Below are 144,179 nucleotides of genomic sequence, written 5' to 3' on the forward strand. Positions count from 1 at the left end.
CTTCAGTGCCATCTTTATCTCCTCTTCCTCCTGCTCTTGTTTCTCTTCCTCTTGTTTTGTCAACTTTTGCTCAGGCTGATAAATGGGAGGAGGATTGAGCATCAAAATTAAATTCTTCCTAGATTCCCTTCCTAGATTTTGTTATTCATTAAAATTATGAAATGTTTAGCTACAAGACTGACACCAAAACTACTAGCTTAACGGAAATTTATCATTTTTTCTGTAAACCGTACTTTTAAAAGTAATGTTTTCATACATTTTACCTAAATAAAATAGTCCAATGTTATTAATAAGTAAACAAGAGACTGGTCTCTCTGGACTCTCATCCAGGTCTACAATCCCACAACCTGGGCGGTTTCAACGGTTTCTGGTGGTCCCTAAACCAAGCAGCAAAGATCTCAGCTCAGTGATCCCATGATGATGGAAGACTATCTAACTCTTTCCCCACTGGCGGGGGTCTTTCTGTGTTGAGTTTGGATGTTCTCCCCATGCTTGTGTAGGTTTCCTCCCATAGTCTGAAGAAAATTACTTGTAGGTGTGAATTTGAGTGTGAATGGTTGTCCTTCTGTGTTAGACCTGTCCAGCGCGTATCCCGTCCAATGACAGCCAGGATAGGGTTCAAACCCCAAGGGGCCCTGAATACGATAAGCAGTTTACATAATGCATGGATTATATTGACAAAAAGAAAAGTTAAGAAAATGACTTTTTTATCATTAGTCTAAATCTTAAGTTTTGGTTTCCACACATTATCACTGTAAATGTGTGAAAACCAAAACTGTGTGTTGGGGATAAAAGGGTTTTTCCCTATTGTCAGAAAAAGAAATTTACTGGCATTCTTGTTTATAAAGTCTGATGAGTTCAGATAACACTTAGCCAGAAATTGCACATTATAGTAAACGTGAAGTTTCAGTTTCCTTATACCAATGTTTTTGTTTTCATTTTTCAAGTTAAAATGTTTTCTCTGTTCCCTCTGAATCAACTTGAATCAACATGATCCAGATAACTTCCAACCCTGATGGTTACTTACTGGGAAACCATGCTAATCAGCATTTGCTCATTATGGTTTATAAGTCCCACAAATTGTGTAGTAAACACACTTCTGCTTCCGTATACACTGGAATTAAAATATTCCCGATTGGCTCTCAGCCAGCTCCAGCTGAACTCCATCAGAACGTATGTGCAGAAATTTTACCTTTCTTCTACTTCCCCCTGTTGCACAGCTGGGCTTTGGTCGCATCCTGCTTTCCATTGACAATGATTAGGCAATTGCAGCTGGGCCAGAGCTTTGTAGCCGCGTGTGTGCACACCCCACAAACTTCTCTCAAACACCCATTTGACTCATTTACCCTCTCATCTCCTAGAACCCATCCCAGTAAAAAGCTGTCTGTCCACACCTGTGGTCTGTGGAAGGGGGGTAATGGAGAATTTAAGAGGTGTGTATCCGCCAGGCAGAGCAAGGTGCTCCGGGCTCATGGCTCTGGGATTAGCGTGGCAGTTGAGAAAAAGGGTGTTTCCTCGTGTTTAAGCTGACTTGGTGATCTCACAGTCAGCAGAGACACGCTGCATGCCATTAGTCTTTCTGATCTGCTCAGCGGCACCAAAAAATATCTGGTAGAGCATCCCGGGAGCAGAAAACTATAAAGTTTATTGCAAGTGTTTGTGTGGCCATTGTTTCTCCAGCGTCTTTGATGGCTTTAATCAGCCCACAAGGTCCTGACCCCTAGGCCCCACTTTGATCCGTGCTGTTGTTGCCAGGGATTTGTGAGGGATGGGTCAGGAATTGGGAGAGCGTTAGGCTCGTTCTACACAGGCAGTGACACTAGTGCTTTGCCAAAATATTTCATGCTTAACCAAGTAACCCAAGTAAGACAAGGAAGGCAGAGAGGTGGAGGCTGCAGGTGACACTAGTATCAGATAACGCCGTTTGTAAGGATCAGCCTGCATAGAAATAAAAAATAACAAGAATCCAAATGGAGACGTCTAGAGTTATAAACTCTCTCAGCAGGTGTTAACAAGGATCTGCTTATGATTTCTGTCATCCAACGGTAACAACAACAATACATAAAGACACTGTGGGGAGAAAGCACTGTCTTTCCAAAAAGCTATATTTTTTGCCCTGCATAAATTCCTCTTTGTTATCCCTGTTATTATAACTTAAATCTGTGAAGAAACAACCCCTTTGTTAAGTTTGGGTTTTAACCAACTGGCAAAACAAATTAAGGTCCATTTTCTACTTGCTGTGGATGTTTTGCTCATATGATACTTCACTTAGGAAATTGTTTGCTTATTTGTCAAGTAATTACATATCTTATAACTGAAAAGAAGTAAATGCTACCCCTACAGCACACAGCTGTCATGAACTGAAACAAAGAAGCAAAGCAAAAAGCAATAATTGCAAAACACACTCCAAGTTTGTAACAAAAAGTGTTTGTATGCTATGCCAAATACTCATTTAGGGTACCGAAACTTTAGGAGATGACTCAGTTACTGTTTAGTTTTTCTGTGCTGTAGTTTAAGTTTATGAAATATAAGGTCACAGTGCATTAAAAGTAAAGAATGAATAATATTAATGTGTGTTTTCCTCAGACCTGTAGTTATAAAATGTAAAAATGTAATCAAAACGCATTTTACAAATGTATTTGTAAATATATTTGGTATCTTTGTACACCTTCTACTAGGGATTTCTACTGGCATTTAGAATAAATCGGATTCTCCAGCCTCCACAGCTCACAGCTGATGGTGTAATTGTCTCCAAACCTTCAGCATAAACATTTGAACTTTCCTGAAGTACCAACAGTGATGCAAAATTATCTGCACTGACAGATGATGAAACTGGTATAAAGGCACGTCAGGGCTGTTTCTCTGCCAAGAGCAGTTACTTATGGAGTCTTCATTGTTTCCCTGGCAAACGCACAGTTATGACATTAATCCATTTACTTAGAGCACATGGCCAAAAAAATAGTAACACTATTTAAGTCACCCCTGTGACTTAAGACCCCCCCCTCCCCCCCAATCACAGGGGTGGGGTCACATGGGTGCCACCTGTGCCAGTGTGACAAGATGATCAGTACCTGCTGTAGAACTTTCATCTTTAATGACCATGGCAGTTTCAACCGGGCAGATTATTTAGATTATGTAGTTTTGCATATTTGACATTTCTGACTCTAAACAAAAACTTCAAAAATACAATGTTAGTCTATTAATATACAGTTTATTATTTCTAATGGTTTTTTAAAAAGTCTAGATCCGCCCTTGCCATTTTTACAGACTTATTATTTTTACACTTTTTTTAAATTTTTTTATTTTACACTTAAACCAGATTGAACAGATAAGATGAAACCTTTTAATAAGTTTTAGAGGTGCTGGTTGTTTACTTTGGACAGAGCTGTTTTCAGACTTTATGCTAAGCTAACTGGCTGCTGGCTACAGTTCAGATATGAGAGTGGTGCTGATTTCATTATCCAACTCTTGGCAAAAAAACACATTATATAATAGATTTTTTTTTTTTTTGCATGTCTATTCAGAATAAAACTACCTGGTATCTAATACACAAAAGGTGTCAACAGTGATGTTAGCAACAGAGCAGTTCTCACCTTTTGCAGGCGAGATGTGTTGAACAAACACTGCATCAGTTTCTATTCATCAACTGAAATGAGCTGGAAGACGTGAACCTCATTGAAGTTAATGAAACATCTGCAACATGTTGAGATATACTATTTTGTATAGCAAAGTTGCATCATTGGAAGAGCAGATCACTGCGATTAGCGTGGCATGAGCGGAATGGTTGTTGCGTTAGCCTTGTTTATTTTAAATGTGCTTTGTCCATGAGTGTGATAAAGACAGAATTCAAAATAACCGCTTCATCCTGTAAATTCATGTTTCTTCTGCTTTTGTTTGGCTCTGCCTATGAGTACAATAAATTCTAAGGAATCCAGGTAGTTTATCCATTTGTCTCAGGATCAAGTGGGGCTTCACCCTGGGTTTTTCGTAGGCAAGAGATGGGATCAACATGATATAATGTGTTGAACAAATTACAGCGTACTGGTGTGATCTTGCAACTGATAAAGGGGCTCACTGTAAAGTCACAAATTATTAGCTACAGTATTTGTAGGTCTAAAGCAATATGATGAAGCATTTTACACTGATGCAGAGCTCCTGTAGGTCTGCTTTGAGCCCACGTAATTCAGGTTTACCCCAGGCTGACACTTTGCATTCTAACCTTCCTGCACGTTTTTTTTTTTCTTCTCTTGTCCACTTCATTCCTCTCTTTCTTTTAGCCTTTTGTCCCTGACTCTTGTCTTCCTCTGGCCTTGCAGGAGAGCATGCTCATTTCAGGTTCAGTGACCAACAAGCACCTTACACAATAGTTTCAGTCTGAGAAATGGGGTCCAGCTTGGTCCCTGTGCAGAAAAATCCAGTTCTGTCCAGTTTGTAAATGGCAGGAAGTACAGGTGTTGTTTTTGTAACAGTGTTTCATAAAGTAACTGTGGTGACAGTCCAATTATAAAGAATAAGTTGAGTCATGTTTAGATGTTTGACCTTTTCTCTGTATCCGATGCCTGATACACTTTACTCCTCTGTGCCTCAGAGCTCCAGTGTTGTCAGTGAGTCACTGTTGCAGCGGGGGATAAATTAATTTAAATCACCATATAAAGTAAGAATAGAGGGTAAAATAAAATTATAACTTATTTACTCTCATATTAGTTCTTTAAGCATTTCCTCATTCACAGTAGTTTATCAACAAAATATTTGCATCTTTTTAAAGCATCTTTTTTTTTTTCATTTGTTTTAACCAGTGATGTTTCCAAGCAGCAGGTGGATAAAATTGACACGTTACCCGCATAACATCAAACTGCAGACAGACAAAGGTTAGTAGAGAGCTGATGAATATAGCAGAGCTTTTAACAGCTGAAGATCCTGATGTCATAAAGGAAATCCTTTATGAGTTGGTTCAGACCCAGAACTGTTCTAATAGGAGAGCAAAGAGCTGGCTAAAACAAAACTCTTAGTGATAATATGTTTGGAGTGTAATCATTAATCGATTTAAATCAGAAAATTGGTTCACTGGCTGTAAAACTACGTAACTCATTGTTTACAGTGACACAGCAAAGATTCTGCTAATGTTAGAGATTTTAGACTCAGTGAGTGGTTAAAAAAAACAAAATAGAAATTTAGATTGATTGTCAATTTTATATTATCAATTCCTTTAATCGTTCCGCTCTGGGAAGCGGCCAAAATACTGACAAAGTCTAAACAGGTGCAGTGACATTAAGGCCACTTAATTACCACCCTTCTTCTGCTCCCAAACTGTCACATCATCTTTCACTTGTTGCCCCTCTAAAAACACAAATCATTCATGTGAGGCGAGACGCGGGTCTGCTGCGGTATTTCTACCATCAGTCAGATATCAGTTTTGAAAAGCGACTGTTTTGACTCTGGCCGTGAAATTTCTCCTATCTACAAAGGGACATTATATTCTTTTCTCTGCTTAGCGGTCCCTAAATACCTTGTTAAGAATAACAAACACGCTGCCAAGATAAATCATGCCGTGTTTTTCTGTCCCAGTTCCAAAGGGCTACCATTTCATCATTCTGCTGTCATCCTCGCAGTCCAGTTCCTGAGGCAGATAGCGGGTCAAGAGATTAAGAGACTGAAGAAAGTGATCTGTCTTTTGGCCTCATTCGGTAAACACAATCGTACGAGCCAGTTTGCATTCTTTTGCCTGTGACTTTTGGCAATGAGGATGAAAGGAAAATTTACAAAGGTTGCCCGAAAACCTATTGGCACAGTTTTCTTTTACTGTTTTGGTACCTTGGTTAAAGTTATAGGAAAAATTGTGACCGGGCCTAGTAGATACATCCATCCACAAGTGCATAAAGGATATTGAATAAAACGTTTGCATTAAGATGATTACTACATGTCCATTCCTTTGTTTTTTGCGTTAGCATTTGTTGACCGAAAAGGTGACATTTTGGCATTTTTCTTATTCTGAAATGTGACTTTTAATTTCCTTTTAGTATTGTTTGTCTTGTGAAAAACAGGCTTTTAAGGACTATCATAGTTTTGGTTGATGAAGTGTACACTGGCTGTATGGCAGACTCAAAAACACAGCCACAGTGACTGGGAGCACCAGACAGGATACGGGGCTAAAAAAAATAGGACCAGTGCACTGATAAATGTCTGACAATGCTATTATCGCTTGTGCTCATTCTGGACAGATAACAGATAACATTTCCCTTTTTATAATCTCGGAATGCCGAATTCGTATATTTGTCTTAAAGGAGAATACCAGTGTTTATCTATGATTTATCTCATTAATAAAATTCTTAGAAAATCACCTGAAATTCAGAAATTTTGGATACTATTGGCATTTATTGATCTGGAGAAACTGTCACCAAACAAGAGCATAATTGTTTCAGCAAACCCACAGATTTTGCAGCAGTTCACCAAAACTAGGACATTGTCTATAACTACCTTTTGAAAACATACACATATAAGTGTTGCTGATTCAAAGATCATATCTATATATGTAAATTCTGAATCACTCTGAATGTAGGTGATGTTTTATGTACATTTATTTAGTACTGCTTGAGCGTCAGTCATGTATCAGCACTAAAAAAAGCGGTAAAAACGGATCATGTTATCATCATTCTCAAAAAAACGACAAAATATTTAGCTTGTCATCATAGTGTTTTGGCAGAAAAACACTTGTGGTGTCTCTTTTCCGGTGGTCTGATGCTCCTGGGGATGACCTATTGGGTCTTAAAGGTGGGTGTCGGGGGTCAAGGGAAACCATAAAGTCTTCAGGATTTACACAGCGCAGTTGGGAGCCTATAGTATCCCAGAAAGAAGTGAAGAAAAAAGGGGCTCATTGTCCTGTGAGAAGACGGTGGGTTTTGGTGCCAGTGCCCTGTTCTCTCCTGAGTCCATTGAGTTAAAGAAGAACAGCGCAGTTAAATGTGCAATTAATTTGTAAGTAGGAATATGACATCACATTATAGGAAAGGATTGCAGTGAAGTGAAGTACATGATACACAGCACATCCGCCGGGACCTAATTTATAACCAGCTAAGCCGGCATGGCAGCTTCTTTTTATGACAAGTGTATGCAAATCAGGCTTTAAATACTTTTCATGTTGCGTGAGTCAAAAGGATTTTCATCCCAGACTAATTATTTGTAAAGCCTTGCATGAATACAAGAGCAAGCACCGTGTTTAAAAAATACATAAACTAAAATAGCAAAGAGAGCACAGAGTAGTACAGCAGCCTTCGACACTGCTTTGATAGTTTTCAATGTCTCCATAAGAGCTATACATTATTGTTCATTAGCTGAGTTGTAGCCATCTGCCCGTTGTGGTGGTGGATTAGTCCATTGAACACTTTTGGATCCAAACACACATTGACTAGTTTGCCTTAGAATGTGATGTAGTTACTCGTGGCCCCGAGAGGATGATCCATTAAAAGTGAAATATTTTTCTCTGCCTACCCCACTGCTGTCATATGTTTGAACAAATAATTAAAGATGCAACTAAATCCTTGGCCAAACATTGTGCTTTCTGTGTTGAATTTTAATTAGCATTGGCATTGCAGAGTTGGTTTTCGATATTTGTTGGCACACATTGTTTATCATTTTGTGTTGTGTACATAATGAGAAATTGGTTCAATTTCATATACACACTAATACACACTAACACCTTGTAAAATTGAGAACGTGTTCTGTATTATGTACTTGCTTATACACTACAACCTCACGTGGTTGCATTGGAGCCTTAAGCTTTAGATTTTTTTATTTAGACTTTTATTTTATTTATTTTCGTCTACTGTATTTGGTTTGCAATTGATAACTTACTCTAAGAAGACTTGATGTACCGTGTATGGAAAGAAGTTAAATATTATGGAACATTCTGCTAAGTGTTTACAAGCTGACAAGGAGTGCATTTTATTTTCCATTTTCATCAAAAAGAGCAGTGTTTTGGTACAATGTGTGATGTCAGATGATCAAAGCAGTGCATTCTTTCAATATTTAGCTTTATTGCAGTACGCAAACAAAAGTGATGTACATCTTCCTTTTATTCCAGACCAAAACATAAACCTCCAGCGTGATAACTAGCTCCACTTTCATCATCTGTAGTCAGTTTTTACGTCAAACAGTAACAAGTAATATAGTGTTTAGGGTCACAACTGAAAACAACCACTGTACCACCTGCAATTTCACAAATGATGCTGTAAAATTATCTATATGCTGCAACTGGTGGATGCTGTACCTCCTGCAAGATGCTAAGCAATGCAAACATATATTGAAAATTTAATTCATTCTCTTAGACATCAACAGAAGTTATCTTTGTTTAATATAAGTAAGCAAGAAACATGTCATGTGGTCTCTAATCGTCCTTTAAGAGGCACAGTGTCACAATTGCTGCCGTCATGTTTCCGTTCCCAATGCTTGGCGTCTGCAGCTTTTAAAGATTGGGCAAATAGAGGTCATTCAGAACAGGAGAGGAGTAAGTTGACCCCGTTGTTGCTTTTCCTCCTCCCTCTCTGCCCTGAGGTTGTGTCCCTACAGAGAAGGTCAGCACAATCTGAATGGGGCACCAAATAGCCCCCATAAAGGCCTGAGGCCTTATTTATCAGCCGTCCATGTGCGCAGTGTCCTTAAACCCTGTGCAGGCTCATCTCTGTGCATAGAATCAGATTGACATGTGTCAGAAAGAGACAGAAAGCAAACCAAACCCCTGGGATTGGTGGATGACTGCTTTACCTCCTGTGCTACAGTTCAACTGCTTAAAGCTGTGCAAGTGCAGCTATAAGTTCTATTGTAAAAAGTTTATTCTTATGCACACAATTAAAAGTTGTTTCATGCACATACATCTTCCACAGTGTCACGGGTTATGTTTTCACTGACAACCTGTTGTTTTTATATAGGTAATTTTAAACATACCGTGACTTTATTCTGGTGATATTTTCCCCAGTGACTTTATAGAGATTATTATAAACTGACATACATATGAGATATTTTGGGGCTTTGCAATGTTGTGAGAACAATACTTGACATTTGATGATGTCACCTTCATTTTTGTAGCACTTTTTTTAAGTCTTGTAGACCACAATCGATCAAAAACTCAGCAAGTTAAAGTTGTATGTAACTGTCAGTTGCTCAGTGAAGGCAGATTAGCAGTGTTTCCCAAAATGATACAAGGGTGTCAGATATCACCCGTGCCCCCCCCCCCCCCAATCATTTCATGTATTGAGCCCCCACCTAGTCTCTAGGTCACTGAGACACTACCCGATCCCCACGGGTACCAAACCAGGCCTTAATGAGGGCTATTAAGATACCATACAGGCCTGTAATTATCTTCCAGGCAGCACACAACCTCGGGGCAGAGAGGAAGGGAGCACAGGAATAATGGGTAGTCTAATCCCCACCTGCTCTTAACAACCTATACATAACCAACAAAAAACCGAGGAAACCCTGGTTGGCTCATGCGCTCTGTGCATCGGAAGCTGTGATTAGTCAATGTTTGGCATTTTTCTTGATAAATTACTCCAATGATTCAAAATGCAGTGTTTTTGAATAAGAACACCAACATGGGAGTCTCCCATGCTGAAATTAGCCTAATGATGTAGTGATATTAAGAAAGGAATCACAATGTAAACTAATTTAAACACAAATAATCTATAAAAACCACAAAATGTCAAATTCTTGCTTCTAAAGTGGCTTTTACTGTAATATTCCTCCCTTTTCTTTTTGATTCTACAGAATAGGCAAGTTCATTCTAGGTTGGAATAATGTTCCTGTTGTTTGGGTTAGAGATGTCTGAGAGTGTGTTGGTTTTCGGCCTACTCACCCACTGGTGACAGTGTTTGACTTTTTTGTTTGGGAACGGCTCCCTCAACATGCTGCAGGTGCACACAGTCTGTTTAATTTCTGGGAGATCGCACCAAAACAGTGAGGGAGAGGGTATATTATTCAGCGATTGGGCAATACAGCATTATCGGAGCTGCACACAGGCTGCAGCAGAACATTGTCAGCGATAGACACTAACACTTATTTTATGTGTGAGTTTTCCTGGAAGTCGTTGGCTGTTGCTTGTGATGACAGGCCCACTATGTAAGTCTTTTTTTTTTTTTTTTTTGTTGGACTTCACAAGCTCAGGCATATCAACTAGCAAATGCACTACACAGTTTTACAGGCAATATGTTGAATTACAGGACAAGTTGAAAATCAGGAGCAGCGCAGAAGGGCAGCCACATCATGAAATTAGCTGACTGTAATGGGTGTTTACTTACGTTTAGGCTGCTTGTGGCTGAGAAACAGAAGAACAGATCAGCACCTCACACCACAGAACTGCAGCATGTGCAGGCTTTTGCACAACGGCACAAAATTAGTACCTATACTGCTGCTTATGTTTTGTCCAGTGGTCTACCCACATCTCCTGAAAATCTAGCTCTGCAAATCCCCCATTTATATAACACTATCTGCTAATTCAGTTGCATCCATTGAGTTGTCCACCGAGGACAGCTGAACCCAAAGTCAGTCCCATTGACTTGGGGTTCGACAGTGCCCTTCATATCCAGTAAGACAGCAAGAAAGGTTTTGTCACTGGCATTTAACGAGAGCTACAGTAAGCATGGAGGCTGTCTAGCAGAAAGTGATGGACATGGAGCAAAAGTGACAGCACATGTAATTCTGAATAAATATCACAACCCTCGTGTTTTCTTGGCTGCTATGTGACAATTTTTAATTAATTTCAGAAAAATATAATTGTTTTTTTTTTTTTTTACATCCACACATCTTTTTACATCTGTGATTACAAGTAACTGTGATTTTATATTACAAATCTGTTTACAGCACGGCCTCATGATTTTTTAAAAATAAAGAAATCAGTTGGTTATTTGCTCTTTTTCATCACACCATGTGCAGTCTAGATAGTTACTATAGTTTGAAAACATACCATTACAATGGCAAACCTGACATAAACAATAAAGATTACTAGATAGATAAATGATGAAATCCTAAAAAATAAAATGCAGTGTATAGATAGAATCAAAAATGTGGTTTGATTTCATGGATAAACGCATCGCTTAGAAGCATCACTGGAATGCTGCACCTTTTAACTTTTCAAGTTTTGCGTTAGTCCATGACCGGCGGAAATTATTGTGCAGTGAATTTCCACATCCAGACTGACTTTCTGAAAATATTTTGACATTTGATCTCGTGAGTAACCAGTCTGAAATCTCAATTGTGGCGTGTTTATTTTTAGATCTTGCTTTGTTTACCTACTTTCTTGGAAATACGCCTTTATTTTGTGTCTTTACTCGAAATGCTTTTCTACCCCACCATACTGCCCAGACATATCTCTGTTATCCACAGTCCTTCGTGTGATTGGGCCACAAGCCTCTAATGCAGCTGCACTGTCTGCATGGTCTGTATTTCCGCCGGTGCTGAGAGTGTGGTATTCAGTGTTTAGCAGGGACGTGTGTGGCCTCAGTGCAAACAGATGCTTTGGGAAATGGGACAAAGTCTCACAGTAGATATGTCTGGAATGTGTTTAAGTCAGAAAGAGAGAACAAGCAGAAGTTTTTTTATAAACAATCTTAAGAAAGGGTAATAGTTACAGTAATGTCCTGTTTATCGGTGATGTAATTAATTATTCTCTTGCAAAACGTATTAAGGATAATACCAAAGTTCATCATCTACAGCATGTTCATGGCGTGGGCCTAAACATATAAGTAAAGTCATCCATATAATAATTTTAGTGTTTGTGCTAATGTGCATTTTAAGATTATTAGGAATAATGTGACGACATAAGGCTGTATTACAGGGACAAATTCAGAATATATTAATGTTATTACCATAAGTACTGTTGTTTTTGTGAAGTTACATTCTGAAATCGAAGTTGTAAATGTTTGATTGGTTGTTATTAGTAGTTCCTAACCAGGGGGTTATGGCACTCAAAGGGTCGGGAATGGATAGGAAAAAAGAATAAACAATGCATAAAAGTATGATTATTAATTAGAAATGAGTAAAGATAAAGATTCTCACCATGAAGAAGCAGGGGTAAGGATCTTGCTTGGCTCACTGTTGTTTTATAGCTTTTACCTTTTTTACTTACTTCTAAATGGTAAACAAAATGTTTACATCCGGTTACTGATAGGTAGTAACTGACTCTAACCTTAAGTGTAAAAGTCATATACGTAAGTCAAGCAAAGAAAAACCCAATAAAACACTGAACCATTCCTTCAGGGCAAACTCAATCTTTTGTTGTATAACAATGACGGAAATCAGGTGGGGGAATTGGGGAGACCTGATTTGCCCAAGTAGATTTGTTCTAGAGAAACCACTTTCTCTGTTGGTAAACTGAGAGCAGGTTTCTAATCTGCTTTTACAGAGCGATGACGTCTCATTTTAAAATCAAAGTTTGACTAAACCTGTGCTCTGTACACTAGATGTTGCTATCCACCACATATCTTTTTCAAATCAAGACAGTTTGTGCAGTGGAAATGAGCTCTGTCCTCTTTTTCTTACTGCGTTGTCAGTCTTCCCTTAAAACACACAGACACAAAGCAAAAGAAAAAAGACTGTAAGCAGCGTCTTTTGTATTAGTAATAGGCTTCAAAATCTGTGAATTATGCTTCTAAAAGGAGTTTGATGTAAAAGAGAACTCTGCTTAATGTAGACGCAGATTCGTGTTAACCAGCTTACTTACTTGCGTGCAAACCTGTTCCCTGATTATCGTGTTACTTGGCATCTTTGAGTAACCTGGTACAGTAACTTACAGTAAGTGCATATAACCAGAGGCAATGTTTTGCAGATCACCCTGGAAACTATCAAATTTAAATGTGAGCTGTGGCCTTGTCAATAAGGGCTCACCTATAGGTATCCTGGATCATTCCTGTAAATGCACTTTGCACAGACCTGTTGTCCTGCACCGCTCCTCGCTTCAAAGAATTTAGATGTTTATGTCCCGGGTTGCATCAACGTTGAACCAGTGCACACATGCGGACAGTTTTCTCATTCCTGAGAGGTCCCGTATTTATAGAACAAGCTCAGAGGTTTGTCCCATATTGTTGTTTCTCCTTTATTTCCCACCTCAGGATGGGATTAAATCTCTGACCTGCCACTGAACTACATCAATCCATCTAAACACATCAAATATATTGGCTTCCTGTAATAACAATGTACTTTATTCCATAATTCTGCGTCTCCAGTGCTGAACACTGACATAATGGTGGTCAGATGTTGGTGCTACCTGTTGCAACAAAGGTTTGGAGAATGTTTCAACCAACAGATATGTATTGTGATTAGCCCAAGATTTTCAGTCACTTTTTGAGAACTTCCCTTGGTTTTTTAAATTGTTTTCAGGAGATTGCATGAACATAACTGTGGAAAAACACAGCTGTATTTATAATGCTATAGAAATATCTCCGGAGATATTTGGAGGACTAGTGCAGAGTTGAATTATATTGTGCATTGGCGTGTGTTACTGTTTTGGCTGAGACTGCTGTTAGATCCAACAACTTATTTTTTTCTTGTTGTTGACAATAGAGGGGAATGTAGAATTCCAAGCCCTAACATGAACAATCATCTTGGCAGGACCGTATACAATGAAAAGTGGAGCTAAAGGGGATGGTGATGGAGTATATAAAAAGACCTGACACAATGAGTGTAACCCAGAAGTTTATCACTTGGCAGCTATCCTGCGAAAACAACAACCCGAGCCCTTGGTGCTGTTGGCAGAACAGGCTAATTTGAGATGGATGGCAGAAGCTCTCTGAACACCCGGGTCATTTACCTCTTATTACAGATGGAGTTCAGTTTGTTGCTAAAGGAGTAGTTTGGTACTACACTGTAAGTAAAGAGGTATATGCAAACAAAGCCCACAACATTTTTGGAAAACACCTATTTACTTTTTTGTAATGGTGTGATGAGAAACCTTTTTATCAGCTTAGATTGAAAATGCCGTGAAACACCTGAATCAAGTTTAAAAAAAAACAAAAAAAACAAAACCTCATTAACCCCACCAGCTTAGCATTAGTCCTTATGCACAGATAAAACAAATGGAACTGTGTTGTGTATTTTTACCACTTTAAACAAAATCATGTTAGCCGTTTCTCCCAATGCTAAGCTACTGTCTACAGGAACCCACTTACAGAGTGGGGTTTTCCTTTCATATTTTAAAGGACTTGGCAAAATGAAAAACGAGGTGAGGCATTGATCTCCGATGAAATGTCTTTTATTGAAGTGATTTGCAAACAAAAGAAAAGGCTTCATCACTTCATGCGCACCATCAGTGTCTATCAACATTTACTTTACAAATCCTTCACAAGGGATTTCCATCATGTGTTGAGAGAGGGCAGGTAAGAAAAATAGAGTAAGATGGAATAAAAGCTTCATCCAGCCAGGGTAATTGCATAGCAATGTAAACATGATGGCAATAGAGAGCCAAGCAAACAGCAACACAGATGGTCTTAATAATGTGTCACTTTGAATGCTACCGTGTGTATGTCCTCATTTTCTTATCTCTGCACATCCAAATAAGATCCATATCTGCCTGTTTGCACAGTCGTGGTGGGGCGTTTTCCACACTAGTGTAATGTTTATTCAGCACTTCATTGTATAAGGAAAGAAATATGGGTCAGAATTCTTAAGATACAAGGGACATTGTTATCAGTGTGGCATTGTTATTTAAATAAGACAACTTTGAAGCTGATTATTTCAATTTGAAATTATGTCTCAGTAAATCGAGCATCATCCATGCTAGCTTTGCAACAAGGCTGTACTTTAGCTACAATGATGCTTTGAGCTAAGTGCTAACATTGACATGCTACAGATTATGCACATGATGACTAGCGGTGCAATAATGTTGTTTTAGCATGCTACCATTTGCTAATTAGCGCTAAACAAAGTTAGGAATGTCATAAGCACCTTTGACCTTTCATCCTCTTGGGAGCATGAATGTATGAAATTTCATGCCCATACCTGCAATAGCTGGTGGGATATTTGTTTTTGGACCAAATTGGTGGACACATGGTAGACGGACATTGCCATTCCTAGAACTGTACTTTTAGATACACACACCCTGAGGGTTTTACTTATCAGTTGCTGATGAATGTTTAACAGGGTGAATAAGTCCTTCTGGAATGCTCTAAGACTAAAATACACGAAGAAAAAATGCAGATAATCACTTAAAGTGTCAAATAATTAGGCTTTATTGTATGTATGCATGCATGCAAGTTAAATTTTTTATGTAAAATGTATGTTGAATCTCTGAAATGTTTGACATCATCACAGTAATTTGGAAAGTAAGGTTCAGACTGTGACTAATTCCTGAAACTTGTGTATAATTTCTTGCATTCTGAACATTACTCATATTCACGTGTGTAGGGGGAAAGGGTGACAGCAGCCTGCCCCCCTCCCTACAGTAAAGTCAAATCAAACCAGGGAAGACCAGAGGCAAATGTGCAGACATAACTCATCCCAACATTCATGTCTGTCAGCAAAGGTAGGTACAAATTTTTTTTTTATATCTCAGGGATATTCCAGTAATACTTTTCAGTATTTGTTGTGATCCTGGCAGAGTGCGAGAGAGAGAGAGAGAGAGAGAGAAGCTGGGTGGGGAAAGACTGGCTGTGTGATTACAGGCAGACCAAAGTGCTGAGAGATACCTGCACAGATTTCACATAACCAGCTCTCTAAGAAGTGAGTCCTGTCTGCCCAGCTGTGATGACAAATAACATAGGCTGCCTGTTGCCACTTTGTCTGCTGAGAAGCAGACGCTAAAAAAGGCAACCTCATCCATCTGATTCCTGAATCCTGGGTTTGATTCATGCAGCCAGGGTAATTAATCCCCTCTGGTTGGTCTGCAGCAAGGTTTCGTGAGTTGCTTTGGCAAAGTGGGGAGTGTTAGTTGGAAAACAAGGCGTGTGGAGGTAGATTCGGGCGTTGGTCAGACGTCAGAAGTCGAGGCCATTCCTCCCCGCCCAGACGTTCTGTGTACAGAGTCCTATTGTTAGGCCCCCAAGCTCGAGAATTCCTGTTGAGTCGAGGAGATTCCTTGCTGTGTAATGGGCTATTATGTTAGCGTTCGCTCTATTCAATAGACTAATGATTTATGCCAAAAGCTTATGTCTTAGGGGAGTTCCTTGCATTGAGCTGCATAGCTCTGAGAGCAAATGCCATTGTGTTGCGTCTCAGGTCTATCAACGTGCTGTTAACCTCTTCAGCGTGCAGGTACGCAGAGGCGTCCGCTTTTAGCGCCGCTTCTCTGGAACTGACAGCTTAATAAAGTCATGACTGACTGATCTTGTAAAAAGCATTTAATGATTGTGAAGATAAGTAGGACAGAGCCAAGTCACAAGCAAACATGCAGCAGTCGTTTTGATAAAGGTAACCTGATAACAAGCTAAGTTTAGGCTTCAGTATGTTAAAAGGACTGTGGTGACATAGTTTTTCAAAAGATGTGTTGCAGAATAATATTGTCTGCAGTGATATGGATGTATTGTTGTTTATTACTAGTACTTGAGTTTTACTTTTCAATACCACATGACATATATTACATGCATAATGAGAACTTTTACTTTACTTTATAGATAGGTGCAGCTGTAGCTCAGTTGATCCCCGGTCCCTGCTATATGTTGAAGTGTCTGTGGGCAAGACACTGAACCCCTAACAGCCCATTTCCATCCCCAGCTGTGCAGTGTTGGTCCAAACCTGGTAGAAATTGGGGAGGGTTGCGTCAGGAAGGGCATCCGGCGTAAAAACCTGCCAGCTTTGCGCTCCTGAAGCTGCGGTTATGTGGCAAGTGCTCTAACCAATCAGCTATCCAGGTTGAATCCTTCCAGTTTCTTGTTAACTTGATGCCATTTTCACGGGTGCTGTGTTTGGCTGAATTGAGAAGTGTGCCTATATTGTGGGATTAAATCCATCTTTCCTGCATGTCTTAACTTTCTCTCTATTGTCATCAGTGTGTATCTACAGTCATACTGTGCCCCACAGCTTACGTGTCTTTAAAATTGTTTTGTAAACAAAGGTAGGTCTGTGTAGGAAATATGACAATGTATATTGTTATGAGTGGATTCTGCACACATGAGGACACAACAGCATTTCTTACAAGCCAGAGGCACCGAACAAACCTCGAATTTGTTTGTGAAATATGCAGGATAAATGAAGTTTTTGGCTTCATACAAGCATTTTCTCGGTGTTTGAAGATGTGAAAAACAAACAGCTCAATGTTTCAATGTTGTCCAGCTGTACTGGGTCACTATTAATGAGATTGTTTCGAGCAACAGTTGTGCTGTTTTTTAAAAATGAATTGCCTTAAATCATATAAGTTGCCATTTTTGTGATACCGACGATAGTGATGACTGGAAGTTGATTTATAAGCCGAAATCAAAGGCATTTGTGAAAGTCCCAAGAGGTTTGGGTTCATTTAAGGAAAAAACAAGACGTGCGAAGTCCCTAGAGGGGCAGAATGACTGCGGTCCCTGAAGGGTGTAAGGGACAGCAGCTGTAAATAATGGCCTTTATCTGCGGTAATCTTCAGAGGTGAGCGGAGCCCTGGGCAGGTAGTTAAGAGAATAACAAGCGTGACTCAGGGCTTTGTTCGGTGGCACAGAATCATTTTTCAGCAAAAGAGTGATAGGGTGAAGATATAAGTATTTTAAAACAAAGAAGATGATTACAGCGCTGAAAACAAGCAGAGTTGGATGTGTCTTTGAAATCCAAGCTGCTGAAAGAAACCTTAAATCCACTTTAATCTGATTCAGAAATTACAGCATATACACAGGTTTGGCACAGAGATGAAAGGACAGGATTAGGGGGGTTTTATTGCTTTTTGCCTCTTTGTCTTCCACATCAACACTGTTGGTATTTCATCTGAATGCACGTCTTTCTATACCGCTGTCTCTTACACTTGGACTCACTTGTTTTTTTCTTTCACTTTTACTTTTTGTATCTTTTTTACCAACTTTAAATCCTCCAAAAGTGAATGCCAGTGGATTTCGGGAAACCTCTGATTTGTAAAATTCAGAGATTCACTTAAGATTGAGAGCATTTTTGCCTGTCATGAAACTTGTGAAACACTAGTCCTCTAATTTAGTTTGCTTAGATCTAATCTATTGCATATGGGATACAGCACAGTGTATGAGACAAGAATGAAGGAGTAGATCTGTTTGTTTTAAATAACTGTGTAAAGATTTATTAAACTGTGGCCACAAGTTGGCACATATGTGAAAAAAAAAACACATTTCACAGAAATGACAAAATATGATGGACCTGTGTGACCATCATATTACAGTGTAAAAAAGAATAAATAAAACATTCATAAATTATGACAAATGTAAAGAAAAATCTTGTCAACAGTAAGAAAAACTCCTAGCAGCTACTGTTCTAGATACCTACAATGCCCCGTGACTTGGCATACAGGAGATGAGCTGCAACATATATGTAGTAGATGCTTTCAGTTTCAGTCAGCGAAAAAATATCTTGTGTAAAGCTATGGCATAAGGCCATAATCCGTTCTGTAAAAGCATAATCTGCATTTGCAACTGTGTGCAAGAAAAAGAATAGTTTGAAATATAAGTAGAACTGCCTCTTCAGTGTACAGCCTTGTTTCTATTTTCAAAAGAATTCATGTTAATTCCTCCCAGTAAAGTCAAGTTTTTGAAATGTTTACTGTGTTGTTGTTTTTTTTTTTAATTCCAAAGGAGTGACTGAGTCTGACCATGACATCTGAAACGATGAGTGAATGTCGCAGACCAGGTCCTCTGTTCAGCTTATCTGCTATCACCTGAGCTCCTTATATTGTCTCTGACCTCGTCCATCTGTCTCAAGTGCAACAAACTCCAGTTGTAAATGTTCTGTGCTCTGCTGCAGACACTTCAATGCAGCACAGCCAGTGTGGGGTTCACTTGGTGGCCTTCTGCTGGCTTCCCAGTGCCTTCCTGAAGGGCTGCTGCACAGGACCTCCCCACTGGAAGATGGTGTTAGAGAAGGGCCCCAGGTATGGAACCCTTTCCCCATCTGTTTGACAAGGTGTGGAGGTTATCTCTCATCTCTAGGAGGCCGTACTCTCTCCCTCCCATTCTCTCGCCCTGTGGTGTTGTCTCACCCTCCACTTCTCAAGCAGCAGGCGGGTTTTCAATGCAGCCTTGAGCAGTGGAGGAAACACCCGTTTCTTGTTGTCGCTCTTCCTCCTGCAGACAAAGGCAGAAAGCAGTCACACGTCTGAACAGACCATCTCCCAGGTTGTGTAAAACGTAAACTTATATCCTGGTGGATTTGCACTGTCAGTCACTGACATTCACACCTCTAAGTAAGCCAAGTATCATGCAGGACCCAAAATTGATTGGTATGAGAATAAAAGGTTTATGTTTCCAATTATGAATGTGTCAAAGTGCAGACACATGGCAGCATTTGAATCAACATTTGAATTTGAAACATGATGATACATGAGTGCAGCTCTGGCAAAGAGAGACTCTGTTCCTCTCATAAGTCACTGCTTAGTGAGGGGAAATGATGCAGCATACTTCAGCTAAACTCCATTAGACCTTAGAGGTTTTAAGGAATTCATGACGCTCAGTCATTATAATGTATAGAGGATTCCTTCATTGATCTCAAAATATGTCTCTAAACCAGTTTGTCTCTCTTAGGCTCACCAGGTTTCCAGCATGCTAAAATGCTGGGCCCTGTCCTCTTGCAATATACCGGAGTGTTGCGTGAGGTTATAATTGCCGTGTCCATTTATCTTGCAAATAGACTTTGAGGTATTCGGCCACATTCCCGTTCTGAGCGGGTTGTCTTACCTCTTAATCCTGCCCGTGTCAGCTGCCAGCTTGTGTTTGCACTGCGCCTCGGCGCAGGCATCGCCCTCGGCAGAGTGCGATGTCTCATACCTGTAAGTGAAAGCGCACATGATGGGAGTAGGATCACTTTTTCAATCATTCATCCAGTAGTTTCGACACATTTAGATCCAATCGAGACTCCAGACTTGTTCACACATGCGATTAAAAACAAGCACAAAAAAAAATAAATGATGGACTCGGGCGTTTTCTAGTATCACTGACAGTAAAGATGACAAATGCTTGTTATTGCTTTTTCCGTTTAACACTTATGTTTTGAAGCTATTACAAAATGCAAACTACCAACCTGAGGTTGTTTCCCCCCCGGCAGAAGCTTCTGCAGGTTTTGTCGTCCTCGCGGAGACACCGACAGCGAGGTCCGCTCCTGGTTGCCATGGAGTCCGCGACCGCGCGCTTTGTCCTGGGAGCGCTGCCCAGTCCGTAGGAGACCACGCGCCTGGATAGAACGTGACAGTTAGCAACAATCAACCGTAAAGACTGAAATGAACGGGGGAAGTATTGTTGTGTAAAAAATAGCGTGGTGTGCGACGATAGTGTGCGTTTAAATGAGCCTTTTTACTTCAAAAGTGTTGCAAATTAAATCCACCGATTTGGAAAAAGTAGGTCGATCATATTTTATTATTGGTTATACCTCGAAAGTTATGTTTAGTTTCGCTTAAATGTCCTTTTTTTTTGCCGAAAATAAAACCCTCGACCCTTCACGAACGCAACTAAAGAAGGCAAATAGCTGTTAGCACTGCACTTAACTGACTACTTACTCAGGTGTGTTGACCCAGATGATGTCCAGGTGGCAGAAATAGACGCACTCCTTGTCCAGGAAAGTGGCGCAGGAGCAGCGTTTGGTCCGCACATGGCGCCCCTCGGTGACGGGGGGAGCGGTGGATTTGGAACCAGCAGGTGCTGATAAGACTGTAAAACAAAAACATCATCGGTATTACAATAAAGAGTAGATAAACTTTGGCTAAAAAAAATAAAATAAAAACAGGAAAGAAACGATTGGACATGTGTGTACAAACTGCGTTTGTCACGCACAGACAGGTGGATTTAAACATTAAAAACTGCAAAATGATTTGCCAAACGATTTGTCATTATTTATATAATTCCCACATATTTGTTGGTTTATGCTTAAAAATATGGTCATTAACTGCTTTTAAGAAGACAAGCAAAAAGTTACCTGTGCTCAAAATCCCCGGGTACATCACTGATAACACGGAAATCAAAACGTATATATCCATTTTCCAGACTCCTCTAAGGCAAAATTACTGCTCGAGTTTATAATCAATAATTCCCCAGAAGTGGCAAAATAATCATCCGCTGTATCCCTGCTTTGCAAGATGTTGTTCAGTGATCGGCCGTAAAGATTTACGCTGGAGCGCCCAGGCGTCGGTCTAGAGACTCAGTGTGTCAGTGTGGTCCCACATCTGCAGCCCTTTGACTTTATACAAGTGCGTCCCACCTCCCCTCCCTCCCCCCCCCCCCCCCCCCCTCATCGCGCGGTTGAGTTCTGCTTGGCTTGAGTCCAGACGCTGACATTGTTAGTGGTCGGTCGATGATAAGAGGCAGTGCAGGTCAGGACTTTGGGGATATCTTGGTACCGAGGTATTAGATAGTGCGGGGGGGGATTGGGAGGTGTGGATGTGGCGTTGCAGCTGGGAGACAGCAGGTGGCAGTCAGCCGTCAGGAATTCTCTTTTCTCAGGTTTCACGGTGAGCTGGGTTGAGACTGGACTCAATTTATTTGAAATTTAGCATAATGTGAAATCGGGGTTTAGAGTCTAAACATTAAGTTTTCACTTGACTAAAGTTTTACTTAAGTAGACATTAAAAAAAGAGAGAGAGAGTTAAATGGATAGTACTTAATTAATCCCAGTGAGAAATGTTTGCTTTTAATTCATATAAATTCCATTCCATATTAATTAGAACAAGTATGTTGCTTTTAATTTTTGATGTGCCATCATTTCATAAATGGGACCCTTAACCTAAAATTTTGTACTTTATCCTTTAAAGGTGCAATCAAGCACTTTAGTAACACTTAATATGCTTTTGACAGCCGCCCTTGCCTGCCTGTGAGTCTCCATAGATAATTACAGTTAGAATAATTTCAGGACACATAGCCGACCAATTGAGATACGTCCCATGTTTTCTTCTCATCCATTCTTGATTCTTTTAATTGTAATTTTTTAAATAATATTATTAGACTGTTAAAGGATGCATGACCTGCAACTTAGACAGAGCTCCCTGACACTGAGCATTATGTTCCTCTCCAGAATGCCTTGATAATCTACTGATTTCATTGTACCCTACACATACTCAAGGCACATTGTGCAAAAACTCAATAACATAACCGGACCCGCTCCCTGTTTCACAGTAGGGGTGATGTTTGTATTTTATCTTCTGTGAACATGAAGCTGATGTGACCTACCAAGAAGATGTCATTTTGTTTAGTCTAAAGAACATTCTCGCAGGAGAAACATGCATTTTAGTAAGATCAGCCTTGTTTTTTATGCTTCTCTTTCAGCAGCGAGGCCTTCCTGGATCTACCGTGTAGCCCACATTCATTCAGAAGACAACATAAGACTTGACTGGACACTGTAGCACCTTGACCTTGGAGGTCAGCATGCATCTGTTTTGAATTAATTTTGTTTATTTTTTTATTTATTAATCTGTTCAATCTTTGCATTCCTCATACAGTTATGGGAACCTGGCCATGGTCCCATCACCTTGAATTTTATTTTCTTTTTTTTTTCCAACTGTGGTTATAGGAACATCATGGTGCTTGGAGAGGGTCATGTAACCTTTAGCTTAACATTTTCTTCCTAGGCTCCTCAGACAACTCTTTGATTTTCTCTTGCTCAAATATTCAAAGAAGTACTTTGATCCTTTGCATAATGTCGACACTCGTGATTGAAATGACATTAAATGCACTTCATGATCACAACTTCCAAAGAATACAGAAATATTGTTCAGGCCACTTTAAAAGAATAGATAAGGCAAACCAACACCATAGAAGTATCCATGACATGAGTTTTCATCCCTTTTGAAGATGCAACATGCATTGTTTCAGTTAATTTTACCCACTTCTGAACACTGCTGCAGACAGTGATGTTCCGTGGTTGATTGAAAAGCTCCCTGTTTGTCCTAAGGTTGTGATAGCCCTCTCCACAACTGCTATATTTTATTTATTTTATTACAACTGCTGTTTATATATTATTTTATTATAACAGTAGTTGAAAATTGACCTTGTTTGTATGTGCACATGAATATGCAGGCTTGCTTGAAAGTGGAAAAGTCTTAGGTAAAATATCCTGACATGCTGCAGCTCTGGGGCTTTTAATTGGTGACTGGTATTAAGAATTTCCACGGGCCAAGAGAACAGCTTATGCTGCTGGCAGAAGGAGAAGGAGCAAGTGCTAAAGTGTTTGTGTGGCCTTTCACATTCAGGACAGAGACAACCCAGTAGAGAACCACTAGAAGCAGACTTATGCTCCCTTTTAAAAATCGGATACACTTTAGCTCATGAATCCATCCAGCTGCCGTTACGTTGTGCAGGAATCAAGCAATGTGTAGTGAGAAAGCTTGAGTTGCTCATCTAGTGGGCATTTGCCATTTTTGTAAGGTCTCTGCACTAGCAGATCCCAAACTCTAGGGGTCTCTGTTTGCTCTGCTATAGCCTCCCCTTCAGGTTTCAGTCAGCCCTAGAAGAGGAGGGGGTAGGATGATGCGGTCTGTAATGTAGATGGATGAGTCACCTACTGAATGGGGTGGAACATTCACTGTAAAGCCTCTTGAGATGAGAGAGAAGTTTCCCTCATTGAGGCTATGTTTGCTATGCTTGGTTTGTTCCTCTGAGAGCTCTTTACTGTTGCTCTTCCTGTAGGTGTAAAATAAAACAAATATTTTTTTTAATTAAGTGCCACTTGTTTGATGGGCAAATGGAGATTTTTAATTAAGTGGTATCATCGTGTTAATGAGAGGATCATGAGGCAGCCTCCTGAGGATTGAATCGAAATGCTTTGTGTGGCAGTACATGTAACCCATTGTGAGATGTTAAAGGAGATTAAATAGTTTGACCATATGCTGCGTGAAATTCTTATATTATTTTGTAACCCAGGGCAGTAAAAAGGCAATTGTTGATTCTCTTGGGATCCATTAGAATGAGGGTAGCACTGCACAAACAGACATACTCATTAAATATTAATGGTGGTGGTAGAGGAGCTAAAGACGTACCAGTTGGCACAATTCCACAGAAGCAACCATATATTTTTACAGTTTCACCGTCATGCTAACACCTTTAATCATTCTATTTAGTTTGTACAAACTGAAATTATTTAACCTATTGCTTGGACTAACTAACCTTTAGACAATCGAATCACCTACATTGTCATTAGAGCAGGAATAAATTCATTACCAGTTTAAATAACCTGCCAGCTGCAGCCTCTCTGTGTGCAGATACCATCTTCTCCCTGTGCTTGTGTGGTCTTCCTCGGGGTTCTCCAGGTTCCTCCCACAGTGCAAAGAAATGCACGTTCGGTTAATTGGTTACTCTAAATTGCCTTAGGTGTGAATGTGAGTGCGAGTGGTCGTCTGCCTGTGTGTGTGTTTCTGTGTTGGCGCTGAGATAGACTGGCAACCTGTCCGGTGTGTACCCCGCCTCTCGCCAGCTGATAGCTGGGATATGCTCTAGTCCCCCACCCATCCACAACCCTGAACAGAATAAGCGGTTAAGATAATGTATTGATAGCCATATGCTTCTAGTGCTTAACTGACAGAATACAGTGAAGCTAGTTTAATGTTTGTAAACAAATGTTTACTGATACAATTAAGAATATTGATACAGCAATGTAAAGCTACCATAATGCACATACCTATGGACTTATGAATCATAATGGGCACTAGATGGATTATAATAAATAGTTGAACACAACATCTGTACACAGAAACATTGCCCTATAATCCATAGAAATGTACATATACCAGTACGACATTTATAATTCCATATATTTACGAATGACAAATCCTCCAAAATAAAATTGATATCTTCCATTGTTATACTTTTTTTTTTACTTCTACATTCTGAAATAAACACAAGCATCTACTGGATTTATAAGGAATTATGTACAAGATCAAAACAAACAAAAAAAAAAACTCCATAAAAGGCACAATTGTCTATACAACATGTACAAAACAAGTAATTGTCTGGAGCTGACAAAAGTAAAAATAAAATGATTGGTCATCATTATAATCATATGATTGCACATACAATATGAATGTCAGCATCTGTGCTTTGAAAGGAGATTTGCAAAGAAACAAACTCCCGAAAAGTGTTTTTAGTCTTACAAAGTGACAAGAATTACAAAAAGAGAACAAGAAGAGCTTTCCACTTGGGGGTTTTAGGTGGCAATGACCAATCTGTCTTCATCATCACTGGATACCTCATTACAGTCATCAATTACCTTCTGCCAGGTGGTCACTGGCAGTGGCCTTGGAGGTGCAAGATCACTAGGTCCCTCACCTGGTGAATCCTTATCACTGTCTGCCCGGGTCTCAGCAGCTGGTGATGGATGCTGCAGTGGAGAATTATCCCTTTTCATTTCAAAAGTCTGTGTGGGTTCTGCTCTGTTGCTGCCTCCATGGCTAAATTTACTCTCTGAGGTCAGCTCTGGAGAGCAGCTGACCTTCAAAGAGTCGGGTGGTGAGGCAGGCATGCAGCCTTGCAAAGTACCAAGCGCATGTTCACTTTGAGAGGGTTGTGCTCCTGGGCTTCCCTGCCTCTCAGAGGATCCAGGGAGAGGACTAAGCGTGGAAAGAGGGCTGAGAGAAGGAATGATGGCAGGAAGGGCAATGTTAACTATCTGCAGACCTGGGACATGTGTCTGGGGACCAGTGCTACTTTGGGAGGTGGGGCTAGCAGCTAAAACCTGTAGCCCGAGGGTGGCATTAAGGGTGAGCCCTTGCTGTTGTAGCAGCTGGGTAGACGCAAGGCCCGTGTTGGTCAGCCCCATGAGATTAAGTGTCTCCAGGCCCACTGGCTGTATTGTTTGAGCCTGCAGGCCAGTGACCTGACCCAGTGGGAAGCAAGGAACAACACTACTGATTGGTTCCTGGACCACAAGTGGCTGGGTCTGCAAGCCCTCTGGTTGCGGTGGAGTGTTGGGAGCTGGTAATGGGCTTGTGTTTCTATGAATAACACTTACGGCTGGGATAGTGAGTTGGACAGGGCCAGCCTGAATTGGTACAAAGGTGGAGTAAGCTGCCAGGCCAGCAGGTACCAGCTGGATCCCCCCAACCGGCACCATGCTGTATGAAGAGCGGGAAGGCTGCTGAGAGTGTAGGGGCAAGTGACTGAACAGGTGGGTCTGGGTCTCTGCTCCTGGCGTTTGGCATAGGCCTTGTGGGGGAAAGTGTACGGGCCCTTGTGAAACATAGGAGGAAGTCTGAGTGCTCCGGTCTACTGGTACGCCTGATTCACTGTTTGTCAGAGCAGGAGTATTGGAGGACGTGTCCTGTGAAAATAGAGAAACATTTTATATTAACTCTTTGTTCCTTTTTCTATTGTGGCACAGTCCTGGAAATTTAAAGCAGTTAATATGAAATAAGGTTTGGATCAAGCCACAAAACCTAATTAGAACTATTCACCTGGTTTCAGAGCATTCACAGGAGCTGTGTAGAAGTGCCTCGCATGCAGGATTCAGTTTATGGATATGGGTAGGAAAAAAGGAAGGCAGGCAGGGAAGGGTGGAGGGACACACAATGAGAATACACAGGTCTCACCTGGCCTAGCTTGGTGGCCTTGCCTGGCACTGGGGGGCTAGGGGGCACGTCAAAGTCTGGGTAGTCGATGGACATCTGCCTGCATGGTGACACTGGGCTCATCATGTGCACTGACTCTGTGTCTGAGGTACAGGACTCTGATGTAGTGGCAACAGGTGGAAGAGAGTTTGGGAAAGGCATTGGGCTGTAGCAGGCTCCAGAAATGGATATCTGCTTGCTCAGGGACATAGGGCCCATCATGGAGACAGATTCTGAGTCCGATGTGTGGGTCTCAGGAGCTGGATGCCCGGACAGTGGGAGGGAGACTGCGCTAATTGACATCTGGGCTAGGAGGGCACTAGGAGGGACTTCAGCTTCTTTGGAAGGAATGTGCTGCGGGCTGGCCGACACAGAAGGGTTGGTAGAAAGGCCAGACTCTGCCTGGCTATCCTCCTCTTCCTCCTCGTTGTCATCATTCTCCTCATCATCTGGACCATCAGAATCATCACCATCTGAATCTTGACGATCAGCACTGCTCATCTGACTACGGTCTCCTGTAGATATGACAAAATATGTTAGAATAGAAATAGACATTCTTCTGTTATGGTATGCAGCGGAACACATGACTCATCGACTTAGTATAAAAATATAGTCTCTGATGGTATGTAAGCACTTAATTCATGAAGGTTTAAGTTTCACACCCTGGACCAACTCATACCCCTGAGCTCCATCATAGGCAGAGAAGGAAAAACAAATATGCTCTTAGAAACTAGGACCATAGAAAGCTTTCAGGCAGCTTTTTTATTTCTAAAATTAGACACAGCAATTTCCTCTTTCTAAACGCTGTGCACGCCGCCCACACGTGCTTTCAGTTAACAGAGGAAGAAGCTGCATTTAGAATTTCTAATTAGACCATAGCAAAGCTATTGATCAACACAGCAACAGAGCGCTATTACATATGTAACAATATGCTTTAATAAAGCCCTGAATTTATTAAGAAATTGTTCATTTTGTCTGAGAAGCTAGGACACAGTGATATTGCTGTATTTCTCCCTAGACGAAGGATGAGCACTGAAGCACTGTACCAGAGTCTTCTGCATCTTGATCGTCTATAAGACCCTCAGGCACCCCCATCTCCATGCATTTCTTACTGTGGGCCTTTGATTTCATGTGCTTGGTCAGATTTCCTGCAAGAAAAAAGAGGCAGTGAGGTCTCACGGTGGGTAGAGCTTGAACAATAGCACAGAAGGAGTTTATGTAAGAGAATGCGGTCTTCGGGCAAGCTGTACATAAAGGGTGAGTAACTGATAAAGACATTTTTAAATGAGAGTGGGTTGCTCTGACACCAAGTACTGTTCTGCAGTGTTGCGTGGGTAGGCAAGTTTGATAAGGACTGGTGATTCATACTGTCTTGGTTTAAGAGGTGGTGAAACAAATCTTTAATTTGATAGCTTTAACGGACAAAGCAGACTATGACAGTTCAAGTCTAGTAAAATTATACAGTCTCAATAGTAAATGGTGGGAAAAAATAATTGCACATTCAGGTCATGGAATTTGGAAGGTAGGGTTTCTGGAAAATCCTGAGTTTGATAAATTCCACAGATAATTAGATGAAGTACATTCAATAGGATTAATACATGTAAATGTATTTTTTCTGTAATTTGTTCCAAGGGCAAAAGCATTTTTATCATATATTGCCATATGTAAACAAGAAAAGAAGTGGGCTCTAACCTTTTGTCTTGAAGGAGAAGTTACAGTGGACGCAGTGGTATGGCCGGACGTCAGAATGAGTGCGGATGTGTTTGCGCAGCATGCTGGGCTTCTTACAACGGATCCCACATTCCTCACAGATGTATTTACCACGTCCACGCCCACGGACGTAAACATACTCCTCATTAGATTTGTATCTGTTTGCAATAAAAGCATGGGAAACATAAAACACACAAAACCAAGGACATTTGAAATTGATCTTTAATTTAATATTAATTAATGGATCACAACAATTATTTTGACTCTTACCCTCCATCGAATATTTTCACACGCCTTGGTTCTGTTTTAGATGCCAGGTCCTTGTCTGAGTCATTGCTAGCTTGGGTCTCTGGTGGTCCTTTACTTCTGGTTTCAACTGATACCGATTTCTGGGTTATTGGCATCTGTATAAGGAAAAGGGAATTGACGTGGCTTTAGACTTAATTCAAGAAAAAAGGCAGCAATATGAGAGAAACAAAAAGATTATTTAAAAAGTTACCTATTACCTTTAGCATGACATCTTTCAGCGTGCCTGAGTAAGACAAGATATCAGATTTCCCACCAGTTCTTATGGCTGAAGTGTAGTGTATTTTCTTGGAGCTCTGTTTGGAGTCAAAGAGAGACATGACCACCTTAGTGGGCAGCCCAAGTGGGTTAGGGTTGCTGGGGCTGACCTTCCAGGCAGCATATGCTGAAGTCTTTAGGTCAGTCTGTAGAGCATGCAGAGGTTTCCTCTTCATCAAGAAACACCATGTGAAAGTGGTGGCAGTCTTCAAGCTGGGGAAAGACAGACGATGACTGTCTTTTGTGTTAAGCACAGACACAGATGTCGTCAGTTTCACCTGGCCACCATGAAAACTGGAGGGCCTAATTGGAGATTTGGCAGGAGTCCATCTCTGTTCCTCCACTTTCTCTTGGGGCCTTAGAGTGTTGTTAGTTGGGATGGAGGTGCCCTGGCTGCCAGGTGTGGTGTTAAGGACGGGGCCTGCCTCCTCACGAATAACAGTGCTTGTGTCTTTTTCCAGCCCAGCACTGTCGGGTGACATAGGCTTAATGTCATCAGTAGCCTCTGAGTCCTTCTCTCCATCTGTTTTAACTTGGGGCAGAGGTGGAGCTTCGGTTTCAATAGGACTGTCCACTGGTTCAGTTGTGCAAACCTGCCTCACAAGTGTTAGCTTCCGCTGTCGGGTCACTTCTGACATCTTGGAATTCAGATAATTGACTGACCTGCCGTCCGTTAGACAGGCCACACCGTGCTCATCCTTAGCACGTTTTTGGTGCTTTTCCATGTAAATGTCCAAGCTGTTGGCAGGTGACAACATCCGTTTGCTTGAAGCAGTTGGTTCATGCTGTGGGCATAGAGTTACTGATGCCAGTTTCTGCGTGCAATGCAAAGACCCAAGAGAAGGTGCTCGTTCTGCAGTATGAGTTTCAGTCCTATCCTTCTTTGCAGTGGGTACAGCATGAGTATCCCCATCTAGATTCTGAGTGGATGACTTTGGATGATTTTTGTTGGCGACAGATGGAACAGGGTGTATCTGTTCATGCGTTATCAGGATCTGTGGCAATGGTATCGTACCGGTTTGATTTTGATCAAACTGCTCTCTTTGCTGTTCACCTGACAAAATGACAGTTTGTGTCTTAATCTCAGTGGCCTGTTGATTGGGTTGAGCAACATATACATTTTGGACAGCATCTGACGATTTTGAAATGCTCAAAATAGGACTGGCAATAGGTATTGTTAAAACTGGCAAGGCTATCTGAGTTCCCTTTGTGCTGGAGAATGAAAATGTTTGGCTTGCTCTCAGAGCCGGACACTGCAATTGGTATTTGGGCACAAAACAGGTCTTTTCTTCCGAGTCAGCTGGTTTGTTTTGAACGTTCTCTTGACAAACTAAGATCTGGTTGATTGTTTGTTGTATCTTTTGGCATATTTGAACCCTTGATGCTTGATGCCAAGGGTGTGGAAGGCCATGAACTTGAGTCTGCTGATTAGGGCTACCCAAATTAATGCTTTGCACCATTTGCTCGTTCTTTTGCAAGGGCACTTCTCCGGTGTGCAGAATAAAAGGCTGAGCCATGGTCCGCCTGTTAGCAATGTGAATCTGCTGGGATCTATTTTGAGTTAAAGAGCTTACATTTGTAACGGAAGGTTTATCTAGAGTTGCGACAGCTTTTCGCACAGGTTGCTGACTCTCCGGACCTATCTTTAAAGACATTTGGCGAACTAATGGCCCCCGCCTTCTTTCAATAAGTGGCACCTGCGCAACTTGGGACATTTGTCCACTTTTGGGCTGGCCAACAGGTGACAGAGATCTGCTGGGAGACACGTTGCCACAGTCAAAGGACTTGCTACGGTAGTCGCATGAGATCTCCACAGAGTGTTGAGTACAGGTGATCTGTTCAGATGCAGCACGCCTCATCATTCCAGGCACACCAAGGGTGTTGAAAGCTGTTGGCAAACCTTGAGGCTCTAGAACTTTGCTTACACATTCCCCTCTAGAAGGACTGTCTGACCTAGATAGTTCATCTCGGTCAAACGAGGCCGAGATGCTCGAACAACGAGAAAGACTACTGTCTCTGCTGAGGCTTCGTGATAGACTGGACTCAAAACTCGATTCACCCGAAGAGTGGTCCATTTGAGCGAGACGGATTCTTTTCTTTTTAGGTGGAAGTTTCTCAGCTGGTAACTTCGACAAACTCTCACTTCTCTGGGGCCAGTTAAACTGATCCGTGGGCTTATCTGCTCGCTCGGTAGTCTGTGTTTCATGCTCTCTGTCAGGCTCCTCTGTAACTAGAATCTCAGGAACTTGGATGTTATTTTGGCGAACCAGACGAGATTGATGGACAGGAGTAGTGTGTTCACCAACTGCTGCTATGGTGCCATCAGTGCATTGTTCCTTACTTTGTTTTCCATAGTCAACACTGTTGAGATTTGACATTTTTTCATGGTAGCCATCAGCTGAGACACTTGTTATTGCATCTATTTTGGGTTTATTAAGGGGATCCTTCTCCATACTATCAACAGGAGAGCTCCTGTCAATAGATTCAGTCTCAAATGAATTGGGCCTGCTCAGGGAATTTGTGTGTCTAATGACTGAAGTACCACTACCTTGCCTTTGCATCTCTACTTTAGTCGAGATGCTGATCTGTGTCTCCCGTATTGGAGACAGTCTGGTATCTGAACTATTTATACCTCTTGCCACAAGCTGAATCTGAGGTAGCTTTGACTGATTGTTTTTGGGCTGTATGTCTATTACAGTATGATGAGAAAAGGTTCGACTTGCCAGAGGTGTTGGTAACTCAAAACTAACTGAACAAGGTGGAATGGTGTCAGTGGGAGATTGCTCATCCTCATCGCCAACGCTTTTCATTTTCCTTCTCTTTCTAATGGAGGTCTGTTGATCAAGTATTCCAGATCCGCAAGCTAATCTAGGGACCATGGGCGGCTGCACGTTAACATAGAAAACCTCTTGATCAGTTTCTTTCACAGTCGTTGGCTTGTTTTTTGGACCATGAAGCTCAGAGCAGTAGAATTTCTTGTGAGTTTCAAAATTCTCTAATTTTCTGTACCGGTTTCGACAGGTTTCACACTCGTACATTGTCCCTTTAGTCTGCACTGGCTTTCTGTTCCTGTCTTGGCTGTGCTCAAAAGATGTGCTTCTTTGCATCAGCTCTATGGAACTACTTGGGCCATGATAACTCTCATCCATAGAGCGAACAGTAGGAAGGCCATGCCCTTCACTTGTAGAAAAGTACTCCACTGCTGCTTGTCTGACTAAGGTGCGAGAATGTATTGCTGGATTTGGGGTTGACGGGGCTGATGAAAACACGTCGTCGCTTAGTGGACTAATTTTGTCGTCAAATGACTGACAAATTCGCAGAGGGTGAGGCATGGGAGCAACATTAACAGGAAGAGCAGAATGTCCTGGTGTAGTAGGCACAGAGTTACTCCTTGTGATTGGCAAACTGTCCATTTGTGGGTATTGAGAAGGTACAGAGAGTAGAACTACTGGCTTTGTTTTATCTGTAGGAGTGAATGGGGACTTAGGGATATCTGAACTGGAACTTGATCGTCTTCCCATTGGTTTCAGATCAAACTGAAAAGAGTCTTTAAATATGTATGATTTAGGAGAATCTATGCTACCTCTCCTTGAGAGAGATGTTCTCCGTGGCTTTACGCTGTCCAGCTGCTTGTTGTCAACTACTGCTTCATTATCAGATATCAACTTTGAAATCCGTTCCTCCAGAGAAAGTGCTTTGACTTCCAGTGGCGGACGCATCTGTCCCTCTGTAGTCCGTGGCTTTTGCTCAGCAGCTACATGCACAACTGTTGCAACAACAGAGACATTAGGAAGAGTGTTCTTGGCAATGTCGATATCTATAGGTGGAGTTATCTTTACAAATGGACTGGATGGACTCATGGCCTGGTCAGCACTTTCAGAGCGTGAGAAGTAGCCAGAATCTGTGCTTCCCAAACTGCGAGGACTAAGCAGACACTTAGCCTGTTGCTGCTGAGAAAAGTCTGTTGCTTGTTGCCTCTGAAGCTGAGCATGCCCGCCTAACAGCGGTGACTTGCACTGCTGGTCTTCATCTTCACTCACAGTATCGAGTGAGGGATTTGTACCATCCACTTCTTTCAGAGATGACAGGACTGCGACGCTTGATCTGAGATTGGCCGTTTGCAAGTCTCGTTGACGTTGTGCAGCAGCTTGCTCTGGTGCTGCACCTGTCACTCTTGGGCTATCTGCTCTCAGAGGGGAGACATTCACTGGGTATACAACGACTTTAGGAAGTGCAGCTGGTACTTTGGCCTCTTGAGCCCTCTGGCTAAGTGCTGGTTTGATCGACTCTAACACAGCTGATGAGTCCACTTCCCCATGGCTCACTTGCGTTGTACCTGCACTCTGTAAACTATTTTCAGATGACGCTGCAACACTGCTCTGTGATGAGTCAGGGTCCAAATCTGCAGTGCTACCTTCCTCATCGCTATCTCCGCTCTCTTCTGCTTCTGAATGTGTCCCGAGGGCTTTGTCAGACTCTTGAGACAGCGATCCACCTCCAGATTCAGAGCGTGCAATGAGACCCAGTTTAATTGCATGAGCATGTGATTTCTTGTGCTTGTATAAGTTGCTCTTGGTTTTGAATGAAAAGCCACAAGTAACACAGGGGTATGGTCTTTCCCCTGTGTGAGACCTGATGTGTTTGAGCAGTACACTGGGTTTTGCACATGCCCGGCTACAGTATTCACAAACATATTTTCCTGGCTTCTTAGGCTTTTGATCCTTAGAAACCTGTTCAGTGCCAAAGTTCATTACAGTTGTCATCTGAACTTGGTTGCTGCCAGGTGTCACTGGAACCTGAATGGTGCTGGGAACACTTGCAGCGAGGGACTGGCATGTGTGCACGACTGGTGGTTGGCTTTGTGGCAAAGAATTGGAGCCTGAGGGAACAGGTGCGTGGGTTATAGTGGATGGTCCAACATTAAAGCTCATTTGCAAACTAGCCTTTTCTGGATTTGAAGCAACAGGCATAAAATGTGATGCAGCAAGCTGGGATGGCTGCTTGGCGGCACCCTGTGAAGATGTCTGCACATTTCCCTGTAGTGGTGCTGCAATGCCAATAAAGTTTCCTTGTTTGTCAATGTAATAAGCCTGCATATGGGAAGATTGGGTCTGGAGACTGACATTGACGGATGGCAGCGTTGTTAATTCACCACTGGATTGAGCCTGAAGGGTAGAAGCTGGTTTACCAATGGCTGTAACGGGGAAGGAGTTTTTCCTTTCAGCCAGTGTACTAAAGTCTGGCTCCATGGCCTTAAGTAGGACATCAAGTGGAGCACTGCTGTGGTAAGGACCCTCAACGCTAGGGTCTTGGCTCTTACTGTTTTTGGGCTGAGACACAGTAGCAATAATCAAAGAGCCCTCCTCACCATCACTAGGGTCATGTGATTGTGGTCTACAAGACGTTTGTTCCAGTTTTAGCCTTTCAGCAACAAGAGAAGATGACCCCTTGCTAGGGGGTTTTGCAATAGTTTGGGCATACTGTGGTTCACTTTTCCCACTGGGTGATGCTGAACAATTGTGGGATAGACTGTTGGAGGTGGAGGAACCGACACTACACAAAGGTGTAGTGTCGTTGGACGATGCTCCGTGATTGGCAGTTTCGGATGTTTTCAGCTGCAGGGGTTTCTTCACTGGAGATTTAGGAATTTTCTTTAGCTGATTTTCTGCAACAACCTTTTTCCTCTTCAGGCCTTTTATGTTATCTGCATTTCTTCGACTGCCCTCAGATGTTCCTGTAGAGACATTTTTAAGATTTTCAGTGATTTGGTAAATATTAAACTTTTTAACATAATTAATATTAAACTTTCCATTCCTGATTTGTGCCTCGATAATAAATTAACATGTGACTTAATCTCAGACATTCAGCATCTATTGATCAGCAGTTTCTTTATAACCTATTTCTGAAAAAAAATTACTTTATTTATTTAATTATAGTATATTTATTTTACTGTACTATTTTGAATATTCTACGCAAATACTCTTGTTTAAACTGTTTTGTCATGTAGTTGTACACAACAAACAAAACAGCAGTTTAGTGCTGAAGAAAAGAGAAAACGTGTACAACAGTTTAGACGTTTTGCTATTTCTATTGATATAATATTCATAGCTGTTGTGTTACTAAAGCTTGTGCTCAACATCTAATGAAAAAACCTTTGTCATTGGCTTTAAGAATAAGGACGTTAGAGACGTATATATATTTGTTGTGTGATAAGTAACACAGATTTCACATGCTTCTTTATTTAAGTAATTTAAATGTCTTCCCCTTTCTTGAGTTCCAGATATGCTGACTATGGAGGCTTGGCTGATTGGAAAATATAAACAAATTAAAGACAGCAACATAAAGCTGGACGTGCATGGTCTCAGTGCTAAATTCCAATACTAATGCAGTTCTGTTTTGAAAAGGCCACAACCAAACTGCAGTGTAATGATTTAAGTAAGTGTTTCAAAAGGATGTGTTGCATAAGAATAACAGTGCCCTGTCAGAGTTTCCTGGCATGTTTAGGTATTTCCCAAGATGAGGTCAAGGCTCCTTCGAGGCTTTGGCATAATTAGATTGGAACACCCTGTCTTCATATTAAATCCATTCTACATGCAAACGTTTGACAAATGAGCCTTTAGCAAATATAACACTCTTTAAACAAACTGATTTTTCTAAACTGATTATTTCTGAAAATCCTACAAAAGAAACATTTGTGTGAACTGCGGAAAGACATGGAGAAATGATTATTTCTTCCAACCCGCTGAAAGAATAAGTCTGCAAAAAAGATTCCATTGCTTCATCAAAAGTTTTCCCATCATAAAAAATACATCATAAACGAGCAACATTTCTCAGTGTCTGTCTTTAGCTGTAACGACTGTTTAAAAAGGCAGTTTGGGCTACGTTTAGATAAACTTCACCCAAACAACGGTAGCTAAGCTCGATGTTATTTTCCTCCAAGGACCACACCTTTTAAATTCCACGATTTCTGTACGAACATATTACTTCCTCGAGGATCCAGCTACTGACAGCAGGTTAAACGTGGGTGTCAAGGGGATTAACCTTCAGTACCTGCTGTACAAGGGGGATTGAGATATTTGTACTCCATTTAGCATCTCCACACAATCTCTTTTACAGTGGCTGATTCAATCAAAGCTTGCGTTTCCTGCAAATACGATGGATGTTTTTTTTTTTTTATAAAAGGACAAAGGCACTGTAATGAGGTCAGCTCAGCTGGCCAATTTTCTGGAGCAGATAAAACCGACGGCATGAAGCTGTTTAAATGTAGCTACATCCACTTAATAAGAGTGATATTCATGTGTAAATACTGTACTACATTGCAATTTCCATGGTTCGCTATAGGCTTTGTTGCACTGCAGTTACAACAATTCTTTTAAAAGGTGAATGGGAATAACCTTATTGAAATTGTCACAGAATGTGAATTTAAAATTATAACAAGGGTATGAAGTACTAAAACAAGCATTGTGCAACCACTAACCCTGCTATTATAGGATATTTACTCAGGAATGCAGAAACCAAATAAACATTGAGTATTGCAGAACAATTTCGACGCTATATACAGCGACTAAAGCCTCTTTCACATGTGAACTCTGGACATTGTCTGGAGTTGTGTTTCACACTTGTAACACAGCAGGAGGTTGAATCAGAAGCGTCTCATGGGAGAAATTCTGCCATGTGTGAAAGAGGCTTGAATCTACTAATATGTTAGCTAAAGATTAAATATTATTAACTGCATTAAATATAAATATAATTATTTAAAGACCATAAATCAATTATGGAATTAAATTCAGAATGACATTTATGATAAACCAATAATGCAGTAATAGACTATAAACCATCAAAACAAACATTCCAGTGAATTATATCTATTTTGTATTTTTGTGAAAAATCTATTCCAGGATGAAGCACTCATTTACCAAATACCAAATGAAGAAAACAAATTACAATTTACAAACTTCCAACAAAAGCCAGTCACTTTTCCTTCTATCCTATTGCAATAAATCCAAAGTTCAAATGTCTTACCTTTCTGTGAACCTTTGGGGTCTTTCAGCTCTTTTTGTGCTTCCTCGATTTTATCTGTAATACAAGAATGGAAACCATTTTTCAGCTCGAGAACAGCACTGCACACTTGCACATAAAGGTCTCACTGCACAGTGAAGGCAGCACAAAATGCAACTAATGATACTGGGGATGCTTCCCACACGGCTGTAGCAGGATCAAGGTCTTTCAAATTAGAAACAGATATTCTTCCATAGCCAAGAGTGTGCACTATTCCATTATGGAAACTACTGTAATCACACAGGTTTGCCCCCTTTGTGCAAACACAGTAACCCAATCATCAAAGCACACTAACGTACAGAAATGCCAGCATTGACATGTTTGATATACAGGTCAGAGTAGTGGGTTAATTCTCCTTATTGTAGAGTTCACTTTAAATCTTAAATAGACAAATTAATTTCACCGCGGTTTTCTATACATCACAATCCTCCAGCAGGTGAAGAACCTGTCTCTGTATGAACCATATGGATGTGTGGAAGGTGGCAGTGCTGACAGCAATAATCAATATTAATTTTATATGCTGGCTCATTGTGGTATGAATGGGTTATACACTGTGGATTAGACCCAGAGAGACATGTGGTAAAGCCTCTTTTTTTTTTTTCTTTCCCTGCTCCTGTGAGGTTACTACCACAGGCGGGAAACTTTGTGAGTGTGTAATTGGATACAGGGCTTATTATTTTTAGTTTTTACTTTAAGACAATGGATATATTTTAGATTTTAAACAAGGTTTTTTTTTTTCCCCTTCTTCACTTTTTATTATGTGAAAGTAATTCTGGGTTGGCATAATACTTTATTTAACATGTCTAATTTGTACATTTTTTTTGGAAAGTCAGATTGGGAAAGAAGCTTGCAGATTGGTACCAATTACAGAACAATGGACTTGGTTATTATGAAAAAAAAAAAAAATATTAGTTAAGTGGATTTTCCAAATCCAATCCATTAAAGAAACGGCTCAATTCAAATCCCAGTCGATGTTTATTTCCATATTTACTAGAATTCTATTCTTTATTTTTGCACAATACAAAATGTTAACATGACCAGTAGTTTTCTTTAGTATAAACTACAATATTTTTTTCAGAGTAGCATGAAACTAAGATGTGTGTGGAAAAAAAGAGACATGTTTGTGAAATTAGTTTTGTTTTTACTGATTTACATAAAAACAAGTCTGCTTATGTGGGCGCCAGTGCAACATGCTCACATCAGGCACAGAGGAAATGCTTCCCATGGCTATGGAAACTAGAGGGCAAAAATAAACTTGCTGTGGTTTCTGTGCCCTGCACATGACATTTGAGAGCCAGATGAGTCTTCGAGGACTTGTGGTAACCGTTTTGTCCTAGATTGCACAAATGTGAATGATGGGTGAAAGATGATGTTCTTCTGTAGTTTCCAAAATCACAGTCCAGTGCCAGGAATACTCACAGAAGGACGTGGACATATGCAGGCCAAAGAGGGGGGTCAATAGATTATGTCATCATGTGTGTTACAATAGTCACACCCTTCGCCATCTCTCTCTCAGTTTCTCTCGATATACCAGGCACACTCCACGGATTACATAACATATCCCCACCCCTGAGCTGCTGTGGAGCAAAACAAAGGCACCCTGCCAGCAGAAACAGAGCAACTGAGGAGAGAGACACATTTCTGTGCCAGTCTTTGACAGAAAGGTAGAGATGTAATGGAGACGTATGGTTTTTTTGTTGTTGTTGTTGTTGTTGTTGTCTCTGGTCTGTTTACATACAAATTACCATGTGAACACCTTCACCATCCAACAAAGAAATCAGGTAGACTGTGCTTTCCTGGCAACGAAACTGCGATGGTGTGTCTCCAAACAGAGGACCCCAAAGTTTCCCCCAGAGTCATGGTTACCAAAACTCTGACTCACAGCTTCCTCCAGTTAATTGCTACATGATTGCAAACCATTATAAGCTAATTAATACTCATATTGGTGGTTAGACGATGTGATTTAGATTTGCACAGCTTCATACATATGTACATACATTTGTATTACATTGTTCTGGGAAACCAAGGCAAAGGTGAGAACTGCTCGACAAAAATCTCATTAGTGGTTCCGTATAATGGAAGAGCACAGTGCAAGCAATCAGCTCAGATTTTTACATAACAAGACCCCATCGTGCGTGACCCACATGATGTCAAGATATTAAGGAAATGAATTAAAAAGGCCAGATTAAATGAGCAAGAATGGACAAAGTGTTGTTATACTCAAAAAGGATAAAATAATTCCACCCACAGTGTCCAAGTTATTATGATTATTATTAAGAGAGCAATTACAGGTTTGTTTACATTTTCCATTTTTAATCTGATCACAAAAAAGATTGACCTACATAGGACAACTATTATGTACAGGTTAAAAAAAAATCTACTACTACAACAACAACAACAACATCCGACCCCCCATAACTCATAATACACAGCTGTATGACAACAGCACTTCAAACACACAGTAGTTCTCTGAGCAGATAAAGCAGTGAAATGCAGATAGAGGTCCACCCTCAGTGTCAGGGTGGCAACTTGTGATCTCTGATCTATGCAACATGATACCTTAGAATATGCCAGGATCAAGCTGGGAGAGGCCAGAGTGGGTGGGTGCATGTCAATTAGGCTGGAGTTTGTGGGCAAGCAAGTCAGGCTCCTTGCTGGTTGCTGTCATGACAACCACAGATCTTTAATGTACCGCACCCCCTCCCTGCATCTTCCAGCCCACTACTCTCTCTGTGCTGTCTCCGCTAGTGGGAAATGTGATTACTTTTGCCCCGGGGGGCAAAAGTGACATCACCACGAAGGAAACGTGTGCACTTCTGAATACCAGCGCCCACCTGATGTGAGTTTACAGCCCATCAGCTATGATCAGGGGGCTGCTCAGTAGGAGGGGAAGCCCATCTGAACTTCATTAAGGCATCTGACAGATAATAATCAGTAAAAATGTGGACAAAATAGCCACGGAAGCAAACACATGCTAATGAGCTAAAGCACTAACTCGCCCCTAGAAAACAGAGCTAATAAACCAGACCCGTAGGGAACAAGACCCCCGCCTGTTTAATGAAAGTGGCATCGTCAACCTGCATTGATCAACATCACAACTGCATCTCCGTGGTCCTGGATTCCCCTTAGTAGCCCCCACTGCCTGTTGGCCGACACAAAACCACCATGTTCTACACACTCCATCTCTCACTGCGTGTTTGTAACACATTCACATTTTGCTCAACAGCCTGCCCTGCTGGGCCTCACTATGCCAAATGGCAACCATCAATGGCATAGTGGCAGCTTTTCATGGCAGCCATATGCCCAGCATTCATGTTTGTCACATGGCCTGGACGGCTTGGCCTCATCTTTTTTTTAAAGATGCATCATTGTTGATGGCTGAGGTGTCATCAGTATGTGTGATACAGCAAGAATACGCGTGAACAACGCAAGCAGAATACAGTGTGCGGGCGAATGGGCGTCCACCAGTGAGGACGCAGTGAGTCACTTTATCACACTGAATTGAACGTGTTATGACAAATGGCATTTAAGTGTTAAAGTAGTTTTCCTGTTAGTATGGAACAAGCTCTTACTCTTTTTGGTGTGTGTCAAAAAGCATATAGCGAAAGGAAAGAGTTCAAAAGGTGAACTGGGTTAGATGGCAACTGGTTGATGGCTGTGGCAGTCGAATGGACTGTACAATGCAGCAACATGGAGGGGAGTGAAATATGACATAAGAAAAGGAGCAGCGAGATAAAGGAGAGGTGATGAAGATTAGTAAGATAAGAGAAAAAAATGAGGTAAGAAAAGAAAAACAAAAGGAATAGGAAGAATATATAAGCAGGGAGAGTAAGGGAAATGAGAACAGGAACAGGACTGAAAGGAGGAAATGAGAGGAGATGATTTAAGGAGAGGAAGAAGAGAATAATAAGAAAAGAAGAACAAAAGGAGGTAGTAAGCAGGTGTAGATAAGGAGAGGAAGAGGTGAGATTCCACAGCAGGCAGAAGATGATAGGCTGGGAGTCGACAGCTGCCGCCTTCTTCCCTGTCACTGTGCGGGAAGGAGATAGAGATTATGTAACTCATGCACCTTCACCAGGCTGCTGTACCCACCCGGCAGTGTGCAAACAAACACACCAACATGAAGCACACCCTCACACTGGCTGATGTATTCTTAGAGCAGTCACTATCAACATTTTCCAACTGCACAAAAACAGAGAGTAGACAGAGGGAAATCTAAATCTAACAGTCAGACACACACAAAAAGAAACGTTTTAGTATTGTTTGATTTTCCTCAACTCGGTTCAAACCCTATCTAAACCCTGATTTGAAAAAATTAAAATAACCAAAGCCCTTATGTTAATCACAAAGACATTTTCAAACTCTGCAAAAAGAGCGTGCACATAATATTGTTAGAGACTAAAAGGCACAGCTGAAACAATTATTTCTTTTATTATATTTATGTGATATGATAGGTGATGTTTATAATTATAAACATCACCTATCTACCAACAGCTTTGATATCATTTTTCCAGCAAAAAGCCCAAACATGTGCATAGATTCTACTTTCATCTCCCCTACAGGAGAATGCATTCAGTGTTTCGGGGTCTTAAACTGTGGAACTGACGACACGTCTTGGGCTCTGAGAAATTGGAATTTTTGGAATTTGGGCAAAAAAACATGGGAACTGAACGATGCCTAGTTGCGACTGCTGCTAAGCTGTAGCACCAAGTGTTTTCTTTCTTGTAATTACAGTTTTAGATAACAGATGTAGACACATTTTTTTTCCCCCGCTCTGACAGTGAGCAATCACACTTCATGGGAATTCTGTTTTTATTAAAAAGGAGATCTCCTCCTCTAATAGTCATAAGCTTTAAGGGAAGTCTGTCGATTGTAGCAAAGCCTTCTTCCTGCGGTTTGTGGGGGAGACACATATCTGCAACCCGCAGCAGCTGCACCTTTTTTTTTTTTTTTTTTTTTTTTATCTTCAGCGAAACGTCCAAACAAAGAGACTTCCAGTAACCTTGAAAGCAGAGCAGAAACTCAAAAACTCCTACAGAAGTCCATTGTGCTATCCCTCAGTGAGCGCTGATAGACAACAATGCAGAGCAGGGGAATTCTGTGCCACCCTGACAGTATTCTATCATGCTGCACTCTGTCTTCATCAGCTGGCTTCCACATATCAAGCGGACTGAGAGGTGTAGCGGCTCGCTCTGTCAAAAGTAATCAAAATACAAAAGAGCAGAAGTGGAGTGAATGAAAGGAGGATGAAAGATGGTGAAGAGTGAAGATATGCAGAAAGAGCTGGATATCGAGCCTCACTACTTTTTTGGTGTCAATTGAAATGTGCATAAAAAAGTGCGGTTTATAAACGAAGAAAAAATCCCACCCTATTATTCGACCAAGTAAAAGTAATTAGTAGCAGCTAATCACCCGTAAAACCATCGTGTACTGACAGCTGGAATATTATATCTGGGCAGATTCTTTATCCTGTCTACTTCTTGAATCCTGGTTCTTAATCGATTTAACATGTAGTTTCATTCAGGCAGAGTTTTAGTATTTCTAGTTGTGTGTAGACAATTACAAACTTTTGTGTCTTTTAAAAGGGCTGTTTTTGATTGATTTGATCTGTTGGTATGATGAATTCAGAAAACTATTTTCTGATGCCAAATTGACACATAAAAATTGTTTTGTCAACAAACCCCCCCCCAAATCACAAGATTTATAATGTTATAACAGGCACTAAAATTCAGCAGGTGCTCACACTTAAGCACCTGTGAACAGCAGATATTTGTCATGTTACCTTGAAAACGTGTCAAAGTAATTTGGAATTTTTCAAGTAATCGATTAATGGTGTCCAGTGTTTAGTTTGTACAATTTGTTGTCATGAACTGAGGACAATCTAATGATTGTAACATTAGGATTTCGGTACTTTTAAGTTCTACTATTTGTTCCTCATGATCAAACATGCAACTATTGAGAATTATATATCAAAAAGGTTGTTGTGGAGAAAAACCTTAGACTGTAGGTATTGTACAGGATGTGGAGCACAGTGGAGCATCTGAGAGGACACTCAGTTCTAGCTACAGTTAAGGAAAGACAGCAAGTATTGGAAGAGTTTGGAGATTTAAAAACACTCACAGAAACCAAAGTAGTAAAGCCTGAGCTCTCTGCAGCCTGGAGATCAGATGCTGACTGCTAAACATCCTACAACTGGGGGAGATGGAGGCAGCAGGTGAGCTGCTTACCCTCAATTTAAAATAAGACTGGGGTAGATTGTTTATGTGCAGCACTGAAAGGGACTAAGAGAACCAGGGCAAGTAGGAGCTGGAAAGAAGTACTGCATTAACTAGAGCTTTGTGCAAGTGCCTTTTAATAATGTATGGCTATAAAGGGAGAGTGAAGCAGATCATGCACACAGAGCACACACACACACACACACACACACACACACACAAAATGAACAATGCAGTTTTGAGCATTTACTTGTGTGAGTTATGTCTTCTATTTTTCATAATAGGAACAATAATTAGAGGCAAAGTTATTACTTAATCCTCTCAATAATTTGTGACAATGCTGCACCCAGTCAACAAGTGAAATATTGATCACACTCTCCCTCCTGCACGCACGCACACACACACACACACACACACACACACACACACAATACTGCTGCCCCCGCAGGAAACTGTAGGTGGAAGAAGCAGCAAACTGGAGGCCACTGATTATTGGGACTGCGTGGGCACCTTTGTGAAAAACTGAACTAACGAGAAATCTACTGGGTGGGAAAAAGTGTAAAGTGTGTGTGATTGTGTTTATGTGCAGGGGTCCTAATGGTGCAGGCAGAGATGAACGTGAATGGAAATAAGACCCCATCCATATTCTTTAGGCCTTGCACACGTTCAGCCTGCTCTGCTCTGGATTTACTTTCCTGTAATGTGATATTATTCATACAAAGTCCTGTGCAATTTCAACAGTTTTAGTCTTTTAACTCAACAAAATCAACAGGCCCTGGAAATTATTCAGTCTTGTAAATGAATGAATGTAAACCTGTAATCTCACAATTGGTGTGAACCCCCTTTCACAGCAATAACTTCAACTAAAGGTTTCCAGTAATTGTTACGTGGAAGAATTTTAAGCCATTTCCCGTTAAGGAAAAGCTTCATATATAAATAAATAATAGTAAAAAAAAATTTTTTAAATTTGCTTTTAGCATTCTTTGATAGAACCAGCGTTTTTCCTGTGAGAATTAAAAGGTGGCCGTCTCCACTTCAGCAAGACTCTGGCGGGAACCGTGTGAGGAAGATCTCATAAAAAATAACAAACACAATTTTCTAACACTAGAACTTTTACAGTTACAGTTTCCAAGTTTCAGTGGCAACGTATCAGTTTCACTCCTGTTAATAGTTTCATTAATGCTCAAGGAACTGTACATTGTGGTTCTCTGTTCACAGCTCTGCTGGTGCGTAGAGGTTTCTTTTTTTAAAGACATGTTTTCACCAAAGTAATTAGGTGCTTCTCTTTCTCTGGTTAGCAAAGCCCAGTGTAAGTTCAAACGTTTTGGCAGTGGGATCAGCTGCCACTAGCTACCTTTAATTTATTGAATTTAACTGATATGCAGTTATATGCATGTGTCTGCTCTCTGTTGGTCAGCGCCCATAGATCTATAAACACACAGTTAAAAATTGTGTTCTCATGACGTGATTTCAATTAATCAAGAACTAAACATCGATTTGATTAACAGAACAGTCAGTATTTGGAGCAAAAAAGCTGTTGTGGTCTGATGATGTGTTATCAATACTTTGCATTTCCTGCTGCCGTGTACAGTATTGTATATGTATTTGCATTGTGTGCTCCTGCCACCACGTGTCACAGATGAGATATGGTTCTTATGCTCAAATGCAGAGAAAACATACCACTTCTCATTTAAGCCTGACTTATGTGACTTGTGTCTTTCAACACTTGGCCTTAGACAAACTTAAGATTGGCAGCAATGTTAGAAAAAGCCAGAAAAAAAGAAAAAAAGAAATGTTCTAAGAAATAAGGTGACCTTTGTCCTCACCAGTGGTGGAGGAAGTTGCTTTTCACACTGTGAAAGATCAGCAAAACGCCCATCACAAATATCTAGTCCGCTAACGAAATTAAAGAAAAAGAAAAGTAGTGAAATGTCGGTGAAGTGATAAAATATAATTTCTTAATGGAAAAAAAAAAAAAGTCCCTTAATTTCAATCATGTGGTTAATTTTATAACTTAAGTTCTTGTTTTAGCTCAAATGTTTTGTGTGGAGAAGAAGGTCAGAGGAAAAAAAGACAACGTATGAGGAAAACGTTATATCAAAGCACAAAGACCTTTTTACTTCGTTACACCACCAGTAAATGAGTAAACTACTGATTCTCAAACATTTTCTAGCTGTGGCTTCTCAAATTGAACCTTTCTGGTTGATTGTTGATTTAAACATTTAAAGGTTGAGTGCATAACTTGCCATTCTACAAAAAGGAAGACACAACTGTTTGTGTTTGTTCTGTTTAAAATAAGATGTGAAGCAATCATTGAAATTCAGCACCATTCAACAGTACACAAACCACCCACTTCTTTCTTTACGAAGTCAAAAAAGGAAGTAAAACAAGCTGCATGTCAAAGTACATCTAGTCAGCATCTCGAGTTCCCCCCATGTCGTGGGGGCTGTGGAACAAAGGTAACAACACGGTAGTGGTTCCACTTTACTGAGCTCAGAGACTGAAGGCCGGCATATTTTCAGACGGTGCCTAAATGGGCCCAGAGTGAGAGGAAGCACGATTTATGTATTTATAGGGGGAAAACACACTTTTTTATTACATCTGCAACAGTCAATAAATCCAAAGCTGACTGGCAGAAGATTTTGCATATGTTAAGATAAAAGATTAAATCAAATAAAAAAAAATAAAATAAGTAAAATTTAACTTTAATTCTATGACAATGATCCAAACTCTGATGAAGATCATGTGAATAGATCAAAGTATGTCCAATGGACCTAGTAATAAGAGGGTTTACCAACTACTGTTTTTAATGCCAAAAATACATTTGTCCATCGAGTAATTTAAAAAAGACAAACATATCGAGAAAAAAAAATTTTTTTTTGTGCTTTCTTGCAGAGAGTTACAGCATTTGGACGATTCCAGTCTGTACTGCAAATTTGAAACTATGGCCAGCAGCAGGTGAGCTTAGACTAATATTTTCATCAGAGATGGTTGATGACATTAAGCAAAGAACAGTTATCTTAACACTTTGAGTCTCATAAAGACAACATGTTATCTGTCAGAGGTGCTGTTGGTGGATTTATCTGTGAACAGTGCCTGGTTAGTCGTTTCCCCCTGTTCCCAGTCTTTGTGATAAGCTCTCCAGCTGCTGGCTGGCCCCTCACATTACATTTACAGAGTGATATCTGTTTTCATCTCTCATCTCTTTCTCAGGTCCACTAGCTCTTATGCACAGAAGTTACACAGAGCTTCACGGTAATAACTGATAAATTAAACCTCCCTGGAAATTAAACTCCGGACTTACACATCAGTCCGTTTTACACAGAGCTGCCTGGGGTCCCACAGAGCACGTCAAGTTAAAACTGAAAGTGACGTTGCTGTACTGCAATAACAACAAAAGTGGGGAAACCCCTTTTTTTTTTTTAACACCGTATGGGTCCCTGAGACTCAACTGTCCCATTGCCCACTTCTTGCTGGCTGTGGCGACACCACAGATGACTGACAACCCAATGACTGCTTCCTGTCTGTCGGTCATGTTGAAGAGAGCTGTTCATTAAAATAACAGAAGTTGCTGTGGATGGTGGCTTTCAGTAGCGTTAAAACGCTTCATGCACGCAGATCTAACCTCAGACAAGTCACACACAGATCTGCTGCCTTATTTGCTTAGAACAGCAAATAAGGCAGCAGATCTGTGTGCTTGTTTTACAATACGCTATAAGACAAAACATTCACTTCTTACCCGGGACTGTGCAAACACTCAGCGTCTCCTTTTGTTCAGAAACAAAAGGCAACCCAAGAAAACAAGTGCATACACACAGCCCTCTTGTGTCAACACAAGCAGCCACAAGTCTGTGTTTCCACCCTATCAGCTGTGGCCCTGCAGCTGAGCGGGGCGTAGCCAGCGGTTTCCTCAGAATAATGTGACGAGCGGGGGAATTCCTGTAAGGCCCAGGAAGAGAGTGCACAGGGGAGGAGTGGGGGGGGGGGGGAGGGGAGGGCCTGCCCAAACAGAGTTAGGTGACGTCACTTAAACCGGCTTTGGCACCCTCCAGGGGATCCTTCCCTCAGTCTCCCTCCCTCTTTCGGTTCATGTCGGAGAGGGGGAGGAATTTAATCTGCAGTGCCAACTGCTGGTTGGCCAAGAGCTCACTCACCGGGTGAGGAAGATTGTTTACCCGATGATTTGAGCCTACAAAATCTTTTTAGTTCCTTTTTCACTTCAGTTTAGTTTGCATAAGAGAAGCTGTAAGGTTTCAGATTGCTTTTATTCAGACCACAGAATTTTCTCAAATATAAAAAAATAATAATTTGTTTTCTTTGATGAGATAGTTCCTGATTACATTGTTTTTTCTAATTGTAGACTTTTTTATTCAGGCAAAGTGCGTGTTTTTAGTAACTTTAACCTTTAAATAGATTAACTGAGAATCATGGACAGTGGAGACACCCCGCAGTTTTTTTCTTTTAACTCAAAAAAAAAAAAGAAGGAAAAAAAGAAAAGAAAGAAACATTCAAGTCTGTGTGGGCGCAAAACCAAGAGTCTGGAGCATGAAGACTCCGGGAACTTGTGAGAGTTTTCTAAAGTCAACATTAAATTGTGCCCGTCAGTTGAAGTTCTTAGCTGAGCTGTCTGGTAAACAGTGACTGACTGACTGACGGGCTGGGATGAAGCTGCAGGGTCTCAGACAGACACAGCCTGCAGGTCGCAGTGGGAGGGCTCGCTCCAAGCTTTTAAAAAGCTCCAGGGTCGATATTTAAAGGAGGGGATTCTCCCTGCTCAGGGCAGGACACACTGACAACTAACAAGCGCTCAGCCCGCTGTGTCGCATAAACATGACTAACCGGCTGCTCAATGACAAAAGCACCTCTGTGAGTGACACTCGCTGAACTGTGCTCTGTGTGGGGGGAAAAAAAAATAGGGAAGCTCCCTTGATTTTATTTTTGGTTTGGCCTTTATGGGGAATTCTAAGGGTTTTACAGTGTGGCCACAAAAAAAAGGTTCCGAAAATGGGATAAATATTTACCCAGAACAAGGACAACAAACACTGTGACCAAGCACTTTTTGCAGTGTCACTGCCAAGGTTCAGAAAATAAATACTTCACAGGCAAAAACTCCAGGATCCACATCGCACTGTGTAATTAGACTGGCCAGAGCAGCAGCATGAAACAGCAGGTCAAAATCAAAAATAAGCACTGACTCATTTTGATGGCTTAGTGCTGAATCTGTACGGTTCTTTCACTGACCTGAAGAGGGATCACTCTGCAAACACATTATCCCGGAAGTCCATTAGGTTACGGTTCAACAAAAACACAAACCAAAACAAAACACAAGCAGACACCCTCAGTCAGTCAGCTTAAACTCGGTCATGAATCCAACGTCTTCCTCTCCCGGCTGCAGGCAACGGGGCCGCCCACGCTGACCCCTTCATACTCCGAATACCAAACCGAAACCAATCCAAAACCGCGCAGGGAGGGACGACGAATAACAAAGCTCCAGCACAGAGTTAGACACTTCATTACTCCGTTCACAAATCTCCTATCACAACCTTCACAGAACTTGGCTTCATCTCGGCATTGTACAGTTCACACATTTGAGCTTTGAGGAGTCATAGGATCTATCTGGAATAATTCCAATATGTAGGTACTTTTACTTAAAGGATAAGTTCACAAAATGTTGAAGACTGAAAAAGGGTTTTGGCTTTTTGTCATCATTCCTCGTGTTAATATTGGCCTCTGAGCGATTCCTCCAAAAGATCCTCCCTTCTTTGTGAAAGTTATGGGGCCAAAATGCACAGTGATCCCTCTGTGCAAAAATGTCTTAAAAAGTTTATCTGAAGACAATATGAGGCTTCAGCCTTCTAGATTAGTCACAATGGATATTTTCTAGCGTTGCAGAATTTTTTTGTACAAAAGTTGCTCGTCCTTACTTTTAGTTGTTGTGTAAATGCTTTTCAGTTAAGTAAGTCACGTGAAAACTTGACAGATTTAAAACTCAGAGGCAGGGATGTGACCACAAGCCCAATCCAAGAAATCAAACACAATCCTGACCAATAAACCTTCGTCTTGTTGACACATATTGCTCTTGTATTTCTGAATCTAATCACAGTGCCTTGCTCGCTGCGCCGGAAGTAAGTAACACAGCCACCGAGCCTTCTAGGAAAAGAGACAAGTCTTAATTAGATCTGGAGCTAAGCTGAGTGTTACAAAAGACATCGAGGATATACAGGAAACAAGGATCTGAAGGCATGCAAGGTCACGGTTACCAAACCGGGCTCAAGTTAGGCTCATTCTTTCTCCCCCATTGTTTCCCAGATTAGGGGGCCGGATTCTAAACGTCAACAGAACAAAAGATAGACGTCTCAGAACTTGCTGCTTTGCAGTACATAACCTCGCAGCACAAACCGTTTAAGGCAAAAATGACCCCGAATGTAACGTAGATTCATCAAGAGTCAAGCTTCCGCACATCACATTGGTTCAGTGACGGGGCTTTTCAATAGGAGCTTTCTACACGCTGAGCATTCTGCTGTACAGCGTGTTGTTAGCGTGCCGCTGGCTTGCCTGGAGAGACTGACGAGCGGCTCTGTAGACTCCCACAGGGCTTTCCTGCAGCTGCTCCTCTCTGTTCCTGTCTCTGTGGATGCCGCGAGACAACCATCTGCTTTTACAGCTCATTTAGCACATACACACTCTCACATGTGCATGGCTGGTCCTGCATGTAAACACTGAGGGACATGTTTCAGCAGTGCCGACAACAGACCGCCCTGCATATATCAACCAGTTAAGTGTTGGCACCACCCTCAGATTTAAGGTGTGAACAGCCAACCAAGCTGTCTGTTTCAGAGATATTATTAAGCCATTATTAAACTCGTAAAGAAGAAAATAATACCATGTTCTGATAATTCTGAAAGTTCTTATTTTCTTCAAAATGAACTCAATGGTTACGGATCAACCTATTAGCCACTTCAGCCCTAAAACTGTAGCAAGTAGAAATAATATCTGGTAGAACTCTCCACTGTGTTTGTTTGGGCCAAAAACAAAAGTAGGCTTTTGGGGCATTTTAGCTCCAGAAATTACTTTTATTTGAAGTAATAAGAATCCGATAGAACATCATATTCCACATGTTTGCTTGCTTGTTGATCAACTAAAATCGATTAAATAATTAATCACAGATGAATATTGGTTCAAGAATAAACAGGTAACAAGCTGAATCTAGCAATTTAGAAGCGTCTTTTTGGCGTCTTCATTTGTGGCGTTATTGTTGTTGCCACCCACCTCCACGCCAGTCACAGCTGATACAGTGCATTCCTCCACCATTAGCAGTAGGCAGGAGGTAACGTTACATAACCTCACTGAGAGACACGGCGCTCCCTCACTTTATCTTCCTCCTCCCCCCTCTCGCCATTTTTCCTCCTCGATTTCCCCACCTTGTTATCCTATTCTCCTCCCTCTTCTCTGCCTCTCTCCATCATCACCATCACCTCCTTTACTCCCCCATTTTCTCTTAGCCTGTCTCTTTTCAGCCTCCAGCTCTCCGATGCCCACTCCTCTATCCTCCGCTTCTATCAGTTCAAAAACAGAATGAGGACACAGACACCAACACCGTGTCTGTGCCTTATGAAACCAAACTCAACTGAGCACAATCAGGGCTGTGGCTAATCATCACTTTCCTAATCAAAAAAAAATTAATTGTCTGTCCAACAACAGTGAGAAGCACCCATCACATTTTCAAACCTCAAAACTCCCTAAATGATCTGTTTAATGCAGCATAAGCAGGAGCCATTAAATTGTGGACATTTTTGCTTGAGAAATTACTTAGATTACTTTATTAATTAAGATTTGTCTGTTGATCAGAGGAGACACATTTCAGTTCTTATTTCACACTTCGAATTCAACAGAAACAAGGTGGATCTCATTAAGTACAACACACATATTTCTCCCATTTTTTTCTCCCTTATTAAATTATGACAATTCACACATTTAAGATGGTTTAACTATGAGATGTTTGGCTCTGTAAATTATTTCAACAGCAAATAGATTTTTATGAAAGTAGTACAAAACCTTATACACTTAAGTTAATTAACCAAATAATCATCTTTCTCCGAGATGATTGAATGTAGCACAAATTTTTAACAAAATCTGCAGAAGAGAAAAACTGGCTAATTAATGCACTTTTCCATCCTCTGTTCTTGTTAGGTCATTAAGAGTTAAACAGCCAATTCTCCAGTCAATGATTTTAGCACCTGCAGAAAACGAGAATGTAATTAAAATGAGCACCAGTCAAATCGGCCCGACATCAAACTGATGGAAAACTGGCCTGCGTGGTCATTTTGTGTGTTAAGTTTCCACATCACTCCACACAGATCTAATGTTTTCCTTGGAAGCTCGGGTGACGCTTATGTCACATGATTCATGTACGTCATGATTTATTCACTATGTCTGTTTGTACTATATTTTTATCATCAACTTTCCCCCTCAGCCAGCAGTGAAAACCTGCGATACTTTTGACTTACTTTTCCACAATTCCACTTAGTGCACATGGTACCAGGTGGACAGAAACACAATTAGTGAGTAAATGTAACAAACAGGTCAACCGAGGTCACAGTGACCTGGACGTACCTAGATGAACTAACTAGATGATGCTGTAATAAAATTACAACAGAAAAGACAAATTACAGGAATTAACAAAAGGATGTTGCGAATAAGTAAAGAGCCAGGGGTTAATGCACCAGCACTCACGACTGACCTCATAGCGTTTCTCCCTTATTAGGTACATGACGCCACACAGCAGGGGAGAGGGAGCTAAGTGAGCCTGCTGATCTCATGACATGTGGAAGAAGAGTTCCGATCCGCTCTGCTCTATCTCTGGACTCAACTGTTGCATAACGGCACCAGCTCATCCCTGGCTGCAGCACATATTCTGCCCTACTCCCGTTCATGTTGTACGCGAGCTGGCGCCGCTGCCGCCGCCACCAGCTGGACGGGGAGGATAAACACACCGCCTCTGACCAGCGCTGCAGCCGCAGGGCCGGGGTTTGCGCTGAGTCGCTGAAGACATTAACCCTGATACCAGCACAGTGTTTTTTTGTTTTGTGTTTTTAAAATCAGAGAAGACGCAAAAAAAAAAAAAAAAAAAAAAAAAAAAAACATGATGGACAAGCAGACGTTAACTCTCGTCTGAGTGGAATAAAAATAATTACGTCCTAATGACGAACACTTCAGCTTCTTTCTGATTAAAACTGTTAAAAAAAAAAAGTTGAGTGGAAACAGGAAAGCTGATTAACTCTGTCATTCCAAAGACAATTAAATCTGTAACTCTTACCGATCATTCAAATAACTCTGCAAATGAAAAAGCTAAAAAATGTCCTTGTTACTTTATTGACTTACATAAAGTTGTGTAAATAATAACACTATGTTATTTAGTCATGATACCTTTGTATTAATTACGTACAGACCTTGTTGATAGGTGGTGACAACAAATAAATTATATGTCAAGATGTCGTTTGGGCTATAGGATATTGTGATTAGGTTGTTTTACTGTTTACCAGATAGATAATGATATCTTATGAAATGTTACAGTGCTTAAAGTCAGCTCAAAATTTTTCACATCACAGCTGCATCAAGTGTTCATGAAGCCAAACTAAAAACAAAGAGCTAATTTTAACCTTCAGCAAAAGGAGCCAGTGACAGAATGTAACGCAGCACAAGAGAAAGAAAATGAGGAGGACAAGACAGACTAAATAGAAAGACAACGAAAAGAGGAAGGAATACAATCCAGGAGGAATACAACACAAAGTCATCAGCACAAAGACGAGATGTTGCAGCGCTGCACAGTACCTGTACGCAGGGGGAAGTGAACCAAAGACAGTCGGCACTCTCAAAGAGCAGCTGGCTGCTGGCTGGTTTTCCTCCTGGATTCAGAAACACTAATGGGGAAACACCTGACAGACCCTCTCCCAGCCAAGAACTGCTGACACTGCTGTGCCTCTCTCGAAAAGTGCAAAGCGTTAAGCCGAGCGCCTAGCTGCCGTCTGTCCTCAACACACAGCTGTGTCTCTGTGCTTTCACTTCTCCCTGGTTTCTCCACTGTCAGTGTAGCAACCACGCTTCTTTCTCCTCCCTGCCTTCGTGTTCCTTTGCCCCCCCTCCTCCCTTTCCTCTCCTCCCCTCCCTCTTCGTCCTGTTTTCTCTCTTTTTTTTTTTTTGTTAATCCCTACTCTAAATCTGGGAAAGCCCTCCCCGCCTGCCTGAGCGCTGACTTCCCTGAGCGGAGTAGCAGAGCGCGCTCGTTCTCTAGAAAAGCAAAACAAAGCAGGATGCAGGCTCTAAAAACAGCACAGGTCCCTAATTCGTCCGTACACACCAACATCAGATTAGTCGCTAACCTACTTGTGGCATACAACCTCCCACACCCCCACAGAGGCTATAAATATCCATCTATCCGTTTTGTACATTGATCCTATCTGTGTAGGGCAAGCAGCCGACACACACACGCTAATAGGAGAAGCCACGGAAAGACAAATAAGAGTCAGAGAGAGAGAGAGAGAGAGAGAGAGAGAGAGAGAGAGAGAGAGGAAGATCTGTGACGTACAGAGTTAACTTGGACCTGAATGCAGCTCCACCTCCACAGAGGCTGCTGAATATGACTGCAAGCCATTATTATTTATAGGTGTCCACTATGCTCCTCTGCAGTCAGTGCTCTGCCACACTCTGTATACATTTAAGTAGCTGTCATTAATCAATACCAATACAAAAAACTTATTTAATCTAGCACAAAATAACTGGAATTGTCTGATTGGTCGAAAGGGTGAGCCTCTGCCCTTTTGGCAAAGCTGTTCTATCAGTCTGGGTCACAGGGGGCTTTGAAAGCACCTCTCCACATATTATTAGCAAATATATTCAGAAAACATTTAATTATAAAGAAATTTGATATATTTTTATTTTTCTATTTGTAGCCTCTTCTGCAAAAGAGATCCTGAATCTCAGGAAATTTCCCTGAATATATAACCAAAAACAAACAAAACATTTGTATATGAACACTGTAGCTTTAACAGAGTAATAATGTTTGGGCATATATTAGAGCATACAGTACATACCATTCTCATGACTCTAGCCACACCCAAAACACCAGCTCGCTTAGCTTAGCACAAAGACTGAAAACAGCTAGTCTGACCGTCTGAAAGCAACATGTCAAACACCAGACAACATCCATTTTGTTTTTTTGTTATTTCACATTTGCTTGTTTTTTCCAAAGCAATTGAAAATTACTGTGGAAGGTAGAAGAAAATAAAAATGTCTAAAAACACAATCATTTTTACTTAAAATGATTTCCCCCAAAGGTCTGTCAGTCACTGTCTGTCTGGCAAAAGCTATATTTTAATCCACTTATGAAAAGAGTCACCTGTATACTCCCTGCATACTCTGCTGGGCCTCACGTTAGTCATGCCATGCACATAAAAAAAAAAAAAAAAGAAGTTGCGGTAATAAACAATGCCTGGATTCCATTTTACACGGAACACCTGAACCCAAGACTTAGTCACACATCAACGCCCTGCAGGTTCCCACAAACAACTGCTGACTCTTTCACGCCGTTTTCACACAGCAGCAGCTTCTCAATTTTATTTAAAAAGGGTTTGGTGATAGCCAGCAGCCTTGGCTGAAATCATGCACAAAGCTAAGGATATAACCAATTACCCAGTTTCTTCCAGCTTTTTCCACAGCCAGCGCTGTGCCATTAGAGGAGGGGAAGTCGAGGATCGTCACAGCTCAGAATTCCCCATAGTCTCTCCCGCCCCAGAGGAATCTCAGAAACCCCTTCCTCCCTACATCTCTCCCCATGGCAACAGTGGCTAAAGGAAGACATTGCTGATTTACGCAAGAGGGTGAAGCTTAGCCAGCAGGCAGGTGCCCCTTTCTCCTCCTCCTCCTCCTCCTCCCCCTCCATCTTACACATATTTTCACAGCCTCCCTATTAACCCTCCTTACATTTGTCCCCATTGCTCCCTTCCTTCCCCACGCTGGCTCTCTGCCATCCTCCTCCCCACTCTCTCTCATCCACATCTTCAACTACTGCTTAGCCGCTTTCATTTCTCTTTTCACCGTCTCATCAAGTTTATTCTGTGGCATTTGTCATTGTCTGTGCCTGCAGAAACACTGCACCGCTGCACGGATGAGCGGCTCTCCATTTAAAAAAAAAAGAAGCTATTTCTATGGTCAACTGAGTCGGCCCGACGCAATAGGCTGATGGGGGCTCGATGTGACCGCTTGACCCATGTGGAGGAGAGCAGACTATGAGATTCTCGTCATGAAAGCTTTTATCAGACGATTGGGGTCAAATCAAGTCAGATTTAAGACTTTTAAGACCCTTTAATACCACACAGAATGAAAACTAATGAGTTTTATGATCATGCCAATCAAACTATGATGTAAGTGGTCCCCAGTGGGGACAATTTGACCTCTACCTATCACTTTATTCCAGGGTCTCTTTCTAGTGTCCATTAGAGTTGAAACTGTTTGTGTAGCAGAAATACTCCAAACATTATATGGTCTAGCTTTGTATGGGTGAGGATGTGCCAATTGTCTTAGCTTTTCAATAATATTTAAATCATTTTGAAATAATTGGCAAATTAGACAGACACCACGTCTACACCCAAAAGGTTTTCAGACATTTATTTTTTCAACCTGTGTCACACAACGAAAACACTACTCTAGCCACCAAGACTACCTGCCCCTCAGCTTGCGTACTAGATGTAAACTCAACCCAAAGTGTATTTATACACTTCTGGTAAACTTTTTTGTTCCTACGCGTATTAAACGTTACCCGCAAAAGCCACCAATCCAATATTTGTTTCGATTGTGTTTCCTTGTATTTCTTTATTTTCTGTATCATCTAGCTTCTTTCACGTCAGGCCTGCTACTAAACGAAGGCAACAATTTGTCTAAACAAATTGATCAGAACACAATTTGATCAGAACTGGGTTTGTAATGATTCTCCAATTCTCCAACAATTCAGTTCAGACCTCAGTTTTTTGGTTTTAAATTTTAACACTAAAACACTGCCGAGCTCGGAGAAAACACAGATAACCTACACTCTGAACGACCCCTGAACGCCTCACACGCAGCACACCAGAGCTACTGCGATATTGTGTCGAATGAGTGGTTTTTGTCTCTGTTTCAGAATCACTAAACACTAATGCAGTTGACGCTGTCACTTACCTAAATGTTTGTCAGATAATAAAATATCAGATGTAGCTACTACAGCAACTTTGGCCCAGACACTGAATGTCTGGGTTGTAAAGCTTAACATGTTGATAAGGATCATGTGAAACTGGGAGACTTATCTGTCATTTGCTCGCGCCATCTGCGTCAGTGTGTATGCATGTGCGTGCATACGCCTGCGGTTTTGTCTTTAAAATATTGACCTGACCCTGTGACCCCGCTCTGTGTTTGCGTACAGTATTGTCCTGTGAGAAGTATTGACTCGACCCTGCTCACCCTTCCTCACGAGTCTCACACTGTTTGGAGTCTTTCAATCTTTCACCATCGACCCACTGGTATCCACTGGGTCTCAGCAGCAGAGCACACACAGACTCCTTCCTCCCTCACCCATTCACTCTCCCTCCCCTGATACTGACAGACACTTCAGGGCATACAACGCTGACTTCCTCCCACTCCTCCACCGCCTCTTTGCTCAGTCAATACTTTACAAACAAGCAAACTGAACAGATGAAACAACTAATTTCCCACTGAAGGAAAATGTGAGAATACTATGAAAACAATGAGGAGTTTATGAATGAACACTGGTACGAGATGAAGTCCTGTTTTTTTCTTTCTTTTTTTCCTTTTAAATGAGCCTACGGAGGGACATGTGAAGGGTCCACTAATTCCTCTGAAACGCCCACAGTCTGGAGTTACATTTCCTTCTGCCCCATTATTCAGCATCCTGCTTTCTGCTGACAGATGTCCGTTTGTGTCCCTACACAAACTAGTGAACACTTCTAGTGAAATTACGTACAGTACATCTATCTATCTATCTATATATATATTTTTTATATATATAAGTTTTTTTAACACATTTTAGCTTTTGTCTTTATATTGGACAACACAAATTCCTGATTTTATACAAAGAATAAAACTAATTATGAAAAACAAATTGAGAAAATAACTTAATTTGAGCTTAATAAATAAATTACTTGCAGTCCTAGACAAAAATATTATAATCCACTTTAGGCAAACGCAACAGTAAAATCCTGCTTACACACAGATACATGACTAGTAATACTCTAGTATTCACACTATAGTATTATATATATATATATATATATATATATATATATATATATTTTATATATATTATACTTTGTTACTTTCATTTAATTAGGATTTAAAAGGCAAACCTTTTACTTGTAACAGAGTAAAAGTTTTGCTGACTGAAGTCAACTGGTAACTGTTTACTGAAGTTGCCTATCAAATAAAGATAAACATTAACTGGTTTGAGCTTCTTTAGTGAGGGTTTGCGGTTTTCATTAGTTTTATAATGGTCTGAATTTTGCTGAGGGTGTCACTTGGAACATAACTTCAGGTGAACTCCCTCGTGTCCTGGGAGCACCACATATGTTTGGAGACGCAGATCTCACTGAGCGGCATTTTGGATGTAAACAATCAAAAGATCAAAAGCGGAACGTGTTCTGCACATTGATTCGGCACAGGTTTTTCTTCCTGCCGCAACCCTCCCATTTTTATCTGGGCCCCCCCCCCACTGAGCCACCAGGGTCCCTTGGATGTAGATAATCCGCAATATCCTCAAGATGTCCACAGTGGATCATAGCAATCGTGTCACTTTATGTCATCCTACTACTGTTTGCAAACTTTACAATAACTTATAAATTAAGAATGATAGGCCAACACGACTATACTTCTTTTTTTTTTTTTTTGTCCGTTCGGATCATCCTGTGAGTTCAGGGCCGCCACAGTGGATCATTGTCCGCATGTTGATTTGGCACTTTTTACAGCGGATGCCCTTCCTGACGCAACCCTCCCCAATTTCTACCGGGCTTGGACCGGCACTGCACAGCTGGGGATGGGAATGGGCTGTCGGGGGTTCAGGGATCGAACCACTGACCCTGTGGTCCATGGACGACTGCCTTACCAACTGAGCTACAGCCGCCCCCTCAACATGACTATACCATTGGTACAAATTACTTGCTCCTCATTTCTCCCACAGCTGCAGATTAGAGTACATATAGAATGAATGAATCTCGATTGGATTATAAAAGACCCCAAATATGTTTTTGGAAATTTTACATTTAGATTAAATTCAGCCAAAATGTTTTGGTAGTGGCATCAGTAACTATTATCACAGCATTTTTGTGTCAACAAACAAAAAGAATATTCTTCACTGCACATCACAAAAGGCTTGCTGCAATTTTCTCCAATCATTTCAAATTGCTTGTTGTGCTGCTAAACGCACAGCCTTCTTAAAATGTCCCCTCTGAGCTTCTTCACCCGCCGCAGATCACCTCGTGTTCAGAGGAGCGGTGAGGCGAGGCGATGGGATCATCTCTAATGGAGCAGAGAATTGTTGTGTGGAGATTTTTAAGAAAGCTAAGTGACATGTTCTCTCTGACAGGGCTTTTAATGTGATGTGGGGGTCCGTTGGTCGTGGGTAAGCAAAGCAGCAGCTTTCGGTTCCCAGCAGGCCTGATAGATAGTTATTCCCCTGCCTCGTGCATGTGACTCTCGAGCAGCACAACCACGCAGCTGCCTTGTGATTGGCCAGTGTGCAGCATTGATGATGGCAGATATCCCACGCTGCAGAGAAACAGTAAGTGTCAGTGTTGATAAATACAGCCCACGGCCTGACCTTAAGGAAACCACACAGACAACCTCTGCTTTTCACCCATCTGCCCACCTGCCGTCGCCTCCACCTCAACATCTGGCGAGCACAGCAGCAGAGGATCTAACGCTTTGAGTCAAGGTCTCCTGGAGGCTGAGGAGAAATTGTAATGTAATTTACAACCTTAAAATTACTGTGATGTGTGGGAAATACTCAAAAGATGACGCTTAATACTGTGTCCAGAATAAAGAAATGGAATTAATGAGTTTTTGAGTTATGTTGCTGCAGCAAACTGCTCCCATTATAATTAACAGTGGACTGGATGTCTTCATAAGTTTGCAGCTCTGCAAACAATCCTATGAATCAAAATGCATGAAGTCAGCACAGCCTGACCAGGCCAGACAAACAGTCACCCGAGGAAAAAAACAAAAATGAGGACAAAGGGGAAAATCACAGTGGAGCGTGTTTTTGAAACAGCTACAAATGTCCAATTGTAGCTCTGGGCTCGTCATTCACTGGATAAAAGGGGGTAGCAGCTTTCTTCACCAGATCTAAATTGACACCCAAACAATCAGCCGATGTCATGCAGACAACTTCACCCACTTCTCCCCCAAACCTCACTGGCTTCTTTCTGCCAGATGCTCTGGTCTGTTTCTTCTTCCTTCTAGGCTTCTCTGACAGCATGAGTGTAAGAGGATCTCATCTGGGAATATTCCCCTCATTTAGGTTTGAGTACAGAAAAAAAGAAACGGAATGAAAATGCAGGAAATACAAATCAGGATGAGCAACAAGCATATGACTTTATGTCACTCGAGACTTGAAGAGGAAAGGGAACAAACCTTTTTCAAATGAAAACATGAAACACACAACCATATTTCACATCATGTTCTTGTTATTTTTGGACTTGAGTGGTTCGACTTAATTACATCATCTCATTGCCTTGTCTCTCTCTACAATAGTTCAGTGGCAAATGAATGGAGAATTAATATTCACATCAACAGTTGTGGAGGGAAACGCAAATTAATTTGTATTTTCTTATGTAGATTTTATGTACATTTTGTTCATATCTACACAGCCCTTGGATGAAAACGTGACAATTGAGGGAACACAAAATTTTTTTTGTTTTTTTACATATTTAACCATTTATTTTTATTTAAAGCCTTAATAAAAATCACAGTGAGCCTGAGATATCCTGTTTAATAAAGTTGTGACTCATGTTCCTAATTTCCCCAACACACTGTATGTGAATCCTTTCACTAGAAAATAATGCAAGTTTTTAACCATTTAGTGAGAATAAAAACTGAAAATTAAAAAAAAAAAAAAACAATTACAGTAAATAAATGTTTATATATGTCAATTGGCTACAATAAACTAAAATTTCTGTGTATCCTTGTTCGACATATTCTGATTTGTTTAATAGGTTATTAAAAAAAAAGTTTGAGTTACTGGAACCATCAATAATTTTCATTTGTTTTACATTTTCTTGAAAAACGATTAAATCAATAAATGTTGCTAAGAGGGAGGCTCCAGAGGGGACAATGTTTATGTGTAGCCTGATCTGAGAAAAATGCTCTCAGCAACTTAAAATCTGTTCTTCGAGTATATTAAACTTTTTTTTCTTGTCTGTGCACAAAAAGGGTGATTTAGACAACACATTCGATCTCTGCAAATTCTAGAGATAGTTCAAGAGATCTTGGCCAGCGACTCCAAACCTTCAGATTTTCTAAGTTCGAAAGTTCCTTCGTGTACTGCGGCGATGGTCTCTGGACTGGCTGCAGCTCGCACCTCGTCAGAGAATACTTGCATGACGCTGAGCCTGTTGTGTGGCCGTGTGCTTTTTGAATACGTCGAGCTCTTTGGGGAGAACGTGGCTGCAACAGTGTCGGTCTCTCCTGCCCTAGTCCTGCTCTAACATCTCATTCATGTAACAAGTCTGTCCTCATTTGCCCAACTTTTGTCCCACATTTACCACGATAATAAACTTTTTCTTCCATTTACTTCATTTTTACCAGTTGTCCTTGTATTATTTTGCCCTCCTTCCTCTTGTTACCCCCTCGCTCCCCTCCCTTCACATTCGTGGGAGGTTCCAGCAGTAGGACACAAGGAGCAGCACCTGCAGACCGAGACTCATGCTGCTCTGTTTCCCTGGCAACCCCTACATTGGGCTTTGCTTGTGCAAACCATTAAGCAATGCCAGCTCTGCATACACACACAGGCAGCTGCACACATACACAGAAAAGCGCCCCCACACATCCACCCTTTTAAGGGTTTCCGGCTGGCAAAGACTGGCTTCTTTTTTTTTTTTTTCTTTTTTTTTGGAGCAGTTTTTCCAAAGTTTTTTTTTTTTCCCTTTTTTATTTCCAACTCCAGCAGCTTAACTCACGTCACATTTTCCCCACAAGCATAAAAAAAAAAAAAAAAAAGAAGAGAGAGACCCACTGGGAATCTGCGGCCCCAATCTAACAGAGGCAGGTTTGTTGTGGCATTTCTTGCAGATGACATATATCCTCGGTGTGTTTAGGAGCTCTCCACCCCCTCAGTTTGTCATGAGCACATCTCCAAACGATGTGACATCCAGCCCTAGCACTGCCTACTTCTCCACTGCAGGAAGAATTTCTTCTACTATTCTGGGTCTCTGTGCTGACGTGAGCAGAGGCAAATATTGCCAGCCCCCTCCTGTTTTTTTCCCCTTCATCATTCCCACTTCGACGCCAATGCCCACCTTTCTGAGCTGCTAACATCAGTGCTGCTCATCCAAGTTTCCAGGAAGTGGCTCTGCGGGCTGCAAAAGCTCACCTGCAGTGGGAAAAGTGCATGTGTGTGCAATAAGGTCACTGTTCGTTAGCACCAATTTAACTTGGCCTGCCTGAGCCCTTCACTAATGCTTCAGTTTGAAGTTTTAAGCCCAGTAAGTTGACTGATTGGGCAGCAGACCTTGTTACTGACCCAAGGCCTCGGACTCACACACAAGGCTGTAAACAGCCAGGTCATCTGTCTTCAGGGGGTTGTACGTAAATGGTAGAGTGGGTGGTGGGCTTACAGTGACAGACACAAACACGGATCTGGTTCAGTCGTAGACATCTGAACAGTGACGAGTCAAAAAAAAAAAAAAAAGACAAAAAAAAGGCTCTGGCAGGCTGGTAATGAATGATGCTTTGATCATTCGTAGAACATTTTGTCTTAAGAAAATACATTGCTGCCTCCACAGAGTGACGCTCGCAGCAGAGATGAGAAGATGTACAACTTAACAAATGAAGGAACACCAACATAGACATACATGCACAAAGCTGAAACACACAAGCAAGACCTTTTCTGCACAAACAGGCGGATAGTGTTAGCTATGGTATTAGTCACCAACGTCTGATAAAGAGGTAGGAGTTTGACAGACATTCAAACTGAGAGTCTGCATGCAGCAAATGATTTTAGGTGAGGTGGGAGTGAGAAAAGCTAAAGTAGGACTTCAGCAGAAGAAGAGAAGAGACAAAATTAAAACCAGCTCACAGTTATACTACCACATAGACTGCTACACGACCAGCGGAGAGGTTCAGGTTTGAGCTGAGCATTAATCATAGACCATTTTAATAATCTGTTGTTCGTGTCACACAAAAATGTGCACCACTGCCCAGCTTTGGCTTGTTAAATGAGGGGATTTAAGGCTTTTCTTGCCTTAAATCTAAATGTGTTTTTGACTATTGACTGGACAAACCACAGATTGTGATGGACATTTGTCATTCTTTTGCTGGCTAAACGATTAGCAAACAATGTTAGTTCTGACTGACCTCCAGTTCTTCATTTGAGTGTAAACCACTTTTGTTTGGTCAAAGCAAAGAAACTAGAACTTTTAAAAAGCATGCATTACATGGATTAAAATAATTTCTGGCTTTATCAGGCTAAACAAATGCATTTTGATCATTTATATTTAAACTCAAAACTTCCAGTGCCATTGGAGTTTGACAGACACTTCAACATTATGTCTTGGGTTCAGCACTGAGCAGTTATCATGGAAAGCTAATGCAGGACTCCAACCAACGTATTTATAGTACTGATTACGCAACACGAAGGAACTTTTTCACATCAGCATCAGGTGATGTTGACAAATTTACAGTTTGTCCCATTCAACACCATGAGGCCACTGAATTCCAGGCCCTTTTTTATCTGAATGTTGACTTTAAACAATAAATCACCCAGGATGGTGATTATGTGTCTTCCATTGTCTTAGAAATTAAACATCAGAAATGGGTCTATTGCCAAAGAATTTGTCTTTGTGAGTTTCATAAAGTCGTTCACTAGACTTGCAAAACACAGCAGCACTGCAACAAATCATTGCAGCTCTACTTTTTAGATAAACAGAGCATTGATCCAAAAACATGTGCTTGACAGAAAAGCAAACTGTGGGCAAAAGATGATGGCAGTACAAGCTAACAGACAATCTAAACAAAGATCTTTTTCTGGCATTTCCATAATTTTAGCCTTTTGACTGGCACTGCAGTTTAACACAACTATATCAACCCCGGAGACTTGAATTTCATAATAATAATAATAACAATTATTATTATTAAATTACAAGTTTTCATCTGAAATGATCCAAATGACAAATTGGTTCCCTCAGAACCAGATGTTTTGGCAGATGTCATGAGGGCTTCTCTTTCTCACACTATGATGTAGTTTCCCTGAGGGCTGATCAGTCAGGGAGCAGTCATCTTCCACTTAGCACAGGCCTGAGGTGATTAAAAAACACTGCCATTTGTAAAATGCACCTCACAATTACAGTTCACGGAAAATGGAACAAGGGCACAAGTGCTTGGTCTTTCATAATCACATTTTCCATCTTCAAAAAAGTATTTTGCAAAGTGTGTGAACTATGAGCCAAGAGGTCTGCCATTAAACCCAGCACACAGGAGAGACGAGCTGTAGTATGTGCTTTAATGCATCTGTTGAAAGAAAGAATAGATATTAACCTACTTTTTAGGACGGCAAACTGAGGCATCTTTTTTCCTCACGTATTCAATTTCATTCACACATAATATGGTCAAAAATATTCCTCCCTCCCTGTCCCCGCTCTGCCTCTCTGTTAAAGTGAAAGCTGCTCTGAGGTTACCACCAAGTTAAACAGACATCCCTGAACTGGTTTCAGCCTGTCTGTTGTAGTTACTGTTGCTAAAACCCAACTTATTCGTGCCTCTGGGAGAGAGGTTCCCTTTGTGTGCATCTCCTTTCATTCACACACACACTGTAATTTGAAGGGACTGTACGGAAACACTGGTTTGGCTGCCTAAGCATGACACAACAAGTAAAAATCTATTAGCCAAGGCCAGGATTTTAACTCCTTCTCTGCACCTCTTAAGCATTTCAAAAAGTACAAATTACAGTATGGTGCACTCCTCACCTAATAGATCATTAAAAAAAACCAAACAAACACACAACTGAAAAAAATAAAGTTTTTTTAAATCATTTAACTTTTTTATGTAAGGAAAAGGATTAACTGTCCCTGCAGTTATTTTTCCATTAAAAAGAGAATAAAAGCATTTTGCCTGTGTTTGTATTTTATTTTATGGAAATAGTTGATGACATGTTCTGTGACCTCTGTGATACCGTACCTATTTTGCATTTAAGTGCGCAAACACAACTAGGGTGTAACTGAACTTACAAACCTTCACACCTACAACCTTCACTAATCAGTGTGTTGCACTTTAGCAAGCAGGTTACTGAAAGAAATCAAGTTACATCAGTAATCAGGGAATGGTGGAATGGAAACAGCACCACTCCATGCAACAATCTCTTCTTTCATTCAGCCAGCGAGACTGCAAATTGTTGTTTTGCGCACACGCACTCGCAAAAAAAGCAGATCAGAAAAGTGTTTATGAGGATACATAGCAAATAAGTCGGAATTCTCCAAGCGTAGCTGCGAGTATCAGGGTTCTGCCCGTAACCCTGTTTCTCGTTTACACAACAGTTTAGAAATCCGCTGCTGGACAAAGATGGGTCACTCAAATGGATGTAAACACTCTTTGTAACTAAGCTAATAAACCCAGCTTTGCAATAGAGCCTTTCTCAGCACTGAAAATACCCAATACCATTGTTTATTTTATATTTAAAATAAATTGATGAAAAGCCCACAGCAGAAATAAGCCTTTAGCTGCATTGCATTATCCTTAACTTCCCGCAGTTATGTGAGACAGTGTTTCTTTTTTTGAAATGTGCCAAATTACATATAAAAACATTTACCAGGAAGCTCGTCACAAACCAAAAGTTCATGCTTTCAGGAGATCACTAATGCAAGGGCACATCGCATCACTAGAAAAATAAAGAACATTGTATTTTCTAAGTCTCAACAACAATAAAACAGCAGCAGTAAAACTATAATGTAATTATTATATTATTATAAATATTATAAACTCTACATAAACTTCATGAAGCTGAATTTCTTGGAGGACTGTTGCATTACAAATGAATTACACAGGGCTCCTGACTCAGTTTTCTACAAAGCAAATTATGTCTGAAGCAGTAAAACCCTCATCAGGGCCTGACAGTGGCATTGGAACAGCGGCAATGGATCACAAGGCCAAGTTAAAAAGTTACTGGCACAAACCTTATCATCACTTCTGAGGGTCAAATAAAACTCATTTTGGCTCAATAAGAGGTTAGAAAGCACGGCCTATACTTTGAAAAGTCTCTGGATACAATGCCAGGCCATCTCTTAAGTGTATGTGCAACGCTGAATGGTGCTGGGGGGGGCTGGCTTCGTTGATTTTGACCCTGGATGTTTAACCACACTCAGCAGTGAGGTCAGAAACACAGTTGATCATTAACAGGAAACTGATGTCAGTTTGTAGCAAATTACTGCAACAGTGAAAACAACAAGAGCTGTAAGACGGAAACCTGAACCGTCCTCTATTCTTTCAAATCTTGGCTCGTAAAAACAATTTTACACCTGCTTAAAGCACAATAAATCCACTATCCGTGCACATTAGACTTCTAAACAATCAGTCAGCAGGTTAATGTAATAAAATACACAAACTTTATTTCTGTGTATAAACATCCGTGTAGGATGTGAAGGATGATTGGCACAATGAAAAACTCCTTGCATCAGCTTTACAGAGTAAATATTTTCCACCTTGTTAAATGTACCCTGTTTCCCTGCAGTTGTCCACCATTTATCACGCAGCTTGCTCTCAGCTAAAACAGGGGACAAGACCTGTTGGGGTTTGGTGTGAGTTTTATAAGACAAGAGGAATGCAGAGTCAGTTCTATAAACACCGGTGCTCCTAACAAGTACAGGCATTTTCAGGGGCACAGCGAGAAGCAGGAGAGAAAAACCAAACGCCATGCAGACAGAAGCCAGTGAAGGCATCGTCTGGACAAAGCTCTTACAGCAGGAGAAGAAAGACACAAGTGAATGTGTGAAGAGGGAGAGTCCAAGCAGCTCAGAGTACATTATCAGAAAGGTTATTCATTTCTAAACCAGTGGGTTTTAACTCTGGGGTCATATTTTTCCGTTACAAACCAGGCCACACATCCTACAGCACAGTACTCTGCACAGCAATGACTCCTGTTTTTAAAGTGTGTGTGTGTGTGTGTGGTAATTGGGGGTTAACTGCACCAATTAAAAATATGTAAATATAAAACTTGAGATGTACTTTGTAGCCGTCCCAGCTAGCATCAAAGGAACAAGACATCAAAGTTTCTTGTTTTAGAAACAAATATTACTTAAAGGAAATATTAAAGACACCACATTCACAGATTTGGTGTGAAAATATAGAAAGTACATTAATCTGACACAGCTAGAAATCTGTTTGGCAGTTCTAACAGTCTGCACAATGATCAAAATTCATTTTATTTTTATTCCAGCTACAGAACTAAAAACCATTCATTGAATATCAGTTAAAAAAGTAACTGTTTAGCATATTGTACGTAACGTCTCCTTAAGAATGTTTAGAGGAATGTGACGGTAGAAGTTTTTATGCCCTTTTATTTATTTTGTTGTGTAGTAAATCAGAAATATTTTCTGTGCATTGCTGCAGACAGGAAACAAACCAAACGAGAAAATGTGACACAGAAAGGGGTATTTCCATACAGGAGAACAAAGCTGGTGTCAACACTCTTTATGTTATCTGATATGAATTACATAAATAATATTAAATATATTATTGTATATGTATGTAATATTATATAAAATATAAGATATATCAAATGCTATCTGCTTGGTAAGTGATGACATGATGACATGATATCAGGTACCACATCAGCTCAGGGTCCCGTGTTTAACAATAACATCAGCCAATCATAATGCTTGAAGTTTGTGAGGTGTGGGATGATTGACTAAATGATCATTTATGTACACAAAGATAAATGAATAAAGTGGTTTCAGAGCAGTAAAATAAACAATTAAAGCTTTTTTCTAGTAGCCCTACATTTTAAAACCCAAAATAATACTTTTAATACAACTTCTCAGCCAATAAAATAACCAATAAACATTTAAATTTTCATAGGCTACCAGTAAATTACACATTATCTTTAGATACTGACACCTAACCGGATAACTTCCTACTAACTTCTCTAAACACCTCAAACCCAAATGTTCTTTACGCACGGCCTTAATTTTTCCCTTAATCAGGAAATACACCAACTACGCAACTTCAAAGAATTGATTCCTTTATTTTTTGCTTTCTCACTGAAAATTGATGTGATGGAACACGGATTCCTTAACAAGCGGAGAGCCGAAATTGAACCCTTTTCTCAAAAGGATAAAAAGACAAATAAAACCCTTTGGTACTATAGTTCAGCCTCATGTACCATTTAGATTCTGTAAATAGCAGGGTGCATTTGTACACGTACAGCTGGCATTAACTGCTGTAACATATGTAGAACACGACGTGAACTATTTCAAAGTCAGGTGAACGCTTTTATTTACTAAGAAACATGTTCCATTCAGAAAGTCAAGCTGGTGGCCTCATGCAGTTAATTTTACATACTTTAAAATTATTATTTCAAGGTTCGGCTGGCAGCAGAGAGTATTGTGTGTATTTCTGCTAGTGTCTACAGAGGGTGAGTGTGTCTGTCTGAAGGGAAAGCCGCTGTATCTCTGCCGAGCTGCTTAGAGACCAGCTGTTTGCGAAAAGTAAACAGAGACTCAGAGGAGGGGGACAGGAGTTTCTAACTTCCTGCATTGTTGTTACCGAAAAACTGCGTCATAGGCTCATTCCTCCAAAATACACAGAAACACACACGCACAGAGGAAGACTTTACCTATACACATGTATACACTGTACCAATGCAGAAAGAATGTAGAGCTTTCTCCAAAAACAGCAGTGAAAGTTAATAAAAATGTTTCTGACTTGAGTGAAGTCTTTCATGGATGACGCGAACAAGTGTCCCTTGAAGGTAAATGATTAATTGAGCACCTGACAGCCAGGTTTTCTTTATTTAGGTCCCAGCAGAGTAAGGAGGAAGAGCAAAGTACGCCGCTTAAAACAGCAGACAAGTCCCCTGTGACTCTATTTACATGCATGTAGTATGTAGTATATAGTTTACAGAGGCCCTTCAATAATTTATCGTTCTGCACATCTGTGACATCTAATTATGGCCTTCCTGAGGTGTAAGCAACATTATTTGTAGTTACACACATATGAAGAGGTAGTGGTCATGCACTCTTTTACTGCTTTCTTTGAATATTTACTACAGCCATATTTATTTTACAATACCATATTGCCCAGTCTCAGACGTTGGATGACAGGTAGCCTATTTGTTTTGTTCTGTGAGCGCAGGAGGTGTTCAGTGGGTTTCATATACACTGTTTGGCTACTTTTCATGTAGCCTGTAAAACAATACAACGTAATGTTGACAGTTTTTAAATTATGGTTTACAATGATGAAATACTGCATGAAAGATCATGATATAGATCATGATATAGATCGTGTAATACCTAATATAAAGTTTTGTCTAGAACCCCAACCACACCTTGCAGTTGTGTTCGTGCCCTACTCCATGCCCTCTTTATTCTTTCCATGTAACCAGCAAGAACTCAGTGTTGCCCTAAATTCACCTGACAGACGCCAGCAGAGCAACAGGGTCGAGATGGTATCAATAAAACAATTCACTCTTTGTGATCCCTGGGAGGACAAAGTGCATCAAAAAAGTCAAAATTTCACAAAGGCCTGAAGAAAGATATTTAAAACGCATAGTTTTTTTTATAATGTACCAGATTAAAACTTCTGCCAAGTCTCTAAAGCACACAACACCAAAAAATAGAGGCTTCTCATTAGCCAGCCAAAACTCAGAAGACTGAATTAAATAGCACCTTTGGATTTGTGCAACAATTAATTGCAGCTTTAAGCTGAGACCTTTTAAAACTGGTCTTTGGCATCACATATCGTCATGTGATGGCTTCGGGGCAGTGTGAAAAATTGTCTTAAAGTTTCCAGGAAAAGAGTTTCTTCACAGCAGAGTCATGTGGTAGCATGCCATGCAATTAGCATTTCCTGCCTGATAAAGGAAACGCCTTGAGTGCATGACTGGGAGTAGAGGTGATGAACTGCATAAAAAGGCAACACAAAGCCAAACAGATGTCTCAACCACATCTGAGTGCACCAACAGTGCACTCCACACAAGATACTGAGAAATTTCACTAGAACTGAAGATGGCAAGTTGTATCAAGTTCAAAATAAACATCTCAAGGTACCGTGTTTACATGAAAATTAGATGCTGTTGCTGCCTCCACTGCTTTCATATTTAATTGTTGGCCCAATTAGGACTCTTCCCACAACAGAATTGAGGAAACAAAAAGATATGCAACAGCATTTGTAATTGCAGCTGAGGCAGGGATGACCTCCTAGTTCGATCTTAAAGCCCTCAGCCACCTCTCAAAAAAGATCCTCTATACAAAAAGGGACTATTAAGGTTGATGGAAAGTCAAATGGCCACAACGAGATACAAAACAATTCAAAATAAGGAAAAAAGTAAAAAGTAGACAGGTAAAATGAAAGAAGAAAAACATGACACAAAAGACAACACGGGGATAAAGAATCAACAAAAAGAAATAAAACCACTGCAAAGAGACAGAAAATAACTGAAAACGGATGAAAAAACAAGTTAGTTAATACAAGTTAGATGCCAAGCAAGAGAAGAACAACATAACACAAAACGACCACAATGAGTACGTTTACATGGACTTAAGTAAGCAGGTTACAGTCGGCTTTCTTGGGAAAGCTAATTTCCTAACTGTCATGTAAACAGGAAAGCTGGTTTCGGAAATCGGGATGGGGGATTAGGAAAAACCTGATTTCCCCAGGTAGATTTCTGTCAGTGTCAGAATCCAGTATCTGTCAGAACCGCAGTTATACGCATAACCAGGTTTTATTTGACTTTCTCCGACTGCGCATGTGTGTGTGACAGAAGGCTGCAGACAGGAACACGCAGCTGAGTGAAAGGCCGAATGACAGGAGAACTCATTAATGGGGCGATTTTTTCATCACTAATTTTTAAAACAAAGTTCTCCTAAAGTTGACAGCAAATGTAACTAAAAAAAAAAACAGGAAAAAAAAAACAGGAAAAAAAAAACATGCCTCGCAGAAGTCTAAATAGGTCAATTTACTCCACAAACTTTTTAATTCAGACAGTTGCTGTTGTGGATCAGCTTTTTCCCCCCTTTCTCTCCCCCTGCACTGTCACTCTGCTGTGACAGACACACACACACACACACACACACACACAAACACACACGTCACAATAAGTTAAAATCTGTGCACCATGCTTCAAAAATAAGTCCAGGGTTGAGGAGAAATCATGTTACATTTGCCTTAAGTGCACGTAAACACCATTCCCCGATTACCAGAGACCCCGGTTAATTTGGTGCATGTAAATGCAGTCACTAAGACGCTAAATAAACAGAGAGGCAAAATAACCACAAAGAGAAGCAAGACAAGCACAGCGAGGCCAAACTACTAAGAGGTAAAATGAACAGATAGACACAAAACCACCACAAACAGAAGCAAAATGCCCACAGAGACCACCCCCACAGCCACTAAGAGGTAAAAAAAGGTCAGACACAAAACTAGTTCACAAATGATGCCACACAGTGCTATACAACTGCAAAATGATGCAACTGCCCACTCCCCATTTCAAAGGTTTCGGCCCCTAAATGAGGATTCTTTGACTGGAAATCTGGCAACGACAGTACCAATTATACTCTTTACTTGTCTTTTGGCCTCAAGATCTGGTTAGTTAAAAAACCTAAACCATGCATCAGCTGCAGCACTATTGTCTCCACCGACAGAAAAAAAAGGGAACAGTCTGCATTAAAAATAGAATCATTTGGCTGCCATTTCTATCGTCCTCTGTTGGGCGATGTAACGCACTGTTCTAAAACTTAATTATTTATGTTGTTTGGCCAAGTAAGCCCAGTGAAAAAGAACAGTGCACAGGAAGTGTTTATATGATAAATAAACAGAGGGACTCTGGCTCACTGCTCACAGACATGAGGAAATCTGCTGTGTGGATCGACTGCTGGGGAATGGTAGTGATGCACATTTTCACACCCAGCATGTAACGCTGCAAATTCAGAGATCTGTGAACTGCAAACGTCTGTTGACACGTAAATCTGTCAATTCTCAACATAACACAAAATCCTTCAAGCCAATTGGTGTCTATTTTAGCACAGGAAGATGCTGGAACATCAATATGGTCTATATTCAGTATGCGTTTTGTTAGGTTTTTGTTCATATTCAAGTGTTGGCTACAGCAGGAGGCTCATTAAAGAGCCACTTCATCCTAAATTAGCTTGTTTTCCTACTGATGTCAACACATTCATAAACACAAAACTGCGTTGGAAAGTCATGTCGAAATTCAGTATCTTTGCCTTATCAGATATGAGACAGCAATGATTGACTGCAATTGATGCAAATCAGTGGCAAACCATGCAGCCACCGTCCCTGCTTCAAGTTAAAACTTGCATTTACAAAAGACAAACGATGTAACATAATCTCGCTATTAAACCACAAAGATGCTAAAATATAAAACAGTAGGGGTGTATCACATTGTTCATGTGAAAGGTTTTCATTTCAGGATCTTGACAATTTTGTGAAGTCTACACTTATTTGGTTGTAATAACTACACACAGCAACATGACCAACGGCTGAAAGTGAAAGTTACATTGCTGCTGACTCAGTGGAAGGCCACACTTCAAAAAAATAGGGGTGACTTATTGGTGTTATGGTAATTTGGTTATAGAAAATCAGGTGTCTGTTGCATCAGCTAAGTGCAAGTTTTGTTTTAGTTTAAAAATCAATACTAACTAGTTTGCTTCACACACACACAGCGGGATGTTTTACTACAGCCGTGCCACAGTACATATGGTTTTACCAAATTAAACTGACAACAACCAAAGGTTTGTGAGTAAGAATTCTGCTTTTTTTCCCCCTCTGGTGATCAAACAGTGTTTTTGTGCTCAGCATCAATGACTGTTATGACTCTATGTTGTTTGACCAATTCTCGTCGATAGGATGAGCTAAGCAGTTGCTAGTTTAACTTACAAGCATCCATGTGGTGGTAGCAGCAAATTGCATCTCTAGTGAAAGGAGCATAAAAATCCCTTGGGCCACTGTCTAATCAAGATATTAGTAAGTGTGCAGCACAACACAAATGTGAATATTTAAGTAAAAGTACTAAAAAAGTACTGTGTCAAGCAAGAAGCTCCTGGAGTAAATATAAAATGTTTCCTTCTCGGGCCGCATTTAGACACAGTTGCACCTTGTGCCATGTGCCAAGGTGCAACTGCGCATTACACAAAAGCACCCAGAACTACGGAGGGCTCCGTCAGAACAATGCAGCCTGGTGCCGACAAAACGCCACGGCTGGTTTAACTTTTTCTGCAACGCAATATGACATCATCCAGCAAAGCGCCGTGTTGGCCTATTAAAAGCATGCACATTCCTGTTGGATTACTTTGCAACAGTGATGCTGTATTTCTGCTGTTAATGTCGACATCCTCACAACACAATTATTTTCTATACTGTTTTATAATCCTGCCACCATAGGCACCAAAACCACTGTACTTTGTTTTTGGCTTCAAACAAGCTTAAAACACAAACCAACTGGACTTCCCAAATCATATTTAATTGTCTGACTGGTGGACGAAAGCCCTTCTTTTAAAGAGGACAAAGGTCGGTTCATCAATCTTTCTAAAGTTTCGACAATGACAACTCATTAGAAATTATTAACACCCCCTCAGACGAGGCTTAACTTTGAAATTAAAGCGACCTTGTATAATGCAAAAATAAAAAAACAAGGCTTTTAAAAACAGCAATACTGTAAGCAGTGTGAGAAAATGGCAACAACAAAAAGACAAACAGCATTTTTCACCAAGTCAAGCTGAAGGAGGACAATAGCCAGGGGACATCATGCTTACACAGCCTGATTCCACAGAATTAATAAAAGGTAAATGAGTAAATAATTGATCAAATAAAAATTGTATCATTGGGAATAGCATAAGGACAATATCAGCAATCACCAGAATGGGGGAAGGTTGACTGCTCTTCTCTAAAACTCTGTCTCCATTTTAGTATTTCAGCAATGACATTACATGCATGAAGAAAATAAAAGCGCCATTTTAAATCAAATGACACATCTCAGATGCACAATATGTTATGATCCAATTGCCTGGTGGTCAGCAAAGACAACAGAGCAGTTTCTCCTTAGACGTACACCCAATCAACAAGTCCATCAACAACATCAGCTGACAGGAAAACATTTAAGGAAAAATAAAAAAAGACAAAAGTGCTGCTGACTCACCTTTTAGATTTTTTGGGTTGTTCTGCTTTGTGCGTGGCATCTTTCCAACTCCCTTCACAGATGCATCTTGAGGAAACTGGGTTCTAATGCTGGACCACGTGATGAGCCGATTCCTGAGCTACAGTCTTGGTACATCTGCAGGAAACAACAACACATGGAGTCAAAACATAAGCTCCACAGATCAATAATGCACTATGTCGGACTTGACGTTTGTAGTCCTGTCTGCTCTCACTTGGCAGCTGTCTGTAAGTCCAGGACAGAGCCACTGATTGAGTTTATTCCTCAAACAGGTGTTCTGGCCATACTTTTCATTTCAGGCCTCCCCCCTCTGTGCTGCTCTGTAAGAATGTGCAGTGCGGCTTTTGTCTGCTGTCAGTGGGAGGAGGTGTGAATATGGTCTCCCTATATCAATATAACCTCTGCAGCAGCTGCTATCTGCCACTCTGATCTCAAGCAAAAGGCAGAGAGACGGGGGATCGACCATTGTTCCTGAGAAACATCTGATTAATATACGAAGTGGCTGATGCAGAGTGCCTGCTCTTCACTTTGACGAATGTCAGCAAGGATGATGATTGATGCAAACAATAGGGTCCCGTGTGCGCCGGGCTGCTTGGCAGCCACACAGAGGGTCCAACCAGAGGAATGTCCCTGTGGAAGTTAGAGCTCTGCAGAAAGTCAAAACATCAAAAGAGGAGCCAGAACTGCACCCGCCTCACATGGGAATTGTTTTCACTTCAATCGCTTTTGATGCCTGTATAAAAAAACAGCACGTTTAATACAAGTGTCTTGCAAATTTTGGTTTGGTAGCCACAAGGTGAGGCAAAGAAGTGGGTATTGAAGTTAAATGTTACCAAGATGTCAAATCCCACAGAGCTGCAAACACTCAAGTGAGCTGACTGGCATGAATAAACACCCACAGGAGCAAATGTCACCTCTGCCTAGGCAGGAGGGGAAAAAAAAAGAAAATCACAAAACCACGAATTAAACATCTAATTTAATAAAATTAATAATCTTTCTTGCCTTTGCATCATCTCCACCATGTCCCCACATAACACCCCCACCACTACTGGAGCAATGCACATTGCAGTAAACAGCAGTGCTTCAGGAAACAGTCTTTGTTTCCCCCTCACCGGTATTACATAACACTTACTACAACTGGATGATGATGATTTTTCTCCATACAGTTGGTACATGTGGCGCTAGAGCAATGACATCATCTCACGGTGGATTTCGGTGTAGACTCACAGCGCACGGCGCCTGCACAAAACACATCCAGGTCGGCTTAAAGTCACACGACAGAAACACTTAGAGGTCCTCACCTGGCTCCCTCAGTGATGCTCGGGTTTGTTTCAGAGCCGGATCGACGGTGCAGATGAGGCGGAAGACACAGACATGCACACAGACATTTCTCTGGAGCGTCTGTCAGTCCGTCTGCCAGCCTGTCTGTTTGTGTGTGTGTGTTTGCACAGATATTTGAGGAAACACCCTGATACTGACACGTGAAAAAAAAAAAAACAATCCAGTGATTCAGCGCTGTAACACTGCGTTCTTAACCCAGTCAGGCTGGAACGCACTTCCAGGTGATAAATGGTTTCCGTTCACACTTGAGGATCAACATGCGGTATTATGTAAAAGCAGAGCAGCGGCAGCGCGTGCATGGCCACGCACTGACGGCCTCTGAATGTGTGTGCAATAATAAATAAGATTGTTAAATATCTGAAATATAGACATAGAGAGATGCAGAACAGATTTTTTTTTTCGTCCACGTTGCATGAGGAGTAAGCGCCAAGTTCATCGGGTGCAAATTCAATAAACGCAGCAGATTGAAAGATATAGCTGGAATTCCAATGAATGCAATGAAGTCAGCAAAAACAATCCAAGGGAATAGCGTATTTTGTGCCTGTTGCAACACGTGAACGCCCTGCATAAGAAGGAGGAGCCAGGGAAAACCCCTCGCTGTCTCTGCAACAGCGCTCGAATGGGACACTTCCCCCCCCTAGCTAACAAAACCCCGCCACGGCCAAACCTTCAGCCTCCACACAGGCACATTTATCACAACATCAGCAGTCACGGTGCACACATGAACACACGAATAGCTTCCGGCTTACCTACAGAGCAAAAGAGCAACAAAGAGCTCCGCCGAGAAAGCGGAGGACAGCTGAAGTTGCCTCCTGAGCGCACGGCTTTGCTGCAGAAGTCCTCTCAGCAAAAACAACGCTGACTGCACCAAACAACCCCCCCCCTCCACCCACCCCACCCCGCGCCGCCCCCCCACCCCCCGCGCTTTTCCCCCGAACGAGCTAGACTTAAATGTGGCCCTTTAAAGTTTCCCACAGGCTACAGCTGGACGACACACAAACGGCGGGCGGCGATAACAGCATGTCCGACTCTGAGGCTGCAGCTACCCACAGCGACCTGTACCATAGCGCCAGAAAGCCGCTCCAGCAGCGGCTCAGGCTTCACGCACACGCCGGAAAGCACAACAAGCGCAGTCAAAGTGCATTTATTAATACTCACAGGTGCAGTTTAAGCTACTGTCAGGGCTGTAACACACCTTTTAGTGCAAAGAGGAGGGGGGCACAGCTCTGTATTTTCTGCCTTCACCTTCTCTATCACTTTCTATTGCAGGAAACAGACAGGCCCACTGACGTCAACGGGGGTCCCGTCTCCGCCTCCCAGCCACGGGGTGTGCTCTCCAGGCGGAGGGGGGCTCCCGATGGCCGCGCTGCCGCCACCACAGCTTCGATGACTCCCCCTGCAGACAGCGGAGCCACCAATTAAGCCCGACGTTGACCAGTGTCCGTCGACCTCCACCTCATTTCGACATAGCATCGCAATCAACGGTCGTTTTTAGTCCACAAGTGGAGCGCTGCATTGTGGGACGCGTGTGGCAAACCCCCCCTGCCGGACCCCCACCCACCCTCTCTGCTGCACATAGTTTAGGACTGACGGTTTTCCCGGAGGTTCCTTGTTGTCAGGTCACGTTGTGCCCCTCCGCCACTACCGACCGGGCTTTCCCATGCACAAACCCTCAGCAGAAGCATAACACTGGGTCTGTCTGTCCTTGCTCCGCTGCTTGTAGCTGTAAATAAAAAGATGCATGACCTGTAGCCTCCGTTGTGGCAAAACACTCACCCACTTGACTGCGATTCAACCGAATTACTTTACGCTTTGTGCAGTTACACTGAACATTTTCATACAGCGTCAAATGCAATTTAATAAAAAAAGCTTCCCAGTGATCAATGTATGAAAAGTAACAGTACAAACCTGTAGGTGCACATATTTCCAATGATTTACCAAGTACAATTATGTAATCATATAATATTTCTGTGAGCTTACTTACATGACACAGCATATATTTAGGGTCCAAATATAAACTGTGCATACATAAACAATATTTCTAACATGTTCCAGACAATTATTGCTACAATCCTATTTGTTTTAAAAAAAAAATATATATATAATGACTAACTCTTGAATTAAAATCTGGCACAAAGCCTTAACTGTTATAATCTAGAATACAAAGTTTGTGTGATTAATAAATGACAGCCAGGCAATTAAAAAGGCAGACATTTAGGATTAGTAGTAGTCTTCTCTAATGTTATCCTCGGCCAAAAACCAAAATCTTTTTTTATTTCTTTCTTCTTGAACGAGCTAACAAAGTGTTAGCTCACCGAAGTAGAACAAAGATGGCGGCCGGTGGAAAGAAAACAAATCACAGCCAACCTAAAACACCGAGCTGACAACTTTTCACACACGTGGAGAGATAACGTCGGTCTGTGTCAAAAATATCAGCGATGTCAAAAACCGCCAAGTGTTTTAAGACAATTAAGTTTATGAGGAACCCCAGTGTAGGCTAATGAGGCTATTTTAGCTATTAAATATCATCTGTTAGCAGCTGGAGAAAATACCCTCCAGTGATACGAGTAACGGTGGGTCCTACTCATTTTGTCCAGCATCATAGTCAAAGTAAAAGTGTCCTTGGTTTGCTGACAGTTAAATAAACATAAAGAAGATTGTGTACATTGCATTTTCCTGGTCCTCGGGCTCAACTGTCAAACAACTGTGAGCCGAAAGATACACTTCCAGACAATAGCGTTTGTTTTTTGCATCTGTTCTGCAATAATGCAACAATGTTGAAATCAGCCAAAAGTAGAAGGTCACTTGACCATTTTCTAAATTTTTTAAATCAAAGTGTTTTGAATGCATTTGAGAAATCTTGCAACTTTTGTGATCGCAGCACTTTTTCTTTGTATTTATTCTCACATTCTGTGATAACTGAAGATTTTAAAGTTTTATAATATTACACAATATTATTTCTGATGAGTTTAGTTTGGTCTTCAGTGTTCAAGGACAAACAAACAAAGGTTGAACTCATCCTAATTTGGTGTCTAAACTAAAAAAAAAACTAAATTACCGTATTTTAAAATAAAAGACACTTGTGCAAGACCTAATTCTTATTGTGTAGAGGCAACTTAGAGATACTCTGCTTTTGACTCGACTTTCCAACTGCTTGTTATCTCCTTTTCTCTTTTTATTTATCTATTTTGGTAGTTGGATTTCACCTTACTGTAACTCATATGCTGTACATAGTAACACACTAAAAACATAAGATATGCATGTATATAATAACTATACTTCATGCTATACAGTCATGGCCAAAAATATCGGCACCCCTGTAATTCTGTCCGAAAATGCAACCCTTCTCTTGGTAAGGATGGTATGAATGGTGGATAAAGAGCCCCGATTAACTTCCAACAAATTCAAGCTGATCTGCACAGGGTACAACAGTGTCAGCTCGCACTATCCACTATCCACAGTCCCTACAGTCAAACACGGTGGAGGTTCAAAGATGTTCTGGGGTTGCTTTGCTGTTTCTGGCCATGTGTGAATGGTGTCATGAAATCTGATGATTACGAAAGAATGTTGGGACGCAACGTAGTGTGGAATTGTATCAGATTTGACTTTTCTTCTGTGTTTTTTTGTGTTGTTCCAGTGCAAACAAAAAGAATAGGCACGCAAATACCAAAACATTTTCAATTGGAGCAATTTCCTGAGAGAAGGGTTACATTTTCTGACAGAATTGCCGATACATTTTAAACAATGAATGTAAATACATATGCTTTAAACAATAGACATTTGCTAAAAAAAAATTACAATTCACAATATGCTAAAAATTCCAGATCTGCAGATAAAAACATAGTTATTTCCACGCTTTTGAAAATGTCTTATCAAATACAATACGTGCAGAAAGGTTTGGGTTTCACTTCAAATAACCAAGTGTGTGAATCCACACACTTGTTTCACTTGTGTTTCCCCAGCTTTAACTCATATTTTCCACAGAAGCTTTGTCTTAACAACCTATTAAGGCTGTTGAGTTTAAATGGGTTGTTGGTGACAAGAAAACTACTGTACTAGCATGGAGGGGAAATTTTACTTGTTTTACCAATTGATATGCAACAAGGCCACACTATCTTCTCACAGCTTATTCAGATCAAAAGGTCCTTTGACTTGAAATAGTTGAAATCTGGTAATTTATCTATTATTCTTATTGAATTATCCATTTACCTACTGTCCCGTCAGGGGTCAAAAGACAGGGTACACAGTCGGCAGGCTACCAGTTTAACAGGGCCACACATAGACACCCATTCACACCTACAGGCAATTTAGAGTCACAAATTCACATAATTGCATGGTTTTCGACTGTGGGAGGAAATCAGCGTAGCTAGAAGAAACCCACAGAGGCAAGAAGATGCAAACACAGTCTTGACCTTCTATCTGTGAGGTGGGACTGTTAACCACAATGCCACTGCTCTGTTCAACTGTACTTTTTAATTGTGAACATTTTCATGTCAGTGTTGCAGTTGCTTGGGTGCACTGGTGGGTCTTTTGCTACTGTCCCTATGTTGCTCGAACAATGTCCACCGTGTGAGCGAGAGCAGCTACGACACATCGTCAAATGAAAAAAAGTCCTGCTGTTTTCTGCCAAATAGTCAGGAATAGCTCTCCGATAAATGTGCAAGTAAACTGAAAGTTTTCACCCAGCCACCAGTTGTCAGAAAAGAAATGCACTGATGGAACAACAACACGATGCACGTGTACAAGGAAGATTCACAGAATCAGTGAAGCCTAAGAGGGTTTTTTTTTTTATCTAAATGCATGAAGATGATTTTTAGACTGCAGCCTGAACATCATATCAAGTCAGTAGCAGCAGTTGCTGCAAAATCTGCTCTGAGAGACTTTGCTGCAATGAGGCAAATTTACCTATTAATAAGTGATTGTGTGACAGCCGCCCACCCTCATATCACAGGCTTCCTGCAGAGTGGGACTCCTGACTCAGTCAAGCTTTATGACTCACCTGTTTCAACTGCAACAACATAAAATGGCACATTTGAATAGTGGAACTTTTTTCCCTGCAAGAACAGGAACAAGATGTCTCTTGAACACTGTTGCAGCATTTGTGTCTGCTTGGGAATTTATTTTCTATCAATGAATAAGAAGTCTCAGTGATTAAATGCATGTGAAGGTGATTCAGTTCCTTGCTTTTACTGCCTCCAGTCGTTTTTGACAGTTAATGTCTTCTGAAAATGTTGCCAGAGAGAGTTCTCAGTTTTGTTTGCTCTCACTGCTCTTTGTGCACTCATAAAAATAGGGATGTTTTTGTTTTTTTTTAATTTTCGGTGCAGGAAAAAAGTGTGTCTGTGTGTGTGTGTGTGAGTGTGTGTAATGTAAAAAACGTTTTTTCATAACCACATTTTTACTGAAGACAGCTTGTTTGGGTTGAGCTAATCCAATGCCAAGAGTAAAACAACAGTTTATTAATTTAGCCCTCAGCTGCCATTCTGTTTGCCAAAGTCAATATGAGGCCACATCAAATCAGACTTTTTTGTGGCCAGAGTTGGATAGGAGTCATTTAAGGTTCAGCAGAGATGTGGTATTGCTCTGGAAGACTTTGTTAATTTAGAGTAATGAAGTTTGCAAAAGGAGGGAAATGATGTGGACCTCATGGCTCTGTTCTTCACCTGCTGCTCTTCTCTCCCAATAATTCACCTCATGGACAAATTAAATGCAATGATTGCTGCACCGATAAAACTCAGCTGTATGTGCTGGTGACAGCTACTCATACTAGTAACGTCTTTCCAAGCGGCTGGAAAAAAAATTGGGTGTCACATAACTTCCTGCTTCTTCGTTAAATGTTTATCAACTCTCGGTTGCTACGCCTGTCGATTTGTCTGCTTTGCATGGCACACACACAGATTACAGTGCTAGTGGCAGCAGACTGAATGCTCAACATCAATTGAAATGTTTGGTGCAGTCAGTCTTTGAGTTAATATTAAAAAACAACCAAGCAAACATAAATTTCTATTTTATTTCCTTTTTTTCACTCTATAAAAAACAACACTAGCTACTTCCTAGGCCAGAATTAACTAATGTCAACACTTAAATTCTATATGTGTGGATTGAAATCTCCAACTCCATCTTTTTAACGTTTCCAGCTGATTCCTTTTAAAATAAAAGGCCTTGAAAACACTTTCAATGTGGGCAAAATGTAAAAGGTACTTTACCACATAAACTGTTCTTTTTCTAATAGAACAATTACTCTGGCCAATAATATTATATAACAAAAATTATATAGTTCGCTAATGGCACGCTTTGTGTAAAAACTTGGTTGGTTGGATGCTAGTACGTCTGCAGTCTGTTTTTGGCATCCAAACTGTCTTGTGGAGATAAGCCTTTTGATATAAGTATAATTACAAGTACTGTGAAGGGCAGACACACATCCAAACCTTACTCCTGTGCTTTTGGGGAAGGGGATTTAAAAACAACATCAAACTCTTTAGATATCAAATCTGCTGCTTCAACATGTGAAGAAACCCAAAGCTTGACAAGAGTGTAATGCTATGTTCAGATAGTCTTCGTCTGATTTAGTGACTTGTCATTGCTGAAAGCACTGTAATGCGGGTCACAGGTCCTGTTCTCTTGTTTAGCTGATTTGACCATTATTAGGATGAAATTGGTGATGTCTCACAGAAAGGTAAAAATCGCATGTGCCACAGTTGCATTTACTGATGTAACTTTAAGTGGATTAGTGGACAGAGGGAAGGTCAAAGTGGATGAGTGGGTGACAAAACATTGGACTCTGAGACATGAGAGATACCAGTACCAGTTTCGTTTGATATTGTTAGTCAGTGTTGTTTGTGTGTTTTAACCCACAAAATTTTTCTAATTCTGAATTCTGCTTTTTTGAGCCAAACATAATTGTGGTGCATATTTATCACATGATAATGATCTACTGTGCCTGCAGGTATGTGGAGCAGGTACATACTGGCCCATAGCTATGCAGCTGATAACAGCATGATAACATATCAAGCAGGTGGTTTGTTTAAGAAAATATGTTACTCACATAATGTCGTCACTGTGTTTTGATGTACTGTATACTGATAACATCTGCTGCATGTAGAGAAATCTCTCCTCTGTTCTAATTTCTTCCCCCTTTTCCTTATTTAAATACATTTTCTATAAACTCTTTCATAGTCTGTACAGAATGTAAATCTTTCCCGTCTGGTTGGTGATTTGGGGCTGTATAAATACAAGTTAGTCGACTTGGCTCAACCCCATGTGCTGTTACAGAAAATGCAGATCTGAGAACCAATATGCAAAATCAAGCATGGTCAGAAAGGTCAAACATATTTGACATTTCCTTCTGATTTCTGTATCTGACTTGTCCATTAAACCTTTATCAGTGCAACTATATGTACAGTTTGGTGATATCAAAAGCAGGGGACTTCCTCAACTGACCCCACAGCAGTGTTGTTGAATGGCAGCAAGGCTATTAATATCCTGGACTGGTTACAGAAAATAAGCACAGCTGCCCAGCAGAACTGTCCTCATGAACAATAGTCTCTTATGTGAAGGGAGTGCTCTGCTGTTATTGTCCTTCTTTAACTGATGTTCATGTTGTTTTTTTGTGGTGCTCTGTCTTTGTTTCTCTTTGGAATAAAAACAGATATGTATTAAATGCAAACAGCCAAAGAAGGGGAGCATTCATAACTAATTGCCTGAGTTCCCCTTTTCTCCAGGCATACAGTCATATTTGGATCAAGATTGATTTGTGAAGTACAACTCCATATTCCAAAAAAGTTGGGAAGATGTACAAAACCTAAAATAAAAACATAATGTAATGATTTGCGAATCTCATCAACCCATATTTTACTCACACTGGAACAAAAACAACCCATCAGATATTGAAACTGAGAAACTTTAACACATTATGGAAAATATTAGCTCATTTTGAATTTGATGGCAGCAACACATCTCAAACAAGTTGGAACAAGGGCAACAAAAGGCTGGAAAAGTAATTTCAAAAACAAATGGAGGAGCATTTGGCAACAGGTCAGTAACATGACTGGGTATAAAAGGAACATCTTAGAGAGGCAGAGGCTCTTAAATGTAAAGATGGGAGGAGGTTCACCAATATGTGACAAACCACAAAATTGTGAAACAATTTCAGAAAAATGTTCCTCAATGTAGAATTACAGACTTTGAAGATCTCACCATCTACAGTATATAATATCATCAATCAGTTCACAGATGTAAGTTAAAGCTGTATTATTCAAAGTAGAGGCCATGATCCAGTGAACATGATCCAGAAACGCCGGCGTGTTCTCTAGGCCAAAGCTCATTTAAAATGGTCTGAGGCAAAATGGAAAACTGTTCTGTGGTCAGATTAATCTAAATTAGAATTTTTTTTAGAATCCATAGATGCCATGTCCTGCAGACTAAAGAGTAGAGGGACCATCCAGCTTGTTATCAGCTGACAGTTCAAATGCCTGCGTCTCTGATGGTATGGGGGTGCATTAGTACCTATGGTGTGGGCAGCGTCAATGCCGAAAAGTACACAGAGGTTTTAGAGCAACATATGCTCCCATCCAGACAACGTCTCTTTCAGGGAAGGTCTTACATATTTCAGCAAGACATTGCTAAACCACATGCTGCATCCATCACAACAACATGGCTTCGCAGGAGAAGAGTCCGGGTGCTGAACTGGCCTGCCTCCAGTCCAGACCAATCCAGCTACATAAGCCCAGGACAGTTGAGCAGCATCAGACAAGAATGGGCAAACATGCGTCTCCTAAAACTCTAGCAACTGGTCTCACTTCCCAGACATTCACAGACAGTTGTTAAAAGAAGAGAGGATGCTATGCAATGGTAAACATCACCCTCTACCAACTTTTGTGACATGTGTTACTGCATGCTTTTTCCCCCCACATGCTTCCTGTTGTTGCAAATACAGAAGAAACTGGCTTTAACCACCATTTATAAATACAGGACAATGATTTTGGTACCCAGGCTGCCCTGTGAAGCTTTACCTTATAAACATATTACACGGGACAGTTCTACAGGCACAATTACAGAATCCACAAGCAGAGCGCAAACAGTCACTTGTCTCCTTAATAAATTATATTTCAGCATTTTCAATTAAAGGTACCATGCATGGTTGTGCAGGATTAATTGTGAGGCTGTAATGTAATTAGTATCTATAAGGGCTGTTTTTTAAATCAACAGTGCAGATTGTAAGATTGCAGTGAGATAAATGTGGTTTTAAATTTAACTGCCGTGTGAGCAAAACGTGCGATTCCGTATGTTCTCTGCAGCACTGGTGAAAGGCTGGGTGTACACATCGCTGGATGCTTTGTTTACACCCCACCATATGATGTTACATAACTGAGGCTGTTGCTATGGCGATGCCACAACTTCATCCTCCACCCAACCACCATTTAGATACACACATGCAGTGTAAACAAACACACTCCCTGCCCAAGCAACAAGACCTTCTCCGACCACATGACTTGACTGGTTTAGCTAAGTCAGTATTAAATTACAACTTCACCAATTTTCGACTTGCTTTCTACGACTTTAGTTTAGGATGTAAATGTACATGAATGCCTTTATGACTTCCTTCTGACTTATATTAAAATATTTCTCTGCTTCTAGCTGAAAAAATTCTCCAGATGACATCACACAGAGGAGTTTTTTGTCAGTAGGAGTTTTAGAGGACATCATCTGAAGAAGCTCTGGAAAAGCAGGTTGACTATGATCACAAACTACATAGTGTGAGCAACAAGACGACATAACTGAAGGTTCCTCCAAGGGATGTCACCTGGAGGCTTTTTTTCAGCTAGAAGTAGGGAGATATTTTAATGTAAGGAAATTATTTACATGTACTATAGTCGAACTAGATCCAGATGAACCAAGTTCACTATCAGTCTGGCGTCTTTTAACCAAATGACCTCTCACTAGTGAACAGGAATGTTATCGCTAAAAGATATGTCACAGGCACAAGATGACACATCTCTTGCCATGATGTCTCGCCGTGGTGCTGTTTGATAAACAAATCAAACATTCACCACATTTTACTACCTGCACTGAAACGATCCAGTGATTTATTGCTCTCCATCAAAGCGCAGCCAGCAAAAATGTGATGTAAGCGCTCACCCAGACCCTACAGTACAATGTACATGTTGTCAGTGGCTGAATGGCAATACAGTGAGTCATTTTTCATTACTTTGTGTGAGCAAATCAACTCCAGATGAATTCAAGGTCAGGGAGGCACTCCTGCCTTCCTGAGCTGTGCAATAACAACACCAGGCATCCCCGCACAAGGGCTGTCTCTCAGAGTTTACAGTGCTGAGGAGTTGTTGAGCTCTCAGTGCCATCTCAAAGCTTCATTCATGCATCTAACGGCCCAGCCTCTGGTCCAGGAGGAAGAAATAGATGCTCCGTGCCTTATTCCCTCTATCCTCATCTGTGAATAAACTCTAACTGTGAAGGTCTTTACAGACTTTTTCTGGCATACGGAGATTGTTAAAGCTTGTCCCAAAACACGGAGCTGGGCACAGATGCAGAGATGCTTATCAATGAAACCCAGTGTAGGACAGTGTGTATTATATGTGTGTGAGCAGGCGTGATTGTTGGACTTTCGAGGGAGAACTTATCCTCACGTCATCCATCATGGCTGTGCAGAGCTGTGCAGTGGAATCGGAGAGATTCACCTCCAGACATTTGCAGAACAGGGAAGGATTATGTAAACTGAGAATAATTGTGTGAAATGTGTGGGGGAAAAAAAGCCGATGGTTAGGCCAGTTCCAAGACAAAGTCACTATTAGGGTCGACTTTAAGAATTGTACAGCGAGTGGATTTGACATCTAATCAGTGGAGCAGAAGTGAAAAGATACCGTTGACTGCATTAAACAAAATCTTTTATGCCCTATTCTAATCCTTTGTCAGAAAACCACTTTGGTCAGTGCCCTGCTTTTAAGGCAGCACTTCTCGGAAAAAGTTTTACTAAGGAAAACCCTGTTTCTGTGTGCTATTCAACCTTGGTGTCTCCGTCCAGCTCGCATTGCCCTGCAAAATGAGCCTTTAGGAAAATAAATTCCCCCTTTTTTTCACTGTTCTCCATGTATATTCCAGAGGAAAATAATCAAAGTATTTTAAGCCATTCTTTAAAGCACGGCCAACAACATCCTTCTTCGTCTTGAGGATTTGGTTGACTCACTGCCACAGTGTTAGTGATTTACTGCAGTCCTACAGAGTTTCCATTGAGCTGCGGAGAGAAACCTACAAGACCCTATTGCAACACTCGATCTCGCCAGCATTGCTGAGTAGGATACGGGATGACGGAGGCCAGACTGGAATCCTGGAAGCAGAAAAGTGTTTTCGGGTGAAGCGTGGTGTTGTGTCAACATTTCCAGTGATGTTACCACAGAGGGAAAAATCCCTGCTGTTAGGAAGACCAGGCTTTGCTAATAAGGGAAAATGCTTTGAGTGTTAGGCTATATGACAGTAAATACACCCCTGTGAGAGAACGAGCAAAAAGGCCTTCATTCCAAACCAGGGTGGAGTTGAAAAAATCTTAACTGTATTATGTTACAGTAGTTTGTCTACCTTCCACACTAAGAAATACATTTGCAAAAAAAAATGTATTAGTTAAATTGTGTTTCTGCCTCTTCATTTAGCAACATTTCAGGTTTTACTTGTCAGATTACCAAATCAGGAAGCAGATATGCAAGTCAACCAGCTGGTTGAGCTGCCAATTAGGGTTATTCTAGGCATGAATGTATTTCATTCATTTCTGTAATGAAATTAGTTTTTTATATTTTTTTTCATATAACAACATTGCAGAGATTAGAATTCGTTAAAATCAGGAGCACGGCTGTAGCTCAGTTGGTAAAGGCAGTCGTCCATGGACCACAGGGTCAGTGGCTCGGTCCCGGCTGTATGTCAAAGTGTCTCTGGGCAAGACACTGAACCCCTAACAGCCCATTCCCATCCCCAGCTGTGCAGTGCCGGTCCAAGCCCGGTAGAAGTTGGGGAGGGTTTGCGTCAGGAAGGGGATCCAGCGTAAAAAATAAAAAACTAAATAAAATAATAAATTATCACATTTCATTTATCTGTAAATAATTTAAAACCCAACAATGTAATATATTATAATACCAACCAACAAGGCTCAAAAATGTAAAAAAATTAACAAACACCTTCAAATATCATTATAATGTAAATAGAAAAAGAGAAGCCAAGTCCATTTTTCCTAAAGGTGGGTTGGCATTGCATCAACTCAAGAAATCGCACGTTCTTAAAAAAGTTAAGGTTTCTTCTTGAAATATGTGACTAAATTGACAAAGAAAGGGGCTTTTTTTTTTTTTCCTTTGGCCTGTTTTCCACTTATTTAAAAAAAAAAAAAAGCTCATCATAAAATGTATAAGCTTCCCAGGCTTTTAAAATGTTTATTTTGGTTCATATCTTTGTTTTTTCAAGTATGACACAGCAATGTTTAGCCACAAAACCTCTCGTACAACAGTCATTAATCAGAGTTTAAAAACCTCACATTAGTCTAAATTTATTTCTAATGGAGATCCCATGGTTTTTAAAGATAACAATTGGGCTAGGTTAAAAAAAATAAGTAGAATATGATACTTCTCCAATCTTAAAGCTACTTAAGGGGGAAACATGTGAAAGGGTTTAAGCACTTCTGTACAAGCTCTAAAAAAAACCCATTAATGCTTCTGAAACCAGATGACACATCTAATATTTAACAAGTTTTTCAACACACTGACTATTCCACCCAATAAAATGAAGTCTCCAAAGTATGTCTGCACTTTCTGTGAGCCTGGAAAACTTTGGAGGAAGAAGATGGGAACAATTCACGTCAGCTGTACTGTTGCTACTTTTGCATCTTCTGTGGAAAAGAAAGAAGGTAAAAGAAAAAGCCTGGATTTTCTTGGGAAAGCTGCTGCATTAGCAGTAGAGAAGTGGAGGAGTTGGATGGAGCTCCCTGTGACACATCAGCTGATTTATGGGTTACCCACAGCACTTATTAACCGTCTACTGTCCCAGTGAGGACTGTGGTTTTACAGGGGTTTTGTGTGGTTTCATGTCTTGGCTGAAAGCAGGGAACTACCTTTTATATTACACAGATTAGAAAAACAAATAAAACCTGACGATTGACGAGCTTCAGAGATGATTTTGGATAGAGCCAGGTTAGCTGCCAGCTCAACGTCATATTTAGTCAACAAATAGGAGTAGTATCATTTTTATGTAACTAATATTATAGAGGGGAGGGGAGGGAAAAAGGCAAAGTCTCAGTAACAGTGAGAATAACAGTGAGTAATAACAGCGGGACTATTGCTGCAAACCAAGGCCCTTGTCGGTGTTTGTCACGATGCGAAATAGATTAATTCATTTTAATAAATTTGTCATGTATTAGACTGTTTGGTTTGTTTGTTTTGGTCTCTTTCATCAGTCATCTGACAGTTATAGAGAAATGAAACTATGTTGGTTACTGTTGTTGACATATAACAATTCCCCAAAGGGACGACGGTGTATGAAAGTAGATTACTTCCTACTATCAGGATCACTCACATTTATACTGTGGATATCGAAATATGACATTTTTACAATCTTGTTGACCTCAAATGTTTACAAAATGTACCACTTTAAAAAAAAAAACCCTGCAGTTACTTAAAATCAAATGTTCCTCGAGGCTTTTCGTGAATTAAACCCTGTTTTTCATTGCTTTGTACAGTCTTCATCCTCACTGGTAATAAATCAATCAAATCTAAACACTGTGAACTAGGCACATGGGACTTTAAGTAGTTTAAAGTATATTAGCTGTAATCTAAATCAAGTGCAGGCTTTTCCCCAGAGCTGCACTCTCACATCTTTACAGCCCTCTTGGTACTTCAGCTGGCAGCTAATCTGGCTTTCATGTGTTTTCTATTCTCCGAGACTGACAAGTCTATCAAGCATATTACACAGAAAAATTAAATTAGTTTGGGTTGATACAGCAGGTAACAGCTCATGTGGACGGTTTAGCTTTGTATGTGGTACAAGAGTAACTGGTTGAAAGTTCTCTTGTGCCCCCTGTGGACAAAACACAAAAACACTTTAATGGAACATTCACTGCCAATACTTGAAAATTGTTTTTTAGTTATTTAATTTTAATAACACATGCACATATAATGCAATAGCATGTATAATAAAACATTGTGTATATTATATAGTACTGAAATAGCTACAGTGTGCAGTATTATATGTATTTATTATATACCCTGACAGGTGAAATGCACAGCATCGATTCTTTCGGTACAAAACCAAAACCTAAACCAGTGAACTCTGACCCTGTGACATTCCCATGCCCACAGTGGGCATGGGAATGTCACAACTAAACCATGGTGCAATGGAAGAAGGTTGTCCTCGTCTGATGAATTTTGTTTTCTTTCACACACTGAAAGAAATTAATCAGAGATGATGAAAATGTAACATAATTAGATCTGTGTTATTTACAATAACTAATTAAGTTTGCACGTTTACTTAAATATGTCTAAGTTAGAAGTTAATCTGCATTTGTTCAGAGCACGATGCATTGTGCAGTTTTCCCTGACAATCCTCACACAACAAGCAATCAGCTTGTTGATTTTACTCAGTTTAAATAAAACTGCCTCCCCACGGTAGTTTTCTATCCTGCCCTACCCAACCCACCGCTCACTTCCTGGATCAGGTGTGTTCAGTGAATCAGGAGATACCAGTTCACTTTGGCTTCGCTCACTTGACCCACATTGGAGATGGTCTTCCAGCTAATGATTCACTGAACACACCTGATCCAGGTAATGATCAGTGGGCAGGGCAGAGGACCTTGACAACAAGGACTGAGAACCCTGTGCCAAAATGAGGATGTGAATCAAAAACATCCTCTAAGGTTCATAATCCCGAGGTCATCTTGCGAGCATAAAAGCCATGCAGATGACAATGAAGGTAGTTACACCGAGCTCTGTCTTGTGGTTGTTTATTTCAGACTCCATTTTCACAGGTTGTCCCAGTGCACATGTCACACTGCTCCTTTTTTAAAATGCTGGTGTTCACTTTATTTCATGTGGTGTGAATTCAGGACCAAGTGCAATTTGAAGGTTCTGTAAAGTGTCCTTTACTTCAAGTTTTGTGCTGGGTTTTGATATTTTAACTATAATATATAAGAAATGCCCAGTTGTTATTCAGAAAATCTGAGTAAATGTAACTTTAAAATGGCACTAGCACATGTAGAAAACCCAACTAGGTCCCACTTAAACAATAGGTCAATTACAAATACATATTTGAAACTCATTTTTGAAAGTTAAGTACAGCACACACGAAACAATAAGTAGGCAAATGCTGGAATTAAGTAGACTTAACTATCAAAAAGTATTTTTTGCATATAGAAATTTAAGAAGTAAATACAAATAGTTTTGCTTCAATTACACAATAATCTGATGCAAAACATGAATGAATGAAATGAAGTGAATTAAAGCCTCAATGAGCAGGATCTAGTACTTTGTGGATGTCAAATACTAATGCTTTTATGCTGCCAGAGGAGACCTTCAGAGATCTTGTGGAGTCCATGCCTCAGTGGGTTGGCACTGTTTTGGTTAAACAAGGGGGGCGTACAGGTCTGGCTTTGCTTTCCAGACCTGCAGTTTTCATAATTTACTTACGTACCTTTCACAATTCTCATTATACCAGTTTGGGCTGCAGCAGGTTTCAGAGAAAATGCTCTAAAGCCCTACAGCACACTGTCAAGTGAAGTCTGTACCACAGTTACGGGCAGAGACTAGAAAAGAAGTGAACGCGGCACAAATGACTATTTATCCATTTCTGCTCTATTTCGCTCCATATTTATTTAAAAAGTGACACAATTTCAATCACTTTGACTCTGCCACTCTTTGAAATGAAACAATCGACATGCTGTCAGCTTTAATTTCATCAGCTTGTCGATCCGCGTACAAAAGTGGAACAGATCTTGGAAAAGTGGAATAGTCAGTCACCTAAACTGAAATTAACTAAGCATGTAAATCACACGCTGACGCGATAACTGCAGACAACACAGCTGTCAGAGCATCACCGTGGTAGAAACAGTATCTGGTCGACGTGAGTTCCAGAATTCAGTGCTCGACTGCAAAGAATCCAACCTTTTTGACGGGACCCTTAAATTAAAGATGACAGTGTTCACTTTAAGCACATCTTGACTGTTTCATGTCAAATCCACAGTGGCAGCGTGTAGTGGTGTGTTCACACCTTTTTTTTTTTTTTTGTTTCTCTCATGTGTCCAAAAATCACTTTGTGTAATTTTTAAAATGGGTCCAAGTTGGACAGAATGTGATACAGCTCCCCTGACTCCTGGGATATTTTTCCTCACATCCGCCTGTTTCCACTTTTGCTCCGCTACTGTGACAATCTGATCTTTCTCCTCACTTTCTGTCATCTTTGATAACCGCTCTGTGCCGTGGCATGAAGCCTCCGGGCTGTCTGTCACTTTACACTCGCTGATGCATCTGACTGACTGAATGCTCGAGTCTAATTCCCACATTTGTCCACACAGAGTCGAGCATCAAATTCCACCCAAAATATTGGTGATGTCTTTGGGGGCGCGCTTGGGTATGTGAGCTACCCCTTAGTTCAGTCCCACATTGATGAATTATACATGCCTCGCATCACACCTCCCACACTCCAGCTTATGTAATGTCAGCCACGCGTGGAGAAGTGTATGCATGTACGTGTGTCTATGTGGATGTATTTATATTTAGACTAGGATTGAGGGAACGGTGACTCATTCTCCTTGCTCTTTCTTTTTACCCCACAATCTGCCCACCCACTATCTATTTCTAAGAAGAAAACAGAAACAGACATTTCCCAACTGTACAGTGTTTTTATAATATCACTGCATCTTCTTCCAAGTGAGACCAGGGACGTTTTGCCTTAGTTTGATGTGAAAAATAAATATAATGAGGACAAATGGCCCCACATTGTTCCGTGTAAGCAATGCTTATTTCTATGTGAATATGCATTTCGGCTCCATGAGTCAATCTGAGCATTGTTCTCTTGCATCACTGGCTCTGAGGGTTAAATGTCAAATCCAAAAATTGCTCAGACCTTCAAACAGGTTCACACCCTGAACCAAATCGTTAGCAGAAGGCAGATTTGAGAAATGCGTGTGCAGCGTGATGGCTTTGTTCTTTTCTCAGGCTTGAGAGTTTAAGAAAACATCGCATTACAGCTATTGTTTTGCTTTACTGTACAAATGTGTTTATATAATTCTATGAGGACAATTTAAAAACTTACAAATGAACTCCTAGCTCTGCATAACAGATTTAGCGAATGTATTAATGCATCTGTTAGCATGTGCTTATAAACTGAAATAAACAATGGATAATGCACACAGCAAACAGTGTTCTCCATCCCCTCCCTCTGACTAGAACACATCAGATTTGATGCATAGTAACTATTTTAAGAGACTCCAGTCAGCATAAAACCACCATTATGTTTTATTACATAATGCTACACCTGCCTGAAACTCTCTGATCCGCTGCTCAGCAACCTGCAGGCTTTGCTCGCACCTGCCATCGCCTTCACATTCCTGCTCAGTACAACTGCACTAATCGGCATTTACTTCCAAACCAGCACTAGCCGAAAGGTCAGGGTCCCGGCCAGTGTGCTCAGAGTAACAACAACAAGATAAATGTGCCCCCTCCCCCTTTTACTGAGTGAAAGCCACAGGATGGTGGACGAAGCCCAAATCAGCAGTGACAGCTCAGCAGTGGCTTGTTACCACCACGGACCCGGTGCGTTCAATCAAAATGTCAGCGGTCAGGACCGGCAAGACGGATGACGTCTGGGCAAACAGGTCTGGAGGGAGCCTGATAGGGGTCCAACATTGTTCCCTCCATTTCGAACAATGTCCCTGTGACATTTTACTTAACAGCCACATGTTACACAGATACAGAAGATTGTTAGTTTCATGCACTGATTACCGATTAAGCAGCCCTGGCAGACAGGTCACGAGTCCAGAGAGATGCAAAACTACAACAGATACAAAATGATTACAAAGAGACACAAAATAACCACAGAGATGCCAAACGACATTTTATTGTTGCCAGGAATTACTGCTAAAAGTTTGTGTCCTGTTTCTGCCTTCCCCCCATATCCAAGAGTTTCTAAACCTGTCCCTGTTGTTACATAACTGTTCCGGGCTGTGAGGTTAGTCACAGAGTCGTCCTGAAGCACAGGGACAACAAACGTTTTTTGGGTGGAAATCCATAATAAATGAGACTGAATCTTGTTTGTAGCACAACTCGTTTGGCTCAAGAAACCACCAGACACTGCAGCTACATCTGATGCAAAGACATTACATAACAAAGCAGCAGAGTGAAGGAGGAAATCCTTTAGTGTTGTGTCTGAAAAGCGCTCGTCACATTCGCTGTGCAGCGTGATGTTATCTCCGCTGTGAAACATGCCCCAAACGGCACAAAACACGTTGTCCTCAAAGACGTGTCACATCTGATAAAGAGTCTTATCACGACTTCATGTCGCTTCCATCCATTTGAAAAGGGACGAGAAACAAGATTTGGTCAGAAGGGACGAAAGAAAACCACAGGACACAGAAGGTTTTGGTATTAAGACCGATGATGTTTCTGTTCAATTTTAGCTTATTTATTGGAATAATTTTTATACCTCTTGTTATTTCCTCCTGAATGATGCTGCTACTTCAGATGGCTTCTGTGACAATCACTTCATTTTTGACATTTGTGCTGAAATTAACTCACCTCAGTCAGTCTGTGGTGTAGTGCTATCTATAACTTTCACATTCATAACCATGGACTGCACACGTAATTTGTGATGGTTAGAAAATAAAAAGCATTTTATGATGTCACTACAGATAAGCAGTGTGCAAAATTAAGGGTCAGCCTGGGAAAATTGAAAGGTGGCCATGATGGACGGCTATCAAAACACGCAGCCACCACAACAATTTAACTATCAGATGATGCTGATGGTGCTAATGTGGCTGATTCGTGCACATGGATGGTTTATCTTCAAAGAGGTGCGGTCAAAGCCTCCTGTGACACAGACTCAATGAAACGTAGTGACAGCAGTGTGCCGATATTTGCTTCTAAAAGTTTTATAGCGACGCTCACCAGAGGAGCGATGAGTTTGAAAAACATCCTCATTTATTTTTTATTTGATATCTACCTGCAGGGCTGTGCAGAGTGTAGCAGATTCTGAAGGTTCAAGTAAAGCTGTTGCAGAGCAGGGAGAGTGTGTCTCAAAACAATAACCACATTAAATTACCGATGAAAAACAATTATTCGGGCACTTTTAGGTAGAGCAAGGATTAAAGATGTTTGAAGTATTTGTGAGACACCTGTGGGCAGAGACATTGTGTTTACTAGCTGTCAGTCCCACTTTTACAAACGCAATATCTCAGCTGGAGGGAATTTTATCAAAGAGCACCAGCTTCTGCTTATGACAACAAAGTGCTAGGAGTTTGGAGGTCTGAGGTCAAAGGTCAAGTGTCCCATCATTGTCTGTGCATATCTGTGGAACGTCTCAGGAGTTTTATTCCATGTGGAATATGAGCCTGGACAGAAATGAATAAACTACAACCTGACTGGTAGGTGGAGGCAACATGAAGGCGGAGCTTATTAGTTAAACTACAGACCAGTTTTAAAACAAAAACAGTAAAGCAGATCGTTTACACCTGGTGCTCTTTTTAGGAAACACCACAACGGTTACATTTAAAAATCAATATGAAGTCAAATCTTAAACTGTAGCACAATAAGGAAGAATAAATATAAGTGTTATTCATAAAAAAGTATAATCTGGATATACAAGGGCATCGAACATCAAACAGGTTTTTTTCTACAACACAATGTCAGACTCAGGATAATCCAGATTTTTTATTCTGTTGTTAGTTAGTTCATCACAGTCTGGAATCTCTTTGTGCAGTCACACGACATAATGTTCAGAACCCACCTCTAAATGTATTTACCACCCTTCAACAGTTCAGAGCTCGCCACAGCGGATCATTGTCCGCATGTTGATTTGGCAGTTTTTACACCAGATGCTCTTCCTGACTCGACCCTTCCCAATTCCTACCCGGGTAGGAACCGGCACGGCTGGGGATGGGGATGGGGGTCCTGCCCAGAGACACTTCAACATGTGGTCGGGAAGAGCGGGGCTCGAAACTCCGATACTATGGTCGGTAGGTGGCCACTTTACCAACTGAGCCACTGCTGTTCATGAAGATTTCATGGTTCATCTGAGGATGAGTTGCTGTGGGAATCCCAGTGGGTGGTGCAAGTCAGAGCTGGACAGCTGAGCCACAGAGAGAAGGATGCTGCTCTCTTGTGGAGAACAACCACAGAACATGAGTAGGTTTCAGTCAATGTTGCTACACGTGTTTCATGCAGTTTCATACGCAGATCAACCACTGAGGGTGGAGTGAAAGAATAACTAAGACATTACTAGTTATTATGGATTGATAACAAACTCCTACGGCTACCAGGTGATTCTCAATCAATCCTCTATGATCCTGCTTTGGCTTTACTTGATTTTGAATCCAAATCCACACCCACCACCTGCACTGTAAACCACCTGCTCAGCACCGAACAGCAGAGATGTGGCAGCTAAAGATACACACACTTCCCTCTGACATCAATTAAAAAAGAAAGTCCACCATGTGATATTAGAGGGTGATGATGTGTGCATGTTACGCTCACACCTTGCTTCTGCTGCCTCCATGTGGCACGAAAAAATAGTTGTTATAGGTTTTTTTGCAGGGGTTATGTGCAATGGACTAATAGATTGTTGGCTTCTGTTTTTTTTTTTTTTTTGGCATTTGTTGTAAGTAAAAAAAAACGAAAAAAAATAAAACTTTTATTTTGATGAGGTTACGTTTTTTTAGCTGTATTCTGCATCAGAATTTGACCCTAAAATCATTGCAGCTTAAACATGATGACACAGGGTTTGCTTTAAAAATGTAACATCAATAAAATGTCAAAGGCACAAAGATCAGAGGTGTATTAAAGAATTAGTGTATGTACATTTAGAGTTTCCTGAGGTCCCAGTCCTTCCTGTCTGGAGCTGGAGACAGAGCCAGAGATCCAGCGGTGTTTACTGATGTTTGTACCTCTGCCCCTTGCACGCGACCACTGTTGGTCGAGACAATAGTCCCTCGTCCCACCCCGATCATCGTTGAAGGAGGAGCCCAGCGGGGGATCCTCATTGTTCTTACCTATGCAGCAAGGCAGGGCAATGTGGAGGAAACACTCTGCAGAACAATAGAGGTAAATGTCTCATTGGCCATTTTTCCGCCTCCTCATCATCATTTCAAGTGAAAGGACAGAGAGTGTCCCAAGATGAGGGAGGTAAGGAGACTTCCAAAAATGATTCACTGTATTCATCGTCTACTAATACTTTAGGCAAATGCTAGGAAATAACCAAAGATAAATTCATAAAAAGCTACTTTCAGTTCTTACACTGTAACTTCTAAAAGTTTATTTGCTTTTTGACTAAAATACTTGAATCCCCAACTCACATTCTTTTAGAATATCCACATCAGATGACAATATTTCTCCTGATTCAGCACACTTTTAAACTCCTCTAGTCTCCATTACCCGAACCGAACTTTATAGCACTGTGCTGAGGTCTTCAGACTCCCACACCTTTGTAAACAATTCACTCAAACTCACATCAGACCCTTTCAAAATGACTGTTCTAACCTTTGAACGACAACCCAAAATAGATGTCCCACAGCTGTGTAGTTTCCCTGAACTTCCTGTTCACAACTTTCTGAAGTGTTTTGCTCTTTGACCAACACTTTTCGCTGCCACCAACGCTGATCATGAAAATGAAAAATGTCTTCTTTTACTTTACTCAGTGGACACTAACCTGCAGCTCAGTGCACTGCACTGACGGTTAAACTTCACTTACTGTAACTTTATGACTTATCAGATCTCTGCTCCCCAGTTTCACAACAACAACAACAAAAAAAAAAACTTTCCATAACCTCCACTGTTTCAAACCAGTGTACTTCAACTGCTTTCAGTGCCTGGACTTAACAACACATATCTTTACTTCAGCTGAAAACTGCAGCAGCTCAGTTTAACACCCGTCTTGGCCATTTTCATTTCATTTATTATCATCCTCATCATCTGCACCCACCTGCTGCTGGTCATTTTACACATACACCAATTAAAAGAGTGATTATCAGGCTACAACCTATTTTTGTAAAAAGCACATTTTCTCTAGTCATATTTCATTGTGTTGACTCTGTAGGAGAATATGTTCCAGGATATTACAGTCCAGGAGGTGGGATGGAGGGTTTTTCTAAAAGTAAACTCAGACGGAGATCACAGCTTGGTCCAGACGGCAGGCGCTGCCCTGACAGAGGGCTGGGCCTCTGATGGAGACTGCCTTCATGCACTGTTTGTCTGTTGTCTGCGCTTTATATACTGTACATTATGAGCAACTGGAGTCAAGTCAGGCAGCACAAAGGGAAGGTCAATAACGTGATCTGCCAGGTCAAAAGACTTGGTTGAGTTCCAGTCATTGTTGAGGGGTGTTTTGTTCAAACCAAGCATGCGATCCCCCTTGTCTGCACTCATGCTCAACTCTTGAGTATTTCCTGTGGAGGAAACAATAAACAATAGCGGTGAGTGGCTCAGTGGTCGGCATGAAGGCAGTTCTCAGAAATCAGGAGCTCGGCTTTGTGGTTAAATATTTTGATATGCAAAGTAGCTCTGACAAGCTGAAAAAAAATTTAACATCCGGAATACCAAGATTTTTCAGGACGTTTTGCCTGTCCTGTTTTTAGAAATATGACATAACTGGGATTTCAAAGCTGACCATGAAAAAAAGTCATGGTCACCAGTTGTATCTATCCATTAAAAGACAGTTTCAAATTCCATACATTTGCATGGTAAAAGTGGTTTTGAGGTTTTGGGGAGCCTGGGATCACAACAGTCACATTACTAAGCAGAAATTGTGCAACAACTCTTCCCTGAAAATATGTTTACTTGACTTCTGCTCAGGTCAAAATCTAAGGCAGAAGCAGGACTAACAGACTGGTAGCAGGGCTGGAATTCTGCAGCTGGTGTAGCATGGTCAGGTAGCAAGTCGGTGGAACAGGCAGTAATAAAAAGTGACCGATTAAGGAAACTGATGGGATCGGGTCACTGGGAATGAAAGCAAAGTCCGAGAGCATCTGGTGGCAGGATGGAGAATCACATGACACATACATAAACATCTGAGAGACGAATCCTGACCGTGCAATAGATAACCTGCGTGTCTGTTTCCTCTGGGTAGTCCGGCTTCCTCCCACAGCCCAAAGACATGTATATTAAGTTAATTGGTCACTAATTGGACAGTAAATTGTTCGCAGGTGTGAATGTAAGTGTTAACAGGAATGATGTCTGTCTGTGTTGGCCCTGAGATGGACTGGAGACCTGTCCAGGGTGTAACCCCGCCTCCTGCCCTATGACAGCTGGGATCGACTCCAGCCACCTGCAACCCTGAACAGCATCGGAGGTTACAGATAATGGATGGTTGGAAAGCTTTCAGTTGCATATTGTAGCTTTAAAGCCACTCAAACTAAATCTGGCCCAGCTCTCCCTCGTCACGTTCCCAGCTATGTCATCTCTTCTCTGTTAGCGCTGCACAGCCCTTCAGCTGTTAATCATTCCTAAATTAAAATTAATGAGAATGCTGTAAAATGATCTGATTGATTAGAAGCCTTGCTTAAAAAAAAAACAAAACTTTTGTCTGCACTGGCAATAATGTTCAATGAGTCTTTTTGGGGTATATTTGAAAAATTACATACTACTATTTAGGGAAAAGACTTGACTCCTTCTACCAGTCAGTCAAAATGGTAAAATTATTGAGAGAAAATGAGACAAAAACTCTGCTTATGTGCTCTAGGCATAGATGCAGGATGTTTTAAATAATTTAATCTTTGTCTCTGCTGTTCACTTATCAAACATTTATAAATACCAAAGCCACATTCCTTGACTTGTTATACAACACCTCATAAGAAAGGTAGTGATGCCTTATCAGCTCTGCTCAGCTGAAGGGAAACCAGGAGCACAGTCACAGGATCTGCTCTGCACCATTAGGACTAAAATAACAAAAAACAAGGTGATAAAAACTCGGGACCTTTGTCCTTTTGGATCAACAAGCATGCAGATTCCATTCCTTGAGGGTTATTCAAAGCCCCCCCCCCCCTACCTCATCTGCGCATTGCGGACACATTACATTTAAGAACTGGCTACGCAGAGGTTTGGATGTTTACCCGCCCCCCAAAAAAAGCACATTGCACAGCTGGAATAGCCACAAAATGTCACATCAGATATGAGTATAAGTGATTGTTTCTGGCTCTGAATTGTGTTATGCTCAGCATGGAGTCATGGGTACAACTGAAGTACACTAGAAGGTTCTGCCCTGTCAGTCCAAATATGAGGCATCACGTACTGGAAGCTTTTTTGGGTATCATACCACCAAATGAAAACAGCTAACTTCCTCACGCCCACGGCAGACAAAACAAAACTTTGCTTTTCTAAAAACGGTTGGTGCAGGACAGCACGTACAGCGCAGTGACGAGGCAGCACGGTGCCATTAAACGATGAGGCACGGCAGGCACAGAGAATAATAAAAAGGGAGTCACAAATTGGGCAAACACAACAACAGCTAACACTAATGAGATCAAGTCTTTATATTCACAGCCACTGTCAGTTCACGGGCTAATTTATTTGCAGGAACAAGGCCAAATCTCAATTCTTCAGCAGAATTTTACTGTTGAGCTGCTCAAGGCAGAGCTGGTTTTAACTACAGTTAGTTTAGACTAGTGGTTCCATCCTAAGGCTCAGGGCCCTCCAAAAAGTCACGATGTAAATCTGAGAGGCTATTAAAATGGACGTCTCTCCAATTCCAATTTATCAATTTTCTTTATTTCGCTGGGTTGCCAACAAATCTGAGACGTGACAAAAAATGTATCTTTTTGGTTTCACTTTAAACAATTCTGTTTCTAGGCCCATATCATGTTTTATTAACTAACAACAGCTGTAAGAACAATGTTTGCTGTAAAAGTAGTGGAGAACTCTGTAGTATACTGAAGCATAAAGAGGTTAAAATTGGTTACCAATTTATGTTCCAACACTGTCACTCTATCATTGATAGATATGTTTGCATAAAAGGTTGGAGCCACTAGTCTCAAATTAACTCCCGTCAACTTTAAATGAATCATTTCTAATAAACACTGGAAAACTGCAGCATTTCTTTTGGAGGGCACAGTCACTGCCAGCGTACTGAAGCGATTGCCAAAAATGATCAGAAGTAATTTAAATATGCTCTAAAAGCTTTGTCACCAAGAACATTGCTGCTGGTTTGCACAAAGCGAGAGAACTTATTCTGTCTTCAAATGATGAATTATTTCCATGTTCTTTCACCTCTAAGCAATGACTGGAAACAGGAGGGAAGACGGGAAAGAAAACAGACAAAAACCTGGAAGGATGGAGTAAAAAAGCAGCCAGAACCTGGAGGAAGAGTGATGCTGGACCACAAGGACACAGAGGAGGAGAACAGCAAATGGATGCAGAGGGGGTTGACATGAAGAAAAGCTTGTGATGCTATCACCAGGGATTCTTTAGACTGATGCAGAAAGTGCAAATACAATCACAGCTGCTGCATCTAGTGGAAGATAAAAGAATAAAGAAGGAAACAGCACTGCTGTTTATACTGCAAAAGGTTTTTATTTAAACCGACTGTTGCGTATGTACAGGAGGACAATTTGTACATAAATAGGCAATAGTTATAAATATCAGCCGGTTGGCTGGTACAAAATTAAAAAAAGAACATATCGTACAGTATCTACATGTGTCACTTTGGGTTTTGTACAACATTGTCTCTTGTTGGATTGTCCGTAAAGTCCATTCACAAATCATCAGAGCTGCACTGCACATGCAATCACAGCAGGTACACAGCATGTGACCGTGGGGGGGGGGGGGGTCATTTGGACGACAGCAGACTAAAGGAGCAGTATATAATCTATAGAGGACAAGGGATTATTGGGCGGGGTGGCTTGCTGCAGTGCGGTGGCATTTTTAAAAGTCTAGATGCATTTAATAGCTGTTGGGCGTCTCCCTCTTTAAATTTTGCAATACACACACACACACGTACACAAAGAGGGTGGCTGAGTTATAGAAACTTTGTGTGCAAAAAATAAAATTCTTCGTGACAGATCATGGCACTGAGTGTGAATACTATCCAGTGGTTAGCTTGTTCATATCAGCTGCTGTCCGCACTCGTCCGGTGGAGACTTTGTACACTATGGATATATACAGCTGAGGAGGATGTACAGTAAGGGCACTGATCTAACAAGTCATACCAGTTCAAATGCAGAAAAACTAATAAAACAATTGCTAACACATTATGTAAGACATTGCTCAATGAACAGTGTCACCTACAACTATGTCCTCACCCATTTTTTGAGGTTTCAGGGGTCACCTAAAGAATGTGAGCAACCCAGTAATGAATGAAAGTAAATTAATTTCATGTTTCACCACTCACATGCACAGCCACACACGGACTGACACTGAAAACGGCAACGATAACGCTCGCATGTGACGTCTCCAGTGAACCACACATATGTGCAGGAGCTGACCCACAAACAGCATCACACAGATACTAGATCACTGCTCTGAGAGCAGGTGAGGGATCAGCAGCACATTTGGTCCCTGAAAATGTATCCAAAACATTCAAAACAGGTGGCGCGGACAATGTGCGGAGCATTCACAGGGCAAAAAGGAGGGGATTTCAGAGGACTTCTCACTTCCCTTATATTATTTTCACACTTTAAATTTGGGAAGATTTTGAATTGAAAACATTCTGTCTCTATTAAAACACTCTGTTACACTTTCATCATATTCAAACCCACTAACGTCTCTCAGTATTCAGGCTCGTTTCATTTCTGTACAATATTGCCCTCATGTGTGTTTTGCTGGTACTGAAGGTGAGCTGTGTCAATTACATAACTCACAAATACACTGCATTCGCCCTTTGAGCTACCAAACCTCACACCATGCTTAAACATCAAATTCCTTTTTGATAAATTCACATCAGCTGTGGTTTTATGACATGTTACCAACACGTTTGGAGGCGGTTTGATTCCTGTGCCAATGTGCAAATGTCTCTAAAACGGAACAAAACAACTAAAGTGTGGCTGTGAAACCAGAAAAATTAGATAGAAACAATAAATAAAGGTAGAATGTGATACTTTGGCATTACAACTTAACTCCACTCAGCCTGGGTTTGGTGGTATGTACTGAGCATTAAACCCAAAGAAAACCAGTGAATCTAGTAAATACAGTAATGTTAAACACATTCTTCATTCTGTACATGATCCTTCTACCAGAACAAGATTATCAATGTCTTATATCATGGATTTCAGTGTTTAATAGCTGTGGTTACTGGGTCACACTAGACTCCTTCCACAAACTGTGCTAACACAAGGCAAATAAAAATCAGTGCAATATACTAAGGCAAAATTAAGGAACATGGGTTAATAAACAAATCAATGAAAAGAGGGAGCAGCAGAAAAATGGCAACCTGACCTTCTCTATAGGGGGAGAAAGGTTTTTCAGAGGGTGGCGTCAATATTATAAACACTATGTTGGGCCAAGGTGGGGGCTGGATTCTGAAGCGGTTATTGAAATATTTGCCCTCGAACTCACAGACACAGACAGCAAAACAAACCTTTCTTAAATATCAGTCCAACTTTTGTTAAATCTGAAATAGGGGATCAGTTAATCAGACCTGAATGGCTGAATGTACCGTTTCCAGCCAAGAAACACACAACTCACTATAAAAGCAGCTAACTGGGTTAGTAAAATAAAGCTATCTGTTGCTATATGCTAAGCTAAACTCACATTCTTGGGGCTCCAGCTTCATATTGACCGTAGAGACATGAGAGTGGCATCTGTGTTCTCATCCAATCCTCTGCAAGAAAGTGAATAAGCAGATTTCTGACAAACTACTCTTTCAAGTACAGGCAGAGTTCTCGTTGGCACACAATGATTCGATATTTCGACACGACAAAACAAACGTAGCACTGATGCTGGTTTTCTCCTCCACCTCTTCAGATCTCACACCTCTTAGGCTAAAAGCATCCGCGACATTTACAAAGTGCAAAATTCAAAGCTGCATCTTGCTCGTGAGTTGGATGATGCAGCTTTTGGGCTATTTAAAGAAAAGGAATGATGGTGGTAATCTGTCCTAGAATCAAGTGAGAACCTAGAGGCTGATATTTATTGATGAAGAAAGTGTTTTTGCTGATGAATGCTCCCGTCACTCCGTAAGTAACCCTCTTTGCTTAACTTTTGTTCTCATGCTGATCATCAGGTCATTATCACGGGTCGTCACTGTTGTTTCAGATTTTAAAAAATAGTTTTTGAGCGCAACAGAAAGCCTTCAAGAGTCACTGTCCATAGAGGCATCTGCACGTCCTAGAGAAGGCCGCTGGCACAAAGAAGAGATTAGATAGGATAAGATCAAAATTTAAAACATGGCTTTCGAGTCCAGAAGCTAATGATGGCCTTGTCTCCGTCTGGTGTTGCCCTGCAACATGAAGACAACTGGCCTGCACAGAGCTCCTTCTGAATTTCAGTGCAACTGTGGCAGCAACAGAACAGAGACACCAAAGGACCCTCTGTCCTGCACCCAGGCCTAAAGGTCCAGAGCATTCCTGTCTTCCCCCTCTTCTACAATGCGCCCACACTGAGCGTCTTTAGTCTTTGACTGGCTCCTTTCATGCGCTCTCATGTCAGCGTCTGTCCTTCAACTTTTTAAGGGTTTTCCTCACAAAGTGGCGAGGATGCGTGAGAAGGATATGATGACAGAGAGGGTGGTCTGACCCACGCCGAACACCAGAGCCTCCAGTGGCGCCATGTCCTTTCCTGCTACGCGGTAAACCCCTGCCACTGCGGCACCTGAGGAAGAAAAATACACATCCATCATGAGAAAAAAAAAAAAAACTGTATACAGTTAAATATTGTTTTAAAGTTGTAGCTGCTCTGGGTGGAGAAATATCAATCAGCACTACTTCACGAAAGTTAGCTCATTTTTTAAATGTGTGAACACATTGTGTTAACCTCACAATATGTTGCTCCTGCCATTGTCTCAGACTACGTCTACACTAAGCCATCTACAGTTGAGGTTAGACGTTTACATGCACTCTGGCTAGATTAAATCAAACTCAGGTTTTCTTTTGACGGTGCCACTTTGTTTTAAATAAGCAGGGCTACAGTTGTAGTCCACAGTAGTTTGCATTTCTAAAGGTCTGTGGTTGAATCGAGCCTTTTGCAGTCAACTTGATTAAATGCATGAGCTGACGACTTTACTCAGGGACTTTAAAGGCTCATGTTTCTTCTAAATAACGAGTGACCTTTTAATTCCTTCTGCTAAACTGAGATTGTCTTAAACTTTAAGGCTCATGAACACTGTTCTCCCCAAATGCTTCACATTAATAATAAAGTGTCTTTCTATTTTGGGGTGCAAGCTTGAGTCCATGAAAGAGGGTGATTTACTCAGGGAGCCCTGAAGAGTTCCTGCCCTACACAGTGATTTAGATCCATTTACACACCCTGTGATCACACACTGCTACAGTGAGTGGAAGGTAATAGAAGAGAAAACAAAGCTTAAACAATGCCTGGTGTCTCTGGTAATGGATAGACAAACTGTAGAATGAAATCAGATAAACAACCTCCAGGCCGTTTTCAGGAGAGCTCATTCTACGGGAACAGACCTCCTGAGGATTTCCTTGTGGATTGAAGGAGCTACAGCCCCATCTCCTGGTCTAATCCTACTGATCTAATCCATCAGGTCCTCCTGTGTGCACTCTGATTGTGGCATCCCTGATAAAGCTGTGGTCTGGCTCAGATTCTTCTTATCTGAGCAAACCTTTGACCCCTTTACAGGAGGTAGTTTCTAGCTCTCATCGCCCCTTTACAGCTGAGCCGCTGGGCTCTGTTCTTAGCCATCTTCTCTAAATCATGCATTTTTGCCTCTCTCTCTGACGTCTCTGCTTGGATGACAGAAAGACATCCACAGATCAATATCTATGAGACAGAAGTTCTGGTCTTCGCAGGCAGACTTTCCATACAGCACAGCACAGAAAGTTTCCTAGATGTTAACAATGGTGCAAATTTGTTATTTACTATGTACCTGTAATTTACTATGTACAAATGTAAAAGAAAACATCTTTCTTCGTTCTCTTCTCTTTTCAAAAGAGAAGGCAGAAGAACTAAGTTTAACTGGGTAAGACAACATGTTACGCACATTAAAGCTAAGAGAGGATGAATATGTGTAATATCCTATTAAAAGAAGCACGAGTATTTCTCGGCTCTTTTAAGTAAATTAGAGATCAAAGAATTAAAATTCATCCCAGGGCCATATTTAATACTGCTGATCATTTTTCAAACTAACAGTTTTAATCGTCTGAATTCTTCTAGTGATGTGATCTTTTTTTTGACAAAGTTTATTGGGATTAGATCAAAACTGTGATATGAAAACTTTTTCAATCTTTATTTGGTTCCTTTGATAAATATTTTAAGTCATGTTAAAAATCCTAGTGTGAAATGTTATTTGAGGAATATTGCTTGCATTCGTTTCATTTTACCCTTTAACAACGCTCAATTATAAATGCGTTCATTACTTCAATATTAGACTAGTGCATTGGCCTTCTTAAAAAAATTCTGCAAAGAACAATTAATACACTCCAATCGGCTCAAAATGCAGCAGCTAAACTTTTAACTCACATAGAACAAGTGGAGGATATTACTTATCTTAGTTATTATTTAGAATAGACTTTATTCTACTTAAAAAAACTTAAAGCACTTTATGGTGTAGCCCCAGAATCCATTTGTAAGCCACTATCCACACATCAACCTTCACATAATCTGAGGTCCTGAGTAGGAACCTTTTGTGTATTCTTAAACCTAGGGGACAATTCCTTTTGAGTACAACCCCCTCTATTATAAAATGAACTGCATTTCAGTAATTTATATGAACTTTAGTTGAACACACTCTAGAGTGGGTGAGCGTGATGTTCTTAACCCCTACTAAATCAAGCTAAAAATAATTACATTTTGTCAATCTCTCTGGGACATAGTTGAAATTGTACTAAATAAAGAGATGTGGAACAGGAAAAACTCCAGGATTTTAGATTTGTCTCTCTTCTGTCATCTTCCTATACTGGACAACTGAATGTTTTATCCTGCTAAGGTCAGGCTAGAAAAGCAAGTTACAGCAACTCAAAAAAAACAAAAAAAAAACAAAGCAAAACAAAACAAAAAAAACATAAAAAGTGGAGCAACTGGACTCACTAGTGATGACGCCCCCGGAGAGGGAGGCCAGGAAACCCACGCTGACCAGCACCAGGGTGATGAGTCGGCCCCTCTTGTGGCGCTGCAGCATGACTAACATGAGCAGCCCCACTGCCCCGTGGACAAACAGCGAGGAGAAAAGACACCACAGGAACACCCAGTACCACATCTCTGCCAGGGAGGGAGACACAACACAATACAGGAAGGAAGTTTGATCAGAAACAGCCGGAAAACATGCAAGTGCAATGTGAAAAAACACATTTCCACAAATTTCTGAGTGAACAGATGGCCAGTTTGGCTTAGATTGAGGAATCCCTCGGAGCAATTTATTTACACTTGATGCCAAAACAATTTGTACAGTAAATTGCACCACTGTTGATTGACTAAGTGGGTTTTTTGAGCTTCCCCGTACTCATTAGGGCCAAAGTACACTTGCTCTGTACCAACGCGTGTGCATAGAAAACGGCAGCACAGTAGGGCTGAGCTCCAACCGTACCCATGGCCACTGGGTTTGCCCGTAGCCACTGTTGGCTGTGACCACATGCCAGCGGGCCGCTGCGGGCAGGCATGTCCTTAGCTGTAGCCACAGCCATACTTATAACCATGGTCATAGTCCCAGCTGCTTCACTGTCACAGCTGTGGCTAAAGATAAGTTAGTTTATTTCATTTCATATTAAAACATAAAACATCAAGATGGTGAAATGGCAACACGTGACTTCCAGACTCAAAGTAAAGCCAGTTATTAATTAAGTTAATAATGTTTTGACCACTTTGCTCCACTTTGCCGTCGCTTGTTACATGTTTCCAAGTGTAAGAAGAACCTGCTAAAAGTGGTGCAGGTCACACAAAGGGCAATTTTGATGTTATAATGCTGATCTTCATTAGCAGATATTGATTGATTGATATTGATTATTACTTGAACAAAGTGGTGGTGGCAGTGCTTGTTTATCATATCTGTGCTTTTAAATCACACAAAGGTAATTATTCTTTTACTGAATAGTCAAAAATACCAGACCACCATCATGTCAAACGTGATTATTGACAGCTACAGCTTTGGCTGTGACTACAGCTACAGCAGCTAGTATGGGCACACTCACTGGTATGTGACCGTATCTACTTTTCTTGTGACTGAAGTCTTTCTAGATTATTTAATGGTTTCACCATGAGGGGGCAGACTTGTGTCCAAACATCCCTGATCAACAGCAGCATATCTTCCTTATGAACTTCTGCTTGTACTGTGGATATTTAATGTTAAGATCATGACAGATAAAACTGCAAAAGTGACATAAACATATGTGTGTAGCTGTGGGTAGTTGTGGACAGGCTTAGTGAACCCCCCCATAATTATTTAAATTCTTTAGTCCTTTCGGCTTATCCCGTGAGTTCAGGGTCGCCACAGCGGCTCATTGTCCGCATATTGATTTGGCACAGTTTGGCACAGCCCTTCCTGACGCAACCCTCCCCAATTTCTACCTGGCTTGGACCGGCACTGCACAGCTGGGGATGGGAATGGTCTGTTAGGGGTTCTTGCCCAGAGACATTTCACTCTATTATAATTGTGATTTAAACCTGCTGCACTGCAGACCATACATCGGAGTGCATCATGACCATCCAAATGAATACAAACAATGCGGGGGTGTCATTTTACATTGGTAGACACATAGTAAAAAGAAATTATATCTGAGGCCTAAAGATCAGGATATTTTATCTTCTGCTGCGTTAACTTTGACCATTCTTTACATATTCTGTCTCACTGCAGTGCAGAATTTAAATTACTGCAGCAAAAAGGAATAAAAATGAGAAATCCATGAGAATTTTCAGAACATAAGTAAAAATGTCATAAAAACTCAGAGATTGCACTGCTCAGAAAGAACAATTTTTCTGCTATGTGGGTTGGTAGTTTTCCTGATCCATTTTACAGATTTACACTTTTAGAGTCCTCGTTTGAGAGCATCCTGCAGCTACAGATAAGGATGCAGAGAAACAGTTGGAGCTGCACAGGTCTGCGAGACGAGAAAGGATTTCAATCTACAGCCGCCACAATCGAAGTCAGGGCTCATCAAGGAGGCAGCCGACCATGTTAATGCACCCAAGGAGAGATGTATAAGTGAAAAAGATTTCAGATGAGCTGCAGTGAGACTGACCTTAGGCAGTAAATGGAAAATCCTGTATAAAAAAAAAATAGCTTGCAAACATTCTAGGCCTTTTCAGCATTTCTAAATCAGTAGTAACATGTACACACAAACACAACAATGCTGAATTTAATCAATTCTGATACTTACAACAATCATATAATTAGCCACAGAGCTCAAACAAAATAATTGCAGGGCTTATACTGTGCTGCCATGAGGATTAAGTAATAAAAATAAACTTCTTTACAGAAGCCAGACCAAATCACAGGTCAGCCCCAATTAAAAAAATTTGTCCTTCTGTCCCAAGATCTAGTGCTGCGTAAAAAGCTCACTTTCTTTTAACCACTGGCACCGTGGGAGCAAGGAGAAGCCAGCAGGCCATAAGATTTCTTGGGAAGAAAAGAGATCAACTGAAGAAGGGCGCTCCTGCAAAGTTGAGATTGACCAATGCAAAGCACAGGAATTTGGCTCCTGTTTTGTTTGGACAATGTGATGTAAGCAGGAAATGTGACATTGTTTTTCAGGTAAACATCTGAAAACCCAATTCTGTTACAAAGCATTTCTCAAAGCTTGAGTCCAGAGGGAGCTCTTTGTTATATCTATTTAACCTGGTAGTTCCACAGTCGACTGCGTGCCTAAAGCTACTTATTGATCTGGCAATCAGCGGCTGAGCCGGGGCGGAGAGAAACGTGACAGCACAGTAACACAACGGCTCTTTGTCCTGCATGAGTGGACAGAGTTACATCACAAATCACACGGCATCCACTGCCGTCTTTCTACAACCACATCCATCCATCGAGCCGGAGAGGAGGGAGATGTCAGTGATGGGACAAGGGGATGCGAGATTCAAAGAGGGACATACAGAAAGTAGTGAAAGACAATGGGTCCTTTCCATTCTGTTAATGTTTCCTCCTGTTGTTGCTCATTCCTTCTTCATGCCGTGATCAACCAGCATCCTCCGTCACTAGCAACGATACACAAATGTGTCTCAGTGGAGAAGAGGAGGATCCTGAAAGAGCTTATGCCGCATTTATATCATGTTTTCAAAACAGGGCTGCAACTAATAATCATTTTTATTGTTGACTGATTAATCAATTGTTCTGTTTCTCCCAATAAGAGCTGATTATTTTCTCCATTAATCATTATGTCATAACCCTATTCATTCTGGTAGTCCTGTGTTTCTAAAAAAACAAACAAACAAAAAAAACATTTTTATCTCAGAGGCAGACCCTCCCACCTGTCCTGGAGTTGCCCCGGTTTCTTGCCCTTCTCCACCACCCCATCAACTGAAAATTATTTTGTACCCATCTATTGACCAGAGCCATTTTAGTTTGTAAGATATGTTAAAGCTTAAATTGTCAATCAGTTTTCCAGCGAAATCATAACACACGAGCAGTTCAAAACCCAAATATTGTGTTTACAATTGTAGAACATCCTTACAAGCTGGAATGTTGGCATTTTTAGATTGAGAAAATAGATGCGGATTTCTGCCTTTTTATTAGACACCAGTGTAGAGCAGACGGGAAACACAAGAGAGAAAAGGGGAATGACATGCAGCAAAGGTCCTGAGGTGGATTTGAATCCAGGGCTGCAGTTATGTGGCAAATTCCTTAATTATTGTGAACTGATACTACAGTATACAATATTTGGTGTTGTAACAGCAGTCACTGGGTGTCTTCTCAAAAATGATTTTGGGCTGAGCAAAGATATTTCATTTGGTAACTAAACCTGCTTCAACATTGTCCTGTCCAAAATGAAAACTACCCATAGAAATGGGTAGTTTTCATTTTGGCTAACATGGGTCCTGATGATGGAGAGCCAGCCAGCTGCCAAACATAAGCCTGGATGGATTTGAACGAGGCTCAACATTTAGGCCCACAAATCTATAATGTCCTGAGACCACCAGCACTGGCTGAACCCTGATGGGCATTTCTTCTTGGTTTTGCTACAGCTCCACCACTTTCCTGCAGAAATTAGTGCAGTTTTTACTCATCAGCTGCTAGTTTACACTATTGTTACTACTGTAGTTATTTCATATCAGGATTTTACATCCCAACACATAAAGAAAGTGTTGTGTTATAAATTACAAGCTTGATGTACTCTGATCAAGCAGTAAATTGATAATTACAGAGAGAAAATTGGTAGGCTGAAAGGTTTCAGTGAACGTACGTGAATTGTTATTTACGCTGGCTGATGAAAATGAGTCTTGGCAGGCCTTTGTTTTCTTTTTAGGTTCAACAGATGTTGGAAGGGGAGTTAAACATTCCATTTCAGGCGACAGCAACATTGGAGGTCGCGGGAAGAGAAAGAGCAGCTAGAGGAAGAGAGATATGCTGTGTCATATTCAGGAGATACACAGGCCAACACGCAGTAAAGAGTGTGTTATTAACTTTTGCTAATCCGCAACTACAGATGAGGGTATTTGTCAGCACGGTAGCTTTGAGCCTGCATGTCAACAAAGGAGCATTTAAAAAAGCAGCGGATCATATCGGTCGCTTGATAAGAGTTCAGATAGTCTGTCTGAGTGCACAGACTTCTGCGTAACAAGACCAAGTCAAAGTGGGCAGAAGCGCAGCAGGGGGTCTGAGTTCGGCCATCAGGTGGAGGAAGAGAGAGGGGGGATTAAACATTAGTAATTAAATGTTTCTTGGTGCAGAGTAATTTCATGATTAAGGATTCAAAAGTAATATGGAACACATGTAAATCTACCAACAGTAGGCAGTCCTCAAAAAGTAGTAAGGGAGGTCACAAAGACACTGAAGGAGTCATAGGTGCATCTCAGCTGCTGGAAGTGGAAAACAACCTTGCAGAAAAGCAAGGTTAGGGATTGTTTTCTACAAAGATGTCCCTTTGATAGTGTTAATAATGAGGACTGAGGATTGTCTAGACAACAATGGCATTGTTATGAGGAAAATATGCTAATCTAGCATTTTTTAAAAATGCAACAGTCAACTGCTTTGAGCTACAAACATCGCTTTAATCATCTGCAATGTGGAACGGCTGTGGTGAACAAGTCCTGCTGACCTAATGGAAACTTCAAAAATCTGTTTCCTATACTACAGTACAGACCCTCTTGTGCACTTGCAATTGTGAACCATGAAGTAAACTATGTTCTTTTCATAGTTTGCTCAAGTGAAACCACTGCCAGCACACACATTATAAACAGGAAGCCCATTTGTTTAAGGAACTCCCCAAGGCCAAAAAAATATAAAAAAATAGTTAAAGGGGCAGATGTCGGTTTCTGTAGCCTATTGCTCATGTTTTCTAAAGCTCACGCACTTGACCCCTGACCTTATCTAATGTGTTAGGAGGTAATTTTTCACCTAGCTGGTTGAGCCGTGTAGAGGTGGATCGTGTGGCCGCTTAATGACCCGAGCTCACCACAGCTCTTCGCAGGTTTCCTCTCTGCTGCCGCACTGCTTTCACAAGCATCTACATGTGCTGCAGCTTTCTGCTGTGTCAGCATCATTAACTGCCTCTTTTTCAGTTTTGCTTGATGTGTTTCTCAACACAGGATGTCAGCCGCATTTCGTGAGGGGGAAGTCTACGGGCACACAGCTGCCTTTGCTTCACTGTCACACTAGACAGGCATTGAAGAAAATCCTGTCAATTCTGCATAAATTATGTTTTATCATTCTTTTTAAGGTTTCAGACAACGGTGAGAAAATAATATCTATGTTTTGAACAGATGGTATTCGGCTATTTTACTGTGTGCAGTTCGTTTTGAGGAAGTTCAGCCTTCCTGCAGAGGAACAGATAAAACTCACACATGCTGCTTTTCTTGTTCCGCTTTTCTTTTCTTTTTAATTTTACACAGACTTCTTTACAACCGACTGCACAGTCAAACCCTTGTTAGTGACATCCATGTGAAATAAAAGAATAGTGACCAAGTAAACCAATTTGCAGGCATTTTCCTTTTTGCTTCACAGCAACTCTGAATGAAGCACCTCAGTACCAGTCACCTGCAAGGATCACTAACACTTTCAGGTCAACCATGCTAAACCTCATTATACCCACAACATTAAAAAGTGGCCCCACCATTCAAAACTCTAACTAACCCCTTCCCAAGCAGACAAACCCAGTTGAGGATGCTGCCTCTAATTGGCCCTTCATTACTGGACTGCAAGACAAAGGGAGGAGACAAAAGGGGAGGGTGGGGGACAACAGTTAATTTACTACATAGTCAAGGCGCATTCACGCAGCAAAAAAAAAAAAAAAGATTAATTAGCAGGCAGCATGTTGTGTTTATTTTCATGTCATCCATTGACTCCGCACGCGTGGCCCTACCGGTGATTATTCAGCTCGGGGGGGGGGGTACGGATACCCACTTTTTATGGGAAGCGCTCTGCCCTTTACGCTCAATAAGCATGTGGACACACACACACACACACACACACAAAATAAAATTTTAAAAAAATCACATGTGGAGCTTTAAAATGGACGCGAGTGATGCCGGCAGCAGCCGATCGTTACAGGCTACACAACTGTATATAGCAGAGAAACACATAAAGAGCAGAATAACAGCACCTTACAATTCGCATACCTGTAAAGTGCTGCAGCGTCGTGCCTTGCACCCAAAGGCTGAGCACTTGCTGCACCGACAGATTAACAGAATAATCCCTGGTCGTTGTCATGTTTCTGCCGCCGGCGCTGCCACCGCCGCCTCCGCCCGGGTTCGCACCCCTCTTTATCGAAAAGCTGTACTTGGCTTTAGACGAAGGCATGGAGGAGACCGGGGTGGCATGAGATGTAAGGCGGCTCTCCCCGGCGCGGCTCGCCTCTACCGGTGCCTCTGCTTCGGCTTGACGTCCATCTCCGCTCCGGGAAGGGAAGGGCCGCTGGCTGGTCGGTTCATCCTCGGTGGTGTCGGTGGCGAGTGTGTGGAGGCCATGATGGGGATGGCAACGGGAGCGCAGACGGGGAGACGCACGGTCGGCGAGTCCTACATCGGCTAGCCCTGCTACATAACCCTTAAAGGGCCAGCGTCTCTTTAGTGAAGGCGGGTTATATAGTTAATGTTGTCACGTCTTCGGCATACTAAATCTACGTCATTATAAAGCTATAAAAATAAAAATGTGTCCATAATCATCTTTATAAGTAGAGTTGATTGTCACTAGCTGAAACACGTTTGTTTCCTAGCTATTTAGATTTTACTGTTTGAGCAGCTAATGAGCTAAACAAGGGTGGTTTGCTAACAGACAAGCAAGAACCGCCCGCTAACGTGCCGCGCAGGTGACACGAGCTTTTCGAACGTGACCGATCAGCCAATCAGAACAGAGGACCGCGACTGTAGACGTTGTATTTCTACAGGAACCTTTTATGAATATTATGTTTAACCCACTTTATGTTTGCAGATTTTTTGGGGGAAACAATGGCCAGAAATTTTACGATCCGAGGATTATTAAATGAGTGAAATACAGGACACAACTACATATTTACACATTTAGTCACTTAACATTTATCAAGAGCAAGTAACAATTGAAGTTCATAGCAAGTCAATAGGTAGAAGTTACACAGTGGATACATACACATGTTAGCGTATTTGGTTTCTTGTAGCATTTGAAGTTGATAACAATGTGATAAAAAAGTGATAAAGAAAGTAATAAAAATAATGACTCCAGGCAAGGCTAACTCGCGGGATACAGGCTTAGCCAAAGCTAACTGTTGCCTGAATAGAATATGATTTCATGCTGCAAAAATAATAATATTAATATTATTAATATAATATTAATATTATTAATATAATAATATTTAAAAAAGTAATTAAGCAAATAGAAAAATCTAAAATTCAAACCAGATAAGTTAGTCTGGCTAAATGCTAACTAGCGGATCAGCAGCTTGTCTGCACTATCGGAATATTCATATGATTTGATTTGGCTAAGCTATAAATAACATTTTAAAATGTAAAATAAAGATGACGCCATTAATTGATAATGCTTCAAAAAGACCAACACTTCAGGGGTCGCCACAACAAAACATGTTCCACATGTTGATTTGGGATGTGTTTTTATGCCGGATGCCCTTCCTGCCGCAACCCTCCCATTTTTTTTTAATATTCAGGCTCGGGACAGGCACCTGGGTCACCCTTGGTGTTTGGTTGGGGCCATGCTTAGTGTGGTGGGATTTAATTTTTGCTCTGCCACTGAGCCACCAGGCCCCCATTAATTGATAATGCTTGATTGTTTCATAAAAAACCTGATAAGGAATTTAGAAAACAAATTTAGATTACTATCCAAATGAACTATAAGAACAAAGTTATTTTAGGTTTTTATGTAATGTCTGTACCAATTATTAATAATCAGCCTAAAAGGTGTATAATTAAACTTTTACATTTTGACTTTAAGCCTTAAATGTTTAAAACCTTTTTCCTCTGTGTCACCGTGCTTAACTTGACAGCTTCTGACACATCACAAATAAAAAAACAGACCAAAAATGATGGATGGATATGAGTTGCAAAGGCATAGTGGGTCTATTACCTTAAGAGAACAGTGAGAATCAAATTGCTCTGTCAGCCTCAGTAGGATTAAGGCAGAATCTGAGAGCAGATGAAAGCTATTTTAAATAGTGTGAAGCTTTACACTTGTCTGACATATTTCTTTCACATGGTGTGAGCATCAGAGAGAGACGGAAGGGGGTGGACCAGTGTCCTAGCCTGTGTAGACACTGAGTGTTCTGGAACATTTCTCTGAGGAGTGCAGTATTTTAAGAAGTGTCCCAGTTCAGATGATGATGGTGTGGAAACATCTGACATTTGACATTTTTTGAGTCTGTAGAAGTTTCTCTAAATGCAAACATTAACAATGTGGGATTTAATAAGCTGCTGAATAGTTTCCCCATCTGGTTATTGTTGTTTGAGATGCAATGAATTATCAACCAAAATGTTTAGAAGTTCACTTCAGAATATATTGCTAAAGGACAGTTTTGGCTTCTTAATTACATTCTGCACTGTACACTTCATTTTTGCTGACCAATGGATTTTTAATATGCATTTTCTACATTCCAAACAATCACTATTTTCAAATTCTTGTATACATTTTTTCCTTTTTGTTCTCATGGTTTTGTAAGGATTACATTATCTTTGCATGACTGTGTTGCAACTTTGCTAATTGCTTTTTTCCTATACTATACAGGAGTTGAATGCAGTAGTAACTGGTGTTTATAGAAAATGCATGACTAAAACAGCAAAATGGTTGCCATAAGGGTTAACTGTGTTGTAACGTTTGCAAGATTTGTTGTAAATGTGTTCACATATGCCTCTACTTATCTAAACCTGTTAGTCTATAGGAGATGTGCTTTGTATTTAGATGTTTCACCGAAAGGTGTTAAAACTGGTGATGTATTTACTCTCCCCTGTAGTGATCCTGTTTCATCACTTTTTCCCTGGTTCCTTGCATGTCTCTTTGCCCTAAGGGCTTGAAATAGACCACCCTGAGGGAAAAGTTTTTGCAGGACAGAGGTGTACTGTATGTCTTGTCTTCAAGCATTTCTTTATATGATCAGTAGCGATAGCACTATTCCGTACTGTAACTATGAATCAGACAATGAACATCATACCAGAAATCATTCCCCACACATTGTGAGTCGGTTACTGCTCATCAGTTACTCATAAGTTATTCCCTGTAGCCAAAATATCATAGCTGTACAGACAAATCACTGAAGTAGGCATGGAAAATTGAGCATTAAACTGCCCACTGTACTCCTGCTTTGTATTTATAGCATGGCACTGAGGTTTATGCATCATCATCTATGAAACAACACAAAATGGAAAGGTGTGCCGCTTCACCGTGTGGTACTCTGACAGATGGTCTTTGAGGGAACAAGCAGACAGTGGAGGCAGTGGTCGGTTTGCAAAACAAATGTCAACCTTTGCTTCACATAGAGGCTCGACTTTTCAAACCATATCTATCACCCCTGCACAAGTGTCCAGCATTAGAATCCCTCTCCAATGAAACAAATAAAACAATAATTTAAGACCTTTGAAAATATGTACAAGAATGGATCGATAACCTCTCTGAATATTTTTGTCCACTTCAGATTACTTACATACATTATCTCTTTTGATTTGAGTTTTGCTCATATCTTCAGCAATCTGTGGTTCAGTTACATTTTATGGCCATGTACATTCAGTCCTTCAGGGCACACACTCTCATGGACCCCTGCCTTCATACATGTCTGAATTGGCATCTTCCAGCTTCTGAGTGGCTGAACACACCTAATCCAGGTAAGGCAGGGATAGTTAGGAAACAAGCAGAGCAGGGGACCTTGAGCACTAGGTCTGAGAAACCCTGGCTTAGGGGTCAGTATGAATGAGTCCTTTAGAAATTTTGCAGGTAGGCAGGACAGTGAACAGAAAACTGAACTGCTAATAGTTTCCCCAAAGCATAAGTACCTGACAGTGAGTTATTATATTTCTACTCCACAAGCCAAAATTTAAAACATGTAATCATTTAAATTTTTACCAAAAGGGAAATAAAAGTTGCTTGTTGTTCCTGTGAATGCAGAGGTTTAACTGGGTAAAGTCAACTGTGCTGAGAGAGGTGGAGCTACGTGGGTGGGGGGAGATGAAGGAACAGACACATCAATAGTCATGGCAGTGGGATGAAAGAGTTCTTTGAATCTCCCACAGCTTTCCATGTCTTTGAATTGATCTGAACCATCTCCCTGCATGGACCTGAGAACAAAAGGTCTATTTACTCTGCAACTCTTGCCTTTTGGCTTACTATCAAATGATAACCACGGATAGAAGCGCTAAAAGATAATTTTGCTTTTTCTTTATCCCCTAAAGAATCAAGTTTTGTTTATCGAAGGAGGGGATTGTCAGCACACGAAGAACAACCACGGTATTAACACATCAAATGTACTCTGTGAGCTGTAGATTTAATGAACCGCTTGCTGAATGCTAAAAATAAAGGTCAAGCAAGAACTAGAGCACCCTCATAATGAATTATCTTTCAAAATGTCATGTGTCAAATTCAAATGTCATGTGAATCTCTCCCCTGTTTGAAATATTATCCCAACTGCTCACTTTGCTCAATGTGATGATTCCTTCAGTTGGCCAGTAGGTGGATTCCTTCTCCCATTTTTCTTACTTCTCTCTGCCTGTAGTTTTCCATCACGGAGCAGGGTTTTCTTTTCATCCAATATTGTCCTTGTTCAGATGGGGGCGGCTGTAGTTCAGACACAAAACAACATAACAAAAGGTTTCTGGGTTAGAGAGTCCTGAAAATAACAATGTATGTTGCTTTTCTGTTTGGCTGTGAGACAGAATGTTGGACAAAATGTGACTCTTGGCACATTGCTGGTGTCATTATCCTCGCGTTTGGGATGTGTCATCAAGCAAAGGCTTTGCCAATCTGTCACTGCATACTGTTAAACTCCCATTCCCTGCTTTTGAAAAGTGAGGAGTGATCTGTAAAGGACACGTGAATCCCCTTTTCCATCAGCGGCCTTGACAAATCTTTTTTGTCTTAAAGGGGGATTTTTGGGGGCAACATGAGATGTCACTGTATCCCATATAGATTCATGACGGCTGCATTGTGCTCACCCACAGAGACAGCCTGAGGTCCTGAATGGACCTGCAGCAGTTTGGATGTTTTATCTGAAGGTTATTTTGATCGTGTTTACAGCCAAGTGCAAAACCTTGCCTCCCTTTACTTTCAATTGGTAAAAAGAGTAAAATGAAGTATTTATTTTGCATCAACATAATAGTTAATGCACAAATGAAGGGACATTTGTACCAGCTAAATGAACATTTAATATCATGGTGATTCAGCATGAGGGGATGTAAACTTTTGTCTATGGTTTTCATTTTTGCCTTGCTGTAACTGAATCTGCAAGGTGAAATTTCTCTCTCCTTGAACCTATTCATCTGTGGGAGCTGTGATCTTTCTTTCATTTTTTCCTCTCAAGATGTTTTTTTCTTTCTGTCATGCCCCCCACCTCCCTCAGGCAGATGGCCTTGACCCAAGTGAGTCATAAGCCCCCTCATCTGGGCAACATCCCTGTCACACAGTGAAGGCGTAAACTGGAACCACCCGGCCATGTGATGACTCAAGGTGCTCCTGCCTTACTATTAGACATGCAATTATCTTCCAGCTGTTATTATTAACTTTTTTTTCATCTAGCTTTGGCTAAACAGCTTTTTAGAAGGGCAAACTTAAGTATTTGGTTCATATCACAGTCTGCATAGATGTAAAAATAAAAATCTACATTCAAACAATTAATTAAATACAATTCTAAAATGACAACAAAAATGAATTTAAAAAGTGTTAAATTCAGCATCCAACACAGAAAATGCAGAGTATAAAAGTGCATCAGAATTTATCACCTGATATAAAAAGCAAATTGACACCACTTTGGACTGTGGCTGCTCACAAACCTCATTGCTTCGGCACTAAATGAGCATGCAATCGCAAAAATGACATTTTTACAATTAACAAACAAGATTTAATGTGTTCATGAAGGCATTTTGACCCTTGTTTTTAGTCTTTACGCTAAGATAATCCAATCATTTGCGAACTGAGCCTGATGACACTTTCCAATTGTGTCTTGTCCTTTGGATAAAGGGATGAACAGTAAACCACTACATAATAGAGCAACCTTTCATCAAGCATAGCTTTTAAATAGTTGTAGGCCTGGATGATTTCAACGCTTGCATGATTTTTCAACTTTGCTGAAAGATAATATTATCAAGCTTTAAGTTGTAGATTTATTGCAATCATGTGGTCTGAGTGGACGAGAAAGCATAAAAACACTACGCCATGTTCCTAATGAAAGCAAAGAATCACTGAAACTCCATTGTATGGCACACAAATACAAAGTCAAACTGGGTTCACAAGGGCAGGTAGTCAGATTGCCTTTGTAGCGAGAACAAGGAGCTCCCAGAGGATCACACACCGGGTTATTGTAGCTCACCTTTGATGGCTCTCTAAAGGCAGGTGTTCACAATCACAGTTTAAACAGCGAACGTTTGAAGTGGCACAAGTTATATCAAGGGAACGAATGAGGGTTTGATCTCTCTCTTTGGCTCCACATAAAAATACCTGCACCTGACAGACTCAGTGCTTGACCACAACCAACAGCTACACCTGCATCTGACAAAATCTGCCCTCGAGATGCACTTGGCTTCACCTTGTCTGTTGTATCTACCTATGAAATCTTCTGATCTTATGTAACTCATGTCCTATTCTTCTGCCTTCCTAGACGTGTTTTGTTTACACTTGTTTTAATACTGGGAAATTAGGACAAAATGACATAGATGATAAACAGCTACATATTAGAAGAGGTAATTTATTACAGTTGAAGCCGGTGGTAGAACTCAGGGTTTATGTGATTAGAGGGATCTTGTCTCTTTGAAGGGGTACATCAAAAAAGTGTTGAGTGACCACTGATGCCGCTGCTCAACTGTGGGAAACCCAGACTGAGATCCATATTGCTCCAGGCAATGTATTTCCAATAAAAGACAACCAAGCCTTCACTACTGACAAGAAATGTTTTACTTAAGACTGCAAACTCGAGCTGTGAGTGAGTCACTAGGACAAGCAGCTTCATGTTCCTGCACGTGGGTCGATCTAGTCTTTCATTGAAGAAACTTTCCCTCAGGGAAAAGATTTTCTGTTTTGGTCAATGTCAAAACAGGGAGCAGTGTAATTTACTTGTCCTCATTAATAATGTTTTACTTTGATGGGCTTTTATTGCAGAGGAACAACAAGGCCACATTGTTGTGGTAGCAAAGAGTCCAAGTATTGAAGCTGTAAGTTCTAAACAGCTAGAACAAGCCAAACTTAGACAGGATAAAGTTTTTTTAAAGTGCATGGCCATAGGTATCATGGTGTACATTAAAGTATAAATAAGTCTACACCAGACACTGTGATGCATAGCAATATTTTGTGCCAAAATGTTACCAAATATAAGTAGTTTTTGAGATATTTCCGTCTGCGACAGCTTACAGGCCACAAACTGCTAAAACAACTGCAGTAGTATTTGATAAGTAATGCTATATTTTATAACTGATAATTAAAAAGATGGAAATACAATTACAAAAAGTTACATGAATATAAAAACAATAATGTAACAAAGGCAGCCTGGTTTGTTTCTGCACAGCACACTGCAGTGTATTCATACACTGAAACAGCTAAAGTCTGTAATTTCACTTATTTTAACTTTGCTGTCCCCCGGAGGCCCACAGTATATCCATCCCATGTTCGCTATAACTTGTCTGGAGAGGAGGGGGGGGAAGGAAAGGAATAGATGCCAGTGGTATGTGGGTGATGCAGATGAGATTAACACCAAACTTTCCAGAAGCATAAATGTTCTCGTCACGTTTTGAGTCAGTCAAGGAGCCAAAACCATCCAGACCCAACTGGCCTATCAGAGTCTGGAATTTGGCCTTACAGATCTTCCAGTAGGAGGCGGGGGGGGGGTACACAATGACCCACAAACCTGCTGTGAAGATCACATTCAGGCAATTGGGACAATGCGCTGTTTCCACCGCCGCTATTTTTTGTCGAGGTGAGCAATGAAATGCAACAGCTTATGTTATGCTCAGTGCTCAACAAATAACCATGAGGCATCTATGGTTTCTGGCGATTCCACATGTAGGATTTGGGACAAAGGCTCTTGAATTTCCTCTGCTAAGATAAGAGCCCTCATGTTTTTGTTGTAAGGGCTTAGACAGGAGATGAGAACGATTTAGACAAACGAAAGCCTCAGCAGCACCCGTATCTCAGGCTAAAGAATGTGTCACTCTTTTCAACTGCATAGACTCAGTCAGCTCTAAACAAAAGCAATATGCTGCTGCTTTCTCTTTGTCCTTCCAAATAACAGAATTGTCAACTGAATATCATTTTAGAGGTAGTTTGATTCTGAGCAATCGTTGCTTTATCCATGTCTTCTATTACAGTCCTCCACAGTCTATAAAATGCTCCGTTGCTAGCAGCAACTTTGGTTTGGTTTTGGTACAACTCATCATTGTTCTCATTAATAAATAAAGTTCACAGTAAATTTGCATTGCACAGACAGATTTTGAAAGAAGACAGAACTTCCTGTCTGACTTTTCTAAATGAGCAGGAGTTATGATACATACTGTGGGTGTGTGGCCTACAGTATGTTGTCAGAGTAAAATGTACCTTATGACTTCATACAAATATTTACACTCGGTTCATAGTAAGTTTTCCTCAGAAGTCATTAGGACATAAAACCCTGGATGAGTCACGCCTAAAGTCGGCAGTGGAAAGAGACTAAATAAAACTTATGCTGCTCAGAGATCTGATCTCATTTCACGGGCTCACTATTCCCATAAACTGTGATATTCATTCCCCAAACACATGGAAGCAATCCCATGAATATTGCCTGAACATTTCTGGCCTTTACCGGCCCAAAATAGCAATTTTCCCACAGCCATTACCCCATTACCAATGGGGTTTGAGGGTATGTTACCTGTTCAGGCAGCATGGTCTCACCACACAGCGTCACATAACATCCCAAGACGTCACACATCGCTGTTTCTGTGTTCTTTGGGGTCTCACATGGTACCCTTCGGCATGACTTTTGGACTCCCCTTTAGTCTACAAAACAACTTCAGGTTAAGGTTAAAAAAAAGATAAATGACATAAAAACAGACATAACTACAGACAGTGACATGTCACGCACGTACTTCCTCGCTAAAATAAGCGCGTGTGTATGTATGTGTGACGATCATCATTAAAACAGACGACATCTCCAACTGAAGTTTAAGCCCGGTCTCCTGTGGGAAAGCTTTGGGTCTTGATGTACCACCCGTTATGTTTTCTAGTTGTCTAGCTCTACCTTTCCTGTGAATGCGACACCTCAGAAGGGTTTTTAGAGAATTTCTTCAAATTTAACACAAATGTCACTCGAATTAGATTGATTTTGGTGTTCAAAGGTCAAGGTCACTGTGACTTTATGCTTGACCCATTCTTGTCAATAAATGTCTCAGGAAGGCGTAGAGGAAATTACATCACATGGATGTAAACTGCCACTTGGCAGAGACACACAACCACATGACTGTAAATTTTAGCTCTCTTGTAAGTGGTCAAACAATCCTAGAGTTACGTTGTAACTAATCTTTAACCATATGTTTGTTTAAACTATACTGACTTGAACTAACTAGCTTGACCCTGCAGCACACAAAAACTTTTGTTTGCTTGACCTTCGGTCTGGGACGTGTTAGATTAGCATTGCGTCGTGTGAATCATCAAATACATGCTTTTAAAACCCTTTTTCTGTTTTTGCTGGTTGTTTTAAAACAAATCAGCTGAAACACATGCAAAAGGTAGATGGAGACAGCGTTCGACCCAAAATTACTGAAACCCTGTATGTACAAATGTACAAGGATCATTACAGTGAGCTTATGCCTTAGGATAAACAACACATACGCCTCCTTTCACATTTACTGTAGGAGTGGTGGCTTGCCGTGCAATATCACTCCGACTGATTCCCTTTCCCATACAGACCTCCGAACAAGTTTTGTTTCATGCCTGGACAGTTCAATTAAACTCTGAGCCTGGGGGGCAGGTGAGATGAGGATTTGCTCAAGCAGGCCAGAAGAAAGCAGCCCTATCAATTATTAAAGACATTTCAAAAGAGAGCAGAGAAGGGTAGCAAGCTGTGGTTGTGTGTAATGATTTAGTGTAAATGTGATGAATAGATGTACAAATAAGATCCAAGACCAAAACAGACATTTTTATTTGAAAGTCTTTTTAAAAAGTACAAAACAAACCAGAAGCTAAACCTTGACATGACTTAATTCACCCAACAGACATTAATTTTGAGAAGAAGAAAAGGACTGTGATTATTTTAAGTGAACAATGATGTTTGTGTGTAGTTTTTCTGCTGTCAATCAATGCTGTTGAACACATTATCATTGTAGTTTCTGAGTAAGTTCCCTGTGCATAGAGTCAAATTACACCTCTTTTCTAAAGCACAATGAAACTTTAAAATCTCACTACAGTAGGCTCCTTTGTTACCAAAACCTCAATTCACCAGTGTTTTAAAGCCCTGAGAGACAACAACCACACAGATGTTACGTCCACGTAAGTCTGCCTAACCCCAGAACTGCCTGCACATGCAGCGAGAAAGTAAAGCACATTTTGTACTGTCTGTACAATCTGCTTGCTGCATCTGTCTCCTTTGTTGTTGAGTAAATGTTCGCTGCTGGTTAATATGATTCTTCATTGGGGTTCGTGTCTTAGGAGCTGATGTCACTGGGTGCTAAGCTGTGCCAGTCTGCAGCAGTTTATAATTAGAGGGCATAACCAGCTACATGGATACAGTACACAGACAAACAACAAAACAATGTTGTCTTTAAATTCATCGCCCAAACAAAATGAACAGATTTAGAAGGATGGTTACAAGCAACAAACTGTTTCCATGTTTCACAGGTAATAAAAATAGTGCAGATCAAAAATGCTGGAAACTATTTTTAGTTGTAATGTTGTATAAATAGAAGTCTGAGTATTTCATGACACATGGAAAGTAAGAGAGTGTTAAAAGGATGACAGAGATAAGTGTCAGTTTCCTTTAGTTTGTAAACAGCGGCTCTTCGCCACAACACAGCTGAGGCTCTTTCAGTTTAAACATCTGGATTTAGTTCTGACTCCATTTTCTGGGTAGGTCTTACCATATTGCCTTGCATATTTAGTTTTTGTCTGTTTTCAGTAATTTACTTTCATCTTCTGCCGGATTTAGTTCGGTTAGACTTTGAATACTCTGCTGTGTTGACACGGTCTATTTAAAATGTCAAATGGTTGGATTCCCTGTGGCCTATGCCAAGGTGCAACCATGGACATCATTAGCAACATTCATCACCTATCTCCCCTTATTTAGTGTCCTCGGTCAACTGACTGACAATTCATAGTTTCTGTGTCCATGTGTCCGCTACGTTATCAGTGATGTAAGTCGTGAGGATAAGGATGGACCCTGTGGATGACAGAGTCCACACAGAAACACGTATCCACAAGTATAGTATTAAGAGAAACTAGTGCACGTCCATCTCTCTTGGGGCAAACAGATACTGTTGGCCTTAATCAGAACAACATTTCTGGCCCAAAAGATTTATTATGTACATTTTATTATTATGTTTATTATTGTTCACTTTTATCTATTGTTTTAAGTTTTTTGCTGACGGCTGGACACCACTTTTAAATGCTTGTACCTAAACAAAGCCTATTATTATTATTATTAATTATTATATCTGTCAGTCTAACATTCAATCACTTCTCCTAGTACTGATGGCTCTGCATTTATTTATAGTTATGAGCCCAGTTCCCACCACCGTGCGAGTTTTGAAGGGGGCGGCACCACATTTTTGGGAGGCCTTGATCCACAGTTGGTATCAGGTACAGGTATCAAAACTAATACTGACACAAATTGCAACTAAGACAAGACAATTAAACCTAAAGACTTATTATCTCTGATGCTATTTTTAGAATCTTTTTAGTGGAAAAGAAGATTAACTTTGTTTTTGACCTGAGGCAGACGATCCAATTTAATCTTGTGTTTACAAAACATTTGCTATCTGCTCTCCTAAGCTGCAGAGCATTTTAAGGCGTCTGAACTCTGAAGTCCTTCTTTGAGTTCAGGTTTTCTCTGTTTGGCTTCTTTTTCATTGCTTTCCCCTTCAAATATTTAATGAAAGATCAAATGTACAACAGATGCCCCCTTCTTGAGTTGCTCTTTATTTGTATGCATGTGGTGGTAGCTGAGGTGGGGGTCATTATGCATCTCGGCTGAGCAACTTGATGGGTCACAGTTCGTTGGTGAAGCTTCAAATAAGGAGAAGGGGAGGCCGGACAGGGATGGCTGCTTCTTCCATCTGCATTACCTGTGTCCCTGGTGGCTGCTTGGTGTCTTTCATTAGCAAAGAGCACAAAGTACCCATGGATATTTCAGCCTGAACTAAACGGGATTATGCACAAAGAAGGAGGAAACTACATATTCACTGCCTCCCCCACAGTACTATGGGCACAGTGGCACGTTTGGACAGCAGGCAGCATTACAGGGGCTAGAGCTGGGTTGGAAAAAATTTTTTTTGCGTGTGAGAATAAAGACATTCCACTGCATAAAATGCCCCACTTTAACATCTGATATGTTTTGCGGAGTTGTCCCATCTCAAAGCCTCCAGAATGTTGAGCATTTTCTTGATCTGGGCTGAGCTCAAGGGGAAGGCATGCAGGCCTGATCCCTAGGTCACCACGCTTAAAAGCTGATGTGGAGAGCAGCCAGTCGAGTGAAGACACAGCCTGAGAGAGAGGCTGACTCACTGAGGTTGCCTACATGTTTGCGTCTTGTTGTTTGTCCTCGTCCTGCATGACTACTTAATCTGAGTCAGCCGGACCAGAGCAGGACATCAGGGAGTGACTCAGGGTCTGAGGCATGAAGCAGTTGCTCTTGAAACCTCTTCACAGAGGGAAGCCTCAGCTGGTGGACACACTCCAGAAAGCTCCATGGAAGTGAAGACAGGACAGGCGGGTCCATTAATAGGAGCATTTGCCAAGAAAAGGCAATAGAAGTGAATAATACATGCAGGTTTGGTTTCAGAAGAATCAACCCATTTACAATGAAGTAAAAAAATATCATCACACAACATAACCTTTATGTGGCTCATCCAAGTCTGGACATTTGTCCACTGCTTCTACCTATTATCAAAAGCAGTGACACCTACAGTAATTCAGCTCTGCTTCTCAGTGTTGTGGCAGTACTATGAGAAGAGGACATTGATGAAAGCATCATAGTCTACTATTGCTACGTTTTCCTAGCACTTTGAGGAGAGATCCATCTGGGGGCAAAGCCGCCATACAGGTCAGCTAATGAGTGTGTCAAAAACTAGAACAACAAATGACAACCTCCAACTTTGGACATTAAGGAAACAGAAAATAAAAATGCCTGTGAAAACCTGAAGCTTCTAGTTACCAGGTTCAACACAGGATTGGTAACATGTTAAACACAGCACCAGTACATCAACTATCTGCCCAGATGCCCATAATAACAGGGTTCCCATTGTAAATTGCCCCCTCCTTCCATTCACAGAAGGGTCCACCCTCATGGCTCAGCAGCCAGGCAGCACATTTTAACTCCACGACACAGCTGAACCCCAAGCCACAGAGATTTCACCATGGAAAAATTAAACTGGACACTGCAAGGAAGCCCAGCTTTGTGGTCATGGCAGGGGAATATGATTGGATAAACATACGGCAAAGCCTCAAACCAGTTCACTCAGCGCTCGGTGGTGATGTGACGAGAGGCAGGCTGTGAGGTTTTTATTCAGCTGGGGGGTATTTGGATCTGAAGGGCACATACTGTTCCTGGAAACACTGGTGGTCCTGAGTTTTCCAGAAGATTGTAAAGGACATTTATCCAAGTAGAGCAGGCCAGGCAGCAGTCACATCCTCTGTCACTGTTTATTAAAAACAGGCCTAATTATCCAGCCCTGCCTGTCTGAGCTATTTCAGTCCACCATGAGCACCTGACTTGTGTTACAGCAAAGTGGGTTGTGTTCGTACGTCATTCACCTTCTAACCTGAGCGTGCCCTCGCTAGAGAAGCTCTAATTTTGAAATTAAAGCTACTAATCAGTGTGTTAGTTCCTGTCTGAATGTGTAACTGGCTGTGTCCCTGAGATCATCAACATCAACAGTGCTGCCTTACAGTGTGTTTGTCTGCTCAGTGAGTTAAAAACAAGACCACTAGAGGTCTTAGGGGACACGTGCAACACATCACATCCATCACAGCTGGATCCAGATGCTTTGAAGTGGATTGGGAAGTATAACAAACAGTAAAGGGTGATTTTCAACTTGCTTTCTATGGCTTTAGTTAGTGCTTTAAAACTTCACTTTGACTTCCCTATATTAAAATATTTTTTTCTGTTTCTAGCTGAAAAACTCATGACATCACCCGGAGGAGTTTTTCATCATTAGGAGTTCAAATGATGTCAAATGGAGGAGCTCTGGAAAGCAGGTGGACCATGATTACAAACTGCATAGTGTGAGCAACGAGACAACATAATCTGAACCAAAGGTTCCTCTAAATGATGTCATCTGGAGGAGTTTTTCAGCTAGAAGTAGAGAGATATTTTATTATAGGGAATGCAGAGGTAAGTTTAATGACATTCATTTACATGCGCTACTCAAACTAGAACCATAAGCAGCGAGTTCAGAATCAGTGAAGGTGTCCTTTGAGGGACATGTACAACACAAGCACATCCATCTCAGCTGGATCCAGATGCTTTGAATTGGATTGGATAGTATGAATAACACAAATACACTAACTGCTTTTAAACTCTCTTGGAAACAATGATAAATGTCTCAGCATTCTTTTTTAAATATATATGCAAAGAGGTTTTTTTACAATAGACAATCATCAGAAGAGTAGCCTTAAAGACATTTGTCTAAGTGACACAAAGCCCACAAATCTACTCTTTTTATGGTTAGAATTTGATTCATTCAGCCCAGTATTATTTGAAAGTCTACAAAAGCTGTAGGATTATTTTCTCCTCATTCATGAAGCATGCATGGGAAGTCACAAAGGTTCAAATGGAAAAGCGCTATGGGCTGTAAAATCTGGAAGCAGTCCTACAGCATGCATGATTGTAGTCCAATTTCCAGTACTGACCGCGGTAGACACACCAGGTTTCTTGCCATCTCTGCTGATCTGGCATCAACAATGTCACTTTTTTAACAATAGCTCCAGAACTTTTCTTTAAATAACAACGTCCACAGAATTGTCTACACCAAGTCCTCCACACCCAATTAACAAATGAGTAAAGGCTTCAAGTTGTACATAACAATAGGTCTGTTTACTGTTGAGGGTCACCAACGTGGTGCCCGCGGGCCTGTTCTAAAAATAGCTCACCATAGAGCCACTTACCAATGAGCTGCATCTAATTTTTTTGTTGCTATTCTGTTTTAAATCACATTTGATAGTTATTGTAAGAAATCATTAACGTGATCCGTATCTTCACATAGATGAATATCATTAATTTAATTAATTATTAATAATAACATATAATTAAGGGTAAATTGAGCAAATTTGTTATTTCAAAAGTGCATATTCAACTGGTAGCCCTTCGCATTAATCGGTACCCAAGAAGTAGCTCTCAGTTTCAAAAAGGTTGGTGACCCTTGTTCTACTGTTTGCTATAAACTGTATGTCCATCAGGAAATGACATTTTGTTAAAAGTTTGATATACTTTATTAATCCTATGAGCAGATCTAAGTTTTTTTATTTATTTATTTATTTATTTTTTTACTGCGGAACACCCTTAAAAAAGGATGACACATTTAAAAAATGGAAAAATGGTTTCAATTTAAAATTCAAAATCTTCTTGGAAATAATACTTTGTATATTAATTTTCTAATAGTGTGTTTACAAAGTGTTTGTTCAGTGTCAGAAGTGTCGGAAATGTCACTTATCTACCAGTTATTCAAATAGTCATAAACAAATAATAATAAAGGGTTTGGGATAATCTGACGAGTTACAACTCCTATAGAATTTTAATGTGACAAAATATATGAAACCATTTGAAAAGTAAATAAAGTAAATTATACTGATAGTGATTTATTTAAGATTTAACCAGTTCTCCTGTTGGTGAAAACATACCTCGTATAGTGCTTCCCTCCCCCCACAGCATTAGGTAACTTCTGTGAATCTAACAGAGATTTGTTAGGATGTTTTTTAAGATTTGGTTGAGATTGAACATGTCCTCAGGGGTTTGTTCTTGTTTTGTAATGAAATCATGCAAAAAGGGGCAAAAGTTGACGTCTGCAAAATTTGCCTTGAAGGTGTTTGTTACTATTAATGGAGTTTATGTCGATCTGTAATGTTAAACATCAGAGACGTAATTTCATTATTAACATGGAAACAAGGTTTTTGTTTTAAAGGTGGAGATATTTACATGTTAGAAAAAAACCCATATTATCAAACGGAACAAGAAGGTACAAGGATTTAGATTTTTCTTTCTGTATCAGGTGTGACCCAAGCTCAATTGGGCCGATGCATCATAGTGGTACAACATGTCTTTCAAACCATTTTTGCTAAGAGCTGAAAATCGCAGTGGTTCCCACAGAGCTATACAAGGGTTAACAGCACTGGCATAAATCAAGAGCTTTGATGGTTTTAATTTGTGTAACTTTAACTCTATTATTACACCCACACTCACTCCTCATTTATTAATGTTGCTTAAATTCTCAGCATGTAAAGCCAGAGCACAGAAAGAAGTGATTATGTGACAATAGCCATAGCCATCAGTGGTGACCACAGCTTCGTCCTTTCTTGTCCTTTATTCCATTACTGATGAAACTGTGAAGATGGCTGCTTGGCATCGGTCATTATGCACCAATATTTAACTTGTCCCTAAAGCTTTACACAGATTTATTTTAGCCATTTTTTCCCATGTAAATTCAGTTTTCAACTGTAAAGTCAATTTAAAAGTTTCAAATGGTGACATCATCATGCAGGCTCTTGTGTTAAAAATATATTTGGAGGTAGAGCTGGAAGCAGGTGAAATGCTCACGGATGTCATTAGACAAGCATTGAAAGCAGTTACACTGTTGATTACAATACGATACAATTAGAATCTATTTAATAATAAGTTGTTGCTGTTATGGAAGCAGAACATTACTGAACAAACTTTTTCATTATTCATTCCCAAACTTTACATACACCCATTTTGATTGGAAGTCTGTCTTTGTCTCCATCCATCACAGTAAAATAAACTCCTCAGTCTCTGAAATTCTCTAGTGCCAAGAATAAAATGTCTGCTATCTGTTCCTCATCATGTTTTCACTCTTGTGAACTCATTTGCATGTCATTATCCCTCTGTCTGTGAAATGAAATGTGGAATTATTTACACTGTGACAGAAGCGTGGAGTGAAAGTAATCTGTCTTCCACGAGAGAGAATTGAATTTGAAATGCAAATTGTAGAAATAATTACAAGTAAGAAAAAAAAACCCTGTGGCACAAAGCGAAAACTCATCTCCATTTGCATTGCTAATGGCATCATCCAAAATAAATATGATGGGTCGTTATTTATCCACAAATCTCTGTCTTTATTTGCTTTTTTATTCCAATTTTGGCTTCTCTCTGAATTGTTTGCCGAAGAAGGAAGCGTTCATTACCTAGTTTGCCTTTGTTAAAGTAAACCTAGAGTGTTTTTAACAGATTGGTGTGAGAATGGATTCAAAGTCTCCACACAGATGTTTACTACGGACTGAAAACTCTAAAGCCAAAACAGATGCCAGCATTGCAGTCCCTGTAATCACAAAAAATCTTGGTGATCAGGGTGCATATGGGGACTTGTCATGCTGTCATTTTAGTGATTTGAAGTTTGAAAACACAAATGATCTTGGATAAAACACAAGAAAACTTTACTGATTTGAAAAATTATGTTTTTATGTTCTGATTGTGATCACTGGTGACTGAGGTTTTATTATAAGATCACATAATGACAGTGAAGACAAACAACATGCGTCCAAAATCTCTGAAAAAGAAAGAAAGTACTTTTTTTTACAAAAAGGTCAATTCCACCAATTTTTAGCTTGGTTACTGTCAAAACAAGTCAAATGTATTTACTTGAAAAATGAGCTAATTAGAGCAGTTATGTCAACAGGATAGTTATTATGGGGACTCAAAAGCAGTTGCAGTGAGTCGAGTCTTTAGCTGGGATTTAAAAGTAGCAACAGAAGAGGAAGATCTGATACTAAGGGGTCAAGTCCTCCACAGTCCAGGAGCTGCAATGGGACAGGTTCCATCTCTTCCAAAGTTAGACTGTGGTTCTACTTTATAGTAAAGGTATAGTAATTCTTTTAGTCGCCCCTTCCCGTTCATTAAACTAAAATTAGGCTTCAAGCCAAAACAATTCCTCCACATGACATCATCTAAAGATTTTTTTTCATCGTCAAAAGTTCAGATGATGTCAGCTGATGTTATCACACCATTCTATGGCTATTATCTCCTGTTATCAGGTTATAGGACAGTAGGACCCTACTCTACATGTCATGCCTTCAGTAGGTCATTTTCATGCCATAGCTAAATACATGTGAATAAAGACACAACACCAGCAAAAATTGTAAATCAGGTCTCCTGTTTGGAATTAGGGCGGAACCATTGGTCTCTGTGGCAAATAGCACATTAAGAAACATCAATTTGTTTATAGTTGTATATAAAATATGTGCTTGTTTTATAATTTGAGTAAAGTGATTACGTGGGATTAATAATTTCTTCCGTAGTTTTTCTACTTTAAACTAATAAATTATTTTATTAGTATACAGTACTTTACTACATTTTTGTGTGTGTTTATAATACTAAACGTTGCGACACATCTGCACTCGTGACCACAACTGTTTGATTCAGAAGGTTAAAAAAGGAGAATACAATGGACACACAAGTACAGTGACAACACAATAAAACCACAGAAATAAAAAAAGCTAATTTGACAATGTTGATGTACACACAGATGTCATTTGTGTTTTTTCTTTTTACACTGCTAATAGAGCCAACATGTGTGTCAGTGTTTGTGTGGCACAAACGCCCAGCCGATGACAGAGAAAAAACTCCATCCATGTTTGGACAGGCCTGACAGAGAGTATAGCACAAAGGCTAACGGCTGGCTTTTGCTTTTTCAGGTGGAACCACAGACAGTCGCAGAGGTCAGACAGAGACGGAGGCCTTCTGCACTCACTCCTGCTTCCTATCCTGCTTCTGTTGTCCCAGTGGAGCGTACAATTATCAACACGTCTTTTCACAATTGATTTAAAAGAAAACTTAAAATCCATTCTGACATTGGCCTGGCTGTGAAGTAACACAAAAGTTTCATAATTTATTTATTTTTTATCCTACAGAAAGGTTGTGTCATTGAAATGTAGATTTCAGTAGTGAGTAATTAGCCTCAATGTTCTTGATGGTTAGAGTAATAATCACATTTTGGCATTAGAAAAGACAAGACATTTGAAAAATATAGTTCTGTGCTGAAGGGAGTAGACAAACATAATGCTGAAAAAGACTTGTAAATCTTTTGTCTTGTGAACAAATACGTAGCATAGAGTAACTGTACTACCATTAAAACAGAACAATTTAGAAACCATTGGGTGAAGTCAGAATGCCCATCGAAGACATTTAAGTCATACTAGAAACATAAAATACTACATATTAATAATAAAATAAGCTAAAGACAATGTGCACATTAAAATGTCATTAATTTTATGGGTTTGGGTCATAAACCAAATCCTCTTGGCACCATGTACAGCATGTGCCAAATTCTATGGCAATGCAAAATAATTCATTCAAAACCACAGTTTTAACTGGTGGGGGTTGATAACAATATAGGAAATATTAGGATGGGATTCATCTTTTGTGGACTATGTCAATCAAATTTTCGAATTCAGTCATTGCAATCTATGGAAGTAAAGCACTATTGCAAATGAATATAAAATTAGGACACTAGCAACGTCCAGTAAAAAAAACAAAATGACTAAAACCAACTTCAATGTATGCAGTCAGTGTTTGTTCTGTGTGTGGCATCAGTCTGCCCACGTTTGTCTTTCTGCGTCTCTCACCTACACAAACACAGCGGGGAGCTGAGATAATCCCCTGTGGGTGGTCCCGATGGTCAACAACCACCAACACCAGCGGTTGATGTGAATCAACAGGCAGCGTCTCTTTCTTCCGTCCCTTCTTTTCATCTTCCCACCACCACCAACTCACCTCTGAGGTGGTGAAGAAGGAAATATATTTGCTGCTAAACACGAGGAAAACACGTTTCACCAAGTGTAAAATGTAATAAACATTTTAGAATTAGAGGAGTTCTAACATAAAAGAAACTTTGGATTGTGGCTACATAAGCAAGCTAAACGGGCCAACATTAGGTTTCGAGGCTGTAGAATGAAGACTAACAAAAAAAGGGGTTTACACCTAAAATGATGTAAAACAGGAAGTTAAAAATTGAGAAAATACTGTACATATCTACATAGACATACAAGTACACAATATAACATTAACAACATTAGCCTAAAGCACCTATTAGCATCAATTAGCATTTCTTGTATTTATTAAGAATACTACTAACTTAAAATGCATATATTGGACTTGTATGTTATTAGGTTGATTGACACAATGACTGACAAAAAAATCATTCATTAACAGTTTTTGGGATTTTTGAGGGAAAAAATGCTTTTGTTCAGGTAACAATTTGGCGTTTTCATAATCTCCAATGTCAATACAAACACATTTAAAGCCGCATGATTAATCTTCAAAATGACAGATTACTCAAGAAAGCAAATAATTGTTAGTTGCAGCTCAACCAAATTGACTGCTGTGGTTGGACACAGATGCCATGATACAGATAAGAGAAGAGGACTTTCACATTGTCACAGATACATTTGAATGACATGGCCCAGTTTTAGAAAGATGCCAAGGAGTTGCTGATAGAAACTGATAATTGACTTCAAACCGTTTAGGAAAACCTATTACAGCCACATTCAGGTTCATGCCAGTATTGTAAGTGCTAATTGTTGGATGGATCACAGCAGAGATTGACAAAAGGAGCCTCTCAATAATTATTTCCCTTTTTTCCTGACATCCCCTGATCCTGTTCCTTCAGTGCAATTCACAGGATGTGCTGCTTTTTCTCAGTCTGTTTCCATGCACTGGCCCTTGTCAAATCCCTGATGACTAAAACTCAGACTTAGTAAATCTCTTAGTAAGGCTCTGGCTTGTCTCTTGTCCTGTGGTGAGCTGCACATGTGTTATGTCTCCTGGAGAAAGTGGCAGTCTTTGAGCAGGGAACCAAAGGCTGGAAGATGAGGTAGCAACAGGTTTGAACGCAAGGAAGCAACAACAACCACCAGAGAACCGTATCAGTGGAGTGAGCGCAGTAAGAAGAAAGGGTTTTTCTTTCCTTTTTAACAGGAGACACCGCCTTAAGACAAACAAACACCCCCCATTCAGTGCTGTCAGCTCTACGATTCCCCCAGCAACTTTGGAAATACGCTGTGCTGCCAGTTTGTCTGTGTCCTGGGGGCTGTCCGGAAGACGCGTGTGAAATACGTGTTGAGTTCAAAGGTCAGGGGTCATGAGGCCGGCAGAGTGTGGGGAAGCACTCTGTAGCGAGCTGCATGTTTAAACTTTAAGCGTATGTGCATGTGTAACCTCTGAGATGCCGCATATTTAGTCCTGCAACAGGAACCTAGGCACAAACATTTAAAAGCCCAATCACCTCTGTCTCTTTTTGTAGTTGCTCTGCATCTCTTTACTGTTGTTTTGCAGATTGTCACCATGTTGCATCTCATAAAGGTTGTTTTGTGTCTGTAGCTTGTTCTTTTTATGGTCATTCGGTGTCTCCTTGTAGTTTTTTGCAGTATCTTCTTGTGGTCATTAAAAACTTTGTGCCTGTGTCATTTTGCAACTGTTGGTTATGCTTTTGCAACCTTCCGCAGGCATTTTATCTCTTTTTGTATCTGTCTTGCATCTTTTTGTGTCATTTTGAAGGCTAAGCCCAGGGAGCCTCCTTCACTCGGCCCTCCTGGCTGTGCCAAACACGCCCATTCGGCAATGTATCCATGATCATGATGCTTAAAAGTTGTAATGATTTTCTTGTTTTATCATCATGTCAGTCTGTGTGTTGTTCAGCACAAATGAGTCGTAAGAGGATGCAGTTACCTGAACAACCTCTTATTTGGCCACATGAGTCAAACTCTCATTGAGCTGCACAGTGGCATATGTCATGCCCATTCATTGTGTGTCCCCACACTGTCCCAAAAGACTTCTTTTAACAAGGTGAGGGAATAACTGATCTCTCCTGTGCTTTAAGTGGTTAACTCTCAGGTTACGCTCTTCACTGGGGGTGAGGCTCTAATGTTTTGTTTCCTGGTTTTCCCACAGAACCCCAGAGCAGACAGGCCTCAGTATGTTCTGTCCTGCATGAAACACTGGAAACCAGACACTCCTCTCTTCCTCAATCCAGGCTGAAGGGATAACAGCACGCAGAGAGATCATCTTTCAACTCCCACGGCTGACCCTGGTTTTACCTGAAAGAGTAAAATGGCAGGTTCAGTCTTGTCAGCTCTCCATTGCAGATGCGGCAGGAGAAGCTAAAGCTTCTGCCACTCAGGTAGTTTAATCCACGACCTTTACAGATTTGTCTTTATCTTACACACCTGACTTATGAGCAGTGTAGTTAATCCTTTTCAGAAAGAGCAGAAATTCCACCATGTTATCGCTAAAATCATAATAAGTTCCATTTGTAAGTGATGCTTTTTGGCCTTTGAAGCTAAAACTAGATGAAAGCTGATACTAGATTTTTAGCCTAATATCAAACTATACTACACTTTACTACAAGTTTTCATAAGTCTTTCTTGAAAATGTTTAAAATCGATATTTCTTAACCTTGAGTTCTACCTAAAGTTGCAACATAGTGTTGTGAACTAAGGAGCAGAGATTTTGCACTTTAAAAAAAATCTATTTGATGTTTATGTGGCATTGTTTTAGGCTAAGCTTTCAAGAGCTGGCATCAGCTTTAATACATACAGTACCGGAAAGCTTGAAACTATCAAAAGTAGGATTGCTGTGTTTTCTGTAGTTTCAGCCACATGGCCGCCACTAAATACGAATAAAAACAGCCAAATAAGCTCGCGTAGGTGCTCAGTCTGTTACGGTGCAGCAGGTATTTTTACAATCAGACTTTTCAGTCCCATGGCAGCTACACTGAAAACAACTTCTGTCTCCACCCCCTGCTGAGAATAGACATTTGCCCTTAGCTTAGTTGGGCATGAGTGTCTCCACATATCTCTAGAAACCTCAAGGGACCTGACAGATGCTTTATTACACTTGTTGAATAGTTAAGTGCTAAATAAATAAATCTACAGTCAATGATCAAGAATCGAAATCCATTGCCTCAAGTTTTAGACTATAACTATTATGTGATTTATATTTATGTTTTATTCAACAAAAGGATGTTTTAATCACAGCCTACTCTGCAAATATGAGGAATTTACTTGTTTATGTTTAGATGGTTGGTTTATGATAATTAGGATTGGGGCTAATAATTTACCACCTATTATTTCCCACTACATCAGTGCTGACATTGCATGTGGTGGATTTACTACCAACGTTCAGCTTTTTCTCAAGAGGGACTTAATGAGCCCCTCTGGCATGGCACCAAAAGTCTGGTCCTCAATATAAAGTAGGAATCCTATGGTTAAGCACAATGGAGATGTTTTACTTTCTGGTGGAGTCTGGGATATGTGTGTTTGCCAATATACGTACATTAACAGGTGTGAGCAACTGTAACACTAGAGTTTATATTTGAAACAAGTCAACGCTAACAAAGTAGATTTCTCAAAATGATTTGACCTCAAAAACTATTCTGAACCTTTCAATTATTTCCCATAATCTCCGATATTATATAAGATTTGCCTAATTGTCACAAAAATGTTAATGCTTAAATTTCTTTTTTTTTTTCAGTTAATAATAAACTTTGAATAATCTGTTTTCTGTCTGTTCTGTTCCCTGAGTTTCATCACATCAGAAGTTTTGCTTTGTCTAAAATTTACTTTGATGTGTCCGAAGTTATTCAGCTGTAACGTGTTCCCCAAATTGCCACAAATATAATGTATTAATGACAACTCTCTATAATCAGGAGCATTGTGCAAAGTGGGCAATAATAACCTAATATCCAAACCTAGTACCTAATCTATGTTTTGCCTCCATTGCGCGGTGCAGAGTTTTCATTATGCTGCCAAAATGACAAATTTAGCCGTTTTCAATAGATGCATTCACTAAAAGTGGCTCACAATTCAATGTCAAGTTCCTAGAACATATTTTGGAACCTCTAATTTACTAAAACCAGAACAAAATTTGATTTTTCAAATTGGTTCATCTTGAGGATAAACTCCAAGTAAGCATTGCTCTAGTAAGTATGGCTAAATCTGTTGGACAGTATACCTACAAATCAAAAATTTCGAAGCGTCAATTAACTAGCGGGGTACTTCACCATAATTTCTTCCTCCTTTAAAAACAGTGATACCACATGCCCCCATTGCCAGGCACAAAGCCTTAGATTACTGTAGTACCTCAAAAGCTGAAATGCCAGCATGAACTCATTGTAGACGAACATAAGGGTTTTTGGTTTTCCTCCTTAACTGCTTCTTGTTCCTACTAATGGGATACAGGCAGGGCAGAGGGGTACATGGGAAACAAGCTTGTTAATTCCTCTTACAGCAGGATCTCCATACACTTTTCTAAGTGCTGAAAACAAAAGCAATTGCCTCATTCCTTAGTTTTGCTGTAGTAAAACCCACCGGTAAATAAAGCACATTCCTGAACAGCTAAGTCGACATGTTACTTTTACCACGCAGCCCTGTGCAAGAGTAACAAGAATGGTCAAGGAGTGCATGTAAAAGTTAACAAAATGATCAAAATTTTAAAAAGTTTGAACACTTATTAAAAAATGAACTGTAGTTCATTTCTGACTAAGAAACTGTCAGAGGTTTGTATGAGGACCCAAGAGGCAACACTGAGAGGGACGTCGAATGTAGTACTTTTATTTGTAAAGAAACAAGGGATGAATAACAAATCTAAAAAGAGGCAAGGCCGAATAACAGTGAAAGTAAAAACACAAACTAAGCACATAAACCAGGGGATTTAACAAGAAAATAAAACACCAACATCTCAACATAACAGAGAACCAGGGCTAATGAAACTAAAAAAAAATCACTCCAAAAACATGGAGGGCAAACGCAGACTTGGGCTTAGAATAAAATACAAATTATTACAGAAACATAAACCAGGAGAGAACTGGTAACTAGATGGGGAAAGGATAACTGGGGCGATAAGAGAAAATAGGACACGGACAACTAAGGAATTTACTAGAAAATGAACATGAGCACAGCAAAGCAGGGTGGGGATCACTATGAGAAACAAACCAAGTGAAATTTGGCTAATGACCAAAACAGGGCGACCAGGAAAGACAAAAAAAAAAAACATAACCGAAAGTCCATACAAACAAGAGGCAGGAGTCCAAAAGCCATGAGACAGGGAAAACTCGAAGACGGGACGGAGAGACAAAATCAAACAATGATCTGCCAGAGAACCAAGCGGAGAGCTGGGTTTAAAAAGGTAGGGGAACAGGTGAAAACAATTGTGAACATTGATAACTGGTGAAGCTGGAGAAATGGAACTGGGGACAGGAAGAGGAGACAAGGGGTACAAAATAAAAGCCCAGGACAGGAAGTGAATATGTGGGCCAGAAACGTGTGTAATGCCAGCATGAACTCATTGTAGACAAACATACTGGTTTTTGGTTTTCCCCCTCAACTGCTTCTTGTTCTTCTTGTTATGTTGATGAAAGATTCTCAATAATACTGATTTTGCCATTTCCAAATAAAGGGGTTACTAACTTTTGCACATCACTGCATGAATGACTGTTATATTGTGGATAGTTTCACGTATATTTAAATATAATAATTAAAAAAATGTGCTAGTGAATGTAGCTACAGTAAGAATTAGTAGGGCTGTCTTTTTTGTTCCTGTATGTCCAAAGCCGGAAACACAAGAATTGTTAGCATGTCCAGCTAACTAGTTTACTGCCTATGATTAATCTTGTATTTCTATAATGGAAGAGCATCTCATTAAGTGTTTTTTAAGGTAAAGTTTATGTTAAAAAAAAAGCCTTTTTCAATATAGCATATTAAACGCAGTAAAGTATACTAGTACTTTATCATTGTGGGATAGTAGTACTGGGAGCTAAAGGCACAAAAACAATTGACTTGACATATTCTCCTTTCTTAATACTTAATACTGGAGAAAAAAAATCTGCTTTTGCTGACGAATTATACACATATGTGATGATATTCCTTTTACAATATGTAAAAAATCCCGGATACTTAAAAAACAATGTTTTCACACAGTTCAGTTCACCAGTTTGAGCTACAGCTGAAGAAAATGGGAGTGTTAGTGCTGAGCAGGCAAAATAAACGATTCCCAATAAAAAAAAAATTGGAAATATACTTTGTTTCATCTAAATATCAATGACATGCTGGTACAAGTTGACACCGACATGTCATCATAAGTTGATATGGTAGTCAACTCATTAAAGCAGTTACAATTTTAGCCTTAATTTGAAGTCATATTTAAATGCGGCATCTTGAGCTCAACAAAGGCAAACGTGAGCTGTTCTCAGTTTACTCTGAAACAAGCTCTAAATGTTTCCCAAACAACATGCACAGGTTGAAGAGGCGCCACAGGTGAGACAGAATTTCACGTTGCTCGCTTTGTGCAAACTAATCATGAGATTTATCACTGCAATCCACAAGATGTGCCGTGTTGCATCAGCAAACATTTCACCCAGACTGGATGATCTGTTGTCCAGTGTTTAAATCAACTGTATACTATAGCAAGAAGATACAGCATGAAGCTGCCGACCCTCAGCCCATTTGTTGACGGTACAAACATCTCCCCTGGGAGCTGTTCTTGGTGTGTGGGACAACGACTGCGCGCCAGAAAAGCTGGGTCAGTGTCCTCAACTATCAGCCTGAGGCTGAAGAGGTTTCCCAGTGTATAAACAATCCTAAGACCCTTTATACTTCACACCTAATACGTACATAATGTTGATAAACCACGTGTCCAGAACAAATCTCTATCCCATTGTCAGTACTACAACAAACTGCTATCTTTGCTGCATTTTCCTATAATTCTGGTTTATTTATGTATGGGTTCCATCCCGAAACCCCTTCAGTCTTCTGATCTATTACCCAAGTAAACACTGCAATACCACAATGTAATAAAAATACTTTCTGTTCATTATAAAGTCCTGCATTGTAAATCAACTTTAGTATGAGGGCATGACTATTCTTAGTACTCCAAATACCAAAATAAATCATATTCAATGTTTTGACTCAATTATACTGTAGGTCCTCTGTTACTCCCCTGAAAATTTGGGTTTTAGGCAACTTGTAGCTGGGGTTTGAAAAGTATTTACTGTGTATATTTTAAAGACTAATTCCAACACATTTCAGACAAGACATATTATAATCATATGTAGACATATACAAACATAGATATATAAAAGACAAATGACATATTGTTGACAAATTTTGCTTTTCGACCAACAAGTAAACAAAGTAGTCATCATTTATCCACCAGAATTTAACACCTACCATCGTAAAAGCAAAGATTAACTAATACTGTAATCATGTTATTGTGTCAGGAATTATTCCAACAGTATGCTGAGATTATTCTCTGTTTTTCTTTGTCTGTGGAAATCAAATGTCTTTGCAATTCTGACCATTTGTTAGACAAAATAGACATTACCTGTGGAAATGTATGTTTTTTCATATTTTATATAAGACTTTACAAACCAGACTATCATATTATTATCAGATTATCAATCAGAAATTAAAACAATAATTACAACTGACCAGTTATTTTTGTACAATAGGAAGAACAATTCACAAAATCATGGTGTTCAAGTGAATCCACCGCCGTAAACAGCTCATTTTGTGTCTTCCTTATTGTCTCGTGTCATTGTGCCCAACTTGCATTGTTGTATCAGTGCACTTCATTATGTTCCACTCCGTTCGCTGTCAATCAACTTCTGCCAACACAAAGAGGCGAGGATCTCTGCCAGGATGCTGCATGTGCTGCAAATTTGGGTGTCTTTATTTGCTGGAACAGAAGTTAATTTTAGGCTTGGTTTGATGCTTAAATTTTGCATTTTAAAATGATAAGGAATATGTTAATGTAACAACCAATGGTGTGCAGCATGCATCACTAACGGACTGGAGAAACTGTGAACTAAACAGTGACAGGCCTCAGTAGCCGAGAAGTGAGGAACAAACGTTTAAATTATCTGTCTGATGCCCGACAGCTCAGTAAACAAAGCTGCATCTGTTCTTGTGTTCTACAGAGACGGATGTGAAGACAGCAGGAGAGCAGGTATGAATCCCCGTAAGCTTCCGCACACTCGGCCTGCTCTCTCCTGTTAAAGCTCCGACCAATATTTCATTGATTTTTCCCTATTTCTGTGACATGGTAGATAATAGGTTTCAAAGGCGCCATATCCTCAGAGCTCTAACCTAAATGTAGCAGCAGTGGAAAAACCTTCAGGTTGTTGTGCCGGTGGGACTGACGTCTGGCTGGGCTTTGCCGAGAGGAGCTCGCCTGGTTAGGAAACAGCTGCCATGACCCACTTCTCTGCTCCTTGTGCAGCTCGCCTCTTGATTTGCTACGGTGAGATTGACTGAGCAGACAACACAACAAAGGGGGTTTTGTCCTTTAGATGTTTCGTCCTTAGACCTAAAAATGGCTGTTTACAGAGAACAACAGAAATGCCATAGAAATACGTGCTTCAATTTTTCTTTCATTTTCTAATCCAGTGGAGCAATGTGTCTATCTGATTCATTTTTAATAGTTTTTGGACAAAAATGGAGGTCTGTGGCACAAGCAAACAAGCTAAGCCAGGCTGTAGATTACGTGTTGGCGTCTCTATGACATTCACGGATAAGATCAAATAGAAAATAACCTCACTGCCCATATAATTATATATTATTATATATCTTCTATTGACATAAAGAGAATATTGTAATTAACATAAAGGCTAGTCACAAATACATTAATACAGAATATTTGAATAAAATATTCCCAGACATTTCTTTTCTGCCAATATATCAGATCTGGGGGAAGAATATCAATAATGACAATAATCTTATAAAATCTTTTTCTGCATTTGACTTCCACAGCACCAATGTACTCTAACCTTAACCAAAGTGTCTCTGTTGCCTAAACATAACAAACCAAGAGACAAATTCGGGTTTGTGGTGTTTGTGGTGACAGCTGTGCACTTTCTAGACCCAAGATCCAACAAAATCCAGTCCTTTTCAACTTTATTTTTGGTTTATTAGTGTAGCACGTCACTAATTAAAAAACATATGCTGGTTCAGACCATAAACCATCTATTGATTAACAAAACATGTTTAAATTCAGTGGCATATGAACGTAGGTTTTGGGAGATGTAGTTGCCTAAAAAGTTGCAAACTACTACCAGGCTGCATTCACAAGCAAAGAAGCATTTGTTGGGATTTATTTTTTGATAACACAAGCAGAAACTTTTATCAATAATGACTGGAAATTTGTATAAAGGGATCATTAGGTTCATTGTTTCTATATGGACCTGTTTAAACCTTAGTCTTAGAAGCCAAACGTTGTGAATGTGCACCGTGGCTCTTTGTGTAGCGTTCACGGCGTGTCTGACTGCAGGCTTAAGAATTATTACAAAACTGTAAGGATGCTAATCAAAGCCTCACGAGGCTTAAAATAGTCTGTGTGATTCACTCGACAGATTATTTGTATTTATTTTTATTCTTTTGTGGTCCGTGGACGATTGCTTTACCAACTGAGCTGCAACCACCCTTCACACGACACACAGGATTAAGCTCAGTTAATGAAGTATTAACAGTGAAATCAAGAAGAAAGTCTGTACCATAATATCAAGGTTTTCTTTATGTCCTCTTGATAATTTAAGTCATCCTTGTTTTCTGTCTAGTTTACCTCAAACATCCTGGTTTCTTCAGTGACCCACTTTGCAGCAGAAAGAAACAACATGTTTTTAACCAGTCACAGACAGTTAAGGAGTGTGTAAAGAAGACTGTCTTTGTGGGCTTTCAGATTCACTCTATAATGAAAACATCCTAAGTTTTCTCATGAATTTCAATGAGTGTCATCTGTTGGAGGGCTTGTCAGATTGCAAAGCAATGAGCAAGTCAAGCTGAGCACCAGAAAAAAAGTCTTCTGCCAGATTGCTTTTGCGGCACAATTATCCCTTGACATATTGAAGTATCTAGTCAAAATGAAAACATACTGCTGTGTGACATCCACAACAATGCAGACGTTTTCTTCATTTAAGGAGCATCCAAACACAACAATGAAGTTATCTTAAGATTTGACACGTAAGCAACACGTTTCCTGTTTTTTTTTTCTACATTTATCCTGTCAACGGATCAGGTGGAAATGCGTAAAAATAGCATAACGTCATCCCAGCGTTCAGAATGCTCTTTGTGTTTTTTAACCTCCCCTCTCCATCAGAAGCTCTTTGACATTTACCTAAACACTGAGGCACTGATGTATAGCAGGGTAATAAAAGAGCTCAAGTTGCCCCAGGTGTCCGTTCACTGGAGAGTAGTATGGCAAACACGGCAGAAGAGTGTGGAGATGTGGAGTAAACTACATCCTGTACAATATAATCCCTAAATGAATGTGTTTTGTTGTGAAGGACTGAGCTAAAAGCAAAAAATGTGTTGTAGCTCCGCAGAACTGCGCTCACACAAAAACGAAGACAAAGAAGAGCTGGGTGGTGGGGGATTTATATGCCAGAGTCTGAAAGCAGAAGTGAGTAAGGACAATGAAAAGTCAAATAAAAGCAGTGTTGTTGTTTTTTTTCCCCAAAACACCCCATAGATTATGGTTCAGACAAGAAAGGTCTGCGGTGCACAAGCTTAA

The 144,179-nt window shown here is 40.5% G+C and overlaps 3 protein-coding genes across 8 annotated transcripts; all 3 read right to left on the reverse strand.

The window, feature by feature from the left end:
• Window positions 1–18,169: 18,169 nt before the first annotated feature.
• Window positions 18,170–21,286, reverse strand: edn1 (endothelin 1). Its single transcript, XM_067495557.1, has 5 exons — window positions 21,034–21,286; window positions 20,618–20,768; window positions 20,146–20,295; window positions 19,803–19,892; window positions 18,170–19,193 (listed from the first exon to the last, which is right to left on the reverse strand). Exons 1-5 carry the CDS (start codon window positions 21,092–21,094, stop codon window positions 19,055–19,057), a joined length of 591 nt encoding a protein of 196 aa, XP_067351658.1. The 5' UTR covers window positions 21,095–21,286; the 3' UTR covers window positions 18,170–19,054.
• A 3,321-nt stretch (window positions 21,287–24,607) lies between these two features.
• hivep1 (HIVEP zinc finger 1) lies at window positions 24,608–76,500 on the reverse strand. 6 transcript variants are annotated; one of them, XM_067495607.1, is made up of 9 exons: window positions 76,362–76,500; window positions 73,808–73,942; window positions 36,944–36,997; window positions 28,864–34,655; window positions 28,628–28,761; window positions 28,340–28,515; window positions 27,694–27,795; window positions 26,630–27,162; window positions 24,608–26,361 (listed from the first exon to the last, which is right to left on the reverse strand). In XM_067495607.1, the coding sequence occupies exons 2-9, from the start codon at window positions 73,845–73,847 to the stop codon at window positions 25,249–25,251; spliced, it is 7,944 nt and encodes a 2,647-aa protein (XP_067351708.1). In that variant the 5' UTR covers window positions 73,848–73,942; window positions 76,362–76,500; the 3' UTR covers window positions 24,608–25,248. The 6 variants fall into 6 exon arrangements, with proteins under 6 accessions (XP_067351708.1, XP_067351681.1, XP_067351699.1 ...); XM_067495580.1 differs by having other exon boundaries at window positions 76,325–76,438; XM_067495598.1 differs by lacking the exon at window positions 76,362–76,500 and adding an exon at window positions 75,916–76,050.
• Window positions 76,501–100,897: 24,397 nt separating this feature from the next.
• Window positions 100,898–113,884, reverse strand: tmem170b (transmembrane protein 170B). Its single transcript, XM_067495632.1, has 3 exons — window positions 113,221–113,884; window positions 106,546–106,716; window positions 100,898–104,151 (listed from the first exon to the last, which is right to left on the reverse strand). Exons 1-3 carry the CDS (start codon window positions 113,399–113,401, stop codon window positions 104,021–104,023), a joined length of 483 nt encoding a protein of 160 aa, XP_067351733.1. The 5' UTR covers window positions 113,402–113,884; the 3' UTR covers window positions 100,898–104,020.
• Between the last annotated feature and the right edge of the window lie 30,295 nt (window positions 113,885–144,179).

The sequence above is a fragment of the Channa argus genome, chromosome 1 (assembly GCF_033026475.1).
Source record: "Channa argus isolate prfri chromosome 1, Channa argus male v1.0, whole genome shotgun sequence".
NCBI lineage: Eukaryota > Metazoa > Chordata > Actinopteri > Anabantiformes > Channidae > Channa > Channa argus.

Bases quoted from the DNA above. Each gene is read 5' to 3' on its own strand.
- hivep1 (XM_067495607.1), bottom strand. From the start codon at position 73,847: ATGCCACGCACAAAGCAGAACAACCCAAAAAATCTAAAAG. The intron at 36,998-73,807 runs GTGAGTCAGCAG...CTTGTATTACAG, and splicing joins CAACCCAAAAAATCTAAAAG to ATAAAATCGAGGAAGCACAA. The intron at 26,362-26,629 runs GTGAGACCTGTG...CTATTTTCACAG, and splicing joins AGGCCACCAAGCTAGGCCAG to GACACGTCCTCCAATACTCC.
- tmem170b (XM_067495632.1), bottom strand. From the start codon at position 113,401: ATGCCTTCGTCTAAAGCCAAGTACAGCTTTTCGATAAAGAGGGGTGCG. The intron at 106,717-113,220 runs GTATGCGAATTG...CCTCCCTGGCAG, and splicing joins GACGCTGCAGCACTTTACAG to AGATGTGGTACTGGGTGTTC. The intron at 104,152-106,545 runs GTGAGTCCAGTT...TTTCTTCCTCAG, and splicing joins CTCCGGGGGCGTCATCACTA to GTGCCGCAGTGGCAGGGGTT.
- edn1 (XM_067495557.1), bottom strand. From the start codon at position 21,094: ATGGATATATACGTTTTGATTTCCGTGTTATCAGTGATGTACCCGGGG. The intron at 20,769-21,033 runs GTAACTTTTTGC...TTTGTTTTACAG, and splicing joins CCCGGGGATTTTGAGCACAG to TCTTATCAGCACCTGCTGGT. The intron at 20,296-20,617 runs GTAAGTAGTCAG...CGTTCTATCCAG, and splicing joins ATCTGGGTCAACACACCTGA to GCGCGTGGTCTCCTACGGAC.